At 41.6% G+C, this 144,179-nt stretch overlaps 2 protein-coding genes across 2 annotated transcripts; both read right to left on the reverse strand.

Moving 5' to 3' along the window:
* Positions 1–2,357: 2,357 nt before the first annotated feature.
* LOC129698676 (integrin alpha-V-like) lies at positions 2,358–9,765 on the reverse strand. Its single transcript, XM_055637834.1, has 6 exons — positions 9,587–9,765; positions 8,449–8,556; positions 7,244–7,357; positions 6,902–7,003; positions 6,694–6,816; positions 2,358–3,607 (listed from the first exon to the last, which is right to left on the reverse strand). Exons 1-6 carry the CDS (start codon positions 9,653–9,655, stop codon positions 3,506–3,508), a joined length of 618 nt encoding a protein of 205 aa, XP_055493809.1. The 5' UTR covers positions 9,656–9,765; the 3' UTR covers positions 2,358–3,505.
* Positions 9,766–15,340: 5,575 nt separating this feature from the next.
* LOC129698675 (integrin alpha-V-like) lies at positions 15,341–97,845 on the reverse strand. The gene is made up of 23 exons (XM_055637833.1): positions 96,557–97,845; positions 96,087–96,217; positions 66,748–66,839; positions 62,153–62,267; positions 56,787–56,848; positions 54,299–54,344; positions 53,845–53,970; positions 53,069–53,113; positions 50,498–50,541; positions 49,953–50,009; positions 49,805–49,857; positions 45,802–46,007; positions 40,106–40,297; positions 38,326–38,371; positions 33,950–34,054; positions 31,026–31,081; positions 24,262–24,416; positions 23,366–23,503; positions 22,427–22,494; positions 20,599–20,746; positions 17,902–17,994; positions 17,093–17,172; positions 15,341–16,018 (listed from the first exon to the last, which is right to left on the reverse strand). The coding sequence occupies exons 1-23, from the start codon at positions 96,721–96,723 to the stop codon at positions 15,919–15,921; spliced, it is 2,325 nt and encodes a 774-aa protein (XP_055493808.1). The 5' UTR covers positions 96,724–97,845; the 3' UTR covers positions 15,341–15,918.
* Positions 97,846–144,179: the final 46,334 nt, after the last annotated feature.

Here is a 144,179-nt window from a genome sequence, read left to right on the forward strand (position 1 = left end):
TAAGGTGTAGTTTGACAAATATTTGTAAATTTGAAGAATGGAGGATTGGGAACTGGCACTGCAGAGCATTTAAGGCCAGCATTGATCAGCTATAGTCATATTGAAAGTTTATGAATAAGTTTATTGGCCAAGTATTCACATACAAAGAATTTGCCTTGGTGTATTTGTGAATTTGCCTCATTCATTCATTCTTATTCATTCACTTCTTCATTCATTCTCATTCATTCATTCATTCATTGAAAGTTGGGTAGATTTGATGGGCTGAGTGGCCTGCTCCTCTTCCTATTTTCTTATGAATGCAAGCATCACGTTAATGTCATCCAAGCTGCCTTCATTTTAGATGATATAGCCACAAAGTGGATCAGTGACAATTCATGTACTTATATAGTTATATATAGCACTGAAACAGGCCCTTTGGCTCACCTTGTCCATGCAGACCAAGATGCCCCATTAAGATGGTTTCAATTGGCTGCAAGCGTCTCAGCTCCTTTTAAATCTTTCCTATCCTTGCACCTATCCAAATGTCTTTTAAATATGGTTGCTGTCCTTGAGTTCGAGCAACATCCTCAAATAGTCTCTGCACTCTTTCCAGCTTAATACCATATTTCCTATAGCAGGGTGACCAAATCTGAATCACTGAGGGATGATCTTAATGGTGTAAAAAACTTGTTCAGGTGCAGCATCATCTACATCCTGTACAACAGTAGCAACATTTTCTCTGACTGCCATGCACTGTGTATCTGTGGGATTTTCTTTTTGTTTAGTCTTGAGATACATTGTAGAAACAGGCCCTTTGCCCCACCATGTTCATGCTGACCAGCAATCCCCTACAAACCATTTTTGAAATATGGTACCAAAAGTATATGCCACAGTAATAAATAATGAAAGTAATTCGACCTTTAATCATTCTAAATGATTCTCCAACACAATATTGTGATTGCAGGCAACTTGGCTAATGAACCACCTTGTTTGCTGCCAACTGATCAATATGCCACCTCCATTCTGATGTTGATTGCTCTGGCTGACTCCAACACCGTGAATGTGAAAGGGGCCCAAGAGCCAGATTCAAGATGGTTGGGATGACACCATGAAAATGCTCCATGACACCATGAACTTCATAGCCAACGATGCACAAATGAAGCTGTACCTGGATTTCATTCATGGTCAGAAATATGTGGTGGCTAAAATATCCTCTGACAGTCATAATGAGAGCCAGTACGGAAACAGGCCCCTCAGCCCACCAAGATTGTGCAAACTCATCAACTACTCATTTACATTAATCCTGCTTTTTTTTTTAAAAATTCTGCCCACTTTTTCTCCTGGAGAAAAAAAAATGATGGAAGCAGTTGTATTGGACCGACCCCTCCCACTTACATTCCTTATTCTAGCTTCACAATTCATTACTCTTCAATCCTTTTGCCTCACACCTTCTATCTTCATCTCTGGTGTTGTCTAACCACCTGCCACCCACACCCTCTCCCACTCACCTGTATCAACCTATTACCTGCCAGACTTTGTCTTGCCCATCCTCTCTTCCAGCTTTCTCCCTCCTCCCCTAAATCAGTCTGAACCAAAACATCACCCATCCATATTCTCCAGAGATGCTGCTTGATCCACTGAATTGTTCCAGCACATTTTTAAACCAGCATCTACAGTCCCTGGTTTCTACTGAAACTGTTAATTTTGAAAGATGGATGATTACCTGGTGACTAACTGTTTCTTTTGTGTTGCTGATAAACCAGTTAGTTACACGTTCTCTTCTGTTGTTCACCCACTCCCTTTCAACTAATTTCCTGCAACTTTAAAAGGCACTTTTCATGTAAAAACAAGTACAATTAATGAGGGAATGCACCATCATTGCCGGATATTAATATACCACAAAATAAATCTACAATACAAGAACATTTCAAGATGACTGTGTGGTAGGATTATCACTTTGATTAAATTTACACTGAATGCACATGCTTCTGACTTTAATACAAATTAAAATGCCAAATTTCCAATGTCTAATACTGTTTGTTGCAATGATCACAAGCCAAATACATAGAATGATTAAAAGATAACATTATTTCTGGAATGCAGTGCGACATTATTCTCATAGAAACCCTACAGCTGCTAATTTGATACTTAAGCTGTGGATTCCAAAAAACTCAGCCATAACAAGCCTTATCCACTTGCATCAATGCAGTCCTTCTAGCTATTCATTAAAATCTAAATGTTATATGTCTGAAAATGTAGATATTCTTAATATGATCGAATAAGATCCTAACCTGCTCCCTCCCTCTGCTAACATATTGCAAAACGTATGTTCATGATTCTAAATTAGCAACGATAATTTCAAAGAATGACACAGACTCTGACATTCATAACCCATTTATTCCCTTTAAAAAGCCATGAAATACAATCACCCCATAAAAATACAAGCCAAAGAACAAATGTAAATCTTAAAAGATACGTGCCAAAATACTAATTTCCCTTTAAAAAAAAATTAAAACCTACAAGGAAATAGACTGCCTGATTTTCTGATCAAAAAGAATTCTGAATATTTGGGCATTGTCATCGTATTAAATGCATAGTTTATTATTTGTAATCGAACAGCTTTTTCTACAAATGAGAGCAACTTTATTTTTTTTTAAATGCAGTACAACTGGGTTGCCAGCTCAGATTAGGTCAGTCTGCACAAATAGTAATAAAAGGATGAACACAATATTGGGTGATAATCTGATGGGTCAGTGAATTGCATTTAGGTTTTCAATGCAGTAACACAAGTGTGTGATCATCTGGGTTATGTTATGCTATAGAGTGCAACCAAGAAATAGAAAGGTTTCTGATCAGAACAGTCCGTAGTAAATAGTATCAAAATAGTTCACTGTAGTGCATTGTACATTTGCTCAATCATTTCCACCGTTAACCAAAATGAAATGCGACATAGCTACAGGACACCTTACTCTCTCTATTCACCCAATATGGGCAATCATTCACATTCCAAAACTTTTCTTTTTATTATACATTCTCATTGTAAAAACATTTCTCCAAGTATATTGGCAACAGTCATGTAATATTATGAAAAAGAAAACATTAAATCACAAATGTAAGCAATTAATACATTTAAGAGGTCTTATTCTTAAATGACTTAATAATTTGCTTTTCAGTGAGGATCTACTAACATATCGTGATATTGCACTGCAAAAGTTAAACTTAACAATACTGGTTGCTGTCAATGTATCAGTGACTGCCGGCAAGAATTTCACCATTTAAACCTGCAGCCTTTTACAGATTTTTTGAAGTGCTAATCAGTGCAGTGAAATACATGAACCACATCAGTAGGAACCAGCAAAGCTCAATTTATATTGCTCTTGCTCAATAATTGTACCTACAACCACGTCAATACAAATAAAGATGCTAGTGCAGACTGCATTTTTGGCAGTTCATTTCATACCACGTTAGTTAGGTTGTTCACTTCAAGTTCAGGCTTTAGTGTTGTTTCTTTAACATCAGACCCTGCTTAAGTTTCAACAGCCCCATCTCCGTTCACCTCCTGGGGCTGAAGTTGTTGCCGTTCAATGGAATCTTCACGTGGTGGACGAACACGTTTGAAAAAACCAAGCTATAAAAATAAACAAATTCAGACATGGTCAGCCTTCCAATTTAAAGTACAGGCACTCATTGACTTGCATAATAGGTGACAAATGTGAACTTGCACATGCGTAAGCAATTTTTTAAGTCCACTGAGTCTCCACCTTGGATTGTAAATTTACGCAGGTGCAGTAGTAGCACTTCCGTTTCTGACTTGCGTAACGTCTGAGTTACGCAAGGGCCCACAGCATGTAACCCTGACGCAAGTCAGGGAGCGTCCCTTGAACAAACCCACTTTTAGTGCAAATGAAAACCTAAAAACCTGCAGTTGCTGTAAATCCGAAAGAAAAATCAGAGAATGCTAGAAACGGCCAGGATACCAGGCACTATCTACAGAGGGAGAAATAGTTACTGTTTCAGGTCTGGGACTCTGCATCGATTTTCCCGTTCCGCTGGAAATACTGGAAGGTAATGCAGGATGAAAGATTTTCACCTCTACTTAGTAAGAATGCATGAATTCACTGAAAACATTCTAAGCTTTTGTTTAAGTATTTCCGAAGGTTTTAGTAAGCTAGAACATCACTAATGAATAATATTACACATAGAATAATAGTACATCATAGGAATAGGTCATTTGGGTCCATAATATCCGTGGCTAACATGATGCCAGTTTAAATGAATCTCTTCTACCTGCCCAGTGCATTCTAGGCACCCACCACTCTGTTTAAAAAAAATTTCTCCCACCACTTTAAATTTCGCCCCTCTTGCCTTAAAGCTATGCTCTCTAATCTTTGTACGGAAAAAGGTTCTATTCCGTCTATTCCAGCCATAATTTTATAAATTATCGGCTTTGCACTCAGCCTCAGATGCCCTGGAGAAAACAATCCAAGTTTGTCCTCTCTTCAAAGCTAATACTCTCTAATCCAAGGCAGCATTCTTGTAGACCTATTCTACACCCTGTCCAAAGGTTCCACATCCTTTGGGGTGACCAGAATTGCACACAATCCTCCAAATACAGTTAAACTAAAGTCCTATAAAATTGCAACATGCCTCTTCATGTCCTGACCCATGAAGGCTAGCATGCCATATGCCTTCTTTACCACTTTATCTATTTGTGTCGCCACTTTCAGAGAGCTACGGACTTGGACCCCAAGATCTCTCTGTACATCGATTTTGTTAAGGGTCTTGCCATTTACTGCATGCTTTCCCCTTGACATTCAACCTCCCAAAGTGAAACACCTCACACTTGCTCCATCTGTCATTTCTCCACCCCTAAGGTTGGTAGCACAAGCTGCTCCTATTCCAGAGAGTTGGGGGGGAAGGTCAATAAAGCTGTTAGCATCTCTGCGTTACAACACTTTACTTAGTAAATGCAAGAATGTTTTATTATTTGGAATAGACTAAATTTGGGCATTCTGTTTGTAATGTTATCTACAAAGAACCCATTTGTGCAATGTCCACATCTTACTAAAACGCTCTCCCACTGTTAGCCCACCCTCATGGAAGCCTCATGATTCTACCTGCAAAACACTTGATTTAGAATTACTCCAGTATCCCTCTAGGATGTTTCCAATGGACCAGAGGTCATAGGCTCAAAATTAAATGGCGCTCTTTTAGAAAGGAGGTGAGGAGGAACTTCTTTCGTCAGAGGGTAGTTAATCTGTGGAACTCTTTGCCACAGAGGGCTGTGGAGGCCAAGTTTTTTTTAAGGCAGAGATAGACAAATTCTTGATTGGAACGGGTGTCAAGGGTTATGGGGAGCAGGCAGGAAAATGCGATTAGGAGGCAGAGATCAGCCATGATTGAATGGCATTCTCGGTGGGCTGAAAGGCCTAATTCTACTCCTATAACTTGTGAAGTTGTAAAAACACAATATTCTCTCAGAGTCTGCATAGAAGTCCCAACATCAATGCTCAACTGATGATTTTAAATAATCATGACAAATTCCTGCTCAGTTTTGATTTACACCGATTTATTCAGACTTACCAGCAACAGCTGGCACCCAGCAATAAAATCCAAAGCTTAAACCCCATCTTTCCAGAGGATTATCAGTCCCGAGATTGCAAACATAACAATGTTGCTTTGTGCACGTCTTATACTGTGCTTATCTTAACAGATATACAGCACCTTTTATGCTCAGGTTATTAATTAAACTTAGGTTTATAAATTAATAAACAATATCTTTTCAAAGATCAGTGATTTGCCAACTCAATAAATTTAATTTGTCATTCATTTAATATCCACTCATGCATTTGTAGCACTAATTTCAATATTTTCTGGCTGCCTATAATTTTATAACCATCGGTTCCTTGTTCTCAGTGGATTTAATGTATTGGGTTGAATTACTATAACAAGTTTAAATAATTTGCATGGGCAAATTGAATTCCCCTTTAATCTCAGTTTACAAATTAAACCTGTAACATTAATCCACATCATATTAATTCACCAATCAGTACCATGAGTATCATAGATAGTTATGGCAGGGGAACAATAAAACACAGCTATAAACTTGTTTTTCTCTATTAGATAACTGTCACGGACATGATAAAAGAAAATGTGATCCATAAAACTTCACATGCTGTTTCCAACTTCGTCAGGATTAAATCTGTCCTGACATTTATATTTACAGTTGTATAAAGGGCCTGTCCCACTTACGCGACCTTTACAGGTGACTGCCGGCACCCGTCATAGGTCGCTGAAATTTTCAACATGTTGAAAATTCAGCGACGACCAGAAAGACGCTATGACTCTTTGGAGACCTTTGACGACCATAGGAAACCTCTCACGACCAGACAGGCTGTATGAGAGGTCTCCTATGGTCGTGAGAGGTCTCCAAAAAAACGTAGCGTCCTTCTGGTCGCCGCTGAATTTTGAACGTTAAAAATTACGGCAACCTATGACAGATGCCAGCAGTCGCCTGTAAAGGTCGCGTAAGTGGGACAGGCCCTTCAATCGATTCTGAATTGCAGAGCAGACGTCCTTTTGTGGAGCATATTTGTGTTACAAAACACCTCTCATTAGTTTAAGATAATGTCACCATGGGCCTACTATCTAGTGACCTCTCTGTACCATTTAGCAGAGATTTATTCAAACTAGACAAAGTAACACAGTACTTACCTTATACATTACAAACACCAGGAGACCTAAAAGCAGAAGGCCAGCTAGGAGTGCCAATATAATGACCCAGAATGGCACCTGGTGAGGAGGTGTAGGTTTGTCCCAAGTCACTAAGGTGGTGACCTACGATTAAAAACAAACTGCTGGTTATACAACAATTTAAAACTATAATTTGAAGTGTATTAATGGAGCTAAAATAAGCACTCACCATAATAAATCCAGAAGGAAGTTCAGTAGAGAGATTTTTATATGGCATTTCTATAACATTGTACGTTGCAGAAGCATTCAAGGAATATGACTGATTCTCTTTCTGGTAACATTAAAAAGAAATGGAAAGGTTATTTACTTTGATGTTTTATATTCAATTTCCAAACTGTCTTCTCCATGACAGTTTCCATTAGACCCAATAACTTGCATATCCATTTTCAAGTTACTGGTTATCTCATAAAACACCCCCAGGAACAACAACTGCACAGAATAGTTACAGAATACAACAGGTAACAAATAAAGCAAAAAGGTTAAGGAAGAAGTGAGCATACTTGTTACTCACCTGCATGAATGTTTCAGCCCACAATCGTGACCTGATGTGCAGAACAACACTCTTGCCTCTTTCCAGTTTACCAATCTGGCAGGTTATCTTCATACATTCTACGATACCACATTCCTGTAGGAATTAACATATTTGAATCCATTGACACATATTCCCTTCAATTAGTTCTATTTAAAAAATGTACATTGTGGAAGCTTTGGACACTTGAAGCATATTTATTTTTCTGACATTAGAGTGCTATTTATGAATTAAAGAATAAATTTTACCTTAGTAAAAATGGGAAATGCCATAATATGAATAATAATGCCATAATATAAATGCCATAAATACCAAGGAAACTTAGAAACTTCAATACAGATTTACATCTTCACCATCCACTGTGGAATTTAAAATAAACATTTTAATCCTGATTTATCAGGTTAATCTGACAAATTTCCATGCAGGGAGACACAAGGAACTGCAGATACTGGTTGTCCCCTTCCACCTAATATCCTTTCCGCTGGCTTCACATTTCACTCCTCTCTTTGTCTCACACCCTTTGTATCCTTTCATCTCTAGTCCTTGTCCACCCATCTGCCAATCAACCCCCTCCCTCACATGTATCCACCTATCACATGTCAGGTTTTGTCCTACCCCTACCTCTGTTCCAGCTTTCTTCCCACCCCCCCATAATAAGTCTGAAAAAGTTCCAACCTGAAACATGACATTTCCCTGTCCTCCAGAGATGCAGCCTGACCCGCTGAGTTACCCCAGCATTTTGAAGTTTCCATTCATAGTCACTCAACAGTGATGCTTCAGGAAAGGGTGCACCGATATGGGGCTCATACTGTGCTGCACTGCCCTCAGGACTTGAAAGCTTGCGGACAATCATAGCCTAGTCTCAATCACTTAATGCAGGGTTTCTGGTATAAGTATAATCAAAATCTGGTGAAAGTAAACAGCTTTGAAAGATAAAGGAAATTTTGATATTTCATGCTCATTTTCTCATCACTTTAACAGTAGAGGATTAGAACATTGGATATGGAATATAATTAGAATAAGTATATGGTTTAAAATTAAGTTTCTTCCAATTCCCTGATTCAACTTGCCTCTCAGTATATTCTTAAACAAACTGGTATTTCTATTTGAAAAGATTTGTGAAAGCAGGTTTTGAACACCAGTGGTAATAAACTTCAGAATTGACATTGGTTCCACTGAATACACACCAGAACTTGAATTCCTTCTAAATCATTTGTACTTCTGCGTTTTCTGTGGTGTCGAGTTTCTGGAACTGTAGTTGCTGATAATGATTGGTTTGTCTTCGATTCTGCAGTCTGCAACAAAATGAATAATAAAATGTCAAAAACATTTTTGTTGCTACATTATTTCTGCATTTCTATTCATAATGAAAATTCACCATCTAAAGTGGACATGCTCCTCAGTTTCAATATTGTCCTTTAATATGCCAGTGTTTTGAAAAATGGAACTACAGCATATTGTATTCTGATCATGTGCAAAGTTGGCTCATTCTGGTAATAATCAAACTATTACCAAAAAAGTTATTCAGTCCAGAGTAAAAAGTTATACAAAAAACGATACCATGCATGCCCGAGATAATGCAAACCCTAATGAAGATGCTTATACGGGCATATTAAACATCACTAAAACCTCAAGAGTCAGGCTCTCACAATCAAACTGATCAGATCAACGATCTCTTGCCCAACCAAATCCAGAGAAATTGGCAGTAGACATTTAGTCTGTTGATACGAGAGGGGAATTCATGTAGATCACCATACCCAACCATGGTGAAGCCCAGCATTAGATGCAAGAGCAAAGGGCACAGTATTTGTATGATAGCACCGTCACCTTATGATCATAATTTTGAGGTTGTTCACTTTTTTTTTTTGGCTGTGGGAGATACTCTAATGATCAGCTCACTTCCTAACGCCTCAAAGTCTTTGCATCACCCACAAACGTTAGCAAGAATGTGACTGAATACTCATCATTCATTTAAATGTGCAACTGCAAAAAAACACTATACATGAGAGAGGTTTTCAAATGTATGCCCCTTTCATTCCCAAAGATTACTTGAAACTGAACTGTTCCCTAAGGAAGCAACAACATCAATGTCTCTGGAACCTTCAAGGTATTCACAAGATACCAATGTTCCTCCTTTGTGCTGGGAGACACAATGCAGACTATGATCAATCCCTACCTACTATTATTATGGCAGCACCATTACCATAAAGACTGTAAGAGTTCAAGCCATGGTATTTCGTCAATGCAATTAGGTCATGTTAGTGCAAAAGAAACAACACAAAGTAAAATGCAGCACCTACTGGAACTGATAAATGCAATACTTACTTTTAAATTCAGTGGGTTGATAATTGTGCCTGGAGTACACATCATAGGACCCTCAGACTTGAGCTCCATTACATACAACAAGAAATTCTCCTTAAACTTGTAGGGCCATTGCAGATCCAATATGGCTTTGCTAAAGGCACTTGGTCCATTGTTCCGTAACTTTAAAAGACAGATTTTCAATTAACATTCTCATATTAGCAGCTGTTACAAAGTATACCCCCTGTAACAAATTGTCAAACAGGACTTCTTGTGACCGCACCGTTTAGCTCTTCATTACATCCTACACTTTAGGTTTTTGTTTATATCCACAAACTTCTGTCGTCATTTTTCTCTTCTCAACACACTATTCACATGATATGTTGAAATTATCTGCACTTCTGTAATGCTATTATCACGGAGTCTACATCAGCATTCTGATTCTGATAAACTCCAAGGCATGTAAAGGGTACACGTTCTTAACAAATTCAGTCTTCCAAATGTTGGGTGTTGCTTCCGTTTCTCCAAATTCATTCATCAGGGTTGTCCCTCCAAGTCAAGCTTTAGTTAATTGAATTAATATTCACATTTTTTTTCACAGGATGGAAAGATTCGCAGTTGGTAATTTATATTTCATATTCATTACTGCTGCCTTCTCCTGGAGTCGGTGTTTCCAATAAAACAGACCTGTTCTTTGTCTTTGGTCTTGTTTATACCCATCACCTTCCCAGCTAATCGCAGTTCATTGGAACAATGCAAATAGCTTGGAGACTGGAACCGAATTTTACATCTTATAAGGTGATTTTGTTTACCTTGCTTAGGATTTAAAGTTATAGATTCATTCCTAGTCTTTTGATCTTTTATTATGTTAAATAAAGGAATATTAAAGATGTTTTAACTTTCAAAACCTGTTATTCTGATAATTTACTTTTCCACAATTTAAATTGTTTTATTTATTTTCTAAAAACAATTTTCCACGGTGAGGTTTACCCATAGCTTTCCCTCATAAATTCATAATGATAGCAACACAATTAGGCCATTCGGCCCATCAAGTCTACTCCACCATTCAATCATGGCTGATCCATCTTTCCCTCTTAACCTCATTCTCCTGCCTTCTTCCCATACCCCCTGACACCTGTACTAATCAAGAATCTATCTCTCTGCCTTAAAAATATCAATTGACTTGGCCTCCACAGCCCTCTGTGGCAATGAATTCCACAGATTCACCACTCCTAGAAAGCTGTACAACACCATCTTCCCTTGAGAGTTATTAGCTGGAAATAAATCCTGGCTTTGCCAATAACCAGCATTCAAGAATAAATTTAATACGAAAACATTATTTTTTACAAAGCAATTAATCCAAAGAAGGTTTCAGTACTCAACATTGAAAAGAGCATTTTAAAAATTAATTGGAGGACCATTCTCTGGCACCCACGGTGTCGAACCGGATGGCATCATCCTGATACAGACTTCTGCTGCCGCAAACGCAAGAAGGAGAAGTCTGCTTACAAAAACTGCCTTTCAGTTAGGGAGATCAAAGTCAGGAGAGAGCCTGAATTGCAACCACTCATGATATAGCAACCACTGAAGTTTAACTCGGAGAACAATACTTCTTTCACATATTCATAGAAATGGTAAATACTTCCATTTTGCACATTTTTTGTCCTCAATGATACCCAATATCGAATTGCATATTAAATAAAAACTCAAGTCAAGGCAGCAATGTCATACCCAATTTAAATTGGAGGAGGATTTTCCACGGTGAGGTTTACCCAAATCATTCTCATAAGTACAAATCATTCGGCCCATCAAGTCTACTCCACCATTCATCAGACCATCTTTGCATGACTAATGGACCCCCTGACACCTGTACTAATCGTTCTGAGGGTCTCTCTGCCTTAAAAATATCAATTGACTTGGACTCCACAGCCCTCTGTGGCAATGAATTCCACAGATTCAACACTCCTAGAAAGCTGTACAACACCATCTTCCCTTGAGAGTTATTAGCTGGAAATAAATCCAGCTTTGCCAATAACCAAGAAGAATTTAATACGAAAAATTAAAAAAAAAAGCAATCAATCCAGGAAAGAACATAGCACTGTCTGCAACAATCATACTGAAGTTGGACTGCTGCATATTAGAGTGGAGCAGTTTGATGTACTTCTTGGAGTCCCTTTCTCAGCCAAATTTCTGTTCTCTTTAGACTCTAGATTCTAGAGAGCTCTCTAGAATGATGCCAATAGTAATGAAATACTCAAAATTGATCTGCAGTGAGATTTTCCATCTCGCAGGTCTCTATATAGTTTATTCTCATAGGAACACCACTCTCCACTAACCCATTTCCCCCCAAACTAAGCTCTCTAAAAATACCAATATCCCTGTAGTCTGTGAATGCCTGTGCAAAGTGCCCATGCCCATAGAAACATAGAAACATAGAAATTAGGTGCAGGAGTAGGCCATTCGGCCCTTCGAGCCTGCACCGCCATTAAAAAATATGATCAGGCTGATCATCCAACTCAGTAACCTGTACCTGCCTTCTCACCATACCCCTGTCCCTTTAGCCACATCTAACTCCCTCTTAAATATAGCCAAATGAACTGGCCTCAACTACCCTCGGTGGCGGAGAGTTCCAGAGATTCACCAGTCTCTGTGTGAAAAAAAGTTCTGCCTGAGATTTCCATTTCAAAGGATTCAATATAGTTTATCCTTAAGCTGTGACCCCTAACCCATTTCTTCCCCAAACTAAGCTCTCTAAAAATACCAATATCCCTGTAGTCTGTGAATCTAGCCTGTCCAACCCACTCAGCCTCCTTTACAGCAGAAGGGAAAGTAGATAAAGTATTCTCTCATTGCGTGTATTGGGTGACTTTGTTACATGCAGCGAGCAGCTATTGGAGAGGTGGCAGAGATTAGCAACAGAGCCACTGCTGCTTGAGCGACTAAATGTGGGAAACTAAGATTATCGTGAATGTCAAGACATGCGGAGCTCATAGGAAGTCACACATTTCCAATTGAATATTGCCCTCTTTAAATTGAGCGGTTTTAGAAGAAACTAGACAAATAGAACCTGGTTTTCTTCCATGTAATTAAAATATTTTTATTTTAAAGACAGTGGGTTTGAAAAAAAAAACTTGCCATTGTTGAATGCTGCACTGCTTTTATAATTTGGCAAAGATGCTAAAAGAAATTCAAAAATGTGCATAGAATTGCCCTAGCCCAATTATGTTCAAACTTTTAACAGCATTTTAACAGCAATTTTAACAGCACAATCCTATACCAACCCCTCCCCCACTTCACAACTGCTCTTAGAGCAGTTCCTTCGCTCCCGAGATGCTGCCGCACCCACTGAGTTTCTCCAGCATTTTTGTCTACCCTGCTCTTAGAGCAGTTCCTTATGAAGACAGGAGAAGGATTAGTAATGCTGTGTACAACTTGCCAGAAATAACCAAGTCAATTGCTAATCACGGAAGTGTGAAGATTCTGCTTAGGGGCAAGGATGAAATAAATCATCTTTCATGCACTTACAGTGCATTCAGAAAGTATTCAGACCCCTTCACTTTTTCCACATATTGTTGCGTTACAGCCTTATTTTAAAATGGATGAATTCATTTTTTTTATCATCAATCTACACAATACCCCATATAATAAAAAAGTAGGTGTTTAGAAATGTTTGCAAAGTAATTAAAAAGAAATAACTGAAATATCGCATTTACATAAGTATTCAGACCCTTTACTCAGTACTTTGTTGAGGCACCTTTGGCAGCGATTACAGCCTCAAGTCTTCTTGGATATGACACTACAAGCTTGGCACACCTGTATTTGGGTTATTTCTCAAATTCATCTCTGCCGATCCTCTCAAGCTTTGTCAGGTTGGATGGGGAGCATCGATGCACAGCTATTTTCAGATCCCTCCAGATATGTTCAATCTGGTTCAAGTCCGGGCTCTGGCTGGGCCACTCAAGAACATTCACAGATTTGATACAAAACCACTCCTGCGTTGTCTTGGCTGTGTGCTTCGGGTCATTGTCCTGTTGGAAGGTGAACCTCTGCCCCAGTCTGAGGTCCAGAACGCTCTGAAGCAGGTTTTCATCAAGGATCTCCCTGTACTTTGCTTCGATCTTTCCCTCAATCCTGAATAATCTCCCAGTTCCTGCCGCTGAAAAACATCCCCACCACCACCATGCTTCACCGTAGGTATGGTATTGGCTAGGTGATGAGTGGTGCCTGGTTTCCTCCAGACGTGACGCTTGGCATTCAGGCCAAAGAGTTCAATCTTGGTTTCATCAGACCTTTTGGAAAACTCCAAGCAGGCTGTCATGTGCCTTTTACTCAGGAGTGGCCTTACTGCGGAGTGGCCACTCTACCATAAAGGCCTGATTGGTGGAGTTCTGAAGATATCGTTGTCCTTCTGGAAGGTTCTCCCATCTCCACAGTGGAATTCTGGAGCTCTGTCAGAGTGACCATCGGATTCTTGATCACCTCCCTGATCAAGGCCCTTCTCCTGTGATTGCTCAGTTTGGCCGGGCGGCCAGCTCTATGAAGGGTCCTGGTGGTTCCATTCTTCCATTTAAGAATGACAGAGGCCACTGTGCTCTTCGGGACCTGCAATGCTGCAGAAATTGTTTTATACCCTTCCCCAGATCTGTGTCTCGACACAATCCTGTCTCGGAGATCTACGCACAATTACTTTGTCTTCATCGCTTGGTCTTTGCTATGATATGCACTGTCAACTGTGGGACCTTATATAGACAGATGTGTGCCTTTCCAAATCATGTCCAATCAATTTAATTTACCACTGGTGGACTCCAATCAAGTTGTAGAAACATCTCAAGGATAATGAAAGGAAACAGGATGAACCTAAGGTCAATTTTGAGTGTCATAGCAAAGGGTCTGAATACGTATATAAATGTGATATTTCAGTTATTTATTTTTAATTACTTTGCAAACATTTCTAAACATCTGTTTTTGTTTCCTCATTCTGGGGTATTGTGCGTAGATTGATGATTAAAAATTTTTTTTTTTAATCCATTTTAAAGTAAGGCTGTAATGCAACAAATTGTGGAAAACGTGAAGGGGTCTGAATACTTTCAGAATGCACTGTAATATTTGATCTCACCTGTGTGCAGTAATTGTTAACTCACTTAAAAAAAACTAACAATAAATCAGACTGAAATCCAAAATAAACCAGAAGTTTCAAGGATACCCAGCAGATTAGCAGCATCTGTAAATCAAACATTGGAGTCGACAATGTAAGATCTGAGCATGGTAGGAGGGTGGGTGTTTTGTGCTGTCCGTGAGTTTGCACGTTCTCCTGTGACCACATGGGTATCCTCCAGAAGTTCTGGTTTCCCTTCTCATTCCAAGAATTTGTGGGCCATAGGTGCATTAACCACTGCATATTGCACTGCATGTCGGTAAGTGGTGGAATCTGGGGGAAGTTGATGAGAAGGTAGGGAGAATAAAATAGGCCAGGGTAGGGTTTGTGTAAAATGAGTGTTTGATATTCAAGATAGACTGGGTGGACCAAAGGGTTGGTTTCCATGCTATCTCTTGGACTGTATTTTGGGTCAATATCCTATTACTAAAATTAATTTGTTCTTATCAATTTAGTGTGTGCAGTTGAAAGATCATGACGGACAACCGATGCATCTTCCAATGAGCAACACACCATCAACCTTTAAATATAACCTGAGCATTGCATGGCCTTGGGTGTAAATTTGAATAATAATATAGGAAAACACAACTTCAGACCCCCCCCCACCTTTAATTTTCAGTATTGAATCAGCTATAATTTAGATTTAGCTCTTAGGGCTAAGGGATTCAAGGGATATGGGGAAAAAAGCCGGAACGGGGTACTGATTTTGGATGATCAGCCATGATCATATTGAATGGCGGTGCTGGATTAAAGGACCGAATGGCCAACTCCTGCATATATTTTCTATGTTTCATTGTGCCAATACAGAACTTTAGATGTTGAGATCATGAGAAAAACACAAAAGGCAGTCAGGCAGAACCCATAAAAGGTATGGATAGACAATGTTTCGGGTCAGGACACTTCTTCAATCTGAAGAGTGCCGACCCTGAATATCACCTATCCTTTCCCTCCACAGATGTTGGCTGACCCACCCAGACACTCCAGTACTTTGTATTTTAAATCCAGGGATTTTAGTCAGGAAAAAATAAAAAACAAACTGTTGCACAGTTTATTCACACCCAAGTGCTTTACATTCTTATTGCACAATCACCTCTTGCAAAAATTACTGCACTCTATATGAATGATTTACGCCATTCATCATTCTTCAACTTTGGGAATGACTTGAAATCACAATACCATCCAAAGTCCTTTATATTAGTGTTTAAAATGTTAATACATACCCTCTGATATCAACTTGAGCCAGGACAGTAATGTCAACTGTGTAGGATACTATTTGACTCTTCCCATCATGCTTGTTGGAACTGTAAAATAAATTTATATTTGTAAAACTTGTTCATAAAAGTCTCTGATCATCAGCTGACTAACAGGAGAAGGCCAAGAGTGGACAGGGCCTTCATATCTGCTGCACGTGTCAATAGACAATAGGTGCAGGAGTAGGCCATTCGGCCCTTCGAGCCAGCACCGCGTCCCATTGCTCGCTTCTGACCCACAGCTTTGAGAGCCACGCAAGATTTGTTCTGGCAGGCAAGTTTAGCCAGGTGAGTGAACATGAAGCAGAGGAAGCAATCAGTGCAATCCAACCCAGTAACAAACCCCAAACATGGCCCAATAGGTCTTTGTCCAAGGGAAGCAGAACATCTTCACCACGTGTAGGAGGATAACCCAGAGTTGTTCGCCATTATTGAAATATTCTGAACTATCTTCCTCGCATCCAAAATGCCTGTCTTTGCACTTTCCCACATCACACTCCATCCACCATTGTCTAGTGCACACATTTATTTTATAATACTTTTAACATTGTGTACCATTCCACATTACCTGGTAACTGTTCCTTCATGTTGGTGACCAATACAAGGCTGATATTCTTCCCAAAGAACACCAGGATTACCTCTTGCCAAAGAACACCAGGATTATCTTTTCACCTCTATTGTTCTTCATCTACTCCACCCAGCTGCTAACTCCTCCCCCCCCCCCCCAAATCTCCTCCCTCCCCCCCCCCCCCCCCCCCCCCCACCTTTATCCACGCTATCATTTGCTAGGCTTGTGAACTAATTTCCTATCTTTCTTCACCTTCCTTCATCCGTCTAAAAGACCCTACCCAAAATGTCACCTGTCCATTCCTCCACAGATACTGTAATGCCTGACCTGATGATTCCTTCCAGCACTTTGTTTATTGTCTGGATTAAAATAACCTCCAGCTGGGTGAGCAGGACGAGCAGAGACTCTTCTCCGACCAGGCAATATCATCAACGCATTGAAACAATTATTTGGGCTGCAATGCTTTCAGATACTGCAACAATGTGAAGTGCAAGTACACAGAACACCAGAGTAAGCTTTTTTTTTATTCACTAATTTCGGCAAAGGCCGCGGCCTACCTTTTAATTTGCAGGTCAAAGTTAACAACTGCCTCGGCCTCTTGCAGCTTGTGTACGCTGAATCGCAGACCAGCCAAGAGCTGAGGAAAAATAATTACAAATGTAAAACCAGGTCTTCAATGGGCTCTATATTCTTCTGCTGATCTGCTGGTAAATGGACTGAAAGATTGCTTGGGGACATACACTGTCAAGTATCTATCTCTCTTTTCATACTGATATGTGTGTAGCAAGTTAAAGTGCATCTACCAGTACACAAAAACAAAATACATAGCAATACCATCATAGCAGCTCCACTGATATATTCTCTGCTACATCTGGCTAGACATGGTGTGCAAAGACTCGTGCAAAAGACCTTGTGGTTGACTGCAACTACTTTATGGCAGGATTTTAGCAGTGCTGACAGGGGAGAGTCACCATTAACTTGTCAAAGTAGGGGTGTCATAGTGGTGCTGCATGGAGAGCTGCTGCCTCACAACACCAGAGACCCAGGTTCAATCCTGACCTCGGAAGCCGTTTGGAGTTTGCTCATTCTCACACTGACCGAGAGGTTTTCCTCCGGTTGCTCCAGTTTCCTCTCACATCCCAGAGATGGCAAGTTCACCGGCCACCGTAAATATTCTCTACTGCGTAGGTAAGTAGTAGAATTGGGCAAGTTGATGAGAATGTGGTGAGTTTTTTTTTTAAATGACATTATTGTAAGATTAGTAGAGAATGGGTGGCTACAATTTGGGACAAACTCAATGGGCCTGTTTCACTGCTGTGTCTGTCTAGGTAATAATTTCTTCAACAATCAAGATTAATTTCCTTACATTTGCTCCTGCTTTCATGGGGTTTCCAAGATCACAAACTACCAATCGAGTTTCATTTTCTGTCTTGTAAGCGCAGGACAATCTGGTAAGACTCTGAAAAACATAACATGTATGTCTCGAACTTTAAGTGCAAGTTAACCACTGTCAATGTCACAAAAAAATGTTTAATTTCTGCTCCAAAATAATTTATCGGGCAATTCGCTCCCATTTCGGCATCAGCATAGCCTTGAAACTTAATTTGATGTGAAAGTAATTCACATTTTACATAGTGTTCTTTTAGCAATGGACATAATAGAGTGAAGCCTAATTTCAAAGTAACCACATAATCTATTCCTTTCCACTCCTATTGACACTCTAACCTTCTGTTCAGTGAAGCTCAACCTAAACTGGCAGCGCACCTTTCAATTATGTGCAAATTTTCCCATCACAGGAGAACTATTGATTATTTATTACTCACGGTGATCAAATGCAATCTTTAATTTTACATTTGCACAAATAATGGATTTGTACATCATTGGTTTCAAATTACATTTCCTTACAAGTTTATGTTTTTTCTAATTTACAAATCAACTTAAGACTTCTAATAATTTTTACACTACTATTATTTTTCTGAAGGGGAATGTGGCCAAATAGCTTAATTATTCTGATTTAGCAAATGATGCCATTGGAACTATATGGGCATGCTTTCAAAATTACCTTCCAGAATTGAGTCCATTCTGGTTAGTGGATGCTACTGATGCAGTTCCTCTTGCTCTATCTACAGCTTTTATGCAGGTAAATTTCAATTTGATATCAAAATATAGTGATCAAAGGCACTTGAATGAAGTATTGAAAGTGTGGGGCTTTTTTGTATGCATTTTCAATCTGCAAAGTTCTTTTTGAACAATTCTTGTTACTTCAAATTTAATGCTAAAATGCAATTTTTTCAGACTGTTATTTTCTTTAACTATTCCTTACGTCAATTCCAGATGGTCTAAAAGGTAACCTTGAAAATAATTATATCTAAAAATTGCCATGCATTACAAGGTCAAAGACTGCAGATATTTGATCTCTGGAATAAAAGCATCAACATTGTACATACAGCAGGTCAAGCAGTATCTGTAATGATTGCAATGGTCATTGTTTTACATAAATCACCATCAAATAAACTGGAGCAAGTTCTGAGAGTGAAGGAGATTAAACTAGTTTGAAAATGCAGAGAGATGAGAATGAATAATGACCAAACATTAGGCTCCAGGATATGTTGAATGACAAATCCAAAGACGGTGCAATGAAACAGAGGAACAAACAATGTATCTCAAAGTGAAACTGTGAAAAGCACAATTACGTTAAATTGTTCAATTCAATAGTCAGTGCAGAAGATTGCAGTATTCCTGGTAGCAAGACAAGAGGCTATTCCTCTAGTCTATGGTGAGTCACATAAACCAAGAGATTGCGAAGGTAAGAATGGGAATGGAAAGAATATTTAAATGTCAAGTGATCAATGCTTGGGTCACATTTGCAGTCTAAAGGAAACTGTTCCACAATGTGATCAATCAATTGGTGTATGGATCTGCCAGTGTCGAGGACATTGCATAATGAGCAGAAAACACAACATGCGATAGCACGCAACAAGAGCTTTTCACTGTACCTCGGTACACGCGACAATAAACTAAACTGAGAAGACAGTATATAACATTTAGAACATTTCAAGTGCATTGTTTCACTGGATTGTATGCTTGAGGACAATGAAGGGTTAGGTATTGCACCTGTGCTTGCATGGGAAAATGCCGTGGGAAGCAAGCGTTTGATGGTGGTAATTGAAGTGTGAACCAGGGTGCTCAGGAAAATAAATCCTCAGGAATGTCAAAAGAGTAGAGGACATCAAATTTACGTTTGAGAGTGCCATCACTCTGTGGATCCAGAAACGTCAAACATTTGTTCAAATGAATGTGGAAATGGTCGGAGGAATGGGTAAATGGTTGGTGGAAGCAGAGGACAAGGGAAAAATCACACTGCGGCTTTGGAAGAAATTAAATAAGGTGAGAGCGTTTGTCAAAGTTCCTGTCAACTACAGTGCAGGGTGTATCTCAACTGAACAAAAGGTTATAAGAAAGAACTGCAGATGCTGGTTTAAATCAAATGTAGACACAAAATGCTGAGGTCAGCGGGTGAGGCAGCACCTCTGGAGAGAAGGAATGGGCGACATTTCAGGTTGAGACCCTTCCTCGGACCTTCCTCAGAAGAAGGTCTGAAGGACGCGAGGAAGGTCTTCAGTCTGAAGATGAGTCTTGACCCGAAACGTCGCCCATTCCTTCGCTCCAGAGATGCTGCCTCACCCGCTGAGTTACTCCAGCTTTTTGTTTCTACCTGAGCAAAAGGTTAGATCTTTTATAGGCTCACTTAATAGTTCTTTGTATCTTTGCATTATTTTCTAATATTTTCTAGCTCTGTTGATAGGCCATCATTCTAAAATGTTGATTTTGTTGCCCCCAAGTTAAACATCCATTTTTGTGTTACGTAATTATGAAGGCTTGATATTTTTTTAATATGCTGTTACAAAATCAGTGCCCATCACTTTATTCATAGTTTACCAAATTACATGGAAAAAATGAGTAAGAAGATACTATTCATATTTATCTGGGTTCAACAGCATAACTTATAATATTTAGTGTCATCCATACAATCCTGTAATGCACATGAGTTCAAAATGTTTACCTTATTGTTGCGAACAACACCGACATAATCTGCTTGTGGTGGTAACTCAATGTATAGTTCAGCTTCATATGCTCCTTCACCCTCATTCTGTGCATTCACAATCAGGGTTAAGGGATTATCATCCCCAATGTACAGCTGCTTTCGATCCCTGAAGATGAAATGGGTGAAAAGTTTCATTTCAAACTGGGAGTCTCGAGTAATTTACATGCACAGCAAGTTAATGCTGATGAAATAAAAAACAGCAAATGTCAGAAAACAGCAGGTCAATTAACATTTCAAAAGGCAACATCTAACACAGAGCAAGTACAAGATAAACAGGTTTAAAGATGTAGAGAAAGCGGAAAGGGATGGAGATAAGATAAATAAATGGCCACCATGGATTGGAAAGGAAGAGAGCGTGAATGACACAAGGGATGATAGCACAAGGTTAAATAGAGTGCTAATGGGTCAACTTGGCTTGGACTTTGCAAACTGCACCTCCCCATAGCTGACACACACAAAACCTCTGTCTTTAGCAGATTCAGTGACACAAATTTATTGAAAGTGGGAGGCCTTGCATTTTGTTAAGCTGTTATTGAATCGCGAGCCCTGACCACAGAACATATGTGAAAAAGAAAACTTGACAGTCGGCAAAGTCATTGGTTTGTCAAAGCTTTTTAAGGCGAAGAGTATACCGGTGAACATCCTCAATGCATTGAAACACTGGTTTATAAAAAAAAATAATGGAACACTTAAAAATATTTTAACATTTTTTAAAAAGTCACCGAAAAGCACAAATAAATAACGAGTATTGCCCACATTAAGATACCCCGTCCACTTGGCCTGATTACAAGAAACAAAAACAATGTAGTTGCAAAACACAACATGCAGGTGATGTCAACTAATTAAAAAATTATTTAAAAAAAAACCATAAGGGCTGTTCAGACTTAGAGTTAATTCAATGATACTTTATTGTCACATGTATTTAGGTACAGTGAAATTATTTGTTTTTACATACAACCGGTACAGCAGTCTTCACCTGAACAGTACACAATGAGTCGCCACGTTGCTGGTGAAATGATGAAGACACAGAATGCACTACTCAGCCTCAATTCAAGAATGACCTCTCCCAAGAGTTGACTTTCTGCAACATGGCTGCTTGTCCTCAACACATTGGCTTGTTTTTCAAGTTTGTATGAATTGCACTTGCGTTTTGGAAACCTCTCGTAAAATTATTATCTGTTTGATTTTACCCCTTAGAATAAAATATGGTTCATTTTAAGTAAGTTAACTGTGTTTAATCTAGTTCAACATCTATCTCACCCTTGGTGGAGAGGGGGAACTCACTGCTTGAAATAGTGATTACTGACAGCTAAACCCCTTCAGAAAACAGACTAAAGTAGATCAGCAAGTTCGTTTTTGAAAGAAAGGTTGGTTCTGTATAATCTCTCTAAAGTGATCATACTGGCAGACCAGTATAGCAGATAAACGTACCAGTAAACCAGTACAACAGATACATCTTAAGGTCTTCAACTTAAGTTCAGGATTCTAGTATGGGTACACTTAATAATATCACATCCCACAGACCAATATAGTCCATATGTGGTGTAATTAAGGGAGCAAGTCTATGTATGTAACCTGAAAAGTTCAACCTGTTTTTTCACTCTGCAAATGTTGCCAAACCTGCTGAGCATTTCCAGCATTTTCTGTTCTTATTTCAGAATCCCAAAATACACAGGATGCCACCTTGCAAGTCTGTTATAAAAACTATGGGTTGATCAAATTTAAGGGAAAAAAAAAAAATTCGGAAAATCAAGGCAATTGCTGGAGACAATTGATTCGAACATACCCTTGCACGGAGAGTTTAAGATCGGGTTTGCAGATGTCGTCATCTCCACAATCCACTAAAATGTGTGCCTGCAAGGGAGATTAAAGCAAAGCACCAATTAAACACTGATAAATGCACGGAGAAAGTAGGTAGGCTAATTTACCAGAATACAACTTGTCTTCAGAACAAACATAATCATCAGAAATAAAAAGGTCTCTGCTAAACCTAGAAGAGAAGGGATTGTGAAAACTTGCCACATCGCACTTGAAATTATTACGCGGACTCTGCATTGTAGCTGTCACTGTGACAGACACAGCGCGAGGATAATCGGTCCAAAAATTGTTAGCTCAATCCAACCTAATAATCACAGCACGCACAATCACGCAGCAAACGCGATGCGTGCAAGATGAGCTAAATTCTGTAGACAAAATGAACTGCAAATGCAGATTTACAAAAAAAAAGACGAAATGTTGAAGTAGTTCTGAAAGATTATTACTTATTTTCTTACACGGGAAATGTCTTGAAGCGGATCCAGATATGCAAACAGAAACAAAGGAAACAGGAAAAATGTAGTCATCGCAGATTGCAAATAGCTCCTGATCTCAGGTATACTTCAGAGAAATGATTGATTGGGGGTGAAGCGGAAGAAATAAAAACTGGGAAGAAATAAAAACATTAAAAGCAACCAACCAGGCTGCTCTTGCCCAACTCAAATGTAGGCTGTTTACTGTGATGGATGGGTGGAACAGGTTCCTTACCTGTTTTACTGGCCAGGGAATGGTCCATGGCCTAAGTATTTGGAGGGCTTGGAGAAAAGGGACAGAGAGAAATAAATTGAAGGGACAGAAGTTAATTTTGGCAGTAATTTAGCACTTTAAAACCACGAGAAAATATCAAACATGCAGATTGCTAGCCAAGTACATACTTGTTCGAAAGATGAAAAATGCGTTGATTACCAACCTGTTTGGTGATATTATCTGGAGTAAATTGGTCAAGGATTGGTTTTAGTCCATTTTTATCCATTGCTGTTGTTAAATCCAAGCTGTATTTCATGTAGATAGCAATTTTAGTCAATTTGTCTCTGAACTCGGACTCATCCTGTAAATTAAGATAAACACCACCTTGTAAATTTTGCATGCTACAAATGGATTAATGCCCAAAGAGGCACAACAAATGACATCATCAATGGTTTAAAGAAAACATTACTAAATTTCAGAGACTAGCGATTACTGTATGTGCAACTATCACCATAGAAGGAGATAAAATGTTTTGTTGCATTCATTCATCAGGGAAATTTGTCATCACCATGACCAACTGTTAATATAATGGCAGGCAGGGCTAGCAATAACATTAGCGACGACGTGCTGACATGTTGCCTGAAATAAACCTTCAACTCAAATAAAAATCATCATCAGAAAATAATAATCTACAAAGATTTAACCAGCAACAGATGAAGGTACCTGTTGCCATGTGAAAGTGCACTCGTTGAATTCAACCATAATTTCAAATCCGCTATATAAGTGCTCCACAACTGATATTATATAATTGCTGTGAAGAATATTGGTGGTTGAATTTGTCCCCATTGTCAAGCTAACAAACAAACATATGACTAAAGAATAAACAAAAACGTGTGCTTCACATGTTGACATAGATCATTTCATAGAGGAAACAACAGGCAGTGATAATACCACTTACATCAGAACAGCACAGCTATAGTACGAGGGAGATGGCAATTTCCCAACCATCTTAGCTAAAGATGGCATATACCTTGAAGGGACTGGAATACACGATTGAGACTTTCTCTGAAAATGATCAAAAATAATAATTTCAAGAGGAAAAATACCAAATCTACATACCCTCAGATAGGCCTCCAATTCTTCACAAACTTTTCTTCGATTATTTTCCACTTTCATTTTCTTCTCATGTGAAGAAAGAGAACTGTGAAGAAACATTGCTCTCTTGATGGCACCCTTCTGCTTCAGCTTGTCCAACTGCAGTTCCACATTAAAGTCTGCAAACAGGCCAGAGGCAGCATTGGAAGGAGAATAATATTCAGCAGATCAATTAGAGAAAAGTCTTCAAACACCAGTGGTGAAACTCGCCTTTGCATTGTGGCTTAGCACTCAATTATCAATTATGTAAATTAATATGATGTGATCATTAATACAACTCCAGTAGTTACCATCTGGTGAAACACCAACCACATCCCTTCCCCTCTCTCACCCCCCCCCCCCCCCCCACCCCCCCTTACTTTCTGCATCCACCACACACACTCCCTTCCCCTGAATTACCTTGCATCCTCCCACTTCCACCAAAAATCAATTTGTCCGCCCCTTCTCTTTCAGCTTTTTTCCCCCGCACCCCCCCTGCAATCAGTCAGAAGAAGTGTCCCGAGCCAAAACATCACCTATCCATGTTCTGTTCTCCACAGATGCTGCCTGATCCACTGAGTTACTACAGCAACTTTGTGCCTTCCTTTGGTAAAAGCATTAGCAGTTCCTTGTTACTACCATCACCCCCCCATGATCTTTACCAGTATAAATAAAACATTTGCAGCTTTTGAGAAGCAAAAGAAAATAAGTGGTCCTAAATAGGCCGACTCTGACTCTGTTCACTCCTGCCATCAGCTAAAAGTTATACGAATCCAAAAACTGTAATGTCCAGGTTCAGGATCATCATCTTTCCAACAACCATCAGGCTATTGAATACGACAAATTGCAACTAAACTACAAACTGCCTGGGTTGCAACTAGGGACTTTTTGCTTTTGTTTTTGCATTATAATGGGTTTTTAATTTATTTCATTTTTGTTTGTTTGTTGTGTTACCTATTAAGTACTGTGTTTACAAACCTGTTGTGCTACCGCTGCAAGTAAGAATTGCATTGTTCTGTTTTGGAACAAATGACAATAAAACGCTCTTGACAGAGGGAATGTTTCATAAGAGGTAACGCTATGAAAAACAACTAAATTCAATTTGAATCGATTGATTGAAAGATACAGCATGGAAACAGGCACTTCGGCCCACTACATATATGCCAACCATCGATTACACATTCACACACTAGTTCTATGTTATCCCACTCTGTCATCCACTCCCTACACACCAGAGACAGTTTACAGAGGCCAATCAACCTACAAATACACATTTTTGGGACATAGGCGGAAATTGGTGCACCCAGAGGAAAGCTACATGGTCATAGGGAGAATATACAAACTCCACACAGACAGCAACCGAGGTCAGGGTCAAACCTGGGACTCTGGTGCACGGAGGCAGCAGCTCTACCAGCTGCACCACTGTGCTGCCCTGTGGCACCATTTTAAGATCCTTTACAGACAGTTCTTCCAGCAAAGCCACAGGCTGCACAGAAAAGAAATGGACTGTTTAAATTCCAAACTACACGAGTTAGCTGGACGGGACCAGAAAATGACATGGAGGAGCATGAAGGAGCTTTAGTGTCACTGACCACAGGAGGAAAGTGGCTGTCGTTCTTCAGCAGACCTCCAGTGACATTTGCAAGTCAGTCAAAGTGTAATATCCTCCACCACTAATTAACCTGCCAGCGCTTGCAGTTTGAGCTGCCAAGATGCAAAAACACCACATTAGAAACATAGAAACATAGAAATTAGGTGCAGGAGTAGGTGCCATTCGGCCCTTCGAGCCTGCACCGCCATTCAATATGATCATGGCTGATCATCCAACACAGTATCCCGTACCTGCCTTCTCTCCATACCCTCTGATCCCCTTAGCCACAAGGGCCACATCTAACTCCCTCTTAAATATAGCCAATGAACTGGCCTCAACTACCCTCTGTGGCAGAGAGTTCCAGAGATTCACCACTCTCTGTGTGAAAAAAGTTCTTCTCATCTCGGTTTTAAAGGATTTCCCCCTTATCCTTAAGCTGTGACCCCTTGAATGTGACACATTGTAGTGCGTGGGTCTCAAAATGAGGCAAGTAGTCCAAAGTCCAACTTCCACAACACTGGGAAAGTTTGGAATTTTGATGCAAGTTCTTGAGACCATTATCTACCAGAGAGGGGACAGCAGCAGTTGTGAGATTGGTCACCATTAAAATATTAGTTTAGTTTAATTTAGTTTAAAGATACATTGCGGAAAAGGGCACTTTTGCCCACCGGGTCCATGCTGACCGGTGATCCCCGTACACTTGCACTATCCTACTCACTAGGGACAATTTACAATGTAGGCCAATCAACCTACAAACCTTTACGTCTTTGGAGTGTGGGAGGAAACTGGAGCACCTGGGGAAAAACCCACGCAGGTCACGGGGAGAACGTACAAACTCCGTATGGACAGCACCTGTAGTCTGGATCGATCCCGGGTCTCTGGCGCTGTAAGGCTGCACTATTGCTGTACTACCATGCCGCCCCAAACTGAATGGCTGCAGCTCAGCATGTCAATTGCACGATGCACCGCAACATCCTGCAGCTCTCATCTGTCTCACAGATGGGTTCACCCAGCCCACACACCTTTGCTGCTCCCACAGCCCTGTGGTGTTCGCTTCCGTCCTGTCCAGCTGCCAGCCCACGTTCACCACTCTCGCTGCCCTGTGAGCTTTGCTTTCACTAAGCCAGGTTTTCCTGCTGGCCCCTGCTCTAGCGCTCATGGTGTTATCTTCCCCCAGTCATGATTGATTGAAGAATGGGATTTCATTTGGAACAGTTCATTCAGGAATTGGCTCTAGTACTCGGAAACAGTAATGCACAGCAGATGGTCTGAAAGAACCACCCCACAATGTCCGATTCAATAAAAACTATTGCTCCTCTGCAGAGGTGGATTTTAGCTTTTTTTTAAAAAAAACAGCGTGGGCGATTAACTTCACAATAATGGAGATGTGCGAATTATAACCACAAAACCACATTTGTATCTTTACATTTGACTAAAAATATGTAACTAGTCATGAAAAACTAAAAACAAACACATTTCATGCCAGTAGTCATTGAAAGTAGTTTGCTGCGTAAATCCGGTCTTCCCAGAATTTAGTCGTGCTGTCGTATGTTATACCGGGCCTATGTGTAAAATAGATGCAGTGGTATCTTTCCAGCATTGGATGGCACCATAGCTCACTCTGGCAATGGCAAACATTCAGAGTACAAACACAAGAGAGCTCCTCTACAGGGAACACTTGGAATAATGCTTCAGACAGACAAGGGCATGCGGAAATCTTCTGCAAACACGCACAAGGGACACAGATCTCAAATGTATTACATTCTTGAGTGCAAGATTCAACACCAAAATATGGACCAAACACTAAGATTAAATGCTATTTTCCACAACAATTTTTGATTCAATTGTTATTTGCAAAATGTATCTTCTGTGTATCTCAGGACATTAAAAGTTCTGCACATAAACAGATCAGCATTTAAATACAAAGCAGAGCCCAACAAGAAAATCCAAACATCTTTTTTCATTTAAATCAAATGCATGCTTCTCATTTGTATTTACCATGAAGCAGGCAGGGAAGCTGGGAATTCGGGGAAGGGAACGCAGATGTGCGCAGCTGTTGGTGGTCCTGAGGTGCATGAAGGTGGATTAATCTGAACGTGTGTATCCTAGGATGTTATGGAAAGCAAGGAAAGAAATTGCTGGGATCCAGGCAGGAAGTTATGTATGTTCTTTAGCCATGGGTAAGGTATCGGAAGGCTGCAGGATGGTTAATGTTGTGCCTTTATTGAACAAGGACTGCAATGACAAGTCTGGGAACTACAGGCCAGTGAGCATAACATCAGTGATGGATAAGGTACTGTTAACGGACTCATAGACATGATCTATCTGCTCTTGAAAAGGCAATGACTGGTTAGGGATGTTCTGTCTGGTTTTGTATGTAGGAAATCGTGACTCACAAACTTAACTAAAGGATGACCAAGAGGATTGATGAAGGCTGAGCAGTAGACATTGATGACTCAGTCTTTAGTAAGGCTCTTCACAAGGTAGATTGGTTTCGAATGTGAGATCATGTGGGTTGCAAGGCGAGTTGGCCAATTATAGGCAAAACTGGCTAGGTGGAAGTTGTCAGAGGGTGGTCATGATGTCTGTTTTTCAGATTGGAGACCTGTGATCATTATGCCTCAGGGATCAGTGCTGGGTCACCTGTGGCTTGTCATATATATTAATGATTCAGATGGAATGTAGGCCGCTGATTAGTAGGCTTATGGATGACACCAACATTTGTGGTGTGGTGGACAGTGAAGAAGATAGTCCAAGGTGTTGTAGAATAAAGACCGAAGGGAACCAGTAAATTGTTTCCCAAAAGTGGAGACACATTATCTACCACTAGCGAACAAAAGTCAATCATGTCATCTTTGAACTATTCTTAACATTTTTTGGGGGGAGAAAATTATGGATGCCCATTGCCCTTAGACATGAAGCAGTGCTTCCAAATAATATCATTTCTAAATTACCCAACTATAATTTTAAAATTCCCTTTCTCTTTGTTCTGGACTCCTTGACCAGATGAAATGGTTCATCACCTGGTCAAACCTTTAACAGCTCAATAAATTCTGACTCCAGAGATTAAATCACAGCCATTCGGTCAGCACAGAGGCGAGGTGGTACAGTTGCTGCCTCACAGTGCCAGAGACCTGGGTTTGATCCTGACTATGGGCGCTGTTGTATGGAATTTGTTTGTTCTCCCTGTGACCGCATGAGTTTTCTCCGGGTGCTCCGGTTTCCTCCCACACTCCAAAGATGTATAGGTTTGTAGGTTAGTTGGCCTCTGTAAATTGCAAAATGCTCCTAGTATGTGGATTAGTGCTTGCTAACGGACGGGGTGATTGCTGGTCGGTCAAAGTCAAAGTCAATTTTATTGGTCACATGCACCCGAAGGTGCAGTGAAATGGGGCCGAAGGACCTGTTTCCTTGCTGTATCTCTAAATTCTATGGGAAAGCTTTTTCTAATTTCAAGGTGGAAGTTTCTGAAGTCATAACAAAGAATGAATCAATACAGAAAACATAGATAGATATAATGCTGGAGTAACTCAGCGGGACAGGCAGCATCTCTGGAGAGAAGGAATGGGTGACATTTCGGTTTGAGGTTCTTCAGTCTGAAGAAGGGTTTTGACCCAAAACGTCACCCATTTCTTCTCTCCAGATATGCTGCCTGTCCTGCTGAGTTACACCAGCTTTTTGTGTCTATCTTCAGTTTAACCCAGCATCCGCAACTCCTTCCTACTTAGATAGATATGGCAGCTTTATGAGCCTGTTACACGTAACATATTGATGCGTCTACATCATTTCAGACCTGCAGGAACCTCATCCTTTGCAAAACTGAGATGCGTAGGAATTTCTTCTCACAGAGAGAGATGAATCTCTGGAATTCTTTACCTCAGTGGGGTGGATCATGACTTATTTTTTTTTAATGAGGTTGATAAATTTTTATAGACCATGGAGTTGGAGGGCTATTTATACCTGGAATTAAGACATTCGGATCTGGGGCAGATTAGCCTTGATCATGTTGGGCGGTGGGGCAAGTTTAAGGGGCCAGTGGCCGACTCTAGCACCTATTTATTTTTTTGTATGTTCTCGTGGTGCAGGTACCCTCATGAACCATAGTGGGGGCTGTATAACATGATTTAGGACTGACAAAACTGGGCAGGGAAACCTGAACAGAAACATTTTGGTGTGCAGGTATGTACAAATGTACTGGTCTTATACCACGATTATCCAGAACTTCTGAAGCCAATTCAGGCAGATGTGCTATTGAAGTGCAGGTTTTTCCTCACAGAATAGGAAAGTATCGCAACACACAGACGACGATGCCTGCAGGATTCCCAACGGTGACATTGTAAAATGAGGACTTGTTTACAAGAATACCACATCATGTGGAAAAGCAAGGAGATGCTCATAGTAACTTTTAGATTTCTGCTCCAATATGTATGTAAATATATAGACACTAGAAGGTGTCATCAGTTTTACAGAGCCTGCTCAACAGTTTTGCTGTCATTACAACTATACGTTCTTGGCCAATGTTAACATACTGTACAGCACAGGAACCGGTCCTTTGGCCCTCAATGTCTGTGTTGAACATGATGCCGAGATAAACTAATCCCATCTGCCTGTACACGATCCATATTTCTCCATTCCCTGCATATCCATTTGTCTATCCGAACATCTCTTAAACACCACGATCGTACATGCCTCTAACACCGTACATGCCTCTGGCATCACGTTCTGGGCACACACCATCTTGTGTAAAATCTTGCCCTACACATCTGCGTTAGATGTTACCCTCTCACTTTAAAGCTATTCCTTTCTAATCTTTTGGAATCTCTGGGAGAACAGTTCTGCCTTTCAACACCAACGTTGTCTTGGTAATTAGGTCAAGTGGAAACGTATTGGAAAGTTTCATCCCATCATTTCCAATTAATATAAAATAGTTCACAACATTCAAATATATGACATTTTGCTTGTGTCCCACCACATCACATTTGATGCAGATTCAGTTCAGCATTGAAGATAACACCTCTCATCTCTGCTTCTCAATGCACCAACTCATTGAAGCCTGTGCAACCTTTTATCATCCAGAATTCAAATGACAGAATTGATTTTAAAAAACTGGATTTATTAAAATTGTGCAAAATCACAGATCTAACAAGACTTAACTCACCCAAGAAACTTGTGGCTCTTTTTCCAAAGGCACTTAAGCAAAATGTAACTGTGAAACTAATGAGGAAAGAAAAGGTAATCAGCAAACGTAAAAAGCCCAAATGGAAATTTAAAAAAAATTAAAATTAAAGTTAAGAAAAATATGGATGATACAACTGTAGAGCTTGATGTGAGATTTCATCACAAGTTCTGAAATTCATTCGCTATACCTTTATTTCTCTTGCTTCTTTTATAAAGACTCCTTGACACCCAACTCCATCTACCCTTGATGTTATTTGTGGCTGGCTATCAAGTTTTATTTAATACTAAGAAGCAAACCGTTATTTGTTACTCAATTAAAACGTTGCTAGCAATTGAATTCTTGCTGTGCTTGCTTGTTTTGATATATATAATACTAAAAGTTTAGTTAAGAGATACAGCACGGGAACAGGCCCTTCGACCCACTGAGTCCGCACTGACCATCGATCCCCACACACCGAGGATGGGAACAATTTTTCTTTCAACGCCAGGTGTTATGGTAAAAAAGCAATATGGTATTTGGGGACAATCAATTTGTTTATACACTGGAAGGATTTCCTCATCCTTTGGAATCACTGGAAGCAAAACTGGTTGGAGAGTATCGTGGCACTGATGAAAATCAAAGTTGCTGAGAACAATAATCAGCATAATTAGCCATGAATGGGAAGAGTAGAGTGCTCCCCTGTCCATTGTTTGGTGTACAGCAAACATGCACGGATAAGACACTTCACCAGATACTCAAGCCTTTAATGTTCTTCACATTAAATGAAATGCAGTGACTTTGCTTAGATAGGCAATCAAGGAATTTGCAGACTGATGGGCAAGTGTAATGAATGATCAATCTGTTCTGGTTGAGAAAAGAATGTTGAGCCACACTGAGTGAACTCATTGTTCTATCCCAATTTTGATAATATTTAAACTACTTGCTTGGCTTTCCAACAAATAGCTATTTCAAATGTGGCTTGAAGTTTATGGTGTACCATCCTTGCAAAATGAAACACGAGTATCTTATTTAACATTTAGCACTTGAAGAATTGCACCATAAAACTGACTACTCTCTTTTGTGGCAATACTAAGGGGAAAATGTTTCATAAATTCAGATACAGTTAAAAATGTTGTTTTGCATTTAATCCAGGCAATTTAATTTCTCGCCTGCACTACTAGTTGTACTCATGTATGGTATGATGTGCCTGAATAGCAGGCAACACATGCTTTTTATCGTATTTCAATACAGGTGACAATAATAAACCAATATTACATTGCTTTCAAGCCTCACTTATCTTCCACCTGATGGAAGAGGGGAAACAAGAGAATGATTGGGGTGTGAATGGTCCTTAAATATGTTGGCTGCTTCCCCAATAACAGCATGAAGTATAGATTGAGTCGATTGCAGGGTGTGGGTTGGTTTGAGTGATAGACTGGGCTGCGTTCACAACTCTGCAATTTCTTGCAGTCTTGGGCAGAGGAGTTGTCATATTAACCCTTGATGCCTTCTCTGGTGCCTTTGTAGAAATTGGTAAGAGTCATTGGAGACATACAGAATTTCCATAGCTTAGATTGGGCATGTTGTCCGGCATGGATGGGTTGGGCCGAAGTGCCTGTTCGTCCTGTATAACTATTTGACTCTATATGGACACCTGCCTTCTGTGTAGACAATGCAACAATGTCTAGAGGAATATGTACCAGAATGTCTCCTTGCCTCAGGGCAGAAGTTGTCTGGCTATTTGGTAGTGTGAATACGATAGTATACGATTTGGTAGTGTGAATTTATTATCTAAATGGTGGCCGATTGGGAAAGGGGGAGATGCAGCGAGACCTGGGTGTCATGGTACACCACTCATTGAAGGTAGGCATGCAGGTGCAGCAGGCAGTAAAGAAAGCGAATGGTATGTTAGCTTTCATTGCAAAAGGATTTGAGTATAGGAGCAAGGAGGTTCTACTGCAGTTGTACAGGGTCTTGGTGAGACCACACCTGGAGTATTGCGTACAGTTTTGGTCTCCAAATCTGAGGAAGGACATTATTGCCATAGAGGGAGTGCAGAGACGGTTCACCAGACTGATTCCTGGGATGTCAGGACTGTCTTATGAAGAAAGACTGGATAGACTTGGTTTATACTCTCTAGAATTTAGGAGATTGAGAGGGGATCTTATAGAAACTTACAAAATTCTTAAGGGGTTGGACAGGCTAGATGCAGGAAGATTGTTCCCGATGTTAGGGAAGTCCAGGACAAGGGGTCACAGCTTAAGGATAAGGGGGAAATCCTTTAAAACCGAGATGAGAAGAACTTTTTTCACACAGAGAGTGGTGAATCTCTGGAACGCTCTGCCACAGAGGGTAGTTGAGGCCAGTTCATTGGCTATATTTAAGAGGGAGTTAGATGTGGCCCTTGTGGCTAAGGGGATCAGGGGGTATGGAGAGAAGGCAGGTACAGGATACTGAGTTGGATGATCAGCCATGATCATATTGAATGGCGGTGCAGGCTCGAAGGGCCGAATGGCCTACTCCTGCACCTAATTTCTATGTTTCTATGTTTCTATGATAGAGAAATGCTGCTTGTCAGACTACGTTATTTTAGTTTAATAAATATCTATGATAATTTAAGTAATTAGCTCTCCTCTGTTACCTTAAGAAGCGAATGATATAAAGATACAATATAGATACTTAGAGGGTTGTGGGTCAAACGTATGCATGTGGGACTAGTGTAGATGGGAGCTGTTGGTCAGTGTGGGAGAGTTGGGCCGAAGGGCCTGTTTCCACGCACTACATTCTGCAAGATTCATCATAACAGGTAATTTATCAGTTAAAGACCAAATCAAATACCCATCAACACATGAGCAAACAAAGAAACAAAAATAATTTGACCCAAGCTTCTAAAAGCACCTCAACATACACAAAGCTGAACTTACCAGGACACCATGACATTTTCTCCGAGTGTACAGTTTTTAGTCTCCGGATTCAGCACCGATGGACTGACTTCTAATGAAGCATTCACAAGGATTACTGGTCGGGCTCTGAATGTTAAAGTCAAAATAATAACATTACATCAACTGTATTGTCTTAGAGAGGATTTTTAAAATATTATTTTCTGCTGCAAGTTTAAAAAAAATAATTTGAGGTCAACTTGCAACATGCATTGCATTATGATTAGAAAATGAAAAATAGTTGTACTCCCTGGAGGTCAATCAACCCAGGCCTAGGACAACACTGCAGGAGATCATCAGATAGTCTAAACCACCTTCAGACGGTTCATCAAATGACCTTCCGTCTGTGACAAGGTCAGAAGTGGGGATATTTGCTTTTGATTGCTCAATGCCTCATTCCACTCGCGACACCTAAGCAATGCTCTATATCCGCATGCAGCTAGGGCTACCCAACAAGTTTGCATGGTTGAAATTCCTCTAATGAAGTTGTGTATATGTAGATGTAGCACGAAACAGCACAGAAACAGGCCCTTCTGTCCACCGCCCATGCTGACCATCAACTACCCATTAATCATCCATAAATCCCTTTGCTTTTATTCCCCCCACACAGTTCCATCAACAACCCCAGATTCTACCACTCAACAACACATCGCCAATTAACCTATCAACCCACACAAGTAACAATGCACCCCAACGGAATGAACATTGACTTCTCTACCTTCAAGTAACCCTTGCTTTCGCTCTGTCCATCCCTTCTCCTTCCCAGTTCTCCAACCAGTCTCACTCTCCAACTACATTTAACCGCTTTGCTTTGCTTTGCTTTGTTGTTACCTTCTCCCAACTAACAATGATCGATTCTACATTTTCCTTGATCCTCATTCCCTTTGTCCTGTTTTCACACCTTACACTTCCTTATCTAGAAACATCCTTATCTATGTACCTCCCTCTCCCCTGACAACAGTCTGAAGAAGGGTCTCGATCTGAAATGTTACCCATTCCTTCTCACCAGAGATGCTGCCTACCCCGCTGAGTTACTCCAGCATTTTGTGTCTGTCTTTGGTATAACCAGCATCTGCAGTTCCTTCCTTCACTAGAAGAATAGTATTAGTTCAAGACAGCAGCTCACCATTGGCACCTCAGATGTAATTTAGGATGGGAATTAAATGCTCGCCTTGCCTGCAATACCCAGATTAAAAAAAAATAAAGTTGCAACATAATACATTTTATTAGGACGTAATATTCAACCATTCTTTCTTCATGTGTCAGTGCCAATATGCTTGCTGATCGTTTACGATTTGCAAATGCAGTAACCTCAAGGCATGCTGACATGATCTGTCAAATGTGCCAACATTCAAATACTGTGGAACTCAACGATAAAGCTAAATCCTACATCGTGTGTGGCCTGTCAAACCATTAAATCAAAATCACAAAGTTCTTTTCAACTAAATGAACTTAAATCATTGACTGCCTCAGCTAATAAAGAAATATTAATCAGTAAAGTGCGATGTTAGCAAGTTGGTCAATTATCATATAACTGACATTATGTTTATAATGATCTTAATTGCATAAATCCAATAAATTTCAAAGAACCATATAATTAGTTCACAAGAAACAGAAATAGGCCACACAGTTCCTCGTGCCTACTCCACGTCAAATGACCTTTTATTTCCACACTACTTCTTTCCCCATATTTCCCAATTTCCCCATATTCTACAATGAAGACAGCTGAATAAATGGCAGAAGCAGCCTGGCATGTGCTTCAATACAAACATTTCTCAATCAACATAACTTTAAGCAGCATCTGAAAAACTCTACACTTAATCTAACCAAAAGCCTAAATTTCCACTAAAAGCAATTGATCACCATACTCATTTAATATTCCTTGTAATTAAATGTTCTGCAGCAAAATGTCATTAAAATAAATGTTACATGATTCAACTTATTGTCTGGTGTTAACCCTTTGACATGCAATCTCTCTCCCTGATGACTCTAAAGTATGTTTTTATTTCAGTGAGGTACTAAATTGTATTTACTGCTAATCTCACAAAGACACACGTGCTAAACACTGAACAAGTCAGCAGAATAAATTTAATATAATTTAAACAACTATTTCGAACGATACAGCTCTATACAAGCAAAAATAAAATAGAAGAGCTGTTAAAGGAACTTGGCAGGTCAGGCAGTGTCTTTGGAGTGAAAAAGACAGTCGGCTTTTCCAGGGTTGAGACCAGTCCTATGGGATTTTTTGCTCCAGATTCCAGCATCTGCAGTTCCCAGTAACCCTGTGACCAAATAATTTTAATTTTGTACAAAAAGGTCCTTCAACTTGGCTTTCTGGTATCTAACACTGCGTATTATTTTGAATTCCTTTGAGAACCCCAAGAGTTTTGTTTATTATTTGCCATTAAAACTCCTTGAGAGTTCATTTGGACACTAAATATTTTCAGGTTAAAATAAATCATTTTAGCTTTGAAAGTGCTGAATCGAATTCCAGCTCTAAAAGGAGCAATATCTGCTATTACTCCAAAATGATTTAGATCCAGTTTTTTTGGTAAACTTAGTAAAGTCGATACTATAGGACCAGCTTTCAAGTCATTGTCTCTGCTTGATCACGGTTACATAGTCTGAGCTTTCACTTGAACCAGTGCTATGCCGACTTCCTGCAGGAGCCAGCTATCCAGACAGTGGCTAATCCAGAATTACGACACATTTCTCATTCTGGTTTTTCTTTAGGGAATCTGTAATACTGACCAAAACATAATGGGTGCAAACAATGCAGCAATCCAGGCCAGAATGAAAACTGGACTAAATGAATAAAAATATGACTTTATTTCATTTCATTAAAAATGGTGATGAAAGTTTTTCCAGATCAACTCTACCATCCTTGATGACAAAAAGGAAGTAATGTTATTTTGCTTTGAATCAGTAATGCCAACGTAACAAGAAAGGTTATATCCATTCATGTTTTTCCTCCCAAAACTAGTTTTGTGACTAAAATTAGTTAATGTGATAGTGATGTTGTTGATGATGAGTGGGGGGAGGGGAGGGGAGCTCTCCTAAAGTCTATTATCAATTCCACTGTCTGAGACGCTACATCTTGAAGATATCAGACTCGTCTTAGCAGGAAAATCAGAGCAATTTTCAAAGATATGGCCTTTCATTGATTCATTACAAGGATAGTATGGTGCAACACAACTTTGGAATTAAACTGATTTACGGACAGGGTGATGGGTGCGGTGAGAAATGAAGCAGGTATATCAACACGTTTTGGTCTTTTTAAAAATATATATTTTTCGTTTTTGTCTTCTTATTCTTTTTTAAGTTTTTACTTATTCACTCTTTGACTACACTCTTTGGTAGTTTAGGGCTTTACACATTCACTATTTCTTTCACTTTTGCTCTTTCTCTGTCAATTTATTTTTTGTCAAAATTAAAATGGAAGATGTACAATAAATGTATTTTGTCATATGCCACGGTTTATATTACTGTACACTGCTTCTAATAAAAATATTAATTAAAAAAACTAATCAATTCCACTGTCTTAAGAGCATTGAGCTCTCGGTTTCCTTTTCTTCCTTTCCCTGCATACCCATGTGCTTATCTAAAAGCCTCAAACACCGCTATCGTATATGCCTTCACCATCACCTCTGCATGCCCATTCCAAGTATTAATTGCTCGGTGTGTAAAAAAAAACCAACTTGCATTGTACATCTCCTTTAAACTTTCCCTCTCTGACCCTCTTGTATTTGACATTTCCACCAGGAAAAAAGTTCTGACTCACTACACAATCTATGCCTCATAATTTTACAAACTTTTATCAGGTCTCTCCTCAGGCTCTGATGCCCCAGAGAAAACAATCCAAGATTTTCCACCCTCTCCTTATAGCTGATACCAGCATCCTGGTAAACCTCTTCTGCACCCTCTCCACGTCCTTCCAGCGAAGGAGTGACCATTACTGCACACAATACTCCAAATGTTCTCAAAGTAATGATTTATAATCCCACAATGAGTTTGCAGATCTTATTTCCGTATCATATCTGAACTTAAAAGGGAGCAGAATTTAAAATAGGCAAAATAAGGAATGAACTATCATAGATCAAAGTTTCCACAAATGTGGTATAGGTGAGCAGAAGTTGTAGTGGGGAAAGAACCCCACCACTCATCTGAGATCAGGAGAAGATGATACTTCTTGCGGTGCAGTGATAAACAAGAGAATTTAATGCATGATACCACAAGTGAGATTAGCAACATTTGATGATACAGCACAATTAAAGTGAAAAGTATTTCCTTTTAAATAAATGATTAATGTTGCAAATAAAAACTGCATGAAGATAAAACAAACCGTTGAGGAAAAACTATACCTGTAAACTGCTGCTTTGTCAACACCAAAAGCTCCCACAATTAAATCTAGAAAAAAAATGTACCTGTTAGGTCATCGTGCAAATCAATTATTTAACCACACTTATTTTCAGGTTCTTAGCATTTCTTTCAGTCCATTCCAAAGTTTTAAAACTATTTTTGTGGTTGGCTTGGTTCATTATATTCAACCACAAAAGTATTTCCTTCACTGCAGATGGAATCGTTTCACATGCATCAGTATAACTTCCAAGCAACATTTCACAGGACTTTGCCAAGTTTCCCAACTGATTTCAAGCATTCGCTAGGAACAAGGAAATATAAAAATCCTTTTGCAATCTCACATAAGAGCACAACAGGATTCCTACTCCAACGCATAACATTCTTCAACACCCACAGTCTAAATCAGTCTAATTGCAAGATTGCATTGACACTGCAGAACAGGGATTTTCCGAGGCTTAATGAGTTTTTCCAGTGAACACAATGACCAAAAAGAGTCCGAATTTGCTTTATCGACTCTGCCAAGTTACCCAGTGTACAAACCTGCATCCCCATGCCATTGCATTCGATTACATGATTAGCAAGGGAAACGTTTTATCCTTATTGAAGCATCTGTACTTTGCGACTGCTTCAGAAGAGAAACCAGATACCATCCGCCCCTCATTCCCTATGATGATATATCAAATAGTAGCACCAATGCTTCAGCATGGTTAGTATCTAATAAGATATCAATGTCTCAAGTGAACATGCCAAAGGAAAATTTTGCTTGCAAAGTCATCTTTGGAAGATTTAAGGTGAGGGGCAAGAGATTTAATAGGAAGCCGAGGGGGTTACTTTTTGTTTTATACAAAGCATGGTGGGTATATAGAAGGAGCTGCCAGAGGAGGTAGTTGAGGCAAATACTATCATAACATTTAAGAGACATTTGGACAAGTACTTAGTTAGGATAGGTTTGGCAAGATATTGGCCAAGTACAGACAGGTGGAATTAGTGTAGATGGGGCATGGACGGCGTGGACCAGTTGGGCCGAAGGGCCTGTTTCCATGCTGTTTGATTCTATGACAAGATAGAATGTGATCCTCAGTAAGGGCAGCATGCGACAAAATCTACCTTGCAAAGAGTACAAGGAATCAAGCAGAATAATTCAGTAAATAATGTTTACTGTAGAATACGTAGAATCAGGTCCAGAAAATTATTCTATGAGACTGACCTTCTGGTCAACTAAAGAAAATGTGAAAGACATGTAATGGACATGAGTGTCAGAATGAAATGGAAGAACTTCAACTTATGGAGACCACTACATATAGGCTGCAGTGTAAAATGGAAAATAATCCATCTATGTTTGTCAATAGAATCAGCTTCACAGTTTTAAAAACAATTTGGTGATTAATTGGCAATCGGGTATTTCTCATCAATGAAGTTTTTAGAGTAAACTTTGAGGTATTTCGTGATCATACAAAATTGAGGGGTAATGATGTAATTATCTGGTTATCCCTGAAAACCCATGTAAATTTGTAGTACAATAAAAGACACAATGTGCTGGAATAACTCAGTATTCCGGGCAGTATCGCTGGAGAACATGAATAGGTGAATTTTCGTGTTAGGACCCTTCTTCAGACTGAAAAAGGCCAAAAGACGGATCCCGACCCAAAATGTCACCTGCACATGTTCTTCAGAGAAACTGTCTGCCCCGCTGAGTTACTCCAGCAGTTCCTCGGTTCTACTTTCTAAACTTTTAGTAGTCATACTTACTGATTTTAGATCATTTTAAGCTGTTAGACATACCTGGATATCCATTTGTGTCAACATCAACAGCGCCATGCATGGCATAACCAAAACTGGCAGGCATTCTGTCAGAAGCCCACTGTCCTTCTAACATCTGAGAAGGATGAGGATTTAAACCAGAAGATTTCCCATTGTAAATGTAAACCAGGCCTTTATGGTCTTCCCCTCCATAAGGAATTCCTATTGCAACATCTAGAAACAAAAGGAATGTTGTTTTAATCATCTTTATTAAAAATTAGTTTAGCTGAATACGTTTTTTTAAGAATACAATTTCGCCTTTTCAATTTACAGACTCAGTGAAAAATTTAGTTCTTCCACACAACAATTCTGCTCAACACTGACTCTTTCTGCCAATTTGATTTGACTCAAGAGAGAATAATCTCAATTACCATGAGTAATGTCAAGAGAGAACATTATAGGGTGACCTCAGCCACGGTGACGGAAGATGCACTTTCATTGCTCTTTGACTGCAGGCTGAGAGTAAATTGTTTTTTAAAGCATGATTCCTACTTCTAACTTCTATTTTAGGATTATCTGTGGAAAGTATTTGCCCACTGACTCAATTATAAAGGGCCTTTCACAGTGCATTCACACCCTAGAAGTCAGGACATAGAAATAAAATGTGGTCAGCTCAAATGTAATTACATCCCTGTCTAATCATTGCCTTGAGGAGATGGGGACAAACAAAAATGTTTTAAGAAACCAAGTCATGATTTTTTTTTTTTTAAATGAGAGCATTTAACCGCTGGAAACTGTACAGAAATCAAAACTGCAAAGCAAAAAAAAACTGTCGTAAAGAACACCCACAAATACAAATTACGCAAACTGGGAAAAATGACATAAGCAACATCTGTTACGAAATTCTTCAAGATACCAAATCACCCCAAATATTCATTGGAACAGAACCAAGCCAAACCAGTTGTGAAATTAAAATGGTGACTGACATGCAAGAACATTTGTATTGCTCCAGATGCATTGCTCTGGGCAGTACACAATTCAGCTGTATACCATGCGGTTACCATCATAGCAGAAAAGCAAAAAAATAATTCATTTGACTGTTGAAGGTAAAGAATCAGCACATCTCTCTAATGATTACAAAACCCGTGGCAAGCATTTCATTACAGATCATAACAGAGTTCATTACTTGGTCTAACAGTCAGGAAGTGCACAGAAAACAACAATAAAAAAAGCTAACTTCTGTTCTGCAAGGTCATTGATCTTTTGAGTCAGTGCAATTCTCTCTCCACAGATATTGCCTGACCTGTTGTGCATTTCTGCCATTGTTACAATCTTTTCCCAGTTTTTATTTTTTTTTAAAGAGAACAGACATTAAACAATCTTTCCTCCAAAACTGGCTACCTGCCCTCCAATCCCCATCATTTCTTTACTCCCCTGAAAGTTTTATACTTATTGCAGACCATTTGCAAAGAGCTCACTTGTCACCCTCATTTGTTTACAAGTGATTATTGACATCAATGGAGGAGTATTTAGTTTCTGGGTTCAGAAACACAGCATGGAAATAGGCCCTCCAGCACACCGAGTCCATATGGATAATCACTCACCCCTTCACGCTGGTTCTATGTTATCCCACTTTCTCATCTACTCCCTACACACTTGGGGCAATTTACAGAAGCCAATTCACCTACAAACCCACACATCTTTGGGATGAGAGATATGCGAGGAAACCCACGTGGTCACAGGGAGAACGAGGTCAGGATCGAACAAGGGTCCTTCCGTTGCTGTGAGGCGATGGCTCTACTAGCTGCCCCACTGTGCTGCCAAGATTAAACACAATTAGACAGCCAGAAGCAATTCCCACTCTGAGTAGAAGATATAGATATATGCCATTTATTGTCACTATACATGTACAGTGAAAGTGAAAGCTGCTCGAGCTCAGTGCATACATACAATTTAGCACAAAAAACAAGAAACAGAAAAAACAAAAAACAGAAGGGAGAAGGGGGGGGGGGGGGGGGGGATGGGGACGGGAATAGGTGCACAATTTCTGCGGCGCTACATACATATATACATATATACAGATGGAAGTCCGTGGTGTTGGGCAGTGAAATCAGTGCATGTGTGAATTAGAATTAATAGTAGTTATAATTCTCGGAAAGCAACTATTCCTGAGTCTATTTGTCCTGGATTTGATGCACCTATAGCGCCTTCCAGAGGGCAGCAGGTCGAACAGTCCCAACGCAGGATGGGAGCTGTCTTTGATGATTTTCTTTGCCCTGCTAAGGGCACTACTCGGCTCTACTGTGAAGCCACAGTAGAGCCGAGTAGAGCATCGAACCACATGGCCCCTTTTAATGCACAGCAGCTCCTAATATCAATTAGGATAGAAGGATATTAGGATAGGCTTCTATTTTTTCTCTTCTTGACCCAGAGATACAGAAACAATGTTACACAAAGCAATGTTTGTACAAAATCAGAAATACCTGCTCACACAAAGTATTTTTGGTAGTGTCACCAATTTTAGCTTCCTCTTTCAGACTGCAAATTTGCTAAACAGCTTGTTCTGAGAGGGTTTGTGTTTCCCAATGACCATGCAGTCCAAATGCCATCATTTAATGAGAAACACATGGTAGCAAGGATCAGGGAGGGAATGGCTGGACAAATAAAGAATTTACTAACCCTTACCTGCCCACGAGCAGGAACCAGTTTTAGGCATCATATATTAGGCAAAAGGCGAAGGCTTTATGAGAGGGTGCAAAAACTATTGATTAAAAGGACTCTAGAAATGAGGATTTTAATATGTGGGTAGACTGGGCGAGTTGACATTTTCCTGAGAACAGAGCAGGAAATGAAGATATCCAACAATGGTGTCTAAAATACTGAAAGGTGCAGACAGAATAAATACAATACAATCCCATTGTGAGAGATGTCAAAAATTAAAGGACGTAGAAACATAGAAAATAGGTGCAGGAGTAGGCCATTCGGCCCTTCGAGCCTGCACGCCATTCAATATGATCATGGCTGATCATCCAACTCAGTATCCTGTACCTGCCTTCTCTCCATACCCCCTGATCCCTTTAGCCACAAGGGCCACATCTAACTCCCTCATAAATATAGTCAATGAACTGGCCTCAACTACCTTCTGCGGGAGAGAATTCCAGAGATTCACCACTCTCTGTGTGAAAAAAGTTTTCCTCATCTCGAAAATGAAGGTGATTGGTAAAATAATTTAAAAAAAACGGACAAAAAGTATTTTGCACAGTAAATGGTTAGGGTCTAAACACTTGCTAGGAATATAACCAGGTAAAACCACATAAAACCAACAAAACCAGAAACTAAAAGGGAGCTGGGTTATTAACTAGAAAGGTAAGATTGACGGGTGTGGGAGAAGAGGGGAAAGGTCTTTTATTCCACCATCAATTACTAGACAGATCAAATGCTCTCCCTTTCCACATTGCACAAATCACAATCTCCAACAATTGTGCCCGTCAATAGATTGCCCCGTGCCCTGCCTCCATCACAACCGTCCTTGACACTCCTCCAACAAGTTAAGAATTTTGTACATTTCTGTAACAAAATGACAATAAAAGAGGAATGATAAAATGAGATACGACGACAAAAGAATTTTGTAGAGGTTGTTCTGGAATTCAGCTCAGGAAGCAGGTTAGGCAGGATGGCGTGGGTGGGATGCATTTGGAGCGGGGATTCATCCAACAATCACCAGGCCATTAATCTAAGCTAATAGAAAAACAAATGAGTTTTGATTTGCCTTCTGCATAGACTGCTTCTTTTCTGAGTTAAATTTCCATCGCACACTTGATCGGCGACAAAGGACAATTTTATGTATTAATCAAATCCACTGCATAAATCAGAAATATTTCTGCCACAAGGAGTGTTTGAACTGAAATCGGGGTCAAGGAAAGAGCGTTCACGTCACGGCCCTTGTTTCCACCAATCTTTCCTCCACCACGCACAAGAAGCGACAAGACAGACACCATTGTATGTGGATGCCGCGGTGTGTTCAGCTCTGGCTGAACAACTTCTAATCTTGTGTGTGGACTCGATAAGAAGAAGAACTGAAATCAACCTCATTTAGTGTTGCCATTGTTGTCCAGTTTGCTACCCTGTGCAGTTCCCCACAGCTTCTCTTCCAATATCTCAGCTATACAGTCTATGAGCAAAGCTTTGCCGATTTGAAGAATTTGCAGAATCTTTGTGCATATGTTGGGATATGGCTTTTTCTGCACAGCTTTGGTTCATCATGCCTTGAACATGCTCCATTTGTAGGGTTGCAAAAATACATGACTCGTCTGTTCTTTCAGCTGTGGCTCACAAACTTTGGACCAGGATCTTAGACATCCATTCTAAGATGACTAAGTCAAAAGGATGACTCAGTCGTCCAATCTTGTTAATACAAATTAGATTGCAGTCTGGCATGGAATAAATGCTATGTTACAATTTCTATTGTTCTTGGCAAATACACTGATGAAGCAGTGCCAATACGCACTACACTTTCAACTGAATGGAACCTTTTCCTGATCAGAAGTTACATGGTTGATACTAGCCCACAGTGCTACATGGTCCCCAGTTGTGGTCAAACTCCCCCAAATAACCCAACCATGCAGGGTACACAACAAGCTTCTCCCCTTCATCGATGCATTAGTTTGTAAAACCAACAACTACATAATTATTAATAGATGAAGAATCTATATTTCTGCTCCACTGAATGTTTGAACTGAAATCAACCTCATTTAGTGTTGCCGTTTTCCTACAAATGTGGAGTTCCCAATAGCTTCTGTTCTAATATTTCCGCTATACAGGCTATCAGCACAGTGACTTTGCAGATCCTTCTGAAGGTAGGTTGCGATATGACATCCTTCCGCTCAGCTTTGCTTTGTCATGCCTGGAGCATGATGAACACACTAAATTCATGCAACATCCTGATGAATCTCTTGTGCACCCTCTCCAGAGCCTCCATATCCTTTCAAAAGTATGGCAACCAGAATTACACCCAGTATTTTAATGTGGCCGAACCAAATTTTATAAAGCTGCTACACGACTTACCAATTTTAATACTCAATGAAGTCAAACACGCCTTCTTTACCACCTTATCTACTTGTATTGCTACTTTCTGGGAGGTATGGACTTGCACACAAAGATCCCTCTGCAAACCAAACGCTGAGGGATCTGCCATTTACTATATACTCTTCAACACTGCAACCTCCCAATAAGATCTGAACTACATAGTCTTTGGGTATTGGTTTTGCCTTTTTGCACTGTTATTGTTTATTTGTTTTACAGAGTACTGTGCTTACATATTCAGTTGTGCTTCTGCAAGTAAGAATTTCATTGTTCTGTCTTGGACATATGACAATAAAAACTCTTGAATCACCTTGGAGTTTCTTGCAGTTTTTTAAAATATAGTTTCTAGTGTTTTATATTTTATTAGTTGTATTATTTGCTTAGTCTTAATAAACCTCTAAGAGAGTTCTGCGAGTCTTGAGTAAATTCAATGCACTGGATAATTTCTTGCTGAACTCAGGTCAGGTTTGAGAGTAGGGACTGAATTTATATCACATGATGCTTTCATTGGCATTAACCTCAAAGCATGTACACCAATTTTGGCAACATCTGTTTGTACAGTGTATTCCTCAGAATCAACTGTGTAAGCACAAGGCCACAGAATGTTACATTTAAAAACTAAATACTAAAAGGATGCAAATAAAACAAAAACTCACCATTGTAACCATCCTGATCGAGATCTCCCAGAGGTGCAATTGAAGACCCAAATCTGGCATAGGTCTCTGTGCCTGTCAGCTTCAAAGCATTTTTAAAACTAGTTGGAGCATCCTGAAAATAAATATGTACTTGTCCCACTTCTCGATATTTTCCATCAGAACCACGAACCATAAAAAGCGGTGCTCCAACCAAAAGGTCATCAAATCTAGAAGACAGATTTTCACCATTAAGTTAGTGGGAACAGATTCCTTTAAGATTTACTGTGCAACTGCACAGCATGCTTTAAAGAAATGGGAGAAATTATATATTGCACAGGCTCAGATTTACAGCTTCACACAAATATAATCAGAGAATGATTACTATTTATTCCTAACATAGTCATCAGCTTTAACTGCAAGGTTCCAGGAGCAATGCCTCTCCAGTGCCCATTATGTCCAAGGTGCAGGACAGAACGCCACAGGAGATCTTTCTTCCCTGTGGTTATCAAACTTTACAACTCCTCCCCCTTCTGTCGTGGGGTGGACTGAGACTTATTCCCCTCTACCCTCTTCACCCCCCCCCCCCCCCCCAACCCGCACACCCCCTCCCCAATCTTTGTACATCCCTCAATCCTTTCCACTCGTCACTTTAATTTCATGTTTCATGGATTATGTGATTTTATGACTGTTGGCAGATCAATTTCCCTCTTGGGGCAAAAATAAAGTTCTATTGGATCATATCGTATCGTATTAAGCCCAATAGGTGTTGGAGGGCTAATGTCAAGCAACATAGCTAACATTAAGTTAATATTTCTCAAATATCTTTTCAAATAGATAGATTGGAGTAAGAATTTCACTCAACATCTGTCAACTTTGGACAGATATACCAAAAACTCCACCACTGCTCCATGAGCTTAACTATCTCAGCACAAAGTTTTCATCCAATCTGTCTTGTGTCATGAAATTAGTCAAAGCAATGGTGATGTCTTGTTTCAAATCTCCTAACTTATATCTGGGCTCCAAATATTAGTTGGAACTGGCTGAGCACAGTGACATGACTGCCAAACTGGGCTTATCTGAAGATAAAGGTTTGAGGCCAAAGAACTTGGAAGACCTGCTTTACATTTCCTTCCAATTTTATTCTTTATTCATATCAAGAGGAAATTTGGGAAGAGGAAGCTTGAAGAACAAAGATTTGGCAGTTTTTTACCAATTCAGTAGGTCGTGCTCTTCCAATGAACTTTAGTTGTGATTTTGTTAACTTGTTTACGGAAAAGAAGATTACATTGTGAAGTACAAGACTGGATCTCTTCCTCTTTTAAAGGACACAAAAGAGATTGCACCATTTCCAGCAATTACAAAAACAGAAGGGTTTTGGCCAGGATCCGGGAAATACCACAGCACCAGATATCAAGTTGTGACCCCTCTGCACCAAGTAGCTGGTGCAAATAATAACACATAACCTGCATACCAAGATGGTGACAGTCAAGACACACGTTAAAAAAAAGTTGAATAAGCGTAAATAACTGGTTTCCCATCAGGTCTGATTAAGCTTTCCTTATGTAGAATATGGTCACAGGATAAATACAGACAAGGAAAAAAACCATTTGTTCATCTCAGCTAATGCATTTGAAGAAAAAAGGACCCAATGTTCTCAACTCAGAGGCTAAATATTTATAAAATAGATTTTCATGAAGAACTCTATTTCATGTTATGATAATAGTGCCAAAGAGCATTGAACCAGTTTTTGAATACCCCATCCGATTAACACTAGTTATATGGATATACCTTTTCCCCACCACACTTAATATCTTTATAATATTTTACAAGTTTCTGGAACTATGATGCTGAGAATTATATTCTACACTATGTATCTTTCTCTTGACTCTACCTACTGTACATGAGTTCAGCTTGGTTGCATTTGTGTATAGTATCATGTGATGTGACTGGCTAGCATACAAAACAAAGCTTTTCCTTGTACCTTGGTACACATGACAATAATAATAACCATAAACCTAAAACATATAAAATCAACACTTATTCAGCTCTGTGTTGGAAAGAACTTCAGTTGCTGGTTTAGATGGAAGATAGACACAAAATGCTGGAGTAACTTAGTGGGACAGGCAGCATCTCTGCAGAGAAGGAATGGGTGACGTTTTTGGTCGACACCCTTCTTCAGACCGATTTAGACATTCAGTTTTTTCAGGTCAAATTTCAAACTTTCCCCAGTTTTTCAAAAGATAAATCATTAACACTGAACTTCTTTGGACTGCCTGGAATGTTTCCGCACCTTCTCGGTGACAAAACCTGGGTCCTGTTTGCAACGCGGCGGTTCTTGTGCCCTGAATCCATTGTTAATGCCATGGCTTTCCCTGGGTGCCCTGGTATCCAACTCTGACCCAAATCAGAACCGACACCTTCCAATCAGCTCGACCACCCACAACTGTCCCCCGCACTGCCTTAACGCACTGGTCAAGGAGCCCAACAGGGCAGGGGAAATCCCCCGCATGCTCCTCATATCTCAGGGCTAAACTAGGTACAAGCATTATCACTCGCTATTACAGGCAATGAGAGAGTTTGACTCCTGGGTGAAAAGCATATGGTCTAACTCCAGCACTGCCCACCACTGAGTATGTTGCCTCTGATTAGACCACTATTGTTTATAAACTCCTGCAGTGATTTAAGATTATGTACACCAAGATCATCAGCACGCTTGTACCACTGATGGCACCAAGATTCTGGAATCCCTCCCTAACTCCCCCTCCATCCCCCATTTTACAACCAAACAAAAAGACTGAATATTTTCTGCTTTTGTACCTAACAGCAATCTTCAACTTTGCCACCACTTCTAGAAGCATAGAAAAATAGGTGCAGGAGTAGGCTGTTCGGCCCTTCGAGCCAGCACCGTGATTCCATATGATCAAGGCTGATCATCTAAAATCAGTACCCCGTTCCTGCTTTTTCCCCATATCCCTTGATTCCATTAGCCCTGAGAGCAAAATCTAACTCTCTCTTGAAAATATCCAGTGAATCTGTGCCTCTTTGCTGAAATTAACACCTCCTTAAAGCTCATTTCCTTTGAAGTGCTTCTCTAACATGCTGCTCTTTAAGCGCTGTTTCACTTTTATTCCATCACACACCCTCTGGCTATAAATCTTGACCCCATCCAATTGTTTCATCTCTTACTCCAATTATAAGTAGGCCTAGCACACTTGAACTTTTGTTTGCAAGGGCCTGAAGGCTTTACAAGTTCTTGTTGCTGTTAATCCAATCCTTATCTATTTTGCTTTCATTCATGGTGAGCACACGATCACAGAGCTCTCAAACTTGTCAAGATAATTGCACCTCCTGTTCTCTGCTCCATACTTTTGCTAACTTACTTTATATCGTCTAAACTGCCTCCTCAAAATCAACAGACCGCCTGGTCTGGAATCATTTTCAAATCCAAACAATTTGTATTCAGCTTTTAACAACATTGATTCAAATTAGAGCGAGTTGCATTCCCAATACGTAAACCATTCCTCGCGCATCATTTCATTTATTTTTTTAAGAATAAATTCCATTTCAAATTGGAGAACCCAAGAATTATTAACAATGCAACCTTTAAATAGTTTTTCATAAATTAAAAAAAACCTTTGCACACCAATTTCAGATTTTAAATTCAGAATCTGAGGAGTAACGTTTTTACACAAAGGGTGGTGGGTGCATGAAACAACCTGCCAGAGGAGGTAGTTGAGGCTGGGACTATCCCAACGTTTAAGAAACAGTTAGACAGGTACATGGATAGGGCAGTTTTGGAGGGATATGGACCAAGCGCAGGCAGGTGGGACTAGAGTAGCTGGGACATGTTGGCCTGTGTGGGCAAGTTGGGCCGAAGTGCCTGTTTAACACTGTATCACTCTAGTCTATAAATACCCCAAAATGTTTAGTGTTTACCACTGACCGTGGAACATTGCATATCTTAAACACAATTTTTCAGTATATTGTTCCAAAGCAGCACATACCCCAAAATACACAACCTTACCCATCACTGTTGATATCAGTAACAGCAACAGAGTAACCAAAGTATGCAGCCATCTAAGGAAAAGAAATACACGTCATATTTGTTTTTCAGTATTGATCTTCAAACGTATCAAGTCACAATTTAAAATATAACACAAAGATTTACTTACCTGCTCCCCAGTGAAATTGTGAAGCGATTCCATGTTAACTCCATTTAAAATAGTCACCTGTCAATGTTAAGAACATATGGTACATTGAAAGGTTGAAAATCCTATTGTAAAAAAAATGAGATACACACAGCTTGCTTCAGTCAGAAAGCTGTGGGTTAAATGGGCCAATAAAGCATTCAAGCACATCTCCTAAACCAACATTTCCATGGTACTAAATTGGCACCACACTGTGAATGGGCGCCTTCCTTTGTACATCCTGTCATTTGAAGGCGAAAGATCACACTACACTTTTTAGTGGAGATTGAACATCCTGAGGAACAACAACCATTCATAGCCTCCCCCTATACAGAAAAGTTGTCACAAACTCATTTGTTCCCCATGCAATTACGCTGTGTAAAAATTGTCTAATTGCCGCTTAAAGTAGAAAGATAATAGTACTTGGAACCATGCTCGAGGAACGATAAAATGACTTAAATTGAGTTAACTTTTATCATTCTAATTAAATCATTTCCCAAATAATGTTGTATTAAATAAGCAATCCTTACATAGCCCAGGGACTTTGCTCCTCTTGGAATACCAGTTACAAAATCTAAAAGGGAATGAAAGGTTTCATATCTTTAGTCAAAAATAATCACAGTGCACTTGCATAACAACTTGCGCACAGTATCTAGTCTCAAAGGCAGACACAAAATGCTGGAGTGATTAAGCGGCTAGGCAGCATCTCTGGAGAAAATGGCCAGGACCCTTCTTCAGACTGATTGCAGTGGGGAGAACTCCCACTCTATGCTCTTCCTCTCTCCAACTGATCTGAGAACCTGGTTATACCAGTCTTCTTCCACTCCCAATAGTCCTAATGCATGCTCAGGTGTTGAGTCACCAGTGTTGATATATCTTATGTCTGCATTCATTGACAAGACAATGAAATATGTACTCGTAAGGACTTGCCAGTAGTTAGCAGAACACTGTTACAAATTGTTCCAGTGCAAAAAAGCTCATGTAGTGCGATATTTTTGAAAGATGATGTCATATTTGGAAATGATATTCACTAACCAAGTTGAAATCCAGTTGACATGGCGTAAATGGAATTTCAAATACTTTGACAAGGTGTCGTAAAATAGTTTACTTAGATAAATTAAGTCCTGTGGAATTGTGAAAACTTTAGGTTAACTATGAATTGGTTGCGTTTTCACAGAAAACTGTTTTTAATAGATTATGGAGTAGCTACTGAGATAGTGCTACCAGGCAAGGTGTCAAAGCTTATACTGTTCGTAATAACGATAACACCATTATGAAGAAACTATAATTTGAGTGTTCGAGACTTGCAAAAGAAAACTTATATACAGACGATTTAGAGGAGATATGAGAATGGATTTGCATCAGACAAATTCTCGCTATTGTAGAAAAGTGCATAGAATTATTTATAAATGTACAGCAACACCATGCAAGGTTGACTGCTGAGTGAAGGAAGTTCTAGGTCATCTTGCATACGACTCACTAAAACCCACAATCAGAACCAAAAATCTCATTACTAAAATTAACAGTGTTTTAAGATGTGTATCCACAAAATTTAAAATAAAAGATACTAATCAATCTTTGGACAGGATGTTGTTGCAAGCCATCTATGTCTAATAATACACCTCCTTAAGTGTAGCGTTATGGAAAGAATACATTTAAAATGGGAAGTGCAAATAGCGCTTTAAGGTATAACAAAACTGTTTTGTTGCCCTAATGTTAAAATGACAAGTTGAATAACTGAGGTGAACACCCACATTATTTTCTAGATCTCTATTCAAATCTCTATTCCAATCCAAATCCCTATTCCTTACTGTTGCTCTAGATTGAGCATATCCTACATCGTGGCGCTCCTCCATACCCTTGAATCTTCCAAATTTCCCTCTCCTTCTATCAAAATGGTGCACAATTTCCTACGGAAGAAGTTTCTAGGGGATCATGAGGGATAGCGGTGTGAAAGAAAGAAAAAAGTACAACCGCATTTGTGGCCATCGGTAACTGTTCTGAACATTTCAACAAGTGCCCTCAGGTAGAAACTAGGTTGCATGTTCCAACCCAGACGAGCATCATCGTCCCATGAAAGTTTTGTTGGTTTTGTGCTTTCGTTGAAGAATTCAGAAAATGAGTGTTCCTGAGTAAGGTTAACAAACTTATGGCAGAAGGGAAACCATAAGTTTCTCCATGCACTGATCACCTGGAAACCTCTCCTTGCCTTTGAGCTTGATAGAGTAATTTGTGTTTATCCCCCCCAAAAAATGTTGTCCCAGTATCTTCACCCCAATCTCAGTAACTTGTGTAGCCCTGTGGTGGGGAGGATGAGGACACAGATTTGGCAAGCGTGCAGATGCACAGGGGGTGGGGGCTCTTGGTCCATAGTGCTTACAGTGAACACTATGGCATTCAGGTAAATACTTAATATAGGAATGGCAAAGAACAAGGCTTGGGCAAGTTGGGCTGTTGGGCCTGTTTCCACGCTCATTCACTCTATGACCCAAACAAAATATTAGATCAGTTGTTGCCTCCCTCGTGGAGGAATGAAACCATCCTTTTCCCAGCTTCTATTTAGGTTTTTTTTTAAGAAAGAATGGATCAATTGGACATACTCACTGGAATTTAGAAGGATGAGAGGAAATCTTATAGAAACACATAAAATTCTTAAAGGATTGGACAGGCGAGATGCAGGAAAACTGTTCCCGATGTTGGGGGAGTCCAGAACCAGGGATCCCAGTTTAAGAATAAGGGGTAGGCCATTTAGGACTGAGATGAGGAAAACCTTTTTCAGCCAGAGAGTTGTGGAACTCTCTGCCACAGAAGACAGTGGAGGCCAATTCAGTGGATGTATTCAAGAGATAGATAGATATAGCTCTTAGGGCTAACGGAATCAAGGGATATGGGGAGAAAACACGAACGGGGTACTGATTCTGGATGATCAGCCATGATCATATTGAATGGTGGTGCTAGCTCGGGGCCGAATGGCCAACTCCTGCACCTATTTTCTATGTTTCGATGTTTTTAAGTGGGGTTAAGCATCGATATAGATTTTGGAAGACCATTTATACATTATTTCCACTGTCCTTAAATATCCACATTGAAAGAAGGCTTACCTTCCACCAAATCATTGGTAAAGTTTCCAACAGCAACTGAATAACCTGTGGATGAAATGCCAACATTCAGATAAGTGGTGAAAATGTTTTGATGGGTCTCTGACTTAAATCAGAGTTTGCCAATAAAATGAATGCTAATGCGTTTCATATTTGGTTAAGAGTAATTGTTAAACCATTTGAATAACAAAATAGAGAGTCACTGTGAAGGTTATTTACTGCAAGAGTATTCCAACAGTTTGAAGTAACAATAAAATAACATTATAAACAATTTTCAAAAACAAAGGTGCTGATTTCAGTAAAGTTCTGCTGTCCTGATCATCAGATTTGAACAAAAAAAATCTTAGAAAAGGGGAATTTCAAAAATTCAGAACAAAAATTAAACTGATATTGAAGAAACATTGAGACACACCAGCAGCACAATGACGCAACTGGTAAAAGCTGCTGCCTCACAGAGCCAGAGACCCAGATTTAATCCTGGCCCGGCTACTGCCTGTGTGGAGTTTCCAAGTTCTCCCTATGACTGTGTGGGTTTTCTTTTGGTGCTCCAGTTTCCTCCCACATCCTAAAGACGTGCAGGTTTATAGGTTAATTGGCCTTTGTAAATTACCCCGACCGTGTCAGGAATGGATGAGAAAGTGGGATACACACAACTAGTGCCAATGGGTGACCAATGGGCCAAAGGACCAGATTCCATGCTGTATCTCGAAACTAAGCAAGACTTAAAATCCATTTCAATTTTGTCCAAAACAGCATAATGAAACCCAAGCACCACTTACCAAGGTAGCTGTCATCAAATGCAGCGTTAGCCCCACGTGTCGAGACTTGATTCGGAAATTGTGAGATAAACACTGAAGAATTGTACATTGTGACGATGTCCTTAATCTCATCGGAGATTAACTGCCCTGTGGAATGGCATTGATTTTATTGATGCGTAAATGTATTTGTGGAAACTTTGCAAATTTTGTACACTAAGCTTTAAATGTAGTTTAATAATGATAATTATCAAAATTATATATCAAAATTTACAAATATTATTTGAAGGAAGAAAATGTGTTTCCCCAAGTTTCTGAAAACTTGGGGAAACATCTTCTATTTTAAAAGATGAATAGTTTATTAAAGTCAAAACATTAAAAATAATACAGGAGTTCTATGGTATATAAATAACATTAGCATGTTTACAATTAGAATGTGCATAATTCTTCATATGAATCAAGTATTGTAGTGTTTTACCTTGCCAGTAAAAACTGCCTGGTCCCCCAAGAACCACTCTGCCTGCCTGCAATTCACAAATGGAGAAGAGAAAGAGCTAAATTTCTCAACTTATGTTGTCATGCGGCATTGTATATTGTCTCACTTCAAAGAGCAATGTTGTACAAATGGAAATTCAAGCTCACAGAATAATACTAAAGTGGGGAATATTCTGAACATTAATTACTGGTTTCGGAGTCAAAATAATTTACCTGGATTCTCAAACAGGTCAATGAAACTAAATCTACTGCACGAGACATGATACAGATTGCAAATATCCAAGTCGTAAACCTTGCAATCCTGGGCAGTGTGGCTGCCTAACTAAAATGAACATAAAATCTAAACTGTGTGGGGTTAAAACAATATGACAGACAACACATTGAAGCATAGTCACACTGGGTTATTATAGCTTGAATAGTTTGCAAACGCAAAATATTAGATAAACTGGGATTGCAGTGTGGTAAATTGTGATGGGTTAAATTGTAGCACAGAAAGTCAAGTTGTCCAGGCAAAAAATCTTGGTGGAAATAATAATAGCATTAAACTAAGTAAGTGTCTCTTTTTAAAGAGGACGGCAAAGTGGCGCAGCGGTAGAGTTGCTGCCTTAAACCCCCTTTTCACGGGGTGACTTGACGCAAGAGGTAACCAGAGTTTAACATCGTGGGAACCTCGTGCGATAACAGTACGGCATTCGTGGACCACCATGGACCACCATGGCGCTAACGGCAGGTAATCTTGTAACTTGGGTACTCGTGAGAAGATTCAAGCAAGCTTGAATTTCTCCAAGAGTGACTTGTACACTTGTGGTTGAGCATTGCAACATTTTATGAATGTAGTGGTCAGTGCGATATCCGTAGTAACTCTTGCGGTTACCGTGGGAACTCCTGCGAACGGTAAACCCGGAAGCTGGACAGAGGGGACAGAAGGTGAGTAAAAAAGGCGATCTCAATATCGCCAATGGAACATGTGTCCATCGAGAACGTCCCACCTCATTGTCATTGTTGGAGAATCTTTTTAACAGGAACAAGCAGAGATGGCTCCCAGAAAAGCTCAAAGAAAGGGGGTACAGCGTGTCAGAAAGGTTTTTGCCATGCAGGAGAATGAGGAGGAGACGCAGCAAGAGAGACAGGTGGAGAGGCAACAGGAGATGCCACAGATAACACTGCCAGTGGGCTCCTTAGAGCAGGGAGAGGGTGAGCAAGGTGGATTTCAGATTGCCTCCCCAGTAGCCGTTGTAGGAATAGCCTCAACAGATGCGTATATAAAGGGAAGATGGCAGAAGGTAAGGCCATATAACTTCTCCAGGGAACAAGAGGGTGAACTTGTAGAATGGTACCAATTTAACGAAATTCTCTACGATAAATCCAGAAAGGATTATAGAAACAGGGAGAGAAAACGGAACCTGCTGGAGACGAAGGCTGCGGAGTATCCCGGGTGCTCATGTGAGTATATATAACGATATATCAGTTCATCAACAGGAGAACCATTTAATGTTATCCAAGATTTAAAAACATACAATGCTATAGATGTAAAAGTGCTGTTTTTGCAGTTAACTTAAACTTCTCTTATGTCTGTCTGTGCCCTGCGGCTGCAAAGTAAAAAAGTCGCAGACAGCTTTTACACCCTCTGTGTTTGAGGTTGGAATCATGTCTCTAAGTGCCATAAAATAAATTATGACATCATTTGTGCCGCGTGATGATTTAATTGCACTTGACAGTTTACAATGCTCATTCAAGATTTAACGGGAAAGCTCGGGAGAGGAACAAGTCACTCGCACAAATAACAGAAATGCCGAGTACCGTGGGAACTCTTTGTCTACCCCCCCCCGTTATATCGTATGATATCGTGCTAGACCACGACCACTTCACTCTGGTCACATCTTGCGTCAAGTCGCCCTGTGAAAAATCCCCATTACAGCACCAGAGACCCGGGTTCGATCCCGACTACGGGTGTTGTCTGTACAGAGTTTGTACGTTCTCCCCGCGACTGTGTGGGTTTTCTCCGAGATCTTCGGTTTCCTCCTACACTTCAAAAAAGTACATGTTTGTGGGTTAATTGGCTTGGTAGAAGTGTAAACTGTCCCTAGTGTGTGTAGGATGGTGCCAGGATCGCTGTTCAGCGTGGACTCGATGGGCCGAGGGATCTGTTTCCATGCAGTATCGCAAAACTAAACATAGAAACATAGATAATAGGTGCAGGAGGAGGCCATTAGGCCCTTCGAGCCAGCACCGCCATTCATTGTGATCATGGCTGATCATCCCCAATCAATAACCCGTTCCTGCCTTCTCCCCCTATCCCGATTCCACCAGCCCCGAGAGCTCTATCTAACTCTCTCTTAAATCCAAACTAAATGTTCATGCCTCATTGACTGGCGGCATCAATATGCATGGGTTAATAGGTTACATAATTCTACACACATTTACTGCCCTTAAAAATAGCTGGCATGTTGCAAAGCAAAGAAAGCTCTTACCGTTGTGAAGTCAATGCTGAAACCTCCCTGGCAAAAGCCTTGGCCATCAGCTTCATTTTTGGCTACATGTAAACAAAAAAATGCAGAATTTATGAGTTCCGAAGACAATTCTTTCAAAGCAATTCCCATCATGCAGGCAAGAAAATCTGACCTCCTGGGTGGATTTGGGTCAAATGGGAAATTAAAATATTAAAGTTTTTCAAATTCAAAACCAAGTTGACTTGAAAATGCCAATTTCCGTTTCCAATGGAGCTACAATGAAGGGTGTTTGACCATTCTGCCCTGAAGGGACAAGTCGTCTAGACCTTTTTTGAAAGGACTTGGCGATTTTTTCGGCAACTGCCGGCATCATATCAGTGTCACCAAAAGATTTTGAACATTTCAAAATCCGGCAACGACAAATAAAATGTCGAGACACTTGAAAAAACACCGCTGCGTCATACGTCATCACCAGGCATGTGCCGTGAATAATTACTCAAGGTAGGCAGTCAGTCGGCTTTTAAAAAAAATCTTAAACTGCGCATGAACAGATTGTTCTCCTCTCCGTAAAAATAATTTAAAAAAAAAAAGTAATAATTCAATTTGCCCAAGGCTTCTAAATCTCCTTCATTTTGAATTACTGAATGGGTGGGGGATGGAAGATGACGGCAGATGGAGAGATGGTGGGAAAAACGGGAGCACACCGGGACAAGTTGAATCAGTTGTCATCTTATTGAATGACAATACTAGTTCAAGGGATCAATTGGCGGACCAAACCCGCCAAGAAGGTTGTGCTACTCATGCGCAGTACTGCAAAGGCAGAATTTCAGCTGCCTTCAGCTCCCCTTGAAACAAGGAAGTGGAAAGATAGACAGTTACTTTCAGCTCTCACAACCTCAAACAACTCAATTCATCCCCAAATCACTTTCAGCGGAATCTCCACTAGAATGGATAGTGTTGCTGTGCTTAAAAAATAACTTACAGTATGGAAAAATGCCAAAATGTTCCACAACATCTGTTAGTACTTAAATTAAACTGCACAATGTAGTCCATCAAATCATTTTGGGAAGGACTCAACTTTCATTTGTGAAGACTCTATTCACATGCGGTAAGAGAGAAAACTGCTATTACATGGGAATTAATTCAGGGAATTTGACCTCTGTGACTGGAGATTGCATCTATCAGTGAAGTCCATCTAAAAGCCATGGTGACAGTTTCTAAAAAACTGGTTCCAAACAATTCACGGTAATTTAGCCATTTATTTTTCCATAGAGTTTGAAGGAGATATTTTTAAAACTAACACTGACGTTATTATCGGAAGCAATCGGGATCCAATGAACTATTAAGCCCCAAAGCATTAGCAACCTGAATGCTGACAGTAGAGAGAAAAGTTCATGATTACCCTTACTAGTGTCAATTTGTAGCTCGGCAGAACCAATTTCAATAAACCTTTTCAATAGACAATAGACAATTGGTGCACCGCCGTTCATTGAAGGCGGCGGCACGACTCACTGTTGCAGCGGCCTCTACAGCCTGCCTGTCTTTTTTTTTTATTTTTGTCTAGTTCAATGTAGTTGTTTGTGTTTTTTAATAGTGTTTCTAACTGGGTATATGTGGGGGGCGGGGGAAGGGGGAAACTTTTTAAAATCTCTTCCCTGTACGTGAGACCCGACCCTTTCCTTGTCGGGTCTCCGTTGTCGTTGGGGCCTAGCACCGTGGAGCGGCCTCCAGCCTCAGTCACGGAGCCTGCGGAGCTGCGGACTTACTGGCCGGCATCGGAGTATGGGGAGCAGTGGTGACTCGCTGCTGCGGCCCGACCACGTAGCTCGGAGGCTCCAGCTGCAACCGCAAGTCCGGTGGACTGGGACAGCGGGAGCTCGCGGGTCCGGGGGGGAGAGACCGCTTTCCGGAGCTCCCGCAACGCGACTTCTCCAGCCCGTGTCGCGGGGTTGGAACGACCCAGAGCGGGGCCGTACATCGCCCGGCGCGGCTTCATGGCCGTGGGACATTCCAGCGCACGCCGGGGGCTCCAACTTTGTGACATTTAGACTGGGAGCGGGGCCGTAAATCGTCCGGCATGGCCTAAAATGGCCGTGGGACTTATCATCGCCCGCCTGGGGCTTGGACATCGGGAGAGAAATGGAGAACAGGGGAGAGAAAAGACTTTGCCTTCCATCCCAGTGGGTTCACTGTGATGGATGTTTTTGTAAATGGAATTGTGTGTATGTCTGTAGGAAATTGTCTTTGTTTGTATGGCTGTGGAAACGGAGTTTCGTTTGAGCCTCACTGAGGTTCAAATGACATGTAATAAATATTGTATTGTATTGTATTGTGATCATGGCTGATCATCCACATTCAGTACCCCATTCCTGCCTTCGCCCCATATCCCCTGACTCCACTATCTTTAAGAGCTCTATCTAACATTCTCTTGAAAGCATCCAGAGAATTGGCCTCCACTGCCTTCTGAGGCAGAGAATTCCACAGATTCACAACTCTCTTGGTGAAAAAAGTTTTTCCTCATCTCCGTTCTAAATGGCCTACCCCTTATCTTAAACTGTGGCCCCTGGTTCTGGAATCCTCCAACATCAGGAACATGTTTCCTGCCTCTAGCGTGTCCAATCCCTTAATAATCTTATATTGAAACATATGTTTCAATAAGATATCCTCTCATCCTTCTAAGTGCCAGAGTATACAAGCCCAGTCGCTCCATTCTTTCAACATATGACAGTCCTGCCATCTCAGATATTAACCTCATGAACCTATGTTGGACTCCCTCAATAGCAAGAATGTCCTTCCTCAAATTTGGAGACTGAAACTGCACACAATACTCCAGGTGTGGTCTCACTAGGGCCCTGTACAATTGTAGAAGGACTTCTTTGCTCCTGTACTCAACTCCTCTTGTTATGAAGGACAACATGCCATTTGCTATCTTCACTGCCTGCTGTACATGCATGCTTACTTTCAGTGACTGATGAACAAGGACCCCCAGATCTCTTTGTATTTCCCCCCTTCCCAACTTGACACCATTCAGATAATAATCTGCCTTCCTGTTTTTGCCACCAAAGTGGATAACCTCACATTTATCCACATTAAACTGCATCTGCCCACTCCCCCAACCTGTCCAAGTCACCCTGCATCCTCATAGCATCCTCTTCACAGTTCACACTGCCACCCAGCTTTGTGTCATCTGCAAATTTGCTAATGTTACTTTGAATCCCTTCATCTAAATCATTGATGTATATTGTAAACAGCTGCAGTCCCAGCACCGAGTCTTGCGGTACCCCACTAGTCACTGCCTGCCATTCAGAAAGGGACCCGTTAATCCCTACTCTTCAATTTTCTATCCATGTCAGTACCCTACCCCCAATATCATGTGCTCTAATTTTGCCCACTAATCTCCAATGTGGGACTTTATCAAATGCTTGATTCCACATTTCACTTGATTCAACGTGGCATTGCCACTAATTACGGCATCAACAGAGAGATAGAAATGAAGTCCATACTTGGTCGATCTTGCCATGTTCAACCAGAAATCAGTTACATCGCTAACAATCCTGCTCCAAAGATTCAACCGTTGATCTACATTGTTGTTACGAAAATATTAATCCGAGGTGGATTTCTCACTAATTTAAATGTCTGCACCCTCAGAGATGCACAGATGATAAACCACAGGGGCCAGATGAAGGCAACAGGATTAAAAAAAAAACATGGGCAGGTATGGTTAGAGAGAGTAAAAGGGTGGCTAGGGGAAGAATAGATCCTTTATAAATCAACAGAGCCATCTTTATGGAAAGGCATGATGGATGGGGAAGATATTAAATTAATATTTCTCCTCTGTTTTTACAAAGGAGAAGATCAAGGACGCCAAGGCATTGAGGAATATTAGCTGTGATATTAGCCGCAGCGTACGAAGCAAATCCATGCAGTCACAAGGATAATGGGCAAACAGCACACAAAAGTCAGGATTGAACCCAGGTCTCTGGAGCAGAGGCAGCGGCCACACCAGCTATGCCACAGATGACACCAAAACTGGTGGGATTGTGGAATGTGAGGGAGGATATCAAAGTTTACAACAAGATCTAGATCAGTAAGGAGGGTGGGTCAAGCAATGGCAAATGGAATTTAACTCTGACAAGTGTGAGGTGTTGCACTTTGTCAAACCAGGGCAGGACTTACACAGGAAATGGTAGAGCGCTGGAGAGTGTTACAGGACAGAATTAGAGTCATACAGCACGAAAATGGGTCCTTCAGCCCAACTCGTCCACAATGCTACAGCAAAGCTAATTCCATTTGCCTGTATTTGGCCCATATCCCTCTGTCCTATCCATGTACCTAACAAAGTATCTGGGAGTACCGGTGCACAGTTCCCTGAAAGTGGCGAGGGTGGGCAGTATAGTGAAGTAGGCTTGCTTTTATTGGGAAGCATATGGAGTACAAAGAATGGGGCATTATGATGTAGCTGTACAAATCGATAATATGGAAAGTACTATGTGCAGTTCTGCATGCTCAGAAATAGGAAGGATGTCATTAAGTTGGAAAGTGTGTAGAAAAGATTTGCCAGGATATTACCTGGACTTGGGGCCTTGAGCTATGGGGACATGCTACCAAAATAAAGCACTGTTGAACCATTAAGGGTGGGACTTTATGCTTTGGAGCGTAGGAAGCCGAGATGTGAACTTATTGAGATGTCCAAGATCATGAAGGGCATGGATTAAATGAACATTCACGGTAACTTCTCAAGCCAGTTTTATACTGACATTCACCAAATATTGGAGATCAGCTGTTTAGTGTTACAGCAGCAACCACAAACCATAAGATGAAACATCTTGTTCAACTTCCTCAAACAACTTCACTGGCTTCCCATCTCCCACCGGATCACCTACAAAATCCTGATCCTCACCTACAAAGCCCTCCACCATCTGGCCCCCTCATATCTCACTGACCTCCTCTCCCCCTACCAACCCTCACGGTCCCTCAGATCCACATCAGCCGGTCTCCTCTGCATCCACAAGTCCAACCTCCGCAGTTTAGGGGACAGAGCCTTCTCCAGGGCAGCTCCCAGGCTCTGGAACTCCCTCCCCCAACTGATCCGCAATTCCGTGTCCCTCACCATCTTCCAGTCCCGCCTCAAGACCCATCCCTTCACCTCTGCCTATCCTTAGCCCCACATCCCCCTCCCTTTTCATCTGTGCATTAATTGCCTTATTATTGTGTTTTGTATTGAATTATGTCTTTACTTTGTGTACTAGTCATGTCTCTACTATTTATTTAATTCCCCTTACATGTTTTCCCTCTACCTGCTAAATATTTGTATGGTGTCCTTGAGACTCTTGAAAGGTGCCCTTAAATAAAATTTATCATTATTATTATTATTATTATTAACTGACCTGTTCGACACGGTGAATATTCCACTACCTTATCCCCGTCGGCAAGGTAACAGGTCCCCACTGGTTCACGTTCAGGCCGATTTAATGTTCTCCAGTGGTAACGGGGTGCACAAGCCTAGAGACACACAAACAGGTGTGAAATCTGGAACAACCCAGCTCTCAATTATCAGGAAGCTATGAACTTGCCATTTTCCAATCAATGTATTGTGCACCAAATCTGGTGTACAATATATTAAACAATTCCTTGAAGCAAGGCCAGACTGTAGAAGACTTTAAAACTATTTATACATAGATTCTTTACGTTGTTGCCATTTCAAGCAAGACCACAAGCACTGACTTGAAGAGCAGAACAAATGATTAATGGCCCTGTCCCACGGTACGAGTTCATTCCAAGACCTCTCCCGAGTTTGCCCTGATTCGAACTCGGAAATTTACGGTAATGGCCACTCGGGGCTCTAATGAACATTTTTCAACATGTTGAAACATTTTCACGAGTCTAGCCGAGCTTACCTGCCGTTAACGTTACGAGCCGCTAAGAGACATCGCCGTGCTCCAACCTACCCATTACCTTCATTCTCTGTGCTTATCACGAGTTTGATTTTTTTTAAACTCGGGAGAGCTCTCGGAATGAACTCGTACCGTGGGACAGGGCCATAAGGCATTGTTGAATCCATGAGACTAAGATGCTTGTGAATGCAGAGATACAACGAAGGAAGGTGGAGTGGGACATGAATTGCAGAGGACAAAGATGTAATGAGTCAAGAGTGAACAATTCGCTTTCAGTGGCAACGAAGAGTTAGAAACAATCCTGCAACTAACGTATTTAAAGATTACATTCCAAAGGTTTGAACAAAACTAAACTTTTATTGAGCAGAATGGGCTGGGGGGGGGGGGGAATGTGAGGATTTGGAACACCTGAAACCAATATGTTGGGTTAGTGGGAGGCAGAGAAAATAATGAGAGGAGAACAATGGGTGGTCAGATATTGTGCATGAGGTCTGGATTAGGCAAATTTCATAATTGAAGAAAATTATCTGGGAAATAATGTCATTTTTTGACAATTTAAACAAGGATGTGCAGTGAACACATCCAGGGGAAATGGAAAAAGGCCTTGACTGTGGGCCAGATGTCACATGTGGAGTTTATGATGTGGGTGGAGGAGGAAGATGGTGGAAATCTATGATCTTAATTGTAATAAATTACACCACATTGCAATATTTAAAAAAAAAAGCACAATTTCAAAATTTAAGCTTGAGCACATTATCATATCATTGTCAAGTATTCCTGAAAAACAAAACCATATCAACTCATTCAACAGACATTGAAAGAAGTCCTTGAATCTCTTTGTCCCTCTATTGGGCTGTAATAAAGATTCAATCAAAACACAGCAGAAAATTATAACCAAACATCCCACTGCAACCAGGGAATGGAGAAAGGATAATATATACACCAAAGGAGAATTTCCTACACACTAATGGCTACAAAGCCGAGAATGACAAAATAAGAGTGAGTGAGTGGACAACATTACTAATGGCATGTTGGCCTTCATAACACGAGGAGTTGAGTATGGGAGCAAAGAGGTCCTTCTGCAGTTTTACAGGGCCCTGGTGAGACCACACCTGGAGTATTATCTGCAGTTTTGATCTCCAAATTAGAGGAAGGATATTCGTACTATTGAGGGAGTGCAGCGTAGGTTCACGAGGTTAATTCCCAGGATGCCTGGACTGTCATATGTTGAAAGAATGGAGCGACTGGGCTTGCATACACTGGAATTTAAAATGATGAGAGGGTGTTTTATTGAAACATATAAGATTATTAAGGGATTGTCTATTGACAAGCAAGAGGCAGGAAACATGTTCCCGATGTTGGGGGAGTGCAGAACCAGGGGCCACAGTTTAAGAATACGGGGCAGGCCATTTAGAATGGAGATGAGGAAAAACTTTTTCACCCAGAGAGTTGTGAATCTGTGGAATTCTCTGCCTCAGAAGGCAGTGGAGGCCGATTCTCTGGATGCTTTTAAGAGAGTTAGATAGAGCTCTTAAAGATAGTGGAGTCAGGGGATATGGGGCGAAGGCAGGAATGGGGTACTGATTGTGGATGATCAGCCCTGATCACAGTGAATGGCGGTGCTGGCTCGAAAGGCCGAATGGCCTCCTCCTGCATCTATTGTCTATTGTGTACTCTGATCTGGGCTTATGCATCGCTGCATTGGGCTATTTTGTTGTGTAGCTGTAAATATTCTTATTAAACAAGTATCTCTTCCTTGTTGAACCAAGATTGTTCATCTAACATGTTGTCGGGTGAATGAGGTACCAAGCAGAATACACATTTCCGTAGCATGCATTTCTGCCGCAGCTGAAGACTCAATGCGCCTTGTGTGCCCAATGTTAGGCTGCTACAAACACGGTTGAGTCAAATTCACTCAGCCCAATGACTGACCTCGTCATGATTTGGAAAAGGTTTTGTTTTCTAGTTCCTCTGGTATTACCACAGACTATTAATGAAGAAATCAAGGAGGTTACACCCTTGTTGTTGCATTCTGTAAATACTACATCTCATCATCATCCCAATAATTGACAAATTGTATGTCCTAATGTCTATAAAAAATATTCCATCAATTTCCTCCTAATTATTTTCGAGGCAGCGGAGGCATTAATAACTTCATAAATTAATGTCTATATGCGAATGTTCAGTTGTATACAGCCACGTCCACTGACTAAGCTAGAAATGATGATGGGAGTTCCTTGGGAAGAGACAAGGCAACTGTAGATTACTTCCTGCAATCATTCAACAGAACAGGGGGAAAACTTTCAATAACTAAAGTTGCAACTGACAAAGAATAACCGTCTAGATATTCAGAAGCCAATCATTCCTTCATACTTATTTCCCTGATTGATGAGAATCATCTTCTGCACCATCATATCTAACTTTCAGAGATCTATGTACTTCTAGGTCCCTCTGCGCTACAATATTCCCCAGGGCCTGACCGTTCACCATGAAGGTCCGTCCTTTTTTGACTTCCCAAAATGCAAAACCCAACACTTTTCCGAATTAAACTCCATTTGTCTTCCTCTAGCCCAGCTGGTCAAGATCCTGTTGTAATTCTCAATAATCATCTTCACCGAGTACAATGCCGTCTACATTGGTGTTTTCTGCAAACTTACTAATCATGCTTTGTACATTCTCATCCAAATTGCTGATATAGAGGACATGCAGCAATGCGTCATGTACCACTCCCAGAGACACACCACTAGTCTCAGGCCTCCACACTGAAAAACAACCCTGCACCACACCCTATCATGAAGCAAATTCAATATTCAATTAAGTAGCTCTCCATGGGTCTCTGTGGATTCTCACCAACAGGTTTGCTGAAGTCCATATAGACCAGTGGTTCCCAACGTGGGGCGTACGCCCCACAGGGGGGCAATTTGATTTTAAGGGGGGGGCAATTGAGCGCGACTGAGGAGGTCTGGGTCCAAATTTTCGATTTTTATTTTTTTGGATTTTCCATCAGGTAAACATATGTAGTTTATGTTTCAGATGTTATTTTGAGTAAATAGTTTTTTTTTTGGGTAAAAAAGGTCTTTATTGTGTAGTTATTACATAATCAACGCGCCATCGCTCTTCATGCACGTCGCACGAAGCGCGCGAGGTCATTTTTTAAAAACTATTTTTTAGTAATTTCTTGCTCAGAACTTTAACTGTCTTTTGTTTATTTCATTTTTCTTTTTCATGGATGCCATGTTCTTTTGAAGCTTGTTTAAACTAAGGTATTGGCGTTTTAAGCTTCTTCAGCTGAAACGGAGTTCACTTTTTAAATGATAAGAATTATATATCACCACATGGAGGGGGGCATCAGGATTTTAGAGGTGATTAGGTGGGGCATGGCCAAAATAAGGTTGGGAACCACTGATATAGACTATGCCTACGGCTCTGTTCTCGTCATCATCCACAATTACATCGTCCAAAAAACTCAATCAAATTTGCCGGACATGATCATTCATGGGCAAAATCAAGCTGACTATCCTTAACCAAAATGCATGTACAATATATCCTTCAGAATCCAATCAAATAACTTTCCTACCACAGATGTTAATCTTACTAGTATATAGCTCCAGGTTTTCTATTTGCATTCCTTCTTAAACAAAGGCGCAACGTTAACCACCATCCAGTCTTCTGACCTCACCTGTGTCTAAGGATACATCTCATATATCTCAGCCAGGACTCCAGCAATTTCTTCACCCATTTCCCACAGTGTTTTTGGATATATCTGATCAGGCCCTGGAGATTTATCTACTTCCACGCATATCCTTTCAATCACAAGCATAGAAGAGCCAGACTCGCAGAACAAGTGGAGGGTTTTACTTTCAAAGAATTCCTTGGGCTAATTTGTACTTTAAAGATTCTTGGAAATTAAGGAGTCTGATCTACTTAACTGATCAGATGCTGGTGCAGCTGATTGTTAATTGCAACACTGACTTCTAACATCAATTACCAAAGTGCATGTCACAAACCAGAGTTAAGCAACCGTTCAAATAACTTTACATGCTTGAATATACTCCAGACTAGATGATTCAGATGAATGTTACACTCACCAGAATTTTATCACCTTGAGTTCTCACTGATGCTCCAAACCATTGGTGGGATTTGAATTCCATCATATCATCCTTGCTTAAAAATCTGTTACCTGAAGGAACATATTTAAAACGTTATTAGAGTAAATTCACATTGCAGAACATTTCAAAGTTGCCTCCATGTTGCAGCCACCATCCCAAAAGGGAAAATAGCCACCCAGGGATACAAGATCTTTAATTCTTTCACATCATCAGGCCACATATATGATTGATTGATTGAATTGATTGAAAGATACAGCATGGAAACAGGCCCTTCGGCCCACTAAGTCCATGCTCACCATCGGTCACCCATTCACACTAGTTCTATGTTATCCCACTTTCACATCTACTCCCTACACACCAAGGCAATTTACAGAGGCCAATTGACATAAACACATCTTTGGGATGTGGGAGGAAACTTGAGCATCTGGAGGAAACCCACACGGTCACAGAGAAAATGTGCAAACTCCACACATTAGAGCCGCAGTCAGGATCGAACCCATATCTATGAGGCAGCTGCTCTACCTGCTGCACCACTGTGCCGCAATGCTGTGATTAAAATTCCTCTCTTGTAACTCAGGATTTCACAACATAGCTCTGATGTCCAATTACTTTTACTCAGCACAAGGAACAACTGCTGTCCAGGTATGGTTCAGGCAGTCAAACCAATTCCCACTTTTCCAACAAAAAAGGGACATAAATTCCCACAAATGCAAAACAAATAATTTAACACCATCTCTATTTTGGACCAAGGTTAGTCCAGAAACAATACTGAGCTTTCCCAAAGTCACGAAACACATGCAATGTATTTGAGATAAATTGGTGCAGCAATAAATCCCCCTGTTCCAGTCTTAAGTTTAGTTAATTTACTAAACTCCAGCATTTCCAATATCGCAAATGTTAACATTATCATATTTACAAAAGTACATCCAGCTACTGTAACAATGTTAATTTCTAAACAAGATCATTCGGGCATCAACTGAATGTTGAAGTCAGCAGCAATTATATTTAACATTAACAAGCCACATTTCTGGTCCGTTCATTAGTTTACGTCAGTAGCACCAAACCAATTCTTTCACCAGTTTCCCCCCTTTTCTCCAGAAAGGCGTAGTCTAGCATCTGGCTCACTAGCTGTTGCTTCCAATACTCCTTCAAACTCACCATTTCCCACACTGCCCTTACATTCCCCACTATGCTGTACTCTTCGTATACTTACGGTGAACAGTGGAAAATTTATTATAACAATACCAAGATGCATGGAACACAATTGCTGGTTTACAAATATAGACACACAGTGCTGGAGAAGCTCAGCGGGTTAGGCAGCATCTCTGCAGTCTGATAAAGAGGCCCGACCCAAAATGTCACCGATCTGTTTTCTCCAGAGATGCTGCCTGACCCATTGAGTTACTCCAGCACTTTGTGCCTCTTAAAACTCTTTATACAGCTGAGCATCATCTAAAAAGAGTGAATTGAAAGGGTGTTGGGATATTATAGGAAAACATCCAGTAGTCCTGAAGAGCTACAGTTCAGTGCCACCAAATGCTGATAGTTCTGGATTTCCTGAGTTTTACTGTACTCCATGACGATTCTCAAAAGAGGCATCACCAACAATGGTGTAAAATATTTATTCATTGGAAGGCTTATGCATAATTACCATTGAGCCGTCCACGGTCTACAGATACAGTATAAAGGGAATTTGTTTGAGTAGAGGATTAAAAGAGTGGGATCATTATAATGAGTGATTGTAGATCTGCTTCTGTGACCAGCACGCGGAGAGTCGCCTGGCTTGGGCGCCATCTTTTTATTAAAAAAAACTTTTTTTTAATTTTAAGAATGATAGGACTAGATAGCGTGACGACTCCGGTAGACACAAAATGCTGGAGTAACTCAGCGGGACAAGCAGCATCTCTGGAGAGAAGGAATGGTGAAGGCACAGAGTATTGTTCCCAGGGAAGAAGGATCAAGAACAAGAAGGCATAAGTTTAAGGCAAGAGGGGAAAGATTCCACAGGAACCCGAGGGGCAGCTTTGTCACAGATGGCGAATGGAACAAGCTGCCAGAGGAAGTGGTTGAGGCTGGTACAAGAACAGCATTCTAGCAACATCTGGATAGAGGGACAGACACACACATAAATGGCCAGGAAAGATTTAGAGGGACATGGGCCAAGCAATTGGGACTATCTTAGAAGGGGCATGTTGGTCAACATGGATGAGTTGGGCCAATGGGCCTGTTTGTGTGATGTATGATTCCACAACTTTAAATATATTTGGCTTGTGGCAATCTGCAGCTATAATTTAAAGGCCACTCCATCACCGTGAAAAACGTGTGACTGAGCTCAATTGATATTCAAAACACAAAAAGTATTGTGGAAATATTTAAACCTTTATCGTTAGGCTTGATGGAATGTGTTTTATTACTGCCAACCACACCTAAATATCTGCACAGGTTTATAGAATATTTGCAATTGTCTGCTTTTATGTAAATTGCCCATTTGCACCTCAATTTAAGAGTCAAGAGCATGTATTTCTTACGTGCACTGGATATAAACCAGAACAATTAAATTCTTACTTGTTGCAGATTTACAGGCTCATTAGACATAACACAACAATAATATACAGATATTCCACGCAAACTAGAATATGGGAGCAGAAAAACCCAAGTTATGTCGAGCAACCTTAGTAGTGCTTTAGTCTGTAGTGGTTCTGTATCGGTGTGGAAGGGTTGTGTTAGGATTGTTCAAACAGTTTAGTTTAGAGGTACAGCGTGGAATCATGCCGTTGGGCGCACCGAGTCCGCCCCGACTAATGAACACCCGTACACTAGTTCTATCCCGCACGCTAGAGACAATTTACAGAGGCCAATTAACCTACAAACCTGCACGTCTTTGGAATGTGAGAGGAAACCGAAGCACTCGGAGAAAACGCATGCGATCACAGGGAGAACGTACAAATGGCACCCATAAATCAGAATCGAACCCGGGTCTCCGGCGCTGCAAGACAGCAACTCTACAGCTGTGCCGCCCCATAAAGTTGCTGGGAAGGCGCTGATCAAGGACCTGGGAGCAACAGTTCTCAGATTATTGTATGTTGTTCCTGAATGTAGCAATGATAAGAGAGCATGGCCAGGGTGGTGTACAGACTATGCGGTCCTGTGTGGATGGTTAGCAAAGATCCAGTCAGGAGCAGAGACCCAGTTCTCCGAGTTTGATGATACGTTTGTGGAGGACTGGGGTGTTCAACACCCAGCTGCAGTCTATGAACAAGAAGGGTTTCGACCCGAAACATCACCCACCCTTCTCTCCAGAGATGCTGCCTGTCCCGCTGACTTACTACAGCTTTTTGTGTCTTTGAACAAGAGCCTACTATTCGAGTTCCTGTTGTCCAAGTGATCCATCACAGTGGGGAAAGCCAGCAAGATTGCACCCGCTGCTGATCTGTTGTGGTGGTAGGTGAACTGAAGTGGATCCAGGTCATTACTGGGGCAGGAGTTAATTTCATCACAATGGACACCAGTGCCACTGGTCAATAATTGTTGAGAAATGGCACCTTGCTCTTCTTGGGCATGGATGATATGGATGTCTTTTTAACGCAGGCAGCAACCTTGGTCCATAGCAGCGAGATGTTAGAATTGTGCACGAAGATATGAAGGTATTACCTATCACGAGAGGCTGGACAAACTTGGATTGTTCTCTCCAGAATTTAAGAGGCTTTTAGATAGGCATATTGACATGCAGGGAATGAAGGGTTATGGGTTAGTAGCAGACAGGGCAGATCACTTGGCATTATGTTCATCACAGACATTACGGGCTGAAGGGCCTGCTCCTGTGCTGCACTGTTCAATGTACTGACCTGAAATGTTGTCTGTTGATTAATTTACATAGATGCTGCCTGGCCAACTGAGTTCCTCCAGCACTTTGGTTTTTGGCACAACTAGAGTTCATTTCCCATTACCTCCTTCAATTCTTTCTCACAGGGTTCTTAAACCTGCAGAAATATATCTAATTCCCTTTCGAATATCAATACTGGATCTATTCCCAATCTTGGAAGATTACAAACATAACAATGTTTGGTTTCTCTCTTAGAATAAAGGGGAGGTCATTTAAGACTGAGGTGAGAAAAAAAAACTTTTTCATCCAGAGAGTTGTGAATTTATGGAATTCCCTGCCACAGAGAGCAGTGGGGGCCAAATCACTGGATGGATTTAAAAGAGAGTTAGATAGAGCTCTAGGGGCTAGTGGAGTCAAGGGTTATTGATAGGGGACAATCAGCCATGATCACAATGAATGGCAGTGCGGGCTCGAAGGGCTGAATGGCCTCCTCCTGCACCTATTTTCTATGTTTCTATGTTTCTATCTAATGCACACACAAAGAAAAGAAAATCACATCCATAGAATTTTGAGGATTCTGTTCAGAAATATTTCAGGGGAATTGATATTGTTTTTCCGCTGACTGGTCAGCACACAACAAAAGTTTTCCACTGTACCTCAATACGTGGCAATAAACTGAACTAAGAATTCAAAACTGAAATAGCTCTGGATAGTGCAAATCAAATGTAATTTTGTGATTTATATTAAGTCACAGGAAACATTAACAAAAAATATTGCCATTTTGCAGCAGATGAAAGCTGCAACTTTTTAAATTTAGATAAATAAATAAAATGTTGGAAAGAGTCAGGTGGGCAGCATCAGTGGACCAAATGAATGTTTCAGGTTAACGCCTTTCATCAGATCTGGAAAATGTTTCAAATGTAATTGGCTTCTGGCAAACATAGTCAAGGACAGGGGAAATGCAGCTGAATCTCAGATCATAAACACTTCATCCATCTTCCCCAAAAACCTGCTTCTGTAAATATTCCTATTGTGCCCGTTTACACTTCCTCAATTCCACTTTTCCATTCCTTTTGCGTCCCATTCGCGTTCCTTTTCACTTTGCTCCCTAGCTTGTGCCATTTAACTCTCACCCATCTCATAGCCTTTTGTTCTCACCGTCCATCTCCCTTCCCGTGGCTCTGCAGTTGCTTCACCTCCCAATCATTTTCTGTTGCCGATGAAAGGTTGTTGATCAGACCAAAATAATTCTGTTTTTGATCTCCACTGAATCTGCACAACCTTAGGATGAATGCCAGTGTTGTCAGTCTGAAGAAGGGTCTCGACCAGAGACGTCTCTCCAGAAATGCTGCCTGTCCCGCTGAGTTACTCCAGCAATTTGTGTCAATATCCAGAGTTACTGCTGTTCCTTCTCATTTTCAGCACGCGATACTTTCTATTATGTAGATTGGAACTGGATCCTTGACTTCCTCATCGGCACACCTCAATCAGTGCAGATTGGTAATAATTTCTCCTTTTCAATGACCATCAACAAATCTAGCCACATTATCTGCTAGAGGTTGCACAGAGTTGCATAGCATGCCATTGTGCTTTAAAATGGTAGGAAGTTGTTCTAATTGAGATTTTAATTTATAACAAAAAAACATTGATTTAAAAATACCCACAGCAAAAATAATTTCCACCGGAGAGGAGCATATACTTAAATGTATTCTAAACAAAATCAGGAATACGTTTCCCCACAGTATGTAGGAGATCTGGAGGTAGATCCACTATGGTGGACATTTAGCCCATTACAAATTAAACACAAACCAAAAATATATAAACTTAAAAATGATGTGAGTTGCAAAACAATGGCAAACCGATTGAAATTGTGGTGATATTCACCAGCCGTCTAACTGAAGCCTCAAAACATTACAATCACAATAATACTTTATTAGCCAAGTATGTTTTGCAACATACGAGGAATTTCATTTGCCAAGTCAGTCATACAATAAAAAGCAACGGAACACACAAAATACATTTTGTCATAAACATCCACCACAGTGACTCCTCCACATTCTTCATTGTGATGGAAGACAAAATAAAAGTTCAAATTTCTTCCCTTCTATGCTCTCCCGCGGCCGGGGTCCTCGAGCCCTCCGTTGACGGGACGATCTTGGCTCCAGTAGCCGGCAGTGTTTGGGCCCTCCGCATCGAGACGATCAGCCCCTGCAACGGGGGGGGGGGGGGGGGAGGGGGGGGGGAATGTCAGCTCCCCCGCGCCAGTGATCGGACCCTGCGTCGGGGCTGGTCGAGCCTCTGCGTCGTTGGAGCTTCCCGACTCTGCCTCTCCGAAGACTTCGAGCCCTTGATGGTAATTCCGCAAGCCGCGGTTGGAGCGACCCCAGGCAAGGGATCGGCTCCGATGTTAAGTCCACGCCATGCGGTGGGGCCCAAAGTCTGAGGAGGCCTCCAGCTCCATCGATGGTAGGCCTGCAGATCGGCTGGAGATGCAACCCGGAAAATAATCGCATCTCCGGCAAGGTAAGAAACTGAAAAAAAAGTTTCCCCTGACCCCTTCGCCCTACCCCCACATAAACCAAACCAGAGAACATTTACACAGACTTTTAACACACACGAAAAAAAAAAATTTAAGACAAAAAAACAGAAACTGTTGGTGGTGCTGCCAATCATTCGGCGCCTCTATTGAAAACATTGTTATGTTACTAGTAGCAATTATTGCTTATTTCTATTATAACTTACAATAAATTTACTAAATGCACTTTGCAAAGATAGCTTAGAAAGCTCAATTTTTTTGAGAAATGTCTTAACGTTACCCTGTGCTTATTGTTTATTTCAGCTCACATTAGTAGAAATTATTTGTTAGTCTTGCATTAGAACGGAAAACAGTACAAAAATGGCAATGTAATGCGAGCCAAATCAAACATCTTTGTAATTTGTGCCAAGATTATTGAAAGTTAATGCAATCAATTTTTGTTTTCAGTTCCCTCCAAGAAAACCACAGTCTCTGCAGTTATAGTATTCAAATTTCACAGATGTGTTTTGCAACATAACAGAGGCTGGCATTCTGATAGAGTGGGCGGGGATTTGCAAAAGAAAAGGAAGTGGAAGACAAACCATATTTAGGCACAAATTGGATCCAGTCTAGATAGAGAACAGATGTCCAAATGTAGGTTGTTAAGCTATGACACACTAGAGGGGCCCCAGCCGAACTCAACTTCACTGTCGCACGAGTCTTATTTATTATTTTTGCTCATTTCCTCCCCAATATCGGTTTGATTCAAATGGTCTTTACATCTGATAAGAGCTTCCGCGCTTCATACCTTTTACACGTGCAAACCTGCAGAGCCAGCAAAGTGGCATTTCAATATCCAACTGTGACAATGGAGAAACTAGCTGTGCCACATCTGTGCCCCAGTGCAACCCAGACAGGATCTACACTTTGTTCAAGAAGGAACTGCAGATGCTGGAAGATCGAAGGTACACAAAATTGCTGGAGAAACTCAGCGGGTGCAGCAGCATCTATGGAGCGAAGGAAATAGGCGACGTTTCGGGACGAAACGTCGCCTATTTCCTTCGCTCCATAGATGCTGCTGCACCCGCTGTGTTTCTCCAGCAATTTTGTGTACCTAGGATCTACACTTTGCTGCATGGATGAGTTTGAGGTAATTCATGACACCCTGTGCTAATGTCCACTATAAATGCCTCAAAAGAAAGCAGTGGGCTGAACAACTCGAAGTGGAAAGCAACTGCAACAGCATGTGGGAACATGAAAAGCGATGCTATTATCTCTTCATGCATCTACACTCGTAGAATGTACATCACAAACAGCTCCAGCCAGTTAAATACCAGTCTAGTGCAAAAAAAAACCCAATGAACAACGTCAGGTATTTTAAAGAGAGCCAACAGCACAATTAAATACCCACAGGTGCTTTCCAAGAACATCAGCAAAAATTCTACAGGAGTACTGAAGGAAATTGTAAACAACAGCCCAAAACATGGTCAAAGATGCAGGTTTTAAGGACCACCTTAAAGGGCCTGTCCCACTGTACGAGGTAATTCAAGAGTTCTCCCGAGTTTCCCCAATTCGAACTCGGAAGATTACGGTAATAGCCGTTCGTAGGTACACGGGCCTCTCGTGGACATTTTTCAGTGCTGAAAAAACTTCACGAGTTAACGCGTTTCCCCGAGTACCTGCCATTATCATTATGAGCCGCTACGAGACATCCAAGAGCTCCGACATAGCCGCTACGTACATTCCATGTACTTACCACGAGTTCGATTTTTTTTTACTCGGGAGAGCTCTTGAATTACCTCGTACAGTGGGACAGGCCCTTAAATAGCATGGAAGTTGTTAATACCATCTTTTCTAAAACAAGATCACTGTCCATATTTTAGCAGTTCTCATAGAGACCCAGAGTCGCACAGTGTGGGAACAGGCTCTTTAGCCCAAATTGCCCATGTTGACCAACATGCCCCATCTACACTAGGTTTACCTGCATTTGGCCCATATCCCTCTAAACCTATGCTATCCATGTACCTCTTTCTTGAACGTTACCTGCCTCAACTACCTCCTCCAGTAGCATGTTCCATATCCCTACCACTCTTTGTTTAAAAATGTTGCCCCTCAAAGGCTCCTATTAAATCTTTTACCCCTCACCTTAAAAACATGTCCTCGAGTTATTGATTCCCCTACTCTGGATAATAGACTCTGTGCATTTACCCTATCTATTTTATACTTTCATGAGTTTGTACATCTCTATGATCATCCCTCATCCTCCTGCACTTCAAGGAATAAAGTTGTAGCTGCTCAACCTCTCGTTATAGTTCAGGTTCCTCGAGTCCTGGCTATATCCTCGTAATCTTCTCTGCACCCTTTCCGGCTTGAAAACCTCTTTCCTATATAATCATAACCAAAATTGAGCATAATACTATAAATGTGGCTTCATCAATGTTCCACTGTAGCATTACCTCCCAACTTCTATGCTCAATACACTGACTGATGAAAGCCAATGTGCCAAAAGCCTTCTTGACCACCCCATCTACCCGTGATGACATCTTCAAGAAACTGTGTACCTGCACTCCCTCTACTGTACACACTCCACCAAGCTGAAGGGCCTGGGACACTACTAGATTTGTAAACGAAAGAACTGCAGATGCAGGAAAAATCGAAGGTAGACAAAAATGCTGGAGAAACTCAGCGGGTGGAGCGAAGGAATAGGTGATATTTTGGGTCGAGACCCTTCTTCGGACGTATGTCTTGTATGTACACAAAAATGCTGGAGAAATTCAGCGGGTGCAGCAGCATCTATGGAGCAAAGGAGATAGGCAACGTTTCGGGCCGAAACCCTTCTTCAGAGTTGTATGTCTTGTATGTCTTGCCTTGATGTCCACACAAGGAAATCAGAATGCAAGGATGGTGACAAGATTTACTTCTTACGTTAAAGTCACGGAGGGATTCCGCAAGAAGAAATAAGTGCATCAAAAGTCCATTAAATGTTGGAAATGGTTGAAAAGCAATCACAATAAAGCATAAGACCAAGATGTGTGCCTCAGGGGTCAAATGCTCTGGCTATCAAAAGTCCAGCCACTTTAAAAGTCCCCTTTTACGGAGTTACCCTAGAGCAAAGGCCAAACTATACATTCAGAGAATCGACTTTATCAACTGATTACATGGAAATCTTAGGTACGTACTCATAAAATTCCCCTAAAGAATACGAGCTCTCATAACTACACGTGCTTACACCTGGTCATAACCTAAACAGTTTGCAAGTTGGAAATGCCGCTTCCAGCAAGAGTCAAATAGACCATACTGATCAAGGGGCAACATGTAGTTAAACCAGTTTGGGTCATTCAACTATTGCCGTGGACTGATTTCCCACATGGCAGAAGATGACTGCATCTCTGCAGCAGCCTGCAAATCCCACTGGTCTCCCAAACACTTTGACCAGTGGCGGACTGGCCAGGGTGTCAGCTTGCCCGATGGCAAGTGGGCCCCTAGTTAAGTGGGCCCCCTATATCAAGTGGGCCCCTGATGAAGTGGGCCCCCTTTGTCTCCTGGCAACCAATATTTTTAGATCCAGTCCGCCACTGACTTTGACCGTATATAGTTTGTAGGAAAGTTGGACGATCATATCCTGGAAAGGATCTGCATACATATCTTTACATATTATTGTACCGTAGTGGGAGGTTCTGAGCTTTAAAGAACTAAAACTGGCCAATTGGTTTTGAAGGACATACTTGCCACTTAGTGCCAAGGAAGTGAATGCAGCAAAGCATTGAGCCATTGACATTTTTTTTTTAAATCAGTTATTCATTTTGTTGCTTCACAACAATAGGGTTCAAATATTTCAAGCTAATCCTTACACGAGGTAAAAATGGCTGCCTCGGCAACAGTCTGTCTGTCCCTTCCATATTTGTTGTCATGTGTTAAATGTATGTTTTAGTGTTCTTTAGCTTGTTTTATGTGGGGTGGGTTGGGGGAAACTATTTTTAAATCTCTTACCTTGACAGAGATGCGATTTATTTCCATATCGTATCTCCGTCTGCACTGCGGCCTAACATCGAGGAGTTGGAGGCCGACTTTGCAGGAACCTGCCGGAGCTCCTACTGTGGGAACCTGCGGGACTTACCATCATGGAGCTCATGATCCCTTTGCCAGGGTTCGACCTCTGAGCTCCAACCTGCAGACTTTAACATCGTGAAGCTCGCGGTCCCTGGTTAGAGACTGACTTTGGGAACTCCAAGCCCCAGGAGCTTCGACTGCCCCGACGCGGGAGCTTCGACCGCCCTGACCACGGGAGCTTCAACTGCCCTGACCATGGGAGAATAAGGAGGAAGAAGCTTGGACTTATAATTGGAATGCCTTCCATTAGAGTGAGGAATGTGGGGAATCCACTGTGGTGGATGTTTATGTTAACTTTTATGTAGTTGTGTGTCTTGTTGCTTTTAGTATGGCTGTATGGTAATTCGAATATCATTTTACCTTAACTGGTACACATGAATATAAAAGACCTTTGAAACCTTTGAAATGTAGACGTTCAGGTTGTTGATGGCTTGTTGAAGCAACCCTCCTCTGAAAATATTTTTCATCTTGCCAAGAATCTCAACAGAAATGTTTTCTAGTTTTCATGCCAAGGTTACAGAGAAGCACAAGCCTCCCATATTTCCTTGAAGTACTGCTTTCATTGCTCTAAAATTGTCTACTATTTATAAAACTTGCAACAAAGAGGAAACAAAGCTTTTGAGGAATCAACAAACAAAGGATTAATCAAAAATTCAATATTAATGGTGTTTCCATTATAAAAACTTTAAAAAAGATATTCATTCTTTAATATTATTTATTCACAATGTATTTTGTGTGATGTTAATAATTGATCATCTTTTGGTTACTTTAGTTCAGAAAGATTATGGAAGTTATCCAGAAGTTAATATCACCAAAAATTTGGCTTTAACCAACCACATTGAAGCTCAGGCCAAAAAGGCACACTGATGACTCTACTTCCTCACAAGACTAAGGATACTCAGCATGTCTCCAATTACTCTTCCCAACTTCTACAGATGCACCGAAAAAAGCACCCTATCGGGATGCATCATTATTTGGTTTGGCAACAGTTCTGCATTAGACTGCAAAAAAATGCAGAGTTGTGGATGTAGCCTAGTCCATCACAAAGACGACCAGCCTCCCTTAATCTACACTTCATGCTGCCTTGAGAAAGCAGCAACATGTTTACATCAGTCATTTTCTCTTCCCCAGGCAGGAGACACAAAACCTCAACACATCCAACCCTAGATCCAGGAACAGGTTCTCTCCACTGTCATCAGACCACTGAACAGTCCTCCCATAAACTAGGGTGTAGGATCTTCCAACCTACCTCATTGCTGGCTTTAGACCTTTTCTTCCACAACGTTATAACGCTGTAACATTTTACACTGCATTCTTTTTGCAATATGTCTTGTACTTGTGTGAAGCATGATTGCACTTATTCATAGTATAATTTGACAAAGCTGTTCACAGTGTCTCAGTGCACATGACGACAACAAACCACTAAATTGAAGCCAATGCCAAAGACAACTACGTGGCTAGTATAGTATGTTTAGCATTTAAAGTGCGAGTTTGGCAGCAAAACTAGCTCTGGCAAGACAATGAGAAGCGAATATTTAATGTGCTAGTCTAATACTGGCATCAGAACAGGTCATACTGCCCCTTCCAAGATTATTTTTTTTTAAAAGAGAAATAACAGGGACACACCAGAATGCTGATGAAAACAATATACCGTATTTCCCGGCAATGAAGATGTACCTGCGTCGAAGACGCAATCCCAGTAGCTACCCACCTACCACCACCTCCACCGGATGTGCCTGTGCCGAGTGATACCATGGCTGGCTGGCGGGCCGGCAGAAGACGCAGAGGTGGCCCAGCCAAGTTTGCTACTTTGTTCTGGCCCGGGCCAGACTCCCCACACGCTGCGAAAGGAACTCTTCCCCCCCACCTCAGCGGCGCTGTCCTTTTAAATCAGCTGCCAGCAATCAGGGATAGACTTGGCTATCTCTCCGTACAGCAACATCGTTCTTGATGTTGCTGTACTGAGGGATAGCCAAGTCTATCTTTTGCGGCTAACAACCTAACCTTCAGCCTCCAAGACACAGAAACATTTTCGGGCCTTATTTTAGGGTAAAAAATTGCGTCTTCATTGCCGGGAAATACGGTTTGCAAAAAGAGCATTAGTTAGACCAGAGTTTTGATCTCACATTCTGTGCAGAGTGAGTTTAGTTTAGTTTATTGTCACATGTACCAGGGGTACACTGTTTCACACATTAAAAGCGTTTCAATTGAAACCTTCCTCTTTCATAGGAAGTAGAAACCAAATGCCGCCTGAAATTGGAAAAGTAAGGAGTTGATGACTTAAATACAAGAGTTATTACATAATTTGAGACTTTGTCAAGATATTTAACAGTTACTTAAGTGACCAGAATATCCATATGATCAACTTGTATAGTTCTGATGTGATCTATTCTACAAGGTTGCACTTTGCCTTAGGTTCTAAAAAGGTTACAGTGGATACCTGGGATGCTGAGCAAAGTTGTTGTTCATAAAGCCCTCCGTCCTCCAGCAGACATGAATGATCAAAACAGAACTGGTTATCTTAAATTAGTGGCTTTAGGTCACTAAATTCCCTCTGATTGAACGCAACATGCTCTGGGCTATTTCTTTTCAACAATTAATTACTGTGTGACTACTGGGTTAACAGAAGCCAGTTCTGACCAATCTCAATGGCAGTCCAATTAAAAAAAAAAACAAGAGAAAACATATTCACCATATAGTCTTTCAACAGTTAAGTCACAAGGCTTCACAATTCCAAAGACTAACATTCGCAATTTAATCCAAACACACATTTTCATAACCAAAATTAATGCTGCAATATTTACAAACTCATTCTGTCTTTTCTAAACACATGCATTATACCACAGGGCTACATGTATTTAATGGAGTAGGTGTTTCATAAAGTAGGTGTACTAATGAAACACAGGCTATGTGTCACTTCAGCACACAGGAAGAATACTGGGCCAATAAAATGTGTTGGCCCCCTCATGGAGCTCACCAAATACTTTGTTAGAAATTCTCAATCAAAATAGTTTACTTGGGGAAATGACTTGAGTAAAAGTGCTTAAAAAAATGTTTAATTGAAATATCCACTGTTAACCCTATGTGTATCTTCTCTTTACTAATTAAGTGGTAATGTTTGACATATGTCTGCATTCCCTTGTTTGAAAAAGTACAAACAAAAACATGACATTAGAGTACAGATAGTTAAAAAAATCTATAATGAAAAATAGAACTTTAAAATTATGTCAGCTATTTATTTTATTTTATAAGGAAACTGTTACAGTACAGTAGTTTTATCAAACTGCATTTTTTAGGAAACACAAATTATATTTACTGTCTATAAGTGCCAAAAATATATTTACCTTAACAGTACATCCTTTGTTTGTAATGGCTGGCTCCAAGACAAAAATATTAATATTAAGATTGTAACATTATGGCAAATGTGGTGGAAAATAAGGCTAAAAGTTAAATGATCAGTTCTTACCCAATCATGGAACTTTGTTCCGAGTTGACAAGAGATTTAACTAGTTTATAGCTCGGCTCCAATAGCTATCAGGCTAGAAACTCAGCGGGACGGGCATTATCTCTGGAGAGAAGGAATGGGTGTCGTTTTGGGTCGAGACCCTTCAGACTACTTTGTAAAAAGGGAGGTTTCTTCCACAATCAATGATCTTCGTTCCCTGTCTGTAGGCATCGAAGATTTTGTTGGTCAAACCCTTAATAAGACTCAAGGACTCTTATGATTAACCATCAACAGTGGGTTTACTGTTACAGAGAAGTGTTTCAGTCAAAGGCTGTGATCACAACTTCAAAGTTAAGAATGGAGGTTTCATCCACTATCAATTTTCATTGCTCCCCATCAGTAGGCAGCGTAGATTTACATGAGCATATACTGTAATATGATAGAAGTTGTGATGGATAAATCAAGTCGAGGAAAATGGAGAGACAAACATAAGAAAAAAAGGTTTGAAAATAGCAGAGGGATGCATGGTGTGCTGACACGAGCCAAAGGATATAATAATTTTTTTTTAATTTATGGGCGCCTTTCAAGAGTCTCAAGGACAATGCAACAAAATATTAAACATGACTACTTACATTTACACAACATTGCTGAGTCCCAAACATTATGGTGCCCTGAAATAGGGAGCGGGGGGGGGGGCACTATGTATAAACATGGCTGTAGTTTCTCCATGGTGAAACCAAAATGTATAAAAATGGCCTTTATTAAAATCTGCAATTTAACCACGTGATTTTTTTTCTATTACAAACCTCAAATTATGTAGTAGAGGTAAATAAATCTCTGTCCCAAACATTATGGAAGCCACTGTAAAAATAAAATTATCAGTTGTTCTAAGTAAACTGGACTATGATAGTGCAGAAACCAAAGTACCTTGAAATACCTTAGTAGTGTATTGCAAAGCCCATTGTCGTCTGGTACTAACGCAAGGGTGTAGTTTGGCTTGTACAGGGTGGTTTAAGAGGCTGATGATGGATGAGGAAATAGACAATAGACAATAGTTGCAGGACAATAGATGCAGGGGATGATCATGGCTGATCATCCCCAATCAGTACCCTGTTCCTGCCTTCTCCCCATATCCCCTCTTTAAAAGCCCTATCTAGCTCTCTCTTGAAAGCATCCAGAGAACATGCCTCCACCACCCTCTGAGGCAGAGAATTCCACAGACTCACCACTCTCTGTGAGAAAAAGTGTTTCCTCGTCTCCGTTCTAAATGGCTTACTCCTTATTCTTAAACTGTGGCCCCTGGTTCTGGACTCCCCCAACATCGGAAACATGTTTCCTGCCTCTAGCCTGTCCAAGCCCTCAACAATCTTATATGTTTCAATGCGTTGCCCTCTCATCCTTCTAAACTCAGTGTACAAGCCCAGCTGCTCCAATCTCTCAGCATATGACAGTCCCGCCATCTCGGACAATTAACCTTGTAAACCTACGCTGTACTCCCTCAATAGCAAAAATGTCCTTCCTCAAATTAGGGGACCAAAACTGCACACAATACTCCAAGTGTGGTCTCACTAGGGCTCTGTACCACTGCAGAAGGACCTATTTGTTCCTATATTAGATTCCTCATGTTATAAAGGCCAACATGTCATTCACTTTCTTCACTGCCTGCTGTACCTGCATGCTTACTTTCAAAGCAGTCTTGAGTGGTAGTGAGTAAAATCACATCGCCTGGATACCTCTAAAATGTTTTGTTGTCATATGCTCTGGATGTGAAACTGAGGTTTCATATCCTGGAGGAAATGGTTCCCAGGCTTCTGTACCTTTTCCTGATATGGGAGCGGTAAGAAGGGAATGCGGTCAGGGTGGCGTTGGTCACTGATAATATTAGCGGCCTTCTTGAGGCTGGACTACTTGGAGAGGCCTTCGATGGTGGGGAAGTTAATAAGAAGGTACAGGAGTCTGAGAACCAAGAATCCAGGTTCAGGAACATCTTACTCCAAACAACCATCAGGTCCTGAAACATTCTGCATAACACTAACCACAGCCCTACCTCTGAACTGAACCACTCGGGACTACTAAGGTTACTCTAAATACGTTGCTTTTTGCACTATCCTAGTCTAGTTAGTTCTGACAGGATATTCCCTAGGACATTGAGGGAAGTTAGTGTAGAAATAGCTGGGGCTCTGACAGAAATATTTCAAATGTCATTAGAAACGGGAATAGTCCCCGAGGATTGGCATACTGCGCATGTTGTTCCATTGTTTAAAAAGGGTTCTAAGAGTAAACCTAGCAATTATAGGCCTGTTAGTTTGACTTCAGTGGTGGGCAAATTAATGGAAAAGATACTTAGAGATAATATATACAAGCATCTGGATAAACAGGGTCTGATTAGGAACAGTCAGCATGGATTTGTGCCTGGAAGGTCATGTTTGACTAATCTTCTTGAATTTTTTGAATAGGTTACTAGGGAAATTGACGAGGGTAAAGCAGTGGATGTTGTCTATATGGACTTTAGTAAGGCCTTTGACAAGGTTCCTCATGGAAGGTTGGTTAAGAAAGTTCAACTGTTGGGTATAAATGCACGAGTAGCAAGATGGATTCAACAGTGGCTGAATGGGAGAAGCCAGAGGGTAATGGTGGATGGTTGTTTGTCAGGTTGGAGGCAGGTGACTAGTGGGGTGCCTCAGGGATCAGTGTTGGGTCCTTTGTTGTTTGTCATGTACATCAATGATCTGGATGAAGGTATGGTAAATTGGATTAGTAAGTATGCAGATGATACCAAGATAGGGGATGTTTTGGATAATGAAGAGGATTTCCAAAGTCTACGGTGATTTAGGCCATTTGGAAGAATGGGCTGAAAGATGGCAGATGGAGTTTAATGCTGATAAATGTGAGGTGCTACACCTTGGCAGGACAAATCAAAATAGGACGTACATGGTAAATGGTAGGGAATTGAAGAATACAGTTGAACAGAGGGATCTGGGAATAACCGTGCATAGTTCCTTGAAGGTGGAATCTCATATAGATAGGGTGGTAAAGAAAGCTTTTGGTATGCTTGCCTTTATAAATCAGAGCATTGAGTATAGAAGCTGGGATGTAATATTAAAATTGTACAAGGCATTGGTGAGACCAAATCTGGAGTATGGTGTACAATTTTGGTCGCCCAATTATAGGAAGGATGTCAACAAAATAGAGAGAGTACAGAGGAGATTTACTAGAATGTTGCCTGGGTTTCAACAACTCAGTTACAGAGAAAGGTTGAATAAGTTAGGTCTTTATTCTCTGGAGCGCAGAAGGTTCAGGGGGGACTTGATAGAGGTCTTTAAAATGATGAGAGGGATAGACAGAGTTGATGTGGACAAGCTTTTCCCTTTGAGAATAGGGAAGATTCAAACAAGAGGACATGATTTCAGAATTAAGGGACAGAAGTTTAGGGGTAACATGAGGGGGAACTTCTTTACTCAGAGAGTGGTAGCGGTGTGGAATGAGCTTACAGTGGAAGTGGTGGAGGCAGGTTCGTTGGTATCATTTAAAAATAAATTGGATAGGCATATGGATGAGAAGGGAATGGAGGGTTATGGTATGAGTGCAGGCAGGTGGGACTAAGGGGAAAAAAGTTGTTCGGCACGGACTTGTAGGGCCGAGATGGCCTGTTTCCGTGCTGTAATTGTTATATGGTTATATGTTATATGGTAGTTTAATTAGAATAACAATATATTGGGTTTTTTGTGTTGCATCTAATGTGCCTGCAAAACAGCAGTAAGAATTTAGACACAAAAAGCTGGAGTATCTCAGGGGGACAGGCAGCATCTCTGGAGGGAAGGAACGGGTGATGCTTCGGGTCAAGACCCTTCTTCTCTCCAGAGATGCAGCCTGTCCCGCTCAGCTACTCCAGCTTTTTGTGTCTATCTTCAGTTTAGACCAACAACTACAGCTCCTTCCTACACAGCAGTAAGAATTTCTTTGCTCCATTTCATATCCAGAGCATATGACAAATAAGCACTTTATGGGGGTATCCAGGCTATGTGATTTCACTCAGTACCACTCAATAGCAATTCAAAAAGCAGTTCCATTCTATTTGCACTAATTCAATTTCACTGCAACCCAATTAAATGAAAAAATGCAGGAAAATTCAGCCAGCATCTCTGAAGAGATAGATATACAGTAGACTCTATGACCTTTTAAATCAGATAATCCATTTGGAACATTAACTCTCTCTACCCACAAATGTTGTCTGACCTGCGGAGTATTTACAACATTTTCTGCCTTATAGATTGCAGCAGCCACTTTTTATTACTTTTGGGTACAAGTAATTTTTGCAGAAAGGAACAAATGGCACGCAATGTTGGAGGCTGATACTATTTATACTGTTTCCCTGAGTATCACCAACACTTGCAAAATGCAAAATGAGCAGGATTAGACAGTCCAAAATGAAGTTCAGGTCGGTGGGGTGGGGGGGACTTCCCCCCACCAAGGGTACCATGTAGTCCCGTGCTACCTGCTCTAAGGTCGGATAGTCGGCGACTAAACCGTCTCCCCCACCTTGTTTGCCAGGTGAGGAGGGGGCTGTGGACCGCCAGCAGGACCAAAAACAAGACCTGTCAAAGTGCAGATGAGCTCCTAGCGAGCCAACGACCAACCACACTTCAGTAGACGTTGCGATCACTGTCGTACCGTAAGGCATTGTAATGCCCCTGTCCCACATAGGAAACCTGAACGGAAACCTCTGGAGACTTTGCGCCCCACCCAAGGTTTCCGTGCGGTTCCTGGAGGTTGCAGGTGGTTGCAGGTAGTGGAAGCAGGTAGGGAGACTGACAAAAACCTCCGGGAACCGCACGGAAACCTTGGGTGGGGCGCAAAGTCTCCAGAGGTTTCCGTTCAGGTTTCCTAAGTGGGACAGGGGCATAAGGCACCGTGCCCATTAATGTTTTCAACGATGATGATGAAAATAAAGACAGAACCAATTTTTGTTTCGTGCAAGACCAGAGTTCCTTTTGCGGGAAAAGTTGAAGTGAAATCCATGACAACTGTACATTAACCAGGGAATAAGACAAGTGGAACTGGAGGTTGGATCAGCTACATTGTAACAAAATATCCAAAGCAAACTTAAATTCCTTTCACATCTTTCTGTCGGTCATCTGTACAAAATAGATCAATTTTATTTTTCCATATAGGGTTATATCTATGCAGAAGGACAGCAAGGTCAGATGGTTTCATGAGGGATTTCCATGTTTTAGATATTTAGAATCCCAATCCTTTCACCTCAAGATATGCAAAAGTCAAGTTGGCCACGTGAGTCAAGTTTGTAATTCATACAAAGCAACAATGTTAAAAATAGCCCACCAATTAAGTCATCATGCAACAAGATCATTCCTATTACTCTGGAAATCTTTTCAATAGCTTCTCCTTATTAGGCCTCAGTTGTAAGCTAGTCCTGCTTATGTGGAGATGAAACCAACAATAGAAAATCACAGCAAATGTTTGCAGTTTAGTTAGTTTTCCACAGTTCCAGCATCAATATAGACACCCAGAATAGTACTGATCTTAGGTACACAAAATTGCTGGAGAAACTCAGCGGGTGCAGCAGCATCTATGGAGCGAAGGAAATAGGCGACGTTTCGCGCCGAAACCCTTCTTCAGACTGATGGGGGGTGGGGGGGGGGAGAAGGAAGGAAAAGGGGAGGAGGAGGAGCCCGAGGGCGGGCGGATAGGAGGGTGGGAGGAGACAGCTAGAGGGTTAAGGAAGGGGAGGAGACAGCAAGGGCTAGCAAAATTGGGAGAATTCAATGTTAATGCCATCCGGACGCAAGGTCCCAAGGCGGAATATGAGGTGCTGTTCCTCCAATTTCCGCTGTTGCTCACTCTGGCAATGGAGGAGACCCAGGACAGAGAGGTCGGATTGGGAATGGGAGGGGGAGTTGAAGTGCTGAGCCACCGGGAGGTCAGGTTGGTTATTGCGGACTGAGCGGAGGTGTTCGGCGAAACGATCGCCCAACCTACGCTTAGTCTCCCCGATGTAAATCAGCTGACACCTAGAGCAGTGGATGCAGTAGATGAGGTTGGAGGAGATGCAGGTGAACCTTTGTCCTCTCTCCATAGTACTGATCTTGTTGGCCCCTTGTCCTAATTTTTCATTTGCATGCTCGTTATATCATCAATCTCAGGGTAATCAGTCAATGGCAAATCTTTGGAAATAAATTGTGGGATCAAAAACACAGGGTGCTGGAATAACTCAGCAAGTTTGGCAACATTTGTGGAGAACATGGACAGGTGACGTTTCATGTTGGGTCTCTATGTCGCACTGACTGGAGTAGGGGGAGGGAAATCTGACCCGAGGGGGCAGTGGGACATTGTCTGGTAAGTGATAGGTGGAAAGGTATATATTAAATGCTGCATCAAAAAGGTAATTGGAGTGTGGGTGGAAATCGGAGCACCGAAGAAAACCCATGCAGGTCACGGGGAGAACATACAAACTTCATACAGACAGCACCCACAGTCAGGATCGAACCCGGGTCTCTGGCGCTGTAAGAAAGCAACTCTACCGCTGCGCCTTGGTGTGGTGGTGGCATTAGTAACACAACTGTGTAAATCATCGGTCTCATTATTTAAGGAAAGACATTAATATGCTGGAAACAACAGGAGGTTGGCCAGGCTAGGTTTGCATCTGCTAGAGTTTAGAAGAAAAAGTGGACTTGAATGAACCATACAAGATCTTAAGGTGTCTAGACAGGGTGGATGTGGAGACAATGTTTTCTTCAGGGGGTAACTAGAGGTAGGGATTACTTTTTAATAAAAAGGTTGACCATTTAGGAAAAATGAAGTTAAATACTTTCTCTCAGGGGCCCATGTGTTTTTTTGGAGTTCTCTTCCACAAATGTTGATTGGAGCAGAGTTGATCCAATATTACATCCTTGTCAAGCAAGAGTGAAAGTTTACCGCAGGTGCAAGGGAATGGATTGTTGAAGATGTAACCGTCTCATCCATTATCTTATTCAAAGGTAAAAAAGGGCTGAGGGGCTAAGTGGTAACTTCAGATCCTAATTTACAAGTTCATGCACATTTGCAATCAGTGCAGAAACAGGTCATTCAGTCCACCATGCCTACACCAACCTTTTAGTCCATCTACACCAATTCTATTTACCTGCATTAAGTCCGTAGCCATCTATACCTTCCCTCATTAAGTGTCTCTCTAAACATCTAACTAAAGGTTTCATAAATGTAGTGATTGTATATCATTCAATCACATCAACCACTCACTGTGTAATAATCTTCTAAACCTCTTCTTCTCCCCTTTTACCTATGGGTGGCACATTGGCATGAGGGACCCATGTTTGATCCTGACCTCAGGTGCTGTCTGTGTGGAGTTTGCAAGTTCTCCCCATGAGTTTCTTCCGGATTCTCCGGTTCCCTCCAACATCCCAAAGACGTGTGGGCTTTTGGGTTAATTGGCCTCTGTAAATTTCTCCCAGTATGCAGAACTAGTGTGTGAATGGGTGATTAATGATCAGCATGGGCTTGGTGGGCAGAAGGGCCCGTTTCCATACTGCATCTCTAAAGTAAACTAAACTATGCATATTTGTTTTTGAAACCAACACCATGGAAAAAATGATATCTATGCAATCTACCCTTCCATAATCGTATATACTTTAATCAGGTCATCCTTCCAACCTCCTTCATTCCAAGAAAAACTTAGGTCTAGCTTATCCTATCTCTCCCCATCACTAAAGTTCTCCAATCCAGGCAACATCCTAGTGAAGCAGATCTGCACTCTCTCCAGCAGAACCACATGGCTACCAGATTGCATTCATTATTCTGTGTGGTCTCACTAGTGTTTTGTAAAGTGACAATGTAACATCCCCACGCTTGTATCCTATGCCGCGACCCACAAATTCTTCACCATCTTGCATTGCCACTCTCAGTGAACCATAGGCGTAGACCGCTGGTCTCGCTGCTTACCAACATACCTTGCCATAAATGTCCTACTCCTTCTTGACTTCCCAAAATCTCGAAAATCTGGCGTGTGGTTCTTTAAGTAATTGACATACGGGCAGCAACTAAAATCCATCTATTTGTGCCAACAATTAATGCAAATCAAGCTAGGAATTTGGTCAGTGACTTTACTAGTGCCATCTAGAATATTAAATGGGAGTGCACAGATCAGTGGCAACGATCTATTGTAAACCTCTGCTGGGAACCCAATGATGCTGGGAAACCAAGTCGGTTCCTACAGGTACAGCTCATGTAAAAATGGCAGCCACATTTGGGCCAGTCCAAAGACACACTCCCTTGGGTCCACATTATTTACATATAATAAATAAACATCATCAGTATTTCAGTGGAAAAGTACTCAACAGCTACAAGATAATCCACCTGACACCTCAAAAATCTCAATGAAATCGATGTCAGGGTATTAGGAGCCATCCCAGTTATCTTCAGCAGTTGACGATGCAGATACCATTGTATAAATCAGGATGTTAGACATGACTCCCAGTCTTAGACAATGATATTCCATATTGATTGACTCCAAACGTTTTGCATTAAACTCCCATTAGTATTTGTTTGGGGAATCTATTTAGAGGTCTTAATCTGTCTAAATCCTGAACCATATGCTGTCAATTTTGATTTAATCCCTGTATTCTTGGAGCGATGGTACATTCAACCTCTCCCTGGCCAAGTCCGTGGTCCCTGCCTGCTTCAAAAATTCCATCATTGTACCGATACCAAAAAATGCCTCCCCAGCCTGTCTGAATGACTACCGTCATTACTGCCCATACTTCGGTAGTCATGAAATGCTTTGAGAGGCTGGTGAAGAATCACATCTGCGCCTTCCTCCCTCGGAACATGGACCCATTGCAGTTCGCATACCGTCCGAACAGATCCACGGACGATGCGGTCTCCCAGGTCTTGCACACTGCTCTCTCTCATCTTGGACAGCCAGAAGGGGGGCTACGTGAGGATACTGTTCATAGACTTCAGTTCGGCCTTCAACACGATAGTCCCCACCAGACTGGCCGGGAAGCTACTGGAATTGGGGCTCAACACCTCCCTGTGTGCCTGGGTCCTGGACTTTCTCACCGCCAGGCCCCAGGTAGTCAAGATGGGAGGGAATACATCGAAGTCCCTCACCCTGAGCACAGGATCGCCCCAGGGTTGCGTCCTCAGCCCCCTATTAGACTCCCTGTACACACATGACTGTGTGGCTAGGTTCAGCTCCAATTCAATAATTAAGTTTGCTGATGACACTGTGGTGGTGGGCCTGATCTCAGACAACGATGAGAAGGCCTACCGGGAGGAGGTGGCTGGTCTAGCACTCTGGTGCCAGGATAAAAGCCTCCTCATGAACATCTAAAAAACGAAGGAGCTGATCATGGACTTTAGGAGGGCACATCATCCGAGGACGTACACTCCATTGAGGATAAATGGGGATCCTGTGGATAGGGTGAACTGTTTTAAATATCTGGGAGTCCACATCTCTGAGGATATGACATGGGCATCACACGCCTCAGCACTCGTGAGTAAGGCAAGGCAGCGCCTTTATCACCTCAGGCAATTGAGGAAATTCAGAGTGTCTCCGAGGATCCTCCAGTGCTTCTACACAGCGGCTGTGGAAAGCATCTTGTCCAGAAATATTATCATCTGGTTTGGGAATTGCTCTGCCGAGGACAAGAAGGTAGTGCGTTCGGCCGAACGCATTATGGGAACTTCACTCGCCCCCCCTGCAGGAACAATACATCAGGAGGTGCAACTCCAGCGCCAACAAAATCATGGTAGACCCCTTCCACCCATGCAACAGACTGTTCCAGCTGCTATGGTCAGGCAAACGCCTTCGTTGCCATGCTGTGAGAACGAAGAGGTTGAGAAGGAGTTTATTCCCAGAGGCCATTCGGACTGTAAATCTCACCAGGGACTAACTTTACTGAACGTTTTTCCTTCCAATATTTAATATGTAAAAGAATATGTATGTGTTTATGAGTGTGTTTATAGTTTGTTTGGTTGTTTGTCTGTTTGTCTTTTTGCACAAAGTCCGCGAGCATTGCCACTTTTCATTTCACTGCACATCTCCTATGTGTATGTGACGAATAAACTTGACTTGACTTGAGGAACAATCCCATCAGTCCACAATGTATACGTCGAACATGATGCCAAGATAAATAATCTCATCTGCCTGCATATGATCCATATCCCTCCATTCCCTGTATATCCACACGCCCATCTAAAAGCCTCTTAAATGCCACTTTTATATCTGCCTCCTTTATCACCCCTGGCAACATGCTTAGGCACCCACCACCTTCTGAAAAAACATTTGCCACATATCCCCCTTACACCTTTCCCCTCTCACCTTAAAGCAATGTCCTCTGGTCTTTCTATCCAGGAAAGAAAAAAAATCTGACTATCTGTTCTGTCCATGCATTTCATAATTTTATACATTTCTATCAGGCCCCGCCTCAGCCTCCAGCATTCCACAGAAAACAATCCAAGTTTGTCCAATCTCTCCATGTAGCTGATACCCGCTAATCCAGGCAGCATTCTATTTTGTGTGAAATGTTATTTCGGGTCTGCTGCACAATTATTTCACGCAGAGAAACTAATTCATTGCACACACTGAACAAATGTAAGACCATCGCTAATCATGCCTCCAACTTCCACTGAATCACTAGGGGGAGAAGTTACCTTAAATACGTTACAGCTTGCGTGCTTTCAGTTATTGTTCATTTATGCGTGACATTTTTGTGTTCTTCCTGGAACAAATTCTCAAGCCTTTATTATGTGAAAAAAGTCTCCTGGAGCTATTTCCATTATCATGAGTGATGCACAGTTCTATTAAGTACAGCAGTAAGCTTTTTAATAAGTAATATTTTTCTGATTAGTTTGAACATCACTTATATTGACAAAATCTTAGTGCTTCAGGTCAATTCCTGGTTTGGCACTTGCACAGGTTAGAAACATCCCCCATTAAATGTCGCCCTTTCTCTCCCTTAACAGAAATTTTGCATTAGTCAGAATGTACAACACCTGTGGCAATATAGACAACACATTTGTCTCCGATGTTCTGCTGTTGCCACACATGTCTAACCATATGCTCCTTTGAGGTCATCAACAACGTACTTCTGAGCTCCTCCTGTGGTTACTTTGAGTTTTGTTTACAGATACAGAGCAGAAACAGACCCTTCGTGCCCACAAAGTCCATGCTCACCAGCGATCCCCGCACACTTACACTATCCTATACACACTAGGGACAATTTACAATTATATCAAGCCAATTAACCTACAAACCTGTATGTCTTTCGAGTGTGGGAGGAAACTGGAGCATCCAGAGAAAACTCATGCAAGTCACAGAGAGAATGTACAAACTCTGTACAGACAGCACCCGTAGTCAGGATCAAACCCGGGTCTCTGGCGCTGTGAGGCAACAACACTACTACTGCACTGCCATGCAGGCCCAGATACATGTAAACGTGTATTCTTACAGATTCCTGGTTTGGAGCAAGGTCAGGTTATTAAGATTAAAATTAAAAAGGAACTTAATATTTTTGATATACAACTGCATAATAAATTCAGAGTTTTATCCTCTACAAATATGCTTTAAGCACTGTTTGTCCCTTTCATTCCAACAATATAAACTTGTTTTTTGTGAATGTTGCCTAGTTTTAAGGTGAAACAACACAAAGTGCTGGAGTAACTCAGCAGACGAAATCAGTCAGAAGAAGCATCCAAATGTCACCAATCGATGTTCCCCAGAGATGCTGCCACTGAGTTCCTCCAGCACTGTGTCCTTTTGTATATTAACCATCTTCTGCAGTACTTTGTTTCAACCAAATGATAATAATAATGAAGGAATGACCATACCTTACTTGGTTATAATGGACAATTGGCAATAACAGACACCAATGTCTCTCTCCCCCCCCCCCCCCCCCCCCCCCCCCCCCCCCCCCCCCAACATTGTCTATTATAATATGGTTTTACTATATCTTATTTCCCACCCAGTATTTCAGAGGTAACAATTCAATATTTTACCAAAATCCTTTGCATCACTCACTCAGAGCATTAGATTCTTGCAAGAATCCAAATGCAAAATTGTTGAATGAAAGGTTCTGCAGCTATTGGAATTTCTTTGATTAATATAACTGTTTTTTATTTACTGAGCATGACTCTTATGGATTTAAAAACCACCAAGGCCACACTTGACATCATATATTCGACACCCATTAATTACCAATGGATAATCTGTATAAGGCCGCTTCCTGCCGCACAAGACTGCCACAGAAATTATTTTAGAGTATCAAAATAATCTCATCTCCAGATTCTTAGAACATTTCAGCAAGCACGGAGTTGTGGTGCAGCGGTGGAGGCTACCAACAACTTGACTTGGCCAGGCCGATCCAGCAAGGCTGCCAGGACAAGGGGCCTTTCATGCCAAGTTAAGAATTCTACATTTACAACTACTTTCAGATTTGAATCTTGAAAAATGATGCTAAAATTTGGCGACTTGTATACTGTCTCAATGTACAATTCCTATACCCTTGTACTCAACTATGATTGTGTTTCTACTATATAGTAATACTTTTACTGAACTATATGCAGAAAGGAATTTCACTGTAGCTCGGTACATGTGGCAATAAAGTACCATTGAACCATTCATACAAGATTGTTACATTTTATTTCCAAGGGGATCATATAACGTCCCACTGTGCATGATACGGGGTTGATCGTGCTCTGCAATAACTACTCCCTTCCCCCTCCACCTGTTATCTTTTTACAATCCTGTAGGTTTTCCATCCACCTACCACCAAATAGTCATTCAATTTACTTCTAACATTTCACAATCAATCCTGTTGTGACAATTTCTGCAGTACACAAAGGAAAAAAACCAATCACAAAATATCACTCTGTGAAAATATATAGATCTTTACATTATTACATTTAGCTGGTGATCTCAGATTTCCAGTCCCCCCTCCCACCAGAAACAGCCACTACTTATTTGTGCCATTGAATTTCTCCAGGATCTCTGAGCAAATTTCCCTTTAACAATTCTCTGTAACTTTATTTCTCTGGTATAAATGGATACACAATGGCTGCCAAGAAGGCAGGGCCGTTTTCTGTGCTGTCTGACAGTGATTTCATGAAAACCAAAGTATGTTTGTTGACTGGTACCAGTCGAGCAAATTACTGCATCTTTTCTGAATCCTTGCTATCATTGCACAAGGTGACCAGAATTGGCCAGCATATTCCAGCTGTTTAATGAATGGTTAACATAATTTGTGTCCTGTGCCAAAATTAATAAAGCCAAGAATCTTGAATTTTTAATATTGCTCTTAATTGGCCCTTCTACCTGCAGAGATAAATATACACTCCCTTACCTCACATTTCTCTGCATTAAATTTCTGTCTGACCAGTTTTGCCCTGTCTTCATATTAACTTATACTCAAGTCCTTACTACTTCTAAGATTCAAATAATCTGCAAAATATGAAATTATGCTGATAGTTTTATTTTATTTGGTTTTAGAGATACGGTGCAGAAACAGGCCCTTCGGCTCACCAAGTCCGCGCCGGCCAGCGATTCCCATACACTAGCACTATCGCACACCCACTAGAGACAATTTACAATTTGTACCAACACCAACTAACCTACAAGCCTGTATGTCTTTGGAGTGTGTGAGGACACCTGAGCACCGGAGAAAACCCATGCATGGGGAGAACGTACAAACTCTGTAAAGACAGCACCCGTAGTCAGGATCGAACCTGGGTCTCTGGCACTGTAAGGTAGCAACTATACTGATGTGCCACTGTGCTGCTCAAGTTCAACTCACCAATTTATCAAAATGATATTCTTCAAGCTTAGATTCATCAGAATACCCTGGTCATGTTTTTTTTTCAAAATGATATATTTATATTTATGATTCAGAATTGTTAATATTGTTAAATGGTCCAATGTTAAATATTGAAAAAATGAAAAATTCACCACAAAACCTTCCACTTAAGTGAAATCTTTCACTTCCCCTTCAAGAGTCCTGAACCACATTCCAACAGGAAATTAGATAACCAATTTGCACACAGTCTGTTTCCCTAAATAGCAATGTGATAATAACCAGTGAATCCTTTCTGAAAATAGGGTCTCAACCCGAAATATCACCCATTCCTTTTCTCCAGTGATGCTGACCCATTGAGTTACCAGCTTTTTATGTCAATCTTCATGTTAAACCAGCATTTGCAGTTCCTCCCTACACATATCGCTTACTAAAATGTTGATCGATGGATCAACATTGACCAGGACATTGCAGTTATCTTCTTAAGTAATAGGATCTCGTGACTTCCTAAGGGGACAATCAGGTCTTCATTTTAACAACTAATCTAAGACAGTAATTCGGACAACGCAACTGCACGAGTGTCAGTCAATCCTGCTGTTCTCAACTCCCACACACAGTAACATCGAACCTGCTGACTCAGACGAAGGGTGCTGCCAAATGAGCCATAGCCAAGACTGATATTGTCCAATACTCTTTCAAATACTGTCCAGCTGTGAAGGAAACATCCACAACTGAGAACATGACTTCCTAATTAAATGTTATCTCTTTCAAATGTTTCTATCTTACTAATGTTAGTTTAAGAAAGTGCAAACATCTTGTCTGGTGAATACTGTTAAATACCTGAAATATGGCACATTCCACAATATAGACCTTCCTCGTAAATTATGAACCATAAGCAGTTAGGCTGTCTCAACCCAAAACATCACCCATTCCTTCTCTCCAGAGATGCTGCTGTCCCGCTGAGTTACTCCAGCATTGTGTCTATCTTCAGCATTGTGTCTATCTTCAGTGTAAACCAGCATCTGCAGTTCCTTCCTACACAATACTATCTGTTACTTTATGCTCATGAAACTAACAGCTTTCCACAATGGTGACCATGTTTGAATCCTCCATGTTGTAAATATAATTAATAGAATGATTATTGCTGTCAAATCTGCATTATATTAAGTAGGCAGCTAACATAAAATATGGAAAATTTGATTTTGTTTGTTTGATCAGGTATGGAAATGTGGCTTGTAAATATAAAAACAGTTCAAACAACTGGGCTCGGCCACAGGCATCCACAAAATGATGGAGTAACTCAGCGGGCCAGGCAGCATCTCTGGAGAGAAGGAATGGATGACGTTTCGAGTCGAGACCCTTCTTTGGGACTCGGGTCTGCAGGTTGATATTTAAAGTGAGGATCTGCTGCTCATCTGATCAGAGCAGCTCCAAATGCAGTTGGAAAACGGCAATAATGATTTAATAACTCATGCAGGATGCGAAATGAAAGAAAAAGTTACTACTAAACCACCACCAGGCTTAGTATAGTGTACACATTTAACCAGACGTGCCTCCGACTGAGATGGAATTGCTACATGATTAAAGGGGACCCGATTGCTTGGCAGTAATACAAGGACATACCTGTGTTGTCAAATGGGAACTGCTCGCAGCTGGTGTCTCCCTTCTTCCAGGGGCACTTGTACACTGCTCCACCTTCGACTACGTCTGGCTGAGAAGTATTTGCCTTTGGGGCTCCAACTAAAATGTTCATTCTTGTAACATTATGAAAAAGAGCAGAGAAACAAAAGCTTTTGTTCAGTTTACTGTGTGCAGTCATCTTTCAACCAGTGCATTTTCATTCCAGGGCTATGGCAAATACGGATCACATACTGCTTACTTCAAGTAGCTCGTTGTACAGACTTATACACTTAGGTTTGACTAATAAAAAACAAGCTTGCCCCCAAACACGTTGAGCTGTTAATTCATTCGAATGCGTGTAAAACCCGGACATCTGATATATTAAAGCAATGAAGCATGTTTTTAACGTTGTTGGTTTTTTTTTAAACAGACAATGAACCCCATTCAGACAATGTTTTTAACCTTCCACTTACTGTGACGGGGCAGGTGTGAAGAAGTCGACAGCAAATCCAAAGTAACTGCCCGGGGGTCCGGAGTAAACAGACGGGCTGATATCCAAGTTAAAACCAGAACAACGGGAGACCCAGAGCAGAATCGCGACAAGCGCCCAGCGCCCCGCATCCAGAGCTCCTACTGCCATTACTCAGACTTGGCTCCTTTGCTTCGTTCCACAACGTGCCTAAGTCCCTTTTTTTCCCACCCTCCAAGAAGGAAGACTGGTGTTAGCCGAGGGTCGATGCCTGCCTTCTTGCGGCGTTGCTGAGGGCTGCAGTGTAGCTCAGCGCAGCCGCCCCAAGTGTTGTCGACTGCCCGGGTGTGCGAGAGGCCACGGCTGCTCACTTCGAACGTAGACGCTTGTCTCAAGGTTCCGATTTCAGTTCTCAAGGTTCTGATTTCAGGTCTCAAGGTTCCGATTCAGAACCCCAGCCCGGCGCTGCCAATAGTAACCGGTGCGGCCGCTCGTGTCAGGAAGTGGAGCGCGAGCAGCGAGCACCAGGCGAATGGGTTTGTTTCGACGTGAATTACTTTGCTCCGACGACCAGGCCGGGATTTAAAGACAACTTTCCCCCCTCCGACGTTTTTTCTGCAACGGGGCAAGGCTCCACCCACCCCGGTCTTGTTGCGGTAATACAAATTTCGTCATGCATTTTCCTCCGTCTCACACTGTGCATTGCAACCACCCAACAATGCAGCGGCCAAACTTTAGTTCGGGAGTGCAGTTCTCGTGTTATTTGGAAACTTAAAGCAATTACTCAGCAGTTTCCCAAGCTATAAATAACATAACGAAGGCGGACGGATTGTGGAATGAGGCGTATTTATTTAATGGCTCCTGGAGACGACGCTGAGAATACTTTGAAACACTACACATCACCCAACTCTTAAGAAGGATTACAACCGTGCACACTATACGTCACCCAGAACATCAACTGGCACATAAAAACACCGCAGACTCTCTACATCCGACATGAAAACAGAAAAGTGTAGGATGTCCACAGTACTACAGGTAGTAGAGAGTCTAAAAGTTTCGATGCACCCCCGTATCACCCCTTGATCTGCGGGGTATTTCCAATATTTGCTATGTTTTGTATTATCGAAAACAGCCATATGGATTTTTTTTTTTAAACCCCGAGGGTAACAATTCTGATCAATGTGACTGACGCTTAAAAGTAATGATCCGTTTCCTTTTCAAAATGACGCATTAAAAAGTTTCAGTCGCTAATCAACTTAACCTAAATAGTGCTTGAGAATGAGAGAGTTAAGAATATGTAAACCATAAGCCCTTCATTATAAACAGGGCATGTTGGTGCGCTGCAGTAAACTTGACTCAACTCTTGCTATGAAAAAAAATGCTGAACAGAGTACAAGACTCCATAAATTATATATATTTGACATTCTATCTCGGCATTTCTGTACTGACGGGTGCATTGGCCAGGGTTTTCAGCCTGCAAGGCCTCCAACTATGAAATTGAATAAAGTATTGGTAATAATGATCCCAACCAAGCGAAAGTACTTATAATCCAAATAAGAAGCGCAACGAGACTTTACACAGAGAGCGGCAACAAGAGAATAAATCCAGTTCCAATATTTTTTCAGTCATGATGTTTTGGACATGCACCCACGCATATCCGCCTCCACAACATTAAGAACGTGTGTGCTTGTGTCCTTCCAAAACCAGGCCATAGCAATTCCGGTATACACCCCCAAGGCACATGCATTCTCCATGATCAATATAGACACAAATTGCTGGAGTAATTCAGCAGCACAGGCAGCATCTCTGGAGAGAAGGAATGGGTGACGTTTGATTGATCGTGGAGTGTGTAGGAAGGAACTGCAGGTGGTGGTTTAAACAGATTCTGCTTGTCCCGCTGAGTTACCCCAGCATTTTGTGTCTATCTTCGGTTTAAATCAGCATCTGCAGTTCCTTGTGACACATACTCCGTGATCAATATCATCATGATTAACATGGACTAGAAACTTAACTGAAATAACTGTAATAGTAGTGTGTTGACAAAACTCAAGGGCAGGGGCTCAGTACGCAAATTAAAGACTCTTCAACATCTAAAAGCATGAACATTAGCCACTTTTTGGATGGATGCATTACCAGAATCAATCAAGTGAACTGCATCCAGTTCAGAGCAGTTCGCTTGATTGGCATCTGCATCATTTGACCTAATACCCAGATTCTCATGGTACTCACTGATCAAAATAAACAATGCAATTGAAAGTAACTTCTTCATGTTTATCAATCCAGTTGACAAAGAAGCACATAAAAGCATGCGCAAATCAAAGGCAATGTGTCAATTTTAGCTACATGTAGACTGCATGAAGAGATTTTCAGATCATTATACATTGTAAGTTATTTATATTTGAGTAATAGACTCATAGAGTCATAGAGTGATACAGTGTGGTAACAGGCCCTTCGGCCCAACTAGCCCAAACCGGGCCAACATGTCCCAGCTACACTAGTCCCACGTGCCCGCGTTTGGCCCATATCCCTCCAAACCTGTCCTATCCATTTACCTGTCTAACTATTTCTTAAATGTTGTGATAGTCGTGCCTCAACTACCTCCTCTGGCAGCTTGTACCATACACCCACCAATGGAACACAATACTCTTAATGTGGCCTCACCAATGTCTTATACCTCCCAACTTCATTACTCATGTTCTTCCCTTTCTTCCTCTGCCTCAGAGGGCGGTGGAGGCCAGTTTTCTGGATACTTTCAAGAGAGAGCTAGATAGGGCTATTAAAGTTAGCAGAGTTAGGGGATATGGGGAGAAGGCAGGAACGGGGTGCTGATTGGGGATGATCAGCCGTGATCACATTGAATGGCGGTGCTGGCTCGAAGGGCCGAATGGCCTACTCCTGCACCTATTGTCTATTGAAAGTTAAATCAACAACAAAGCGTATAGTTTGGCAGCCATCAGCAAATAACAATATAACCATATAACAATTACAGTACGGAAACAGGCCATCTCGGCCCTACAAGTCCATGCCGAACAAATTTTTTTCCCCTTAGTCCCACCTGCCTGCACTCGTATCATAACCCTCCATTCCCTTCTCATCCATATGCCTATCCAATTTATTTTTAAATGATACCAATGAACCTGCCTCCACCACTTCCACTGGGAGCTCATTCCACACCGCCACCACTCTCTGCGTAAAGAAGTTCCCCCTCATATTACCCCTAAACTTCTGTCCCTTAATTCTGAAGTTATGTCCTCTTGTTTGAATCTTCCCTATTCTCAAAGGGAAAAGCTTGTCCACATCAACTCTGTCTATCCTTCTCATCATTTTAAAGACCTCTATCAGATCCCCCCTTAACCTTCTGCGCTCCAGAGAATAAAGACCTAACTTATTCAACCTATCTCTGTAACTTAGTTGTTGAAACCCAGGCAACATTCTAGTAAATCTCCTCTGTACTCTCTCTATTTTGTTGACATCCTTCCTATAATTTGGCGACCAAAATTGTACCCCATACTCCAGATTTGGCCTCACCAATGCCTTGTACAATTTTAACATTACATCCCAGCTTCTATACTCAAATCTCCAACACCTGACCCATTCAGATGAAAACCTTGAATGTAGATGAGCGCAAGCTATTAGTAGCAGTGGTCTGCATGCTCTCCAACTGAGTAGAGATCAACTAAACTTTCTAAGATGGGGGACATCTCCTCTGGGATCTCTGGCTCCATATACAGTATAATCAATGTTGCAACTTATAAGATAGGAGAAAATTACATTAAAAAAAAAATGTAGTTTAGTTTAATGTAGTTGAGTTTATTATTGTCATGTGTACCGAGGGCCAGTGAAAAGCTTTTCTTTGCATGCTATCCATTCAAAGAAAATACTATACATCTGAAGAAGGGTCTCGACCCAAAACGTCACCCTTACCTTCTCTCCAGAGATGCTGCCTGTCCTGCTGAGTTACTCCAGCATTTTGTGTCTATCTTCGGTTTAAACCTGCATCTGCAGTTCCTTCCTACACAAAAGACTATATATACATGGTTACAATCAAGTTGTCTACATTGCACAGGTAACGTATATTGGGTACAACATTCAGTGCAAGATAAAGTCCGATACAGATTAATTAAAGATAGTTTAATGATCTCCAATGAGGACCAATTGTCTGAATTGAATCACAAAGCCTGTGGCCCAGACGGCATGACTGCCAGAGTTTTTAAATCATGTTCTTCAAGCATTGCTCCAATCCTCCAGATATTATTCCAGAAATCAATTTCTACCGGAGGACTGCCGAGTGACTGGCATAATGCAAACATCTCTCCAATTTACGGAAAAAGCGACTGCTCAAATCCAGCCAATTATCGTCCGGTATCCTTGACTTCAATTGTCTGCAAACTCATCTTTGCAATTGGGAAACCTTTTGGCAAATGGGTTTCAATCACACCAAATGCTTTTCCATGGGAGTTACTCATAAAGCCAAGCCGATCATGAACCGGTACAAGATGGGAGACAGCCTGCTTAAAGAAGTTGATACCTGGGAGTTGAACTCACATCTGGCCTAGCCTGGAACAGACACATGAACCAGATTGCCACAAAAGCAAACTGAAATTTGGACCTTCTCCGGAGAAACTTATCCGGTTGTGACAAACCAACTAAGGAGGTAGCGTACAAAGCGCTTGTCCTCCCACTGTTGGAATAGTGCCAGACAATATGGGACCCTCACCAGAAAAATAACATTGACACCCTTGACAAGGTTGAGAGGCGTGCAGCCCGGTTTGTTAATAACGACTACTCAAGACAGTCAAGTGTTAAATCGCCTTGGCTGGGAGTCGCTGGAGTCAAGACGCTTATGTACTGTCTACAAGGAGACTCATGGCATCATCCCCAGTAACATATCTCACCTCATTCAATCCAATACCCAGTAATCTACAAGACAGTCCTCAGGTCACTTTATTTATACTAGAATTAGAGCAAACAAAAATAGCTATCTACAGTCACTATATCCATGGACTATCCCAGAGTGGAACATCCTTCCTGACACCATCAGATGTGCACCAACCTTGTCACTCTACAAGTCACAGCTCGGCAACTTGGACATGGATCACCTCACCAAACTTGCCCACATTAAAAATCTAAATAACCCTTTTGCAACCAGTGCTCATGCGAGCGTATCCTGCATGAGATAGCCCAGCTGTTGGCGGTTGTGCTGTTGGCGGTTGTGCAGTAAACAAGCAGAAGCAGAACCGCATTCTAGTTGATGAAAAGATCGTTTAGTTAGACTGTGCATACTTTTAGAGATGCAGCACCGAGTCCTCGCCGACCAGCGATCCCCGTACACTCACACTATCCTACAACTAGGGACAGTTTACAATTTTTTACCAAAGCCAATTAACCTACAAACCTGAATGTCATTGGCATGCGGGAAGACACCAGAGCTTCCTGCGGTCACGTACAAATGTACAAACTACATACAGAAAGCACACATTGTCAGGATCGAACCCAGATCTCTGGTGCTGTAAGGCGGCAACTCTACTGTTGTACCACTGTGCAGCCCACAGTCACCTGATAACAGCTGCAAATGATTGAATAAAAATTGACAGCATCAAAATGTGAATACATTGATAATAGCCCCAAGTAATACAAAAGGAAATTGATACTGATTGGAACTCGACAAACAGGTAATAAGGTAAATATGTTTGCTAAATGGTGGAAATAAGATACAAAATAAACCAAGGAGTAATTTTTCAGATTGATATTAATTTATTGTCATATACACCAGGGTGCAATGAAATTCCTTGTTCACATGAAGCTCGTGAAGTAAACAGTATACAAGGTAATGATAGGGGCAACAGTGAATACAAGGCCAAGTGCAAAAGTGCAGAGTGGTGTAAAAATAGCAGTGTAATCTGAAGTAGAGCAAAAATAACTTAAGTACAATAACAGAATAACCAAATGAGATAGAGTTAAGAGTAAGAGTTTAAGAAGGAACTGCAGATGCTGGAAAATCGAAGGTACACAAAAATGCTGGAGAAACTCAGTGGGTGAAGCAACATCTATGGAGCGAAGGAAATAGGCAACGTTTCGGGTCGAAACCCTTCTTCAGTCAAGAGTCAAAACTCAAGAGTCAAGTTAAGAGTAAAACCCCCTTTTCACGGGGCGACTTGACGCAAGAGGTAACCAGAGTTTAACATCGTGGGAACCTCGTGCGGTAACAGTACGGCATTCGTGGACCACCGTGGCGCTAACGGCAGGTAATCGTGTAACTTGGGTACTCGGGAGAAAATTCAAACATGTTTGAATTTGTCCAAGAGTGACTTGTACACTTGTGGTTGAGCATTGCAACATTTTATGAACGTAGTGGCCAGTGCGATATCCGTAGTAACTCTTGCGGTTACCGTGGGAACTCCTGCGAACGGTGAACCCGGAAGTTGGATAGAGTGAATCCAGCCAGTTTGCTATTTACATACAAATCTAATAAAACTAGCTAAGCATTTCATTAATGTCAGTGTGTCTCTTTTTGTCTGAAAGCAGTTTCTAACTGGAGGAACTCCGCGGGCCAGGCAGCATCTACCGAGGGAAATTGACAGGCGAGCCTTTCCTCAGGCTGCCTTATCTCTCTATCCCCCAACTCCCACCCACACACACAAATGCTGGAGAAACTCAGCGGGTGCAGCAGCATCTATGGAACGAAGGAAATAGGCAACGTTTCGGCCCGAAAAGTTGCTTATTTCTTGTGTATGTGTCGGAAGGAACAGCAGATGCCGGTTTAAAGAGAATGAGTTCGACGGCAGGCAGCATCTTTTGGGAGAAGGAATGGGTGACATTTCGGGTCGAGACCCTTCTGATATGCTGCTTGTCCCGCTGAGCTACATGTTGTGTCTATCTTCGTTTTAATCCAGCATCTGCAGTTCCTTCCTGGCCGAACCCGATTGAAAGATGAGAGGCTGGGCGATAGAAATCATTAATTGAATTAAATAACTAGATACCTGTCTAATCGTATCTACAGGATTGTACAGGCTAGATGGAGGAAGAATGTTCCCGATGTTGGGGGAGTCCAGAACCAGGGTCCCAGTTTTACAGTCTACCGTGGGAACTCTTTAATTACAGCGGGAAACCTTCAGTTTCCCAGGGGGTCGGGACGGGACTGGAGTTGGGAGGGAAAGGTGAGGGAGTCGAGGGAGAGGAGGGGGAGACAGATGGGGGTGTCTTCATTTACTGGCGGTGGGTGTCTGTCACTGAAACAGGCAGGTGAGATTTCGCATCCACCTTGTGTGCTCTCTCTCTCTCTCTCTCTCTCTCTCCCTCCCTCCCTCCCTCTCACACAGGCATGAATGGAGGAACTCCGCGGGCCAGGCAGCATCTACAGAGGGAAATGGACAGGCGACCCATTCTGCAGGCTGCCTTATGTCGCTCACCCCCCCCCCAACTCCCACCCACACAAGCGAATGCTGGAGAAACTCCGCGGGTGCAGCAGCATCTATGGAACGAAGGAAATAGACAACGTTTCGGCCCCGCTGCACCCGCTGAGTTTCTCCAGCATTCGTGTGTGTGGGTGGGAGTTGGGGTGAGGGGGGGGGGGGGGGGAGAGAGACATAAGGCAGCCTGAAGAATGGGTCGCCTGTCCATTTCCCTCCGTAGATGCTGCCTGGCCCGCGGAGTTCATCCATTCATGCCTGTGTGAGAGAGAGGGAGGGAGAGAGAGAGAGAGAGAGAGAGAGGGGCAGTCCTGGTCAGTCCTTTGAAGATAGACACCAGTTGCTTGGAGCAACTCAGCGGGACATGCAGCATCTCTGGAGAGAAGGAACGGGTGGCGTTTCGGGTCGAGAGCCTTCTTCAGACTGAAAGTTTCACCTCTCAGTAGATCATAAAATAACACAATCATCACGGTCAATGTGAGATACAGTGTTTATTCATATTTGACAAAATAAAAAGACGACTTCTTGCACATATTGAGAGAAGGTGCATCACACCAAACAACATTTGTCTAAAAAAACACAGATTATTCTTCAGCTCATTAAAGAGCTCGGGTGAAAAAAACAATATAGTGTGTGACAACAAAGTAACATCATTTGTGCCACGTGATTAACTACACTACAGTCCACGATGTTCATTCGGGAAAGATCGGGAGACGGACAAGTCACTCGCACAAATGACAGAATTGCCGAGTACCGTGGGAACTCTTTACTCTACCCCCGTTATATCGTGTGATATCGTGCTAGACCACGACCACTCCACTCTGGCTACATCTTGCGTCAAGTCGCCCCGTGAAAACTAGCCATTAGAGTACTTGGCAATCTAGGGAAGGGTTGAGAAAGAGGTGATTGATTCCAGAGATAGATGTCAGGAGGGAAATCTTAAGTCTGGACATTTGGGTATTCATGCTCATGTATCCACTCCCAGAGGTAGAAGAGAGATGAGTGAATGGCCATGTTGCTGGCATCCTAGATGATACTTCCAGTTTCCAAGTAACACACTGTGAAGATAGACTGGATGGAAGGAAGTGATGAGCCTATCACTTCCTTTCAGAATACTGTTTTTTGTGCAACTAGAAATTCAAGAGAATCCTTGAACCTGGAACTTCTTTTTGTATATTTTAAAGATGTATCAACTGAACTTGCGTACAGTTGCCTAGTAATCATGGCTCTGAACAAACAACCTTGGGAATGTAAATTTGAATCTTCTGTGGCAAGTTACGAAACTGAATTTAATAACTATTATCATATTTGGCATCAGCAAACAAACATAAAAGCTGCTGGCTTACTGTAAAAACAAATGTTTTGTTAATGCCCTTCAGGGAAGAATACTTGGCATAATAAATGTGAACTCATTTGAACAATTTGAGGTCAACTCAGTGCCTTTGGGGCAAAATCATCATCCTACCAGAAAGAAGTATTATTTTGTCACAAGGACAGATTATTGAGTATTTGATATTTCACTTTGGATTCTAGGGATTTAAATAGCATTTAACATTCAAACAAAGGGACATATTTTGCAATTTAGTCATCAGATTGGTTTGTACTTTCTCGTTCCTTCATTAAAGTTCTTACAGACGGTTCCCCTTCTGAAAAGCCCAATCTCGGATTGAATATTTTAGTTTGGGTGGACTCAGCAATTGGCTGAAGTCAATTCTGCATGATCAGCATGAGCAGCCAGAGTATTGTGCAGAACTCTCCAGGGCCTCAATGTATCGTAAAATGGCCTGTGTTGATGTTAGAGTACAAACCTGGGCCCAGGTCCCTACGAGCCACAACCCTGTGCCAACCTGGCAGAAAGCGTGGGATCAGACCACTGTCCAGAATAGTTGTCTAATTTCCACCCAACACTGAAGTGACCTGGCCTTGACCTGCCCCAGGACATATAAGTGCTTCATTGGATGAGGAAGGATCATATGCTAAAGTTACATGATGTACAAAAGGACTGAAAGGAGTATTATGAGAGATACAAAGAACTGTGTTATTGAAATCCTAAAAAATATAAAGTGCTGGAGGTTAACTCAAGAGTCAAGTCAAGAGTGTTTTATTGTCATATGTCACGAAACCGAACAATGAAATTCTTCCTTGCAGCAATACAACAGGTATGTAAAGATAGTACTCTGTAAACTTGTCAGAAGGAACTGCAGATGCTGGTTTAAACCGAAGATAGACACAAAAAGCTGGAGTAACTCAGGCAGCATCTCTGTAGAGAAGGAATGGGTGAGGTTTCGGGTCGAGAAGTCTGAAGAAGGGTCACGACCCGAAACGTCACCCATTCCTTCTCTCCAGAGATGCTGCCTGTCCCGCTGAGTTACTGAGACACATTTTGTGTCCACCTTCGATTTAAACCAGCATCTGCAGCTCTTTCTTGCTTTATATGTATATATAAAGTAGGAAAGATCTGCAGATGCTGGTTTAAATTAAATAAAATATATATATATACACACACACAAGCACATTATATTTATATATATATATATATATATATATACATATATATATATATATATATATATAGTGCAGTCAAAAACAATGGCCCCAAGTTTATGTAGTTCAGAGCTTATTTGGAGGTAGTAGTGTTGAATAACCTGATGGTTGTAGGAAAGAAGCGGCTCCTGAACCTGATAGTGTTAATGCATGGGGGTCGCTGGCTGGCATGGACTCAGTGGGCAGATGGGCCTGCTTCCACTGCATGTCTTAACTAAACTCATTCATAGCAAAAGGATTTGAGTATAGGAGCAGGGAGGTTCTACTGCAGTCGGACAGGGTCTTGGTGAGACCACACATGGAGTATTGCGTACAGTTTTGGTCTCCTAATCTAAGGAAAGACATTCTTGCCATAGAGGGAGTACAGAGAAGGTTCACCAGACTGATTCCTGGGATGGCAGGACTTTCATATGAAGAAAGACTGGATAGACTCGGCTTGTACTCGCTAGAATTTTGAAAATTGAGGGGGGATCTTAAAGAAACTTACAAAATTCTTAAGGGGTTGGACAGGCTAGATGCAGTAAGATTGTTCCCGATGTTGGGGATGTCCAGAACAAGGGGTCACAGTTTAAGGATAAAGGGAAGTATTTTAGGACCGAGATTAGAAAAACATGGCTATATCTAAGAGGGAGTTAGATGTGGCCCTTGTAGCTAAAGGGATCAGGGGGCATGGAGAGAAGGCAGGTACAGGATACTGAGTTGGGTGATCAGCCATGATCATATTGAATGGTGGTGCAGGCTCGAAGGGCCGAATGGCCTACTCCTGCACCTATTTTCTATGTTTCTATGTAAACTAAACTAAACATTGCACCATAAAGCGAGATGAAAGAGGAGATCAGTGATGGATGGAACCAGGATTTTGTACATGCGTCCCACAAAGGACAGGAACAACTTCTTATATGGGGCATATGGCGCAATGTTAGTGAACCAATCCAATACCCTAGAGCGGGGGTTCCCAACCTTTTTCATCACATTTACCCCTGGCAACTTTAATAGCACATAACAATGTAATTTCACTTATTTATGAACAACTAATGATGAACAGATACCGGTATATCAGAACCAAACACAGTCAGTCAATGAGAAAAAATATGTATAAATCCAGAATCAACAAATTTACCCTCTGGGTAGGCAAAATTTAACCCCTGGGGGTAAATTTACCCCAGGTTTGGAACTCTTGCTCCAGAGGACAACATATTTATTTCATCAACATCACTGTCAAATTTGTACAGAGGAATCAAATTCCAGCAATAAGCAGCAGCTGCTGGAAATCTAAAACAAAAACAAAATGAACAGAGAATGCCAGAAACACATGATTATTTAAAAGTACTATCAACCATCTAATGTGTTAAATCTGAAAACATTAAAGCTTTGTGTTTGAGAACCTTGCTCCCTTTAAACTAACACAACCAGATCCAAGGTGTGTGCATTAATTTAAGCTTAGGTAACTGGGCTGGCTGCATTAGAAATTATAGGTTTCACAGTTCTTAAATTAAGTTGAAGATAGACACAAAAAGCTGGCGTAACTCAGCGGCTCAGGCAGCATCTCTGTAGAGAAGGAATAGGTGACGTTTCGGGTCGAGACCCTTCCTCAGACTGGGGAAAGGGAAACGAGATGGAGACAGAGATATAGAACAAATGAATGAAAGATATGCATAAAAGTAACGATGATAAAGGAAACAGGCCATTGTTAGCTGTGGGCTTGGTGAAAACGAGTTACAGACAATGAGACTCAACAAGACGACTTTAGAAATAGTATAATGACTTGGGTGGAGAGGGACGGAGAGAGGGGATGCAACTTGAAATTAAAGCAATCAATATTCATACCGCTGGGTTGTAAGCTGCCCAAGCGTTTCTTGTTCATGTTTCTTATAGAAACTAATGAAATTCTTAAGGGGTTGGAGAGGCTAGTTGCAGGAAGATTGTTCCCGACGTTGGGGAAGTCCAGAACAAGGGGTCACAGTTTAAGGATAAAGGGGAAATCTTTTAGGACCGAGATGAGGAAAACATTTTTCACACAGAGAATGGTGAATCTCTGGAATTCTCTGCCACAGAAGGTAGTCGAGGCCAGTTCATTGGCTATATTTAAGAGGGAGTTAGATGTGGCCCTTGTGGCTAAAGGGATCAGGGGGTATGGAGAGAAGGCAGGTACAGGGTACTGTGTTGGATGATCAGCCATGATCATATTGAATGGTGGTGCAGGCTTGAAGGGCCGAATGGCCTACCCCTGCCCCTATTTTCTATGTTTCTATGTTTCTAAAAACTATGACCTTTGGTTCGAGAACAGCTTCTTCACAACAACCATAAGACTATTGAACGCTAGAAACACAAACTAAACTTCAAACTACAAACAATCTTGGTTGCACCAGGGACTTTGGACTTTGTTTTGTTTTGTCCTATTATTGGGAGGTCTTTAATTTTTTGTTTTCCTTTTATATTATCTATTGAATACGGTGTCTACAGACCAGTTGTGCTGCTGCAATTAACAACGTCATTGTTCCATTTCGGTACGTTTAATATACGTATTAATCACTCATGACTCTTGAGAATAGAGATAATGTTTCTCAGGATGATGTTCTATCATCCACAGTAAGAAACACCATAGACCTGAATTACTAACTTTCTTTCTCACTCCACAGAGACTTTTCAAATTGCTTCCACATCTTCAGTATTTTGCTTTTCCAGCCATTATTTCATATTGTCATGTGGTAACTGTCCAATCAGCTGACAATATCTTCTAACAATTATTTTACCCCTTCACGGATTAATACTTTCTTGTTGATGTCAATGGCATTTACTGCTGCTATTGACCATTGCAAAGTCCCCCACCTTCTTGTTTATGATACCCTTCCCATGGGGTGGAGGTATCATTTTGACTACCTGAAAAGTAACATTTGCATCACTAGGGTGCCAGGCAATGATAAACTTCAAGAAGAAAGTTGATATGCAGGAAATGGAGGAATATGGATCATGTGCTGGGAGATGGTGGCATGAATATTGACCTCCCTAACTTCAAGAAACCCTTGCTTTCCCTCTCTCTCCATCTCTCCCCCTTCCTTGTTCTCCGACCAATCTGAGTGTCCCACCTACCAAATCTTATCTCTGTATGCTTCGTTGTCACCTTCTCCTCGCTAACAATGATTCTAGATTTTCCTTGACCCTCATCCCATTTGATGTCTCATTTTCCCACCTTACACTTCCTAATCACTGTATCTCCCTCTCCCCTGACGCTCAATCTGTAGGAGGGTCTCAACCCAAAACGACACCCATTTCTTCTATCCAGAGATGTTGCCTGTTACTCCAACTTTTTGTGTCTATCTTTTGCCTATTGTTTTATCATGTTTACTCCAGTATGTCTCTGAGGCATGTTGTCCTGATGAGGAGAAGATGCTCGGATTGGAGGCAAACATACCCTGGTGCGAGATTTGAATTGCCATCATGATTTCTAGGCAGTGACTACTGTGAAAGGTTCCCATTGCTTCCCTGGGTTCATTTTTTAGGACAAGTATTGTGCTTTGACACGAATTACACCATCACATCGCAGTTCTTTATTAACACAAAGAAAATTATTTGGCAATCCCTTGAACCTAGGTGTCAGAGGCAGTGACGGAAATCGCTATCAAAATATGGAGGGGACGGGGGGGGACACCATTTAATGGCGGCCGCGCGCGCATGCGCTCACTCACACATGCACGCGAGGCTTCGAAGGCTTCTACCATGGGCCCTGTGAACGGTAATTACAGCTCAATCTAGCGCTAAATGCAGCTCAACTCTGCCTGTCTCGCCGGGTTAACCTACAGCCCTGACTGGACTGACCAGTCCGGAGCCGTGGAGCTAGCGCTGCTTCTCTGCACTGGCTGTAAGCCTGGGCCATATTTCCCCCCTGACCACCCTGGGATTTCCGTCACTGGTCAGAGGTTATGGGGAGAAGGCAGGAAAATGGGATTTGGAGGGAGAGATGGATCAGCCATGATTGAATGGCAGAGTAGACTGATGGGTCGAATGGCCTAATTCGACTCATATCACATGACCTTATGACCTTATAACCAAAACCGCGGCATTTTTCTAGCTGTCTGCTTGTCAGTCGGGATTTTAAATCTACCGTCAGCCGTGATTTTTCATGCAGCCTTCTCTTTCAAGGTTATCACAGTTTCAATTCACTATCAATTGCACATCTGTCCTGAAATGACTAAAAGCAAGAAATTAATCAAGGAATAATTATATTCTCTGGACAGACACTCACTGTCTGATTTCAGAATAGCCTTGGTGATTTCCATGACACAAATGACTCACTCTTTTCCATGGTTTGATTTGAAGGCTACCAATTATAGGCCATGACTCAAGTGGCTCAGTGTAGTGGGGGGGGGTTTTGAAGGTGGACTGCTTTCAACTCTCCCTGTAACACAATGAGAGATTTGTTTGAAGTGGCTGTCTGCACTGTTGGATATCTACAACTAAAAATAAAAGTCCAAATGCTCTCATTACATAACATGCTGGCAGAGATTCCCCGAGTTATTCCACAGAGATTTCTAATGTTTCAGAGAAAGTTATGGTAAAGGTTTGGCTGCGACATTGCACAGTGTCTGCTAATCTTCAGGATTCACTAACCCTGAGCATGTGATGCAGCTGCTCTCCTTACACAAAGACATCGCCTTTGATTTCTCAGTGAATTCATGCACATGTAGAGGCTAAACATACTGGAGTAGAAGCGAAAGAAAATAAATGTGGTGTGTCTTTTAGAAATAAGAATGTCTTGATGTCATATAGATAATGTTTAAATATTATTGTAATAATAATAATAATTAAGAATTTCTTGTGACTTAAATAATGTTTTTAATTTTTAGTTTAGTTTAGAGATAGCGTGGAAACAGGCCCTTTGGCATTCCCTCTCTCTCTCTATCCCTCTATCCCTCCCCCACTCAAGTCACACTAGCTTCTCATTTTCACCCAACAATTTGTTCTTCCCCCGCACAATTAAAGCATGGAATAATCTCCACCCTACTATAGTTACCCAACCAGATGCATCTAAATTTAAAGTAGCTCTTTCTTCCCAATAACCCTTTCTGGCTTAAGTCTTCCCTCCACCACCTCCAGTTTAAATTCCATTTGGAATATTTTGGAAGACCAAGAAACCAAGAACGAAGAACAAATGGCCTGTTTCCTTTATCATCGTTACTTTTTTGCATATCTTTTATTCATTGTTCTTTATCTCTCTACATCATCATCTATCTCTCTCGTTTCCCTTATCCCTCACCAGTCTGAAAAAGTGTCTCTACCCGAAACATCGCCCATTCCTTCTCTCCAGAGATACTGCCTGTCCCGCTGAGTTACTCCAGCTTTTTGTGTCTACTTTTGGCCAACCATCAGGTCCGCACCGACCAGTGATTCCCATTACACTTGCACACACTACACACTAGGGACAATTAGCAATTTTTTACCAAAGCCAATTAACCTGCAAATCTGCATGCCTATAGAATGTGGGAGGAAACCGGAGCATCCAGAGAAAACCAATGCGGTCAGGGGGAGATGGTACAAACTCCAAACAGGCAGCACCCGTAGTCATGATCAAACCCGGGTCACTGGCGCTGTAAGGCAGCAACTCTACCGTTGTGTCACTGTGCCGCACAATGGCTTAGTTTTAATTGAGTTTAGTTTGCTATTGTCACAGGCACCAAGGTACAGTGAAGAGCTTTTGCCTGTGTGCTATCCAGTCAAAGAAGACTACGTGCGAGTACAATCAAGCCTTCCACAGATAAGGAATAAAGGGTACAGCATTTAGTGCAAGATGTAGGATTTAATGCAATGTAGCATAATAGTTTGGATAGATTATGTGGCTTTTAAAATAAGAATAAATTACTGGGGATATTGAGTTGATTAATATCTATGCAGAGAAAGAAACAAAAAATGGCCATTATAAGTTGATCTTTCATCAGATGCTGCAGATAAGAAGCTATCCACCAACTATCCATCAAAGAATTTGCATGCTGTCCACTTGAGGTCCTGGAACTATCTCTGACAGAAACCAGGAAGAAATCCAAAGCAAATAAGCTGGAAGTTGGAACGGCAGCAACTTTGTCAGGGACTCGTTAGGTATGGCAACCAGACCCGCTTAGCAGGAGGTCCCATTCCCGCATCTGGCACATGATGCCAGAGCCTGAGCTTCCTGCGCTCCTGCTGTTTCGGCGGGTCAGGAGAGGTTAACGTCTGCCTGTGGGATCTTGCTGCTACCTGCTGAGACCAGTGCCTCCACACTGATCCGCGACCTCCTGCAGCTGCAGGCACGGAAGGAGCAACCTCCTCTGGGTTCCTCGGAGTAAATATCACCAATAACTATTCCTGGACCACCCACATTGAAGCAATGGCCAAGAAAGCACACCAACGCCTTTACATCCTTAGAAGGCTGAGGAAGTTCAGCCTGTCCTCAACAACTCTCACCAACTTCAACAGATGCGCTGTAGAAATAATTTTATCGGGATGCATCACAGCATGGCTTGGGATGAGCTCCATCCAAGACCGCAAGTATTTGCAGAGAATTGTAGGTGTGGCCCAGCCCATCACACAAACCAACCTCCCTTCCATTGACTCCATTTACATCTCACGCTGCCTCAGCAAGGCCAGGGATAGTTTGTACCCAGCTGAACCATCTTACCAAAAACTAGAGAGCAGTCCTGAGCTGGTATCTATCTCATTGGAGACCCATGGACTATCTTTGATCGGACTTTACTGGACGTTATCTTACACTAAACGTTATTCACGTTATTCCCTTCATCATGTATCTGTACACTGTGGATGGCTGGATTGTAAACATGTATCGTGTGCCGCGGAACTGGGGGGGCTGCAACCCCTCCACTTTTTTAGCGATTCATGCTTCATAACCCGAAATTATCTGGCCCGCAGGCGTATTTTCCTCTTCTTCTGAGGACCTCCGACCTGCAGAAACTCAGAACAAGCGCACAGTGAGTGCGGCAAAACCAAATATCAAAGGGCGGAGTCCCAACTGTGATCGTTGGACAAAACCACGACCAGCCGTGGTGGAAACCGAACGCCCCCCCCCCCCCCCCCCCCCCCCCCCCGAAACCCTCCCTCCCCTCTGCTCAACTGACAATCACAGTGCGGTTCACATTTGAGATTGGGGCAGTGAACTAAGCGCTGTGATTAGCCGCCGAGCGGGACGGAGAGAGGGTGGGCCCGTGGGCCACGAGAGGGAGTCGGACACGAGAGAGAGAGAGAGTGAGAAAGTCGGCCCCGGAAGGGAGGGAGCGAGAGAGAGGGGGGGGGGGGGAATGGCTTGTATTATTCCACAGTTTTTGGACGTCGAGCAGCAACAAAAAATAATAATTGTACAACCCTCCCCCGCTCGTTCGTTCCGCTCCCTCACTGGGTACCCCCGAGGCCGGTGATCAGTGATCACTCAGCCCTCCCGCTTTCATACATGTTCTGCGGCCCCTGTGTATTGTCGTTCCGCTGACTGGTTAGCATGCAACAAAAGCTTTTCACTGTACCTCGATACACGTGACAATAAACAAAACTCTATAGGTATGTTGCAAAACCTACCTTAAGCGTCGCTACAGATCTGTCCCAGCCCGTGTGTGTGATTATGGCGCCGTTTAGAGGGGGGTGGGTTTAAAACGCGATTTTCCCTAGGCTGTTCAAATCGAGCTTGTTCAGCCTACCTCAGTTGCTGATGAAAAATTGCTTGAAGTTTCGCTCGCTGGAGCTATTTTTACATTTTACGGGTTTATTTAATTATTATAGTAAGTTAAAAATTAACCTCTAAACCCGCAACCGCCGACAACGGGTCGGATCTCATACAGGGGACAACGGAAGGTAGGTTGTTTATTTTTAAATTAAAAAGCGCTTCTTAAGATCCCTTTATACAAAGTTTTATGTTGCGAGTAGCTAATTTGGGGCCCCATTAAATCCCACAGTATTTTTCTGGGCATTTGAGGGAACAAATCTACCGCAATGTGAACATTCTAAACCAGCGCGTTCCACAGGATCCCACTCGAAAGCTGATTTAAATGGCCATTAATTTACAGCAATTGAACACTAAATTCCTACCATTTGGCCTATAAATTAATGTAAATGAGATTTTAAAATCATGTTTTATTGTGAATTCTTTGTGAATATTATTTGGACACTTAGGCTATTTAAAAATGTTAATCATTTCTTAAGAAATGGATAGATGTTTAGATCTAGTAATTGAAGTTTGAAATTAGCTACAATTGGGTAACTGACTAATTATATGCTTTAATTTCAGGTCATCCAAGTAAGATTATTTTATATTTGTTTCAGAATGGTTCAATCTATGATAACTGAAAATTTCATTCAGTCTTAAGAAGAAGTTATGGGCTTTTGACTGTCCACGATCACAGCTTTTTTGTTATGTCCATAGAAAATCAATAGGGAACAAGATGCTAATTTCAGAGTATGAAAATGGCCATAACGTTTTAAATATTTGAGATATGAAAGTGAATTAGGTGTCAAATTAAACTTCTTTTTATGCTTTATCTGATGGGATAAATTGCAGACTTGATTTTTAAAATCTCAAAATTTTGTAACATTGCTAAACTCTAACTCAACTAAGCTCCTTCTCCTCTTGATGCCCCTGATCATGGTTCCAAGGGAAGCAAAGATGGGACCCACTGTTCAGAGGCTGCAGAACACTGATCACACTCAGTACACTGCAATGTTTGGAAACTAACCTCAAGCGTTTACGAAGCTTCCTCTTAGCACACATCCTGTGAATTGAGTCTTTCATGGAGTCACTCCCGTGACGTCGTAATATTTACCAATGGATTTCACTGTCAATTCTCCAAACCCTTGAAACCCACTGTGCCCTCATGTTGCTTTTATTGGTGACTTTGAGTAAGCTCAAGGATATTTTTAAGGCAGAGATAGATAGATTCTTGATTAGTTCGAGTGCCAGACTGTACCCCCTATCTGGCTGACCCCCAATCAAATCTTATCTCTGTATGCTTTGTTGTCACCTTCTCCTAGCTAACAATGATTCAAGATTTTCCTTGACCCTCATCCCCTTTGATATCTCATTTTCCCACATCACACTTCCTTATCTCTGTATGGCCCACTTCCCTGACTCTCAGTTTGTAGAAGGGTCTCGACCCTAAATTACACGTTTTCCTTCTAACAAGAGATGCTGCCTTCCCTCTGAGTTCATGCCCCTGTCCTACTTAGGAAACCTGAACGGAAACTTCTGGAGACTTTGCGCCCCACCCAAGGTTTCCGTGCGATTCCCGGAGGTTGCAGGTGGTTGCCGGAGGTTGCAGGTAGTGAAAGCAGGTAGGGAGATGGACAAAAACCTTCAGGAACCTCCGTGGGTGAACCTAAGTGGGACAGGGGCATTAGTGGGACATGGGCATTGCTCCAGCTTTTTGTGTCTATCTTTTGCCTATTGTTTTATCATGTTTACGCCATAATGTCTCTGAGGCATGTTGTCCCGATGAGGAGAAGATGCTCGGATTGGAGACAAACGTACCCCGGTGCGAGATTTGAATTGCCACCATGATTTTTAGGCAGTGACTACTGTGAAAGGTTCCTATTGCTTCCCTGGCTTCATTTTTTAGGACAAGTATTGTGCTTTGACACGAATTGCAGTTCTTTACAAACACAAAGAAAATTATTTGGCAATCCCTTGAACCTAGGTTCTTGGTTCTTGGTTCAGAGGTTATGGGGAGAAGGCAGGATAATGGGGTTAGGAGGAAGAGATAGATCAGCCATGATTGAATGGCGGCATAGAAAAACTTGATGGGCAGAATGGTCTAATTCTGCTCCTATCACTTATGACCTTGTAATCTTATATAGTTACATTTGGAAGCTCGTTTAAAAATAACATTATGGAATCAACATATTGAAAGTTACTCCCTGGATCACCTGAGAGGTTTGCTCTCAAATAACTAGCAACACTCAAGTTAAATGTTACAGCAGGACATTTAAACCTCTCTCCCATCGCCTTGTTCAAGCAATATACTCAATCAAGTTAACATTTAGTCCACCACATTTAGCATATCATACATCTTGCTTTGCTTCAGGCAGCTTCTTATCTTATCAGGAGTTTACACAGATTTCCCATTGGTTTGGGCTTAGTTAGCAGCAGTCTTTCATGCAGAACTTTATCCACCGCCGTTTCTGGAAGTTAACACGCCCCACCTCAGGGCTTTCCGCCAACCACTTGTGAAATAACCTCTTAGAAACCAAGATAACATATTCCTCATTTAGAACAAAACTGACTTAAGCTTGCTGAAGTGTTGCACAAATAAGCTCCAAATCTAGAACTAATCATTCGAAAATAGCCGCAGGAATAGGCCATTCGACCCTTCGAGCCAGCACCGCCATTCAATATGATCATGGCTGATCATCCAGAGTCAGTACCCCATTCCTGCTTTCTCCCCATATCCCTTGATTCCGTTAGCCCCTAGATCTAAATCTAACTCTCTCTTGAAAACATCAAGTGAATTGGCCACCACTGCCTTTTGTGACAGAGAATTCCACAGATTCACAATTCTCTTGCTGAAAAAGTTTTTCCTCATCTCAGTCCTAAATGGTCATCCAGATCATCCAGAGTCAGTACCCCGTTCCTGCCTTCTCCCCATTTCCACTGACTCTGCTATTTTTAAGAGCCCTATCTAGCTCTCTCTTGAAAGCATCCAGAGAACCTGCCTCCACCGCCCTCTGAGGCAGAGAATTCCAAAGACTCCCCACTCTCTGTGAGAAAAAGTGTTTCCTCGTCTCCATTCTAAATGGCTTACTCCTTATTCTTAAACTTTGGCCCCTGGTTCTGGACTCCCCCAACATCGGGAACATGTTTCCTGCCTCTTGTGTGTCCAAGCCCTTAACAATCTTATATGTTTCAATGAGATGCCCTCTCATCCTTCTAAACTACATAGTGTACAAGCCCAGCTCCTCCATTCTCTCAGCATATGACAGTCCCACCATCCTTGTAAACCTACGCTGCACTCCCTCAATAGCAAGAATGTCCTTCCTCAAATTAGGGGACTAAAACTGCACACAATACTCCAAGTGTGATCTCACTAGGGCTTTGTACAACTGCAGAAGGACCTCTTTGATCCTATATTCGACTCCACTTGTTATAAAGGCCAACATGCCATTCGCTGTCTTCACTGCCTGCTGTACTTGCATGCTTACCTTCATAGACTGATGTACAAGGACCCCCAGATCCCATTGTACTTATCTTTTTCCAAACTTGACGCCATTTACATAGTAACCTGCCTTCCTGTTTTTGCTACCAAAGTGGATAACCTCAAATTTATCCGCATTAAACTTCATCTGCCATGCATCTGCCCACTCCCCCAACCTATCCAAGTCACCCTGCATTCTCATAGCATCCTCCTCACAGTTCACACTGCCACCCAGTTTCGTGTCATCTGCAAATTTGCTAATGGTACTTTGAATCCCTTCATCCAAATCATTGATGTATATTATAAATAGTCCCAGTACCGAGACTTGTGGTACCCCACTAGTCACTGCCTGCCATTCAGAAAGTGACCCGCTAATCCCTACTCTTCGTTTCCTGTCTGCCAACCAATTTTCTATCCATGTCAGTACCCTACCCCCAATACCATGTACTCTAATGTTGCCCACTAATCTCCTATGTGGGACCTTATCAAATGCTTTCTGAAAGTCCAGGTACACTAAATCCACTGGCTCTCCCTTGTCCATTTTCCAAATTACATCTTCAAAAAATTCCAGAAGATTAGTCAAGCATGATTTCCCCTTTGTAAATAAATGCTGACTGGGACTGATCTTGTTACTGCTATCCAAATATGCGGCTATCTCATCTTTTATAAATGACTCCAGCATCTTCCCCACCACCGATGTCAGTGTAATTGTGTAACTAAACGCCCTATTGTCCCGAAGATAGACACAAAATGCTGGAGTAACTCAGTGGGACAGGCAGCATCACTGGAGAGAAGGAATGGGTGACATTTCAGGTCCGGACCCTTCTTCAGACCCGAAACGTCACACATTCCATCTCTTCAGAGATGCTGCCCAAAGGTCTTAGAGCAGCTCGGCTATAAGATCTTTGATGCTGTCTGTTGTAGGAGTAAGAGTGAGGGCTGATAATTAGTGAATAGGGATGTGGATTGTGTTAATGTGGTGACAGGAAACCGCAGACAAAGCCTAAATAGGCCTTTCTCACGGGGCGACTTGACGCAAGATGTAGCCAGAGTGAAGTGGTCGTGGTCTAGCACGATATCACACGATATAACGGGGGGGTAGACAAAGAGTTCCCACGGTACTCGGCATTTCTGTTATTTGTGCGAGTGACTTGTCCGTCTCCCGAGCTTTCCCGTTAAATCTTGAATGACATTGTAAACTGTCAAGTGTAATTAAATCATCACGTGGCACAAATGATGTCACTTTTTTTTTCACACACTATAAATATCCTCCATTGGTTGAATTGGTATATACACACACAAAGCAGAGTTTTACTGTGTATGTGGGAGACACAGATGGAGTGAGCACAGTTAGTCGGTCTTTACTGTGTGTGGGAGAGGGGGAGAAAGAGACGTACACTCACAGAGGCAGAGTCTCTCAGCCTGTGTGAGAGGGAGGGAGGGAGGGAGAGAGAGAGAGGCACATACAAGGTGGATGTGAAATCTCGCCTGCCTGTTTCAGTGACAGAGACCCGCCGCCAGTAAATGAATACACCCCCATCTGTCTCCCCCTCCTCTCCCTCGACTCCCCCACCTTTCCCTCCCAACTCCAGTCCCGTCCCGACCACCTGGGAAACTGAAGGGAGCAACAATTAACTGCTGCCTGCCCGCTGAGTTGAAGAGTTCCCACGGTAGTAAGACGATGTTAGTTGCGCCCAAGTTTAAATTTCCAACGTGTGTTTCAGAGTAAATCAAAAACTGTCTGAATCAGCAAGTTAGACACAAAATGCTGGAGTAACTCAGTGGACCAAGCAGCATCTCTTGAGAAAAGGAATAGATTCCATTTTTGGTCGGGACCCTTCTTCGGGATGATTGTAGGGGGGAACTGGAAGCAAGAAAAGACTGGGACAAATCAGGGCCAACAACAGATGACCTCAGCAGGGTATTTTGAAGAGGGGTCCCAACTCGAAATGTCGCCTAACCCTTTCCTCCAGAGATGCTGCCTGACCCACTCAGTCACTCCAGCACTTTATGTCTATATTTGGTTCCCTGATAGGCCAATTGTTGGCTAGGGATAGTGTGATCCCAAGAGGGAACCAGCGTTGCAAACCTTGGACTGGTTAACCAACATTTACTGCACGGGGGGGGGGGGAGGGGGGGGGGGGGGGGTGGGCAGGAGGGGGGTGGACGCTGGGGGGGGGAGAGAGAGAGAGTGTAAGTTACCTAAAATTAAATAATTCAATGTTCATAGTGAACACAGACACAAAATGTTGGAGTAACTCAATGGGTCAGGCAACATCTCTGGAGAAAATGAACAGGTGGCGTTTGTGTCTATCTTCGGTAAAAACCAGCATTCGCAGTTCCTTCCTGCACAATGGATCTCAGTGTCAAGTCTCTGACTCCCGTTGGCAGGCCATTCGGCCCACAGCCCGCCCAGCGATGACTAACCCATGTCACAGGGGGATGGTGTGAAGGCGGAGTTAGACAGAGCTTGATTATTGTTACGGTTGGGGAATGGGCCATAATATGGCCAGGGAAACGCTGTTATTCGTGATAAAAGTGTTCATACCTTTTGCTATGCCTAATTGGCCCTTACCTCTGCGAAAATAGTCTGATATTCGTAGATGAAATGTCACCAACAATAATTGATTCTATTATTAATTGACTAATAATTGACTCTATTAGCAATTTATTAAATCTGACTACATGTGGCACAGTGGTTGAGTTGCTGCCTCACAGCCCCAGAGACCGGGGTTCGATCCTGACCATGGGTGCACCGGTTTCCTCTCACACTCCAGAGATTACAGGTTTGTAAGTTAATCGTCTTCGGTAACATTGTAAAATTGTCCCTGGAGTGTATAAGAATAGGTGGTCGGCGCGGACTCGGTGGGCCGAAGGGCCTGTTTCCGCGCTATATCTCTAAAATCTGAAGTTAGGTAATGTCTAAAGGAACTGCAGATGCTGGTTAATACGCACAAAAGGACACAAAATGTTGGTGTAACTCAGCAGGTAAGTCAGATCTGGGAAGAAAAACATAAAAAGCTGGAGTAAGTCAGCGGGTCAGGCAGCATCTCTGGAGAAAATGAATAGGTGGCGATTCGAATCGGAACCCTTCTTCAGACATCCTAATCGGAATTGAGTCTGAAGATGTGTCTCGTCCCGAAACACCACCTATTTTTCTCCAGAGATGCTGCTTGACTCGCTGAGTTACTCCAGCTTTTTGTGTCTGTCTTCGTTTTAAACCAGCATGTGCAGTTCACTCCTTTACACGGGTCTCTGGAGAACATTGATTGGTAGCGTTCCGGACCCTGCTTCGGAAAGGCATCGATCGCTGGTCGGCGAGGACTCCGAGCTGTATCTCTCAAAGAAGTACATGTGAAAAATTTCTCACGGACCATAAAAATGCGGGACCTTTCAGTAAAGTCCCTTTTAAAGATTATAGTTATTTTCTTGAATCTCATTAACATAACTCATGAATAAGTTGATGTCCATATGCGGATGCAAATCTTTATTTTTTAAATTCAATCCCACAGAAGACAATTTTTACTCACCTTCTGTCCCCTCTGTCCAGCTTCCGGTTTCACCGTTCGCAGGAGTTCCCACGGTACACGCAAGAGTCAGTACGGATATCGCACTGGCCACTACGTGCATATAATGTTGCAATGTTCAACCACAAGTGTACAAGTCACTCTTGGAGAAATTCAAGCTTGTTTGAATTTTCTCCCGAGTCACCAAGTTACACGAGTACCTGCCGTTAGCGCCACGGTGGTCCACGAATGCCGTATGGTTATCGCAAGAGGTTCCCACGATGTTCAACTATGGTTAACTCTTGCGTCAAGTCGCCCCGTGAAAAAGGGGTTTTAACAGGAATTTCATTGATTATGCGTGCACCCATCAGAAATTTGGATCTATTGTTAAAGAATTTAAGGGCCTGTTGCACTTTGCAATTTTTTGGACCGAACATTTGGCGACTGCCGGCATCATATCAGGGTCGCCAAAAGATTTTGAACATTGCAAAATCCAGCGGCGACAAAAAAAATGTTGCAACACTTGAAAAAACATCACGCCTCGTCACCGCCGCATCACGCTGCAAATGTTTCGGTGTCAATGATGCCGGCAGTCATTCAAAAAATCGCCAAGTGGGCCAGACCCAACTAAGTCTTTTCTGAGTTCCAGAAATGAACACCTTGTTGTATTGTTAATCAATTCTCTGCAAAATCTCATTACTGTTAATCGAGTGTCAGAGCAACCTCGTCATCGGAGAATATTAAAAATGTAGCAAAATCACACCTGACGGGTCAGCTTTGACTGGTCTCCTGGTGCGCAGGCAGGCACCAGTTTAATATATCGGCCGTTACTTTGAACACCAATTCCATGTGGCCTTTTCCTTTCTGCTCCTACACTCTTGTCCTGCTGAGTTACACTGGCATTTTGTGTCTATCTTCGTAAACCAGCATCTGCAGTTCCTTCCTGCACTATTGTCCCTGTGTTATGATGCAAGTTATGATCCAAGTTATGATTCTAGTTAATAGAGATACCACATTAGCTGTTTTCTGTTCTACTAATAGCTCCTCTGTGCCTAATGTCGGCCTCAAAATGATAATTGGTGATGAAGAAAGTCTTCAACTGGATTCATGGGCAGAGGTTAAAGGTGATGTGTGGGACATGTTTATCACAGAGAGTGGTGGGCACCAGGAGAGCACTGCCAGGGGTGTTGTTGGTGGCAGATACTATCATGACATTTAAGAGTCTTTTAGATAAGCACATGGATATGCAAGGAATTTAGAAATATGCACTGCCAAACCTTAGATTCTACTATTGGGCAGTTAATGGTCGTTATTTAAGGTTTCGGACCAAAGATTTAGAAGATACCCAATGCCCAGGATGGATAAATCTTGAACGTGATTCTATGCAAGGGCTATCATTGGCTTCTATTCCAGGGGCCTTGTTACCTTTTACAATTACGAGATTGAATAAATATACGACTAATCCAATAATAAGACATTCAGATTATGGTTTCAATTTCGTACGTTTTTTGGATTGAATGATTTTATCTTACTGAGTCCTATCATATCTAATTTTTTCTTCCAACCTTCCATTACTGATCAAGCCTTTCTGTTATGTAAGAGGAAGGGATTAGTAGCTTTTCGTGATTTTTTTTTGGATGGTTGTTTTATGTCTTTTGAACAACTCTCCAATAAATATAATTTACCTAACTCACACTTTTTTAGATATTTACAAATTAGACATTTTTTGAAGGCTACTCTACCTTTTTTTCGTTACCACATCAAACCAAAATTTTGGAAAACATTTTACATTTGAACCCTTATCAGAAAGGCTTAATAACGACTATTTATGAGTTGATTTTGAAATTACAAATAGATACATTTGATAAAATTAAGAATGAAGGAAAGAGAACTCCAAAATTTCTCTATCAATAGAGAAATGGGAGAGGATTCTTCAATTAGATAATACTTCCTAAATGTGTGCAAGACACGCTCTGATACAATTCAAGGTGGTTCACAGAGTTCATACGTCAAAAGATAAGTTATCTCGTTTGATAGGACTTGGGGAAGATTTATTCAACATTTTCATACGACATGAATTGTCCCCTCTCCAACCATTAGAGTTGCTGCCTTACAGCGCTTGCAGCGCCGGAGACCCAGGTTCAATCTCGACTTTGAGTGCTGTCCGTACGAGTTTGCACGTTCGCCCCTCGACCTGCGTGTTTTTTCTCCGAGATCTTCGGTTTCCTACCACACTGCAAAGACGTACAGGTTTGTAGGTTAATGGGCTTGGTGTAAATGTAAATTGCCCCTCGTGTGTGTAGTATTAATGTCTTGGGATTGCTGCTCATTGCGGACTTGGTGAGCCGCAGGTCTTGTTTCCGTGCTGTATCTCTCCAAACTACTTAATCCAAATTGCTGTCTGTTCCAAGGTGGATTGCAGGAGTGGTTGGCATCTGCACTACATTACAACAACAATATTTGTTGCAGGGCTCGAGATGGAACGTGGTAAAATATGTTTTGCTCTGCACGGCTCCATAAAGACAGGTCAGTAAGTTTTCTAACTTTTCCAAAATATTAATTTCCTTTCTTTTATTATTGTATTTATGAATATAGAAGTTGGGGGGTCATGTTGCATTTATATAAGATGTTGGTAAGGCCGCATTTAGACTAGTGTTCAGTTTTGGGCACCATGTTATAGGAAAGATGTTGTCAAGTTGGAAAGGGTTAAGACAAGATTTACAGGAATGTTGCCAGGACTCGTGGGCCTGAGCTATAGGGAGAGGTTGAGCAGGCTAGGACTCTATTCTTTGGAGAGCAGGAGGATGGGGGGTGATGGTATAGATGTGTATAAAATCATGAAAGGAATAGATCGGGTAAGCGCACAGAGTTTCTTGCCCAGAACTGGGGAATCGAGAACCAGAGGCCATAGGTTTAAGGTGAAGGTGGATAGCAATAGGAATTTTAAGGGTAACCATTTCACACAAGGGGTGGTGAGTGTATGGATCAAGCTGTAAGAGGAGGTAGTTGAAGCAGTGACTATCGCAACGTTTAAGAAACAATAAACATGGATAAGACAGGTTTAGAGGGATATGGGCCAAATGCAAGCAGGTGGGAATAGTGTAGACGGGACATGTTGGTTGGTGTGGGCAAGTTGGACCGAAGGGCCTGTTTCCACACTGTATAACTGTGCGGCTCGATTTGAAATGATTTATGGAAACCATTTTCAAAAACATAACATGTAATTGAATCCAAATATTTGTTTAAAAAGGGTTCTAAGAGTAAACCTAGCAATTATAGACCTGTTAGTTTGACTTCTAGATAACCAGGGTCTGATTAGGAACAGTCAACATGGATTTGTGCCTGGAAGGTCATGTTTGACTAATCTTCTTGAATTTTTTGAAGAGGTTACCAGGGAAATTGACGAGGGTAAAGCAGTGGATGTTGTCTATATGGAATTTAGTAAGGCCTTTGACAAGGTTCCTCATGGAAGGTTGGTTAAGAAGGTTCAACTGTTGGGTATAAATGCAGGAATAGCAAGATGGATTCAACAGTGGCTGAATGGGAGAAGCCAGAGGGTAATGGTGGATGGCTGTTTATCGGGTTGGAGGCAGGTGGCTAGTGGGGTGCCTCAGGGATCTGTGTTGGGTCCTTTGTTGTTTGTCATGTACATCAATGATCTGGATGAAGGTGTGGTAAATTGGATTAGCAAGTATGCAGATGATACCAAGATAGGGGGTGTTGTGGATAATGAAGAGGATTTCCAAAGTCTACAGAGTGATTTAGGCCATTTGGAAAAATGGGCTGAAAGATGGCAGATGGAGTTTAATGCTGATAAATGTGAGGTGCTACACCTTGGCCGGACAAATCAAAATAGGACGTACATGGTAAATGGTAGGGAACTGAAGAATACAGTTGAACAGAGGGATCTGGGTATAACCGTGCATAGTTCCTTGAAGGTGGAATCTCATATAGATAGGGTGGTAAAGAAAGCTTTTGGTATGCTAGCCTTTATAAATCAGAGCATTGAGTATAGAAGCTGGGATGTAATGTTAAAATTGTACAAGGCATTGGTGAGACCAAATATGGAGTATGGTTTACAATTTTGGTCTCCCAATTATAGGAAGGATGTCAACAAAATAGAGAGAGTACTGAGGGGATTTACTAGAATGTTGCCTGGGTTTCAACAACTAAGTTACAGAGTAAGGTTGAATAAGTTAGGTCTTTATTCTCTGGAGCGCAGAAGGTTAAGGGGGGGACTTGATAGAGGTCTTTAAAATGATGAGAGGGATAGACAGAGTTGATGTGGACAAGCTTTTCCCTTTGAGAATAGGGAAGATTCAAACCAGAGGACATGACTTCAGAATTAAGGGACAGAAGTTTAGGGATAACATGAGGGGGGACGTCTTTACTCAGAGAGTGGTAGCGGTGTGGAATGAGCTTCCAGTAGAAGTGGTGGAGGCAGGTTCATTGGTATCATTTAAAAATAAATTGGATAGGCATATGGATGAGAAGGGAATGGAGGGTTATAGTATGAGTGCAGGCAGGTGGGACTAAGGGGAAAAAAAATTTGTTCGGCACGGACTTGTAGGGCCGAGATGGCCTGTTTCCGTGCTGTAATTGTTATATGGTTATATGGTTATATGGTTATTCTAACTCATTGAAATTTTCACGTTGCTGAATGATGCAGGTAATAATTTGTACCACATATTATATTCAGAGAGATTAGACAGGTTGTTTGAGTCATTGCATCAAATTAAAACAACTTTTGGCCAATGACATGCTATTTTTTGTAAAACCAATAAACGTTCCCAATGGTTTGATCTCAAGCCTCTGGCAGGAAATCGTGCAGTCATCCGCAGGAGAACTCTGCTGCATTACACAATTACACATCACGGTCACAGTCTGCCACTATATATTAACTTCCATATATGGCCACACTGCAGAAAAGCCAGAAGCCTGTTTTGTTAATGTTTAAAGCGATGTTGCCTTTTATCTGAAGTAGCTTCACTACTGACGTAATGGTTGCAATAAATTACCATTAATTTTAAACAGTGTTTTCATTTGCCTGCCTTCACAACATATTTGTACATTGTTCTGATTCTGAATATGGATAGTGTTTATAACATATAAGTCGAGCTGAATCTGGAGAATTTATTGATTACAACATGTTCAGCAGTCAAATAACCACACATACAAACATGTGTTCATTGCTTGGCCCCTCAAGCCTGTTCCACCGTTCAAAAAAAGCATTGCTAATCTGATTGTAGCCTTCACCCGCAATTTCCATCCACCCACAGTAGTCATTTACCCTCTTGCTACCTTTGAACTATTCAAAATCTCTGCCTCCTTGGCCCTTTGAGGAAGCGAGTTCTAAAGATTGACATTATTCTATGTTTGCTCTTCTGGGTGAGATGCTAACTGCATTTCATTGTCTCTGTACTGTACGTAATAAAGATTGAATCTGAATCTGATAAGAAAAGGTCTTAATTGAGTAACTCTTTATTTTTAATCATTGTTCCACTAAGATTTGATTCTCCTGCCAGAGGAAACATTCTTCACGTATTCAGTTAAAATTAAACAATTACTTAGAGTCATAGTCATACAGCGTAGAAACAGGTCCTTCGGCTCAACTTGCCCACAACGGCCAACATGTCCCAGCTCCACTAGTCCCACCTGCCCGTGTTTGGTCCATATCCCTCCAAACGTGTCCTATCCATGCACCTAATTTTTTATTAAACATTGCAATAGTCCCTGCCTCAACTACCTCCTCTGGCAGCTTTTCCATACACATACCATCCTGTGTGTGAATAAGGTACCCCTCAGATTCCTATTAAATCTTTCCACACCCTCCCACCCTTGAAAACCCCTTTGATGAAGAAGATAGATGGGGGGAATCAAGAAGCTGTTCTGTAATTACTGTTTTACCTCAGCAGTTCGTCATCACCAACATAGGCGGTGACTCATTTCCACAGACATTGGCAATCTTCCAGCTCCTTATCCAATCGCCTATGATAAAAACTAGACAATGCTCAATAGCTTATTGGTAAGTCGGGCATAATAATTCAATTCATTTTTGTACCTGCGCAGAAATACTGATATACAAAGGAAGAAGTATGATTCATTTTCATTACTGTGCTGTTGATATAAGTGCACAGAATAAAGGATTTCCAACATTTAATCAGACAAAATGAATTTTGAGACAAAGGAGGAAATAATAAGATGCATGACTAAAGCTTTGGACAAAGAGTTCTGAAGGAGGGAAGGAAGGTGGCGAGTCTGATGTTATAATTATGGAACAACATGGCACAGAAGGGAACATTCAGTCTATAAAACAGTCCCGACTAACTGAAGGAGCTATTAGTCCTGACCCCTTGCTCTTTCCCCTCACTCCTGCAATATTTCTCCCTTAAAGTATTTATGCGATCTGCCTCTGAATGTTGTTATGACTGCAGCTACACTCATTTCAGACTGTACATTCCAGATCATGACGACTTGTTGCATAAGATGTTTCCTAATGTCACTTATGTTCTTTGGTTATACATTTTTTTTCTCTTGATTTAAACATTTTGTTCTTATCTACTTTAGTAAAACAATTTGTCATTTGGAGAGATTTATCAAATGCAAATGTATAAAAAGTGACAGAGACACAACGAACTGTAGTTGTTAGACGTTAGACTAGAGTTACTGCGGAAACAGGCCCTTCAGCCCACCGAGTCCACGCCGATCAGTGATCACCCTGTACAATAAAACTATCCTAAACACTAGGGGCAGTTTACAATTTTTACCAAAGCCAATTAACCTGCAAACCTGTACATCTTTGGAGAGTGGGAGGAAATCAGAGCACCTGGAGAAAACCCACAGTCATAGGGAGAATGGACAAACTCTGTACAGACAGCACCCATAGTCAGGATTGAACCCAGATCTCTGGCATTGTAAGGCAGCAGCTCTACTGCTGCACCACTGTGCCACCCCTTGGTGGAATCTTGAGCATAGCATAAAGTGCTGGAGGAACTCAGCAGGTCCGGCAGTATCTGTATAGAGAACGGACAGGCAACGTTCAGACCCGAAGCCTCACCTGTCCATTCTCTCCATAGATGCTGCCTGACCTGCTGAGTTCCTCCAGCAATTTGGGTTTTGTATTTAAAAAAATGCAGATGGGTAAAGATGCACTGGTCCTGTTTCACACTATTGTAATATTGGAATAGCAAATGCATGCTCTCTATCTGTCCTCAGACTACAATAATAACATTCCATGTTATATCTTGCACTAAATGCTATCCCCTTTATCCTTTATCAGTGCACTGTTGACAATTTGACTATGTACCCTTTTTCTTTGACTGGGTAGCACGCAAACACTACAGTGCTTTTCACTATACTTTGGTGCAAGTAAATAAACTAAACTAATATCTCCTGATATGAAGAATTGAAAAACAACATAAAATATCCACACTGAAAATACAAAAGGACTGGAGAAGTTGGAAATCTAAAATAAAGGAAGACAAGGCTGGAAACACAGTGGTGCAGCTGGCAGAGCTGCTGCCTCACAGGGCTAGAGACCTAGGTTTGATCTTCACCTCGGGTGCTGTCTGTGTGGTATTTGTATGTTCTCCCTGTGACCATGTGGGTTTTGCTCCAGATACTTGGGTTTCCTCCCACATCCCGAAGATGTGCAAGATTGTAGGTTAGTTGGCCACCCTAAATTGTTCCTGGTATATGGGGGGTGGATATGAAAGTTAGTGGGGATAACATAGAACTAGTGTGAACAGGTGATCACGGTGGGCTGAAGGGCCTGTTTCCCTGCTGTATCTCTAAACTATAAACTAAAATGGATGATTTTGGTTAATCTCACGTCCTAGAATTTGGTCCATACCGTTTAATAAATGGCACTTTAAATATTTGTCCAGCTATGTGGGCGGCACAGTGGTGCAGCAGTAGAACTACTGCCTTACAGCGCCAGAGACCCAGGTTCGATCCTGACTACTTGTGTTGTCTGTATGGAGTTTGCAAGTTCTCCCCTTGGCCGCATGGGTTTTTTCAGGGTGCTCCAGTTTCCTCCCACTTTCCAAAGGCATGCAGGTTTGTGCATTCATTGACTTCTGCAAATTGTCCCTAGTGTGTAGGTGAGAAATAGTGCACAGGGTGATTGATGATTGGTGTAGACTCGGTGTCACCAAATAATCTGTTTCCGTGCTAAACTAAACTAAACTATTTCTGCCTCGACCATTCGTCCAGTCATGTAATTCCAAATACTCACTTTTAGTGAAACAAAAAAATGTCCTCAGTGTTCATATAATTAACATTTAAATATCAGTCCCTTTGTTACTGACCACATCATTCAGGAAAAGATGCGTTTCCTGCTGATCCTGTCTAGGCCTTTCAATTAATGATCCACCCAAGCACCAATATCTTTTACGTGAACAATTTACTGAATAGTCACACCCAGTCAGCTGTGGGAAGCGTAAAGATGGGTAATTGCACGGGAACATCAGGAAGGAAATGCCATACTTCAATTAGATGGTGACACCCAAGGCCAGTCTTCAACAGTTCTTCCATAACATGGTTCAATGGTGCCTATATTGTCACATGCAAAGTGCAAATGCATTGTGAAATTATTTTCTTGCAAACAGTCCAGCAGGGATTGCCATACCTGAGCACATCCCGATTAGCAAATCGTCCTGAAATAGTCTACTGATCCCCCATGCAAGAGGCACTATGTTTTGGCGCCATCTTCAAAGTCCAGTCCACACTAGTTGTTACGAATGGTGCCCGATCCAGGCGAGCCCCAGGCTTCTGCGGGCCTCCAGCCATCGCCTTCCGTGGTCGACCTGTGAACTGGCGTTCCTCTCCTCACCCATCCACCTTCAATCTCTGGGGGCGCCTCCCATAGCCGACCTTGAAGGCACGGTAGGCCAGATCCCGGTCCCCTCTCCTCCCCGCCTTTCTCTTCGCTGGCCATTTCCATCGTCACCGACTCCGTGTCACAGTGTTCTTGCGGCTGACCTGAGATGGGGGCAGAGATTGTGGGGGGGGTAAGGATGGGATGGCTGGGCTACAAATATCTACAACAATTACCAGTGATAACCCCTGGCCAGGAGCTTTTCCCCCCTGATAACTTCAATGGTGCATGTGTGCATGTATGTGCATGTGTGTGTGGTGTGTATGTGTGTGTGTGGGTGTGTGTGTGTGTGTGTGTATGTGTGTGTGTGGGTGTATGTGTGTGTGTGGGTGTATGTGTGTGTGTGTGCATGTATGTGCATGTGTGTATAAGGCAGACATTCAGTTTCTGTTGACTACAGAAGCCTCGCCCGTTTTTTGCAGCAGTATTATTAGTCATTGTCAACTCACATGCCAGCAAAATACAATGTCTAATTCTTCAAACAAAACAGATGATTGTATTTTGAACAAATAGTTTTTAATAGGTCCAATAGAATCATGTATATGTCTCACATCTGTCAGAATTAGTCACAGTTACAGAGTTATTAAGCCCACAAACAGGCCCTATAACTCAACTTGCCTATGTTGATCAAGATTCCCCACCTATACAAGTCATGCCTTAGGCCCATAGCCCTCTAAACCTTTCTTATCCATGTACCTGTGCAAATGTCTTCTGAAATGTATATGGAATGAGCTGCCTCAACTACCTCTTCTGGCAGCTCATTCCATGTACCCACCACCCTCTCTGTGAAAATGTTACCCCACAGGTTCCCATTAAATCTTTCCCCTCTCACCTTAAGCCTCTGTCATCTAGTTCTTGATTCCTCTTCTCTGGGTAAAAGACTATGTACATTTACCCTATTTATTCCCCTTGTGATGTTATACATGTCTATTGTTTATTCTTGTATGGAACCGCCCTAGTTTAACTGCATGCTTTGAATCTAGGCAATACCCCAGGTAAGTAAATTTATCTTTAAAACGTATCCACACTATCCCTGAACTGAACTAGTCTATGTGCCATGAGATCTCTTATATTCATTTGAACCTTGGCAATAAACAGGGTCTCAGTTGAAAGCTTCATGCAAGCACAAGCATTTCCAGTAATACCACTGTTTTTGCTAAACAATATTGTGTTTAAGTCTGTGTTTGGGAATGGAAGGCATGTTTCAGAACCTAGAAGAGTTTTGATTATTTTCCTCTTGTAATTTATGAACTGAAAAACAAGACTGCTTTTTATCAGTCGAGTACTGCAGACACAGCAGTTTTGGTTAGCCAGTTGCCACCGCACGCATGCAAAGTCTTCTCATGTTGTGCATTAGGAATCCAGCTGTGGGGAGATGAACGTGGCAGCCAACAAGTTTATTTTTATTTGCCTGTGACTGGAAGAGCACAGATGGAGGAAAATAACACACACACACACACACACATAAGCTGAGAATCAGACACTGGTGAGGAGAAAGAGACAGAGTGAGTCATTCATGATTAAAAACCAATAGCAATACAACACCCTTTAAAGAACCATAGGAATGGCCAGTCAGTACACAATTTCCCCTGTGGCACAGCAACTTTAAGTGCGGTGAAGCCCAGTATTCATACAACTTTTAGTATCGTATTGTTTTAAGTTTGAAACCTCACTATGAGGAAGTGGTGTGTGTTTTGTGACAAATCATATGTCCTTTATTTTGAAACTCGAATGTTTCTTAAGTGATTGATGAGTAATTAAATGAAAATTGTCTGCTTTTCCTGGAAGCTTTTTATTAGTAGTGTGTAATTAAATACAATTTAATTTATTTTACACACACACAATGAGGATCAAACTAGGAATTATGGAAGCTGTGCTGCAGCAGATTTGAATTGAATTGAAAGATTTGGCATGAAAACAGGCCTTTCGGCCCATCGAGTCCACGCCGACCATCGATCACCCCGCTCACACTAGTTCTATGTTATTCCACGGGAGGAACCGCATGCGGCCACAAGGAGAACCAAACTCCACACAGACAGCACCCGAGGTCAGGATCGAACTCAGGTCTCTGGCACTGTGAGGCAGCAGTTCTACCAGATGCCATTTTAAGGTGTTTAAACTATTAAACGTGCATGACAAATAAAGCATCTACCTAAAAATAATCCAAGCAGCTGTAATTTTTATTAGTTTTCCTTATCCTACAAGCATCACGGGGAAAGCACACTACGTAAAACGTGGAGCATCCAGAGAATGAGGAAACATTTTTATTCCATTGGATACCACTGAAGAACTTTATCTGTAATTATCCAAAACGCAGTTGCTATTGGGCAACATCAATTACATTGCTCCAGATGTTTACCACATATCCGAGAGGTTGCGATTCTCTATGCAATCATTTAAGATTACCAGGCCAAACCTTTCACGGGAAATCTTAAATAAATATACAATGCTACATGGAGAGATTGCAATACTGTGACCTCATTGAAATCCAAGCACTGTTCCATGTAATAGAAACCAGCCTCTCCTCCAAAAGAAATCTCGTTACTGATGCTGACCATGTCTTGCATAGAATAGGACTCGTTTCTCAACAAATATTTACTAGTTTGATAGTTATTCACAGATATGCATTTGAATGTAAGCTGTTAACTGTTGACCTTACGGTACATAGATTTATTTATATTAAAATGTGTGTTGCTGGACATTTTGCATTAGGTTCAAAAAGTTGTTTCTTGTAATCTCCAGACCTTGATATGTTATCTGGCCAGGTATTCAGTGTATGTAAACTAATCTAGAAACTGTTTTAAAAGAAGCTATGCTTATTCCATTTTATTCTCTTGACATTCCCATCTACTGTTCCTTGCTTGTACCAGTATAATTCGCAGCAACAAATCAACACACCAACTCACACATCTTTTGGGAAATGGGAGGAAGCCGGAACTTCCATCAGTTACTCAACCAAATGCTTTTTTGATCAACACAAAATGCAGAAGTAACTCAACAGTCCAGGCAGCATCTCTGGAGAAAATAGGACAGAAGACATTTCGGGACGGAACCCCTCGTCAGACTGAAAGTAGAGTTGGGGTAGGAGTGGGGGTGGGGGGAAGGGGGGGAGGGGGGGGGGGGGGGGGGGGGTGGGTGGAAACCAGCATTTGCAGTTCCTTCCTACATTTTTTTTAAAGTAGCCATTCAGGCAATGAGCTTCAAAACTGAACCACACTGTGAAAAACCATTTTCCAAACTTTGGATTTTTGACTCCTTCTACGTATTATTTTAAATCAATATTTCTAACTAATGAAGAAGCCCTCCACTGGCAAACACGTGTTCTTATCCAGTCCATCTAGCCCTCTCACAATTTTACAGATCCAGTTACATTTCCCTATGTCTTCTTCCGTTTCAAAGAAAATAACTCCAGGGCAATCAATCTCCCTTTACTGGTAAAAATCTCAACAACATCCTTGTAAATCTCCTTTGAATCCCCACTGACATTGACACGTTGTTCCTGTAATTCAGCAACGAGGAATGTAAGCAGTGGCTGAATTAGAGTTCAAATCAGTTCAAACATCTTTGTATCCCAGGGATGTGCAGTCAGGGGAGGCAGAGCCATACTCCCAATGAAAATAGCTGTTAAGAAAAGTAAAGACAAATAATAATAAAATAAAATAAATATAAAGATTTTTCCACTGATCTGTTATAAATGTCATTTCTATATGAATCTAATCATTTTTTATAGTCAAAATCGCCAAATTTGCGCAGCTCCGCTGCAAATACAGGGAGAGATGAGAGGTGAGGCAGTGACGAGCTGAGCTTCCCCTCTGATTGCGCAACCCTTCAGAAACTGGATGGAGCGCGGGCAATAAGCGAATGCCTGTTACTATCTCTATGTATGTCACCAATGTAATGTTTGTAAACCCCTTCATTACATGTCCTCACCTTCCATAGTCCAGATAGCATTCATGTATAAATATATTAAATTTAGGCTCGCTGGTCTCGTCATAAAACTGCAATGAAAAAGCACCAGGGGAGGCAGCGATCACATCTGCCTCACTCAGGGTGCGTGTCTTGAGCCCAGTGGAGGGAGAGCGAGGCTCAGTCCACGTAATTGACACTACCTCACTCTGGATTCTGGAGTACTGGATTCCACCACTGGCGGCACTGACTTTCCAGCCGTGGGCGGCACCGACTGGTAGGTTGATTCGTTGATTTGTAGCGGCTGATTTGGAGGCTCCGGGCTGCTGAGAGCTCCAAATTGGGCCCCGCGTTTAAGGGGGCCCCGTGCTGGAGTAATGTACTCTAGGCTCGGGTAGATCTACCCCGGGTGGAGGGGGGAGAAAGGGGTGGAGAGGGAGTAGAGGGATGGAGGGGGAAGCAAGGGGTAGACGGGGAGGAGGGTGTGAGGGGGAATAGAGAAGGGCGAGAGGGGTCATTCCCTCATGGTCCCGGGGCAATGTTCCAGCCCCTCCAGTCGCCGTGCTTCATGCACACAGTCCTGGCTCCACCCCTTTCTCTCCCTGGGGAGATGCTGTGATCAATACTGGGAGGGCTGAGCCACTGATACTAGCCAGTGCCTCCCCAGCCATTGACCTCACCGTACGTCACTGTTGTATCCTATTGATAGACACAAAATGCTGGAGTAACTCAATGGGTCAGGCTGCATCTCTGGAGAAAAGGGTGGTGAATCTGTGGAATTCTTTGCCACAGAAGGCTGTGGAGGCAAAGTCAGTGGATGTATTTTTGGCAGAGATAGATAGATTCTTGATTAGTTCGGGTGTCAGGGGTTATGGGGAGAAGGCTGAAGAATGGGGTTGAGATGGACAGATAGATCAGCCATGAGGGAATGACAGAGTCTAATGACTGAGTCAGATGGCCTAATTCTACTCCAATCATTTAGGATCTTATGATCTTATGAATAAGTGACATTTTGGTTTGAGGCCCTTCTTCAGACTGCGAGTCAGGGGAGAAGGAAACTAAAGCTATGAAGGGGTACAAAGAACAAATGAATGACGGGTATGCAAAAGGACAAATCAAAGCCAGCAAAGATGATCAAGGATAGGTGGAGCCCACAATGGTCCATTGTTGGCTGTGAAGATGATAACGAGTGAAAGTAATGAGTGAAACGGTGAAATTAAGCAGGACGACATTGAAAATAGATGAACGTCCAGGATGGGGGAGGGATGGAGAGAGAGGGAAAGCAAGGGTTACTTGAAGTTAGCAAAATCAATATTCATACCGCTGGGTTGTAAGCTTGTTAGCCATTAAAACATATTATGCTAATTTAATAAACTTGATTTAATCAACATGAGTTACGATTTATTTAATGAATTAGTGTCTTGTTGCTGCATATTAGGTTTTAGTTTTGCATGACAAATTGTTGTGAAAATGAACTGATAACATCAGATAAGAGAAATTGCATTTAGGATCACAGTGAATTGGCCAAATGACTGTACCACTTTAACCAGTCACATGGAAGGATTGTTAAAGTCATAAATATGGATAGACAAGGAAGAGGTTTTGCGATGATTCAATATCAGATTAGGTACAAAATATAAAGCAAGATGATGAGATTAACAATGAGAAAAAGGAAAAAAGACACTGGAAAAGTTGAAAGGAAGTTAAACTCTAAAATCACATTTGAAATTTCAAGAAATCTTCACTCATGCAGTATTTGATTATCAATGGAGCACAGTGGAACAACTGGTAGAGCTGGTGTGATCCCGACTCAGGTGCTGTCTGTGTGGAGTTTGCAAGTACTTCCTTTGGTTTCCTCTGGGTGCTTTGGCTTCCTCTCATATCCCAAAGATCTGTGGGTTTCTAGGCTTCTGTAAATTGGCCTCTGGAGCTTTGTTTAGTTTTGTTTAGAGATGTTGAGTGGAAACAGGCCTTCAGCTCTCCGAGTCCGCACCAACTAGTGATCCCCGCACGTTAACACTATCCTACATGTACTAGGGACAATTTACATTTATACCAAGCCAATTAATTTACAATCCTGTACGTTTTTGGAGTGTGGGGGGAAACCGAAGATCTCGGAGGAAACCCACGCGGGTCACGGGGAGACGTACAAACTCTGTACAGGCAACACCCGTTGTCGGGATCGAACCTGGGTCTCTGGCGCTGTAAGCGATGAAAGGCAGGAACTCAACCGCTGCTCCACCGCGCCGCCCTTATGTCGCCCCAAACTAGCCCTGGTATGTCGGGAATAGATATGAAAGTGGTATAACATAGAACTAGTGTGAATGGGTGATCGATGGTTGACGTGGTGTCGATGGACCAATGGGTCTGCTTCCACGCTGTATCTCGAAACTAAATGTCAGAAAAGACTCACTGGTTTATTAAGGGCTTTGACACCTTTAAAAATATAGCGTGAAGTGAAAAAAAGTCTCAATTTTGTTACATTTTAAACACAAATGTCTTTCAGAAACTCAGATTAAATTCCTTGAGAACATTAGACAAAACATTGTCGAAATCAAAACTGGAGGATAGCAATTACCTTTGTAATTTACATCGTGTTGCTGTTAATGATATTCAACAGGAAGTAAGGTTCTAGTCGCCCAAAACTGATACCATCTACCCCTGTTTCCGTGCTGTATAACTCTATGACTAAAAACAGCCACACCATAAAATACAGTGGTGAAAACTACACAAATTATTACAAATTTTAAAGTAGAAAATATTCTGCTGGATCTGTCTTCATCTCAAGGAGCGACTAGAACATTAATCCCCGTTGAACATCATTAACAGCCCTTTTGTTTCTTTGAACAAGGTTTGATGAAGGTGGGTCGTTTGAGGTGGAATGTTTCGACCTCAAGACCGAAACTGGCCTACGAAGCCCATTAAGATATAATTGATCAAAATGAAATGCATATAATTAGCCGAGATAGCGTGGGCTTTAAAAACAATGCTTGGAAGGTTTGGTGTGTGGGAGAATTGAATGACTCTTGCCAAAGGCATCACACCGTGATGTCCCACAAGCAAATATGTAGCTCCTTGGTAATTTATAACATAAGTTGCCAAACACTGGATGATTGCAAATTACAGGAAGTGCTTGTGCAGTCTATTCAGTTTTATTACATACAAAGACAAAATTTATCACTTGACTGAGATCCAGGCCATTGTTTCGGGAGCAAGGTAAACAGCAATCTTGTTACTCCCAAAAGCTTTTTAAGAGGCTCAAAGGATTTCCCATTGTATGGGAAAAAATATAATTGCTGCTGTTCTTCAGGCCAAATTACACATTTCAAGTAAGTTGAAGAGGATCAATGTTTGTATCATTAAGAGTCCAATCAAGAGTCAAGAATCTCCATATCTCATCCTTCGACTCTGTCCAGAGACCCCAACGAGTCCTTTCAGATTAGGCAGAGGTTCACTTGCAACTCCTCCAAACTCTTTTACTGTATCCGTTGTTCAAGATGTGGACCCTTATACATCGGCGAGAACAAACATAGACTGGGCGATCATTTCGCTGAACACTTTTGCTCAGTCCGCCTGGACCCACCTGATCTCCTGGTTGCTGTTAACTCTCCTTCCCATTCCCACACATACCTTTCTGTCCTAGGCCTCCTCCATTGACAGTGTGAGGCTACACGCAAATTGGAGGAACAGCATCTCATATTTTGCTTGGGCAGCTTATACCCCAGTGGTATGAATATTGATTTCTCTAACTTCAAGTAGCCCCGGCATCCCCTCCATCCCTCCCCCACCCAAGTCACACCAGTTTCTTGTTCTCACCTAACAAACAGCTAACAATGGCCTGTTTCCTTTATCATCGTTACTTTTTGGCATATATTTCATTCATTTGTTCTATATCTCTCGACATCATCGTCTTTATCTCTCATTTCACTTTCTCCTGACTCTAGTCTGAAGAAGGGTCTCGACCTGAAACGTCACCCATTCCTTCTTTCCAAAGATGCTGGCTGAGTTACTCCAGCATTTGCAGTTCTTTCCTCCACAAGTGTCAAGATTGTTTACTTGTCATATGCATGTCCTTTTAAAGCAAGTGGGAACTTGTCATAGTGGGAACTCAGGCCATAGTAGTGAGAGGTTGAAAATGACTGCAAAAACTTCAGGTAGTCCGGTCCATGTGATGGATCGAGAAGCCTTTGAACTCTGAAGAATTTAGAGATTGAGCCATGCATCTGTATAAATGATTGTTGTCAAATTGACTTGTTGCATCCATTCATTTGGTAGGTTATTTGCAATCCAGGGACACGTTATAGGTAGATTCAATTGTAGCATATGGTGAAGATCAGATGGTGAAGATCTCAGATTGAAATCTGAGATTAATTTATTGTCATATACACCAGGACGCAATGTCATTGCTTCTTTGCATGAAGCTCATGGAGTAAACAATATATATTGTAATGAAAGATACAATGAACAGAACATTGAATGGTGCAAAGAATGCAGTGCAATCTGAAGTAGTGCAAAATAAATTACTGAAGGGAAATAATAGGACAACTGAATGAGATAGAATTAAGATTATGTGGAAGCACCACTGGGAAAGGCATGTGAAAGAGGGGATTGATTCAGGAAAGAGGTAGCAGTGGGAAAGAAGCTGTTCTTAAGTCTGGATGTCTGAGCTTTGAAGCTTTGAAGCTTGGCCTAGAAGGTAGAGAGAGGAAAAGGATTGGCCAGTGTAGCAGCATCCTTAATGATACGTCCAGCCTTCCTGATGCAATGGACTGTGAAGATGAACTGCAAGGAAGGAAGTAACGAGCCTGTGAAGGACTGGGCTGCGTTCACCACTTTCTATATGTCCAGGGATCGAGAGCAGAGCCGTTGGCATACCAGCTTGACGTGAATTCAGTCAGAATACTTTCTAAAGAGCATCGGTAGAAGTTTGTGAGAATCCTCATAGACATGCCAATTTCACAGATGCCTAACAAAGTTAACATGCTGATTTGTTTTCTTGATCACCGCTTTAGTATGAAGGGAACACGATAGATGACTGGGTGATATGGATGCCGAGGAAGCCGAAGCTGTTGACCATCTCCACAGCGACTCCGTTAATGAGGACAGCGTTGTAGTCATCCTTTCGTATCCTTAGTCAACTACCAGTGTGGCACAGTGACGCAGCAGTAAAGTTGCTGCCTTACAGCGCCAGAGACACGGGTTGGATCCCGACTACAGGTGCTGTCTGTACGGAATTTGTACGTTCTCCCCGTTACCGAGTGGGTTTTCTCCAGGTGCTTCTTCAGACTGAGACAGGGGAGAGGGACATTAGAGGTATGAAAAGGTACAGAACGAATCAGAGCTGGCACCAAGGACCCAGGAAACGTGGAGCCCACAATGGTCCATTGTTGGCTGTGGAAGAGGTGATAACAAAGGGATATGAACAGTGAAACTAGCAGGACGCTTAAGATGGGAGCGGGATGGAGAAAGAGGGGATGCAAGGCTATTTGAAATTAGAGAAATCAATATTCATACCGCTGGGTTGTAAGCTGCCCATGCAAAATATGAGGTGTTATTCCACCAATTTGCATATGGCCTCACTCTGACAGTGGATATATAGGAGTCCACTCCGAGAACAACAAATACAGTAGATGAGGTTGGAGGAGGTGCAAGTGAACCTCTGCCACACCTGAACGGACGGTCGGGGCACAAGTTCAGGTTGTGCCCAAGTGTACCGAGTGAACCGAAGCAGCAAGTTAATGTTGCTGTTGTTCATTTCCAGAAACCTACACTTGCCGGCTGCATTCTTTGTGAGTTAGAGAGCGGAATAAGGCTGGCTTATAGAGCAAAATACTTCAGCTGACTAATAAATGGAAGCTTGCACACACTACCTGACAGGATCTTACCCTGCTCTCTGCTGCAAGAACAATTGGCCTGTTGTCTTCTACTTGACCGGCACATCATATGTCAGCTGGTGCTCGACACCATGTGACTGAAGCAGCTGAGTAGCTTGACTCACAATGGGGCCTGTAATTCCTGAGCGGCTCAGAGAGCAGAGGATTAGCAGCACAGTTCTCTCCAACGTGGCACATCAATGCTCCTCACATCTCCTCAATGTAACCATTGAGTTTACCTTCGGGCTATTGAAAGTGCACGATTTAATGGGATTTTTATATAGTTTCCTCCACCACTGCCGCCACCCCCCCCCATGGCATTGAAAGCAAGATGCTAAGCCGTTGTTATGTTGTGACCCAATCAGCCACAGAAAGCATCATTGTGTCTGTTGAACAATGCGCCTTCTCTCTGCAGCAAAATATTCAGGCTTATTTTAAAGCTGCCATTTCCTAGCTTGCGTGGAGCACTTCCTTCACATTCACTGGGGGTCATTCAAATTCTTCACACCTCGCATTTTGCTGTTTCCAGAATGATCCACTATGCAACAATAAAAATGGCATTTGGGCAAGTGTATTCATTTTATTTTGATTGTCATTTTTGATCAATGATACGATATTTTTCAAAGAAATTGGGACGGCAAGGTGGCGCAGCGGTAGAGTTGCTGCCTTACAGTGCCAGAGAGCCGGGTTCGATCCTGTCTACCGGTGCTGCCTGTACGGAAATTCTCCCTTGGACCGCATGGCTTTTCTCCAGGTGCACCGGTTTCCTCCCACACTCCAGAGATGTACAGGTTTGTAGACTAATTGGCTTGGTATAATTGTAAATTATAGTGTTAATGTGCGGGGACAGCTGGTCGGTGTGGACTCGGTGGGCAGAAGGGCCTGTTTCCGATGTGTATCTCTAAACTAAACTAAACTCCACTATTTAATGAGCCAGTCGAGCCTAGATTGCATGTTTTCATTATTCGCAGGCCAGCGGCCAATTCAGTCAAGTGTATTGTATCATGGGGAGAAAAAACAAGTAAAATTCAGCCAACATTTACGAACAGCTGGGGAAGCTAAATTGGCAACCATGAACAGATAACTCATTTTTATGCTTTTTACGGAAAGAAATTTGCCATCTATACCTGGTCAGGCCGATATATAACTGCTTTGTAGGTGAATTTCCATCACCCTCTCCATCATCCTAATTGAGGGCGATCCCAACAAAGTAGGTATGTTACAAAACTTACCTGAATCGCCATTGGGAATCTGCCCTCAGCCATGTCGGCGATTTTGGCGCTGTTTGGAGGGGGCGGGTTTAAAACGCGATTTTTACTAGGCTGTACTAATCGCACATGTTCAGCCTAGTAAATCATTAACGAAAAATCGCTGCAAGTTCAGCCTAGTAAATCATTAACGAAAAAGCAGACCCGGTCGCAAAAGGTATTATTAGTTTTATAGGCCTCGATAATATAGTTATTAATAGTTTAAAATTACTGTTTCATCTCGCAACCTCTCGCAGCCCCAGGGTTTTATAGAGCAAACAATTAAAGGTATGTACCTTATTTTTACATTAAATGGGGCATATATATAACCCTATATATCAAATTATCTATAACGAATAGCTCATTTTGGGCTTTTTATATCCCGCAGTATTTTTCTCGGCACTTGAGGGCACTAATCTAGCGCTATGTCAACGTTCTAAACCGGCGCGTTCCACATGAACCCACTAGAAAGCCGATTTAAATGGGCATTTATTTACAGCAATTGAACACTAAATTCCTTCCATTTGGCCTACAAATTAATGTAAATTAGATATAAAAATCATGTTATATTGTGAATTATTTGTGAATAATCTTTGGACACTTAGGCTATTTAAAAATGTTAATCTTTCCTTAAGAAATGGCCGTTTGATTATCCAAGATCACAGCTTTTTTGTAATGTCCATTGAAAATCAATAGGGAACAAGATGCTAATTTCCGAGTATGAAAATGGTCATAACTTTTTTAATACTTGAGATATGAAAGTGAATTTGGTGTCAAATTAAACTTATTGTTATGCTTTATCTGATGGGATAAATTGCAGACTCAAAATTTTGTAACATTGCTAAACAAAGGGAATCTGACAAATATCTGACAACAATCTGACAAATATTGACCCGTTGATAGGTACCTCATCCACCAATTTAAATAACCATTCCCTTTGTCACGAGATACACTATAAGTTATCCGAGTCTTTTGAACACATAATCTTTACCACCTAGAAAGGGAAGGGCAGTGCATCATCAGCCCGTCACACGCCACCGTGATATAGAGTTATAGAGTGATACAGGGTAGAAACAGGCCCTTCGGCCCAACCTGCCCACACCGGCCAACATGTCCAGACTACACTAGTCCCACCTGCCTGCATTTGGTCCATATCCTTCCAAACCTGTCCTATCCATGCACCTGTCCAACTGTTTCTTAAATGTTGGGATAGTCCCAGTCTCAACTACCTCCTCTGGCAGCTTGTTCCATACACCCACCATCCTTTGTGTGAAAAGGTTACCCCTCAGATTCCTATTAAATCTTTTCCCCTTCACCTTGAACCTATGTCCTCTGGTTCTCCATTTCCCCACTCTGGGCAAGAGACTCTGTGATCTAGCCAATTTATTCCTCTCATTTTATACACGATATATTTGGAAATATATTAACAACCCTTTGTTGATAAAGTTTCATCATTGTTTGTAGTTTGCAGTATTTCAGAATGGCAGCTCACCACCACCTTGAGGCCAAGTTGAATTGCACAATTAGATTAGATTTGTTTATTGTCATTCAGACCTTTCGGTCTGAACGAAATTTCGTTTCCCTGCAGTCATACATATAATTAAAAATGACAAAAGCACACAATCAACACAAATTTAACATCCACCACAGTGAGTTCACCAAACACCTCCTCACTGTGGTGGAAGGCAAAATCTTAAAGTCTCTGCATCTTCCCTCTTTGTTCTCCCTCTACGCCGAGGCGATCCAGGCTCCAGATGTTGTGACCCCACCGGGTGATGGTAAATCCCGCGGCTCAACCGTGCTCGCTGCCGCCGCCACAGCTCCGAGGCTGAGTTGGGTCTCCACTGCCGCCACCACGGTTCCGGGGCCGAGTCGGGTCTCCGCTGCCGCTGCCACGGTTCCGGGGCTGAGTCGGGTCTCCGCTGCCGCTGCTGCTGCCGCCGCCGCCACAGCTTCGGGGCTGAGTGACTTTATTAAGTGACTTTCCTGTAATCTATGAGCTTGTGAAAATAACAAGTTTTGTTTATGCTTGTGCAAAGAAAAAATTCAATTCTGAATGTAAACTACCTTTCACCACTTCTAAAAGTGGGAGAAACATTAGGCATTCCACTGTAAAATAATTATCTATAATTACACTGCATTTGAGCAGAACAATTTTAAGCATTTCGTTTTGATAATACATTACTTCCTTTTAAAACCCAATGTACGCTGACCACTTCACAGGCAGTAGGTGCTGCTCTGAAAAAAGAGATGAAAGCACACAGAAATTACATCAGTTCTCTTGCATTGAATGAAATGTCAGAACGCTAATAAATCATCTCCATAAATCAGATGGTTACATGAGAACATTGGTTTCATAAGTAAAAATTACACATCGGCAATGCTAGAACATTTTCATTCTTTACATTTCTCACCTGGTGGATGCTTGTGTGCACTTCTATATATATTTTATACAGAGTTAAAGGAATGTATAAACTAAAATCACTGATGAACAGTTTCATATAATAATCACCAGTATTCACTTTTCTGCTCACATCCCAGGTTACCATAAAATTAAAATTGGAATTCAGCTCATTTAACTATAATAACTCAAAGGCTCTGGTAACATTTCATGTGTTACGTTGCATCTTGCAAACTGCCATGTGCAAATATTTAAAAATATCTGCAATGTTAAAGTAATTCATAACTAGGCTTGCTACATCCATTTAGTGGTAATTTAAACATTTAAAATCGTCATAACATTGAACGGTGAAAGTTTTGTAGCATCCTCAGGCAGAATTAAAGAAAACTATTGAAAATATTTTAAAAAATCATTTGTGTAATTTATCATTGCAGAACAGAGTCCTATTTATTAAACCTGTGTTAATTATAGAATACTTTGAACTATTTTGCCATATAGAAACAATATCTGATTTCTTGTCTCTCTCTCCCTCTGATTTTAGTAGGTAGCTGGTTGTTAATTAAAATTGCTTGTGAAATACTTGAACAATGTTAATGTAAATGAATAAATCAGAGACAATTTTATTTAATTCCATTGGATTATATGAAAGTAAAATCCACATGGGCACAAAAGCTCAATTGTAGTTACTGTGAAGTCCAAGAACTACT

Source organism: Leucoraja erinacea, chromosome 7, assembly GCF_028641065.1.
Source record: "Leucoraja erinacea ecotype New England chromosome 7, Leri_hhj_1, whole genome shotgun sequence".
NCBI classification, from domain to species: domain Eukaryota; kingdom Metazoa; phylum Chordata; class Chondrichthyes; order Rajiformes; family Rajidae; genus Leucoraja; species Leucoraja erinaceus.

Excerpts from the sequence above, each read along its gene's own strand:
- LOC129698676 (XM_055637834.1), bottom strand. The coding sequence starts at position 9,655 with ATGGAGCTCAAGTCTGAGGGTCCTATGATGTGTACTCCAGGCACAATT. Across the intron at positions 7,358-8,448 it reads TAGAAGGAATTCAAGTTCTG|GAATGTGGTATCGTAGAATG; the intron begins GTGTGTATTCAG and ends TAATTCCTACAG. Across the intron at positions 6,817-6,901 it reads TTCCTTCTGGATTTATTATG|GTCACCACCTTAGTGACTTG; the intron begins GTGAGTGCTTAT and ends TTTTAATCGTAG.
- LOC129698675 (XM_055637833.1), bottom strand. The coding sequence starts at position 96,723 with ATGGCAGTAGGAGCTCTGGATGCGGGGCGCTGGGCGCTTGTCGCGATT. Across the intron at positions 96,218-96,556 it reads TTCACACCTGCCCCGTCACA|AATGAACATTTTAGTTGGAG; the intron begins GTAAGTGGAAGG and ends TAATGTTACAAG. Across the intron at positions 66,840-96,086 it reads GTTCCCATTTGACAACACAG|GTAACAGATTTTTAAGCAAG; the intron begins GTATGTCCTTGT and ends ATGTTCCTTCAG.